Below are 137239 nucleotides of genomic sequence, written 5' to 3'. Positions count from 1 at the left end.
TTAGCAGAAGTCCCCACTTGGCCTCTTCTCTGGCAACGCTCTGCCAGGAAAACCTAGCTTGCTTTGTACCTCTCAGCTTGCTCAAATGAGAATCATAGAGCAGCCTGGCCTGTGGCTGGATACTGGTACTGGTGTCCTGGCTCTGCTAAGAGAACACAAAGTGTTAGGGGGCAAAAGGGCCTCTCTATCACTGACTGTGCTCTTGGTTTCTTTTAGAGTAAAGGGTTACAGCCTGGGTTACTTCCTGGCCCTCCATCCCTGATCAGAGTGCATCAAAACTGACCCATCCCAGGGCTCCAGCCCCACACTGGGGCTAGGAAGAAGTACCCCTGACTTGCTTCAGCTTCCTCAGAGTGGTCAATCAGCTCTATACTGGTCCCTGCTGAAGGGAGGGCCCTCTGCCCAGTTGCTGCCTCCTTTGGTTTCAGCTGTGGTGAGGAGGATTGAGAGGACAGTATGGCTGTGGCCCCAGCTCCTACTATGCCCTGTCTCTTGGCCAGGTGGGCCTTACTGTCCCCCTTCAGGCAACTACCAGCAGTGACCATGCATGTCAGAGCAGTCCGGTGACTTGCTCTTGGCAGTCTAAGACTGACATGCTGTGTGCAGGTGACATTATAGCTTTTTCTGGTTCATGCAGCCTCTGCTGCAGAAAATGCTGCCTGCTCCTGAAGTGCAGTAGGGCAGAATAGCTGTTTTCGCAGAGTTCAGTGCTGAATTTAGGACCCAAATGCTATTGGAAACAAAAGGGAGGACAGGGGCTGGGAAAATACAGCAACAGCTGTAATTGCCCCAAGGGCCAAAAGGGGCTGGCAAGGGGGTGAAGCCTGATACAAAACAAAAGGTTAATTTACATTGCCACAGCCAGCCTGGACATCATGCAGGAGAGTTGTAAAGCACCACTAAGCCAGTGCATAGCCCATAGTCATATATTCCTCCACAGCCCTGATCTCTGCCCTCCCCTCCTGCTGAGGGGAAGCCCTGGTGCCAAGCAGAGGCTGCATGCAGGGAAGCAGGCACCAGGGGTCAACCGACCTTTAGCAGAGCTTGAATCCTTAGCACTTGGAAAATGTATTTATTTTTTCCAGGCTCAGTTATGCTGGTGCAAATTGAAGGCAGCATATTTGAGTGTTTACCTGGGCAAGAGCCAGGACAGCCACAGCTGCCCTGCATGCTGGAGCTGTGGGCTCTGAGGCCGTGGGGCTGCACTGGTACAGCTGGGAGTGCCAGGGATGCTGCACAGCAGACTAGGGCCTTGGCCTGTGCAAAGCAGCTCAATAAAGCTTGTGCCACCCATCAGCCTGTGATTAGCCAAGGGCAGATTATTATTAACTGTTTTCACCTTCCCCTAAGCACACACAGTACCACACTGTACCTGGCACCAGGTTCCTGCTCTGCCTCCTGAGCTTTAAGCCAGCTGGAACCTTCAAAGGTGGGCAGTGTTGGCACCACCTTGTGCTGTGCTGAGGTCAGCCAGTGTGCACCCTCTACTTACTGTTGCTAGGGGGGGCAGAGTTCTAAAAAAAACAGCTTGCAGCAGCTGAGCCCAGTACAAGGGTTGTTACATCTCTATTTGGACCTCCCCTGCTCTTCTCCAGCTGTCCAAGGGAGGAAGAGGCAGCTCTTCTTTCTCTTCAGAAGCAAAGCCTAGGGCAGCAGCTGGATCCAATGGGGCAGGAACCCATAGACAAGGTTACATGCTTCCCCAGAGCTGTGGTGCTGTTGTAGGAACCCTCCCACACACCCCTACAGTTCAAGTTAGCACAGACTTGCCCTGTGGCCCCACAGCAGATTAAGTCTTACAGTGGTTCTTGACCCTGGAAGGAAGGATTTGCCTGACAGCTGGTGGAGTTTGTTCACTCCCATTAATAGCAGGTTATCTTTCTCTGACAGAGCCTGTCTTGCCTCTCTCCTTAGCGCATACCCACCCCCAGAAGCTGTACATTACACACCCCTTGAAGTACTCTGAGTGTTACTAGAAGGTGATGGTATTGCAGTGTCTTCCTTTGGCCCCATACTGTCCTGGAGCAAGGAGGAGCAGAGCAAGGAGCAGGGCGCTGATCCAGCAGGCTCGGGAAACCCTGCCATATACGGCGTGAATTCAGTACAGACCACAACAGTGTATAAATTACCAGTCCATGGAAAGATCACAGCTAACAGGAACAATTGGAGGAAGGGAGAGCAGAGCACACGCAGGGAACAGCCCATTTTAAAATGCTAAGCAGAAGTAGTTGAAGTATTGTTACTATTTTGGGCAAAAGCAAAAAGAGTCCTGTCTTTACCAAGAGCCAGCTGGGTGGAGAGAAGGAGGCAAGGCATGCAAAGCTGGACTGTCACCTACAGTGGTGACTTCTGAGCACTGAACTAACATTATACACCACTTCAGCTAGGAGCAGAACAAGGTCTCCTGCCCATCCTGGTCTCCAGAGAAGCAGCAACTGGGAGAAGCACTCAGGTCCCATTTTAAGGCTTCATATGTAGAAGGGCACTGGGCCCTGTAAAACAGGGTGATGCCCACATGCACTTTGGCAGATTGGTCACACCAGTTCAGGTCACTTGAGGAGATTCTCCTGCATGTCAGAGCCCAGCATTAAGGTGCACAGCAGCCTGGGCTGACCCTGGGCAGGGTCAGCAGAGCTTTCCCTCACACTAAGCCCCATTCTAGGGCTTTGGCTGGACATCCACCAAAGCCCTCCCACACCCCAACCAAACCTACAGTGAAACTCAGCTTCTGGAGACCTGCTGGTCTGACACACTCCTCCTCCCCACCACACACAGCCCAGCCCTGAGTCAGCACCTGGGCTGGCCTCTCTGCTCAGGGCCCAGGCACCAGGTGATGGGGAAGGCAGCACTGCACCCTGGCGCTTAAGCCAGACTGTCTCGGGCAGCAGAGACAGCTCAGCCAAGCCTGCTGCACTTCTGCAGCAAGAGCAGGGCAGCAGCAATATAAGCCACGCTCTGGCCAGCCAGAGCTACATTCTGCACAGATCCATGCTGCAGGGGCATTCACAGATGGCAGCAGCTTTGGCTTCAGCCAATGTCAAAAGCAACAGACTGCTGTTTCATCATTACCTGGGTTTCCCGGGTCTCTCTTCCCACATCTCAGCTCCCCAGGATTTCTGAAAAGCAGTAGCTCATTCTGGGCAGCTGGCCCAGGTCCCAGCTCACACCCACGCTCCACCCCAGCCATTCTTTCACAGGGTGGAACCACTTTCACAACAGGAGCCTTGACACATTTCCTGCCCTGAGCACTGCTCTACTAAAGCACTTGGAAACAATCTGCCATCTGCTTCATCAGCACACTGCTATCTCCCTTTCTTCCCCCAACACACAAACCTGCTGTGCCAGCTGCATCTCCTAGCCCTGCCTCCAACCACATGGGGCAGGACCAAGCACCTGGAACAGCTTCTGAATATAGCAAGCCAGGAAAACAAGAGGGCAGAGCCAATTCTCCTTCTGTCTGTTTATTTGTGGTAGAAGAGCAGCCCAATCTGACAGGGCCTGGCTCCTTCACCTCATCCTCAAGGCCATCAGCATGGTTTTGGTTACAGCCAGAGCAGGTGATGGGCACCAGGCCCAGGAGAGCTGCTGCACTGCCCTGCTGTAGGGCAGCATGCACCTTCACCCAGGCCCAGTGGGACCCACCGAGGCAAGAGGTGCTCACTGTTACACCACAGCAGGGCATGCTACAACCACCTTCCACTGTGCTCACACTGGGCCAGAGCAGGGCTGGTCCCATGCAGGAGAGCCCAGGAGCTGATTCTAGGGGCTATTATTGCTCAAGTCTTGAGCTCTCAGGAATGGAAGTGGTCCAAGACAAGGCTGAGCTTGGCCTCCCTCACTCTGGAGCAAGCCACCAGTTGCCACACAGGATCAGGGAAGTGTGGCTAAAGCACACACCAAGCACCCAGCCCAGGCACAGAACAGCAAGGCGACCTGAGCTTATCATGTGGGGGAGGCACTTTAGGCTGTCACAACCCCTGCTCTGCACTAGGCACGGGGCATGTGTACTGTACTGGGCAGGTCTGGGCCCTCAAGTCCCATACACGCTGTCCCTACATTCTCCACAGCCACGCCTGAGCAGATGCGCCAGGGCAGGACCCCCCACCTGGGCACACAGGGACCAGAAGGGACATGCAGTGCTGTGACTTTGCACAAAGTGGCACAAGGCATGGCAGAGCAGGAGCACTCACGCTTGAGCTGGCAGTGGCAAGCAGCCAGGGACAAGTCTCCTCATCCACCCAGGCTCTGATGAGACAGGGAAAAGGAGAGGGCACCTGGACTGGGACCGGTCTCTTCTTTTGGTCCTACTCAGAAGGAAATGGCCCCCAGGGCAGAAGGGCCAGATGTAGGCACTTGGGGAAAGTTCCTTTGGAAACACTGGAATGGGACTGCAGCCCCACAGCTGTGATGCAGGCAGCTGCCTCTCTGCTCAGCAACACTGAGAAACAGCACAAGCCCCCCCAGGAGCAAGAGAAGTTGCCCATGGCTGCTCAGAGCAGAGGGGCTGGGCATGCAGACAGGACAGCAGGGCTGGGCACAGGGGTACAACAGTCTGTAGGCACTTGACTTGGCTAGTGGCACCCAGGAGCAGGGGAACAGGTCCCAGCTGCCTCTGCCCCTGGGCTCTCATTGGCTCTGGGAGGGCCTTGCCCTCTAGTTGGCTTTGACCTTGCCATTGGTGACGGTGCCATTCTCATGGACGCTGCTACCGTTGTGCTGGGCTGCTTGCTGAGCCACCCTGGGCAACCGTTTGCCCTTGGTGTAGGACTGGTACCAGAAGTTGGAGAAGAGGATGAAGAAGATGGTCCCATAAATCCAGATGAGGTGGATGAAGATGGGGAACTGGTACTGGCAGCTGGGCATGAAGTAATACTGGGAGATGTGGAGGGAGACAATCACAAACTGTGCCTGGGAACAAGGCAGAGCAAGGAAAAGTTATTCATGGGAGCAGGATCAGGGATTTCACCAAAGACCTTTCTAAATGAAACCAACAGGCTCCTTTCCCACTCTGTCCTTATCACACAATCACAGAATGTTAGGGATTGGAAGGGGCCTCGACAGCTCATCCAGTCCAATCCCCCCACCGGAGCAAGAACACCCAGATGAGGTTACACAGGAAGGCATCCAGGCAGGTTTTGAATGTCTGCAGAGAAGGAGACTCCACAACCCCTCTGGGCAGCCTGTTCCAGTGTTCTGTCACCCTCACTGTGAAGTTTCTTCTCATATTTGAGTGGAACCTCCTGTGCTCTTACGGTGAGACACAGCCAGCAGCAGCTGGAAGAGGCAAGCACAGGTCTCTAGGCAGCATGTGCTTCTCAGCCTCCCAACGTGGCTACAGTCCAGGGGCAGCAGGCTGAGCAGCACCCACACCCCAGCCAGGCTGGCAGGGCCAAAGGCCTGCAGGGGGCCAGAACTGCTGGAAACCCACAGTGAGAAGCTACAGAAGAGATAACTACAGCTGCTGGGCGCATCTTTCACAGGTACAAGGGCTGGCCTGCCCCCCACATCACATGCTCTGCTCCACAGCACAGACTCACCAGCTGGATGGCTGTGATGTGCTTCTTCCACCACAGGTACTTCTGAAAGGCAGGTCCTGCTGCTGAGAGCCCATAGTAGAAGTACATGACAACATGCACCATGGAATTGATCATGGCATGGAATGAGCCCATTCCTCCTGTTAAGACAGATTTTCATTAGTGTAAGTCAATCCTCCACAGCAATCAGCCCTATAAGGAACTCCTAGGAGCCCAGCAGGGCCAAAATACCTTTTTCAGCATGCTGGGGTTAACCCCAGCCTTTCCCCAAGCTGTACACCCAGAGTTTCCATCTTACCTGGACCAAACTTCGCTCCCCACCACCAGCTCCAAGGCAGAACAGAATGGTGGAAGAGGTGCAGGAATGTGACCTGTTCATTCTTCTTCCGCAGGACAAAGATCACCTGCAACGAGAGGCCAACAGTATCAAGGACCCGCAGCCCTGGGAGCAGCTAGGGCAGGCTGCGCCACTAATTCAGTGTCTGATCTCTGTAACACTTCACCCCTTCCAAGCCCGCTTCCACCACACATTAGGTCACCCCACAGCTTTCAGGGCTTTAACATGCCAAGAGTAGCGTCCTTGGTGATGCCAGACAGAAGCACTACCAGCGCAGACTGGAAGGGCTGAAGAAAGCACCTACCCAATAGAACACTGGGCCCCAACTACCTGCCTAGAAAGCAGTGACAAGGCCTCCTCAGTAAAAAAATCTCACCGTGTCTGTCAGTTCGATGAACTTGGAGAAGACAAAAAGCCAAGCAACTTTCACCATCTGTAATGGAACAGGTTAATGTTAGACACCCACCTCAGCCTGAACACACCCAGTGACCAAGGGCCTCCATAAAGTAACCCTGATTTAAAACCAAGAGCCAGGGATTGCAAGTCCTCTGCCTCAGGAGAGGCAGGTAGCTGCGACCTTATTGTCCAAACAGAAGCGCTAAAGGCCATCCCCACTTATCAGGAAAGGGACAAGAACTCACCCTGAGGGCCTTGGGGTCCTGTGAGAAGTCCACAGGGTCACATCGCCAGGTGTACCCAGTAAGCCATCCTGCCATCAGGAACTGCAACAAGAGCATCAACATGATGAGGCCCAACACATCACCCACTGCACTGCCCAAGCTCTGTGCAGAAGGGCAGGGAACAGCCTGCAAGAGGGCTTTCCATCACCCATGCAGCCTGTGTGCATTGCTTTATATATGCCAGACAAAGCCTACACTGAGAACTCACCTCATAGACTATGTAAAGTGAGAGTCCCACCAGAAAGAAGTTGTATAGCACCATGAACTTCTTCAGGTTAAAAGGCTTCCTGTTGGCCATTAGCCGGGGACCCAAGGATAGTACAAAGTAGACATATCCAAGAAGGATGCCCATCACAAGGAACGGGGACTGCATCAGAGGATAATCAGCGATGCGGGGGTCTGCAGAGAGAGCCACAGTGCAGAGCGGTTAGCATCCTCACCCTAATCCGCTGCCAGCATGGAGGCAAGGACACGGCAATCCTGTTCTCCTAGGGCAGGAGTGCAAGTGAGGGGCTGCACAGGCACTGAGGCAAGACAGCCTCATAACAGGCAGCCCCAAAAATCCACAGAGCTGCATCTATGCCAGGGCTGAGGCAGGATTCAGCCAGACCCAGACCACTTCAGGGATGACAGACCACGCCCCTGTGCCTGTGGCAGCAAGGCATGTAGTGCCACCTGCCCTGCAGCTGGGCAGAGCCAAACACTCACCTGCTTTCTTCATGAAGTCCTGATACATGGTCACAATCCCCTCCATGGTGGTGGCAGTATCTCTGTGGAGAGAGGAAGGGCAGATCAGGCAGCTGGTAGAGCATAGCCCTGCAGATCAGCAAATTTCAAGTAGAGCTTGAGAGGTACAGTTGTGTATCTGACCAGCATTGCTCTCGGCTCATCACACACCAGCATACACTTCCAGCTGAGCCACGTGCTCCCCACTTCTCACTGAGCCTGGCTCTGTCTCCCCAGCTCTGCTGAGAACCCCATCATCTACCACCAGCAGTCCTTCCAAGGCAGGATCCTAACATCTCAATCCAGCTAGGAACGCTTCCAACCTCAATACTCTATCTCCAGCCCCTGAGTCTTGCTCTCACTTTTCAGGCTCAAGCATTAGCACCCACAACAACCACGATGTTGCCATACCAGCTTTGCCACCCACATCCACCCAGCACACTGCTCTGCCCAGCACTGGTGCAAGGGCTTCCAGGGAGATGCAGAGCTGGCCCACACTCTCCACAGAGCAGTGCTTTTATGATCAGCTTTGGGCTCCTGCTCACTGATCCCCACCAGAGAAACACCACGGCACCACTAGCAGACCCACTGCAGGACAAACAAGTCATCGGTTCAGAAACACCAGTTTCTGGTGTCAGAGTCCCTGGTTTCACATCCGTGCACAAAACCCTCCTAACAAGAACTACCACCCCATCTGAAGGGTGGATGTCAAGAAGATGGGACCAGACTCCCTTCAGTGGTGCCCAATGATAAGATGAGTGGCAATGGGCACAGACTGAAGCACAGGAGCTTCCATCTGAATATGAAGAAAAACTTCTTTACTTTGAAGGTGACAGAGAGAGGTTGTGGAGTCTCCTTCTCCGAAGACACTCAAGACCCGCCCAGACACATTCCTGTGCAATCTACTCTAGGTGAACCTGCTTTAGCAGGTGGGTTGGACTAGATGATATCCAGACGTCCCTTCCAACCCAAAACATTCTGTGATAACCCAGCACCTCAGAGACTAGGTGCATCCTACATGGCAGTGACATTTGCACTCCCCTTCCAGGCAAGGCACAGTATGCCCAGGTAGTGGAGAAAGATGCAGGAAAAGGATATAAGGCTGCAGGGAGGACTGGCACTACCTACACTTGCCCAGCCTAAGAGCACACACCAGACAGCAATCCAGGCAGATGCTTTCCAGAAAAGCTGGAAGGGCTCAGGCTCTTGCTGCTGCAGACAAGTTTGAAACGGTCTCCCCCAGCCCCCTGTGCTCCCCAACCTCACCCCAGCACACAGGACACCAGAGCAGCAGGAAGGGAAGCAGAACACAGGCCCAGCCTCACCTGACTCAGCCACCTGCAAGGGAGGCATTCCCCAGGGCTGCTACCAGACACTCCACCTACCCCTTCCTCCAGGAAGGCACACAGAGATCACTGCCCACACACAGGCCTGGGGAAACAGGTCCCCAGCCCAGTCTCCCCAAGAGGTTTATTGCTGCCGCCACTAGGAAACATGCAGCCTCTCCCAGACCAGCAGGCTGAAGTCAGAGTAACCTTAATCCCAGTAAGGTCCCACCTGGGAGCATCCAGCAGCCACTGCCAACTCAAGCCGTCACCAGCCAGGACCAGCATCACTCCATTTTCACTGCTAGAGGAAGAGCTCAGCGGAGTCCTCTTTGCTCTAGCTGGGGCCCAGGCAGGAGAGCAGCACACACCACTTGTGCAGTGCTACCAGGCACCTACATGACGGGCTTTGCAGGCAGTAATCCTCACAGAGGCCCGGCACACATCGTTCAGGCTCACCATCCCCTGCAGATCACCTTGGTGCAGCAACAGTGCTGGCTCTGTGCCTGCCCAGTCATACCCCCTGTGCTCCCCCAAACTGGGAAGTGCCACCCAACCTCTCTGCAACTGCACTGGGGTGGAAAAATGTCTCCCCTTCAACTCCAGGCCCCAAAGTACCCATTCCTCCAAGCAAGGCTCCAGAGCAGCATGCACAGCCACAGACCCCAAGTGCAGAGCTCAAGTTTTGCTATGCTTCGAAAGCACAGAAGGGGGCTCCCCATGCCACCTCAGAGGCAGCTACAGCAACAGGGCAAAGCACACTCAGGACTGATCCCCACACCTCAGGGCCACCAGCAGCAGAAGAGATGCTTACCTTCCCAATCCAAGGTTTCAAGAGGTTTAATAGCAAGTAATACTCAGTTGTAGTATCACTGTGATACAAGTAATATTTAAGGTCCTGGGCACTGCCAAGATCATCCACTCTCCACACGCAGAGGCCAGAAAAGTATAGCAGCAACTACAGCATCCTTGAGAGCCACCCAATGCTCCAGCTGTGGGGAATGCAGTAAGTACAAGTCCTGAAAGCTGCTGAGCTTTATGTTGCTTTAATGGCTAAGAGCAAGCTCCAAACTTGTCTGTCTAGTTTCAGCTTTCAACCACTACATCCAGCTACACCTTTATTTGCTAGATTGAGGAGCCCTCAAGAGTTAGTTCCCAGCACAGGTACCTGACTATTCAAACTCTGTTTATCTTATCAAGCTGAATGAGTCAGCCTTACTATAAGACCAGGGCAGACACAAAGCTCCTGCAGAGTACTTGCCTATTTTAGGCAGGCTAGGATGAGAAGACAGTATCAGTCACCCGTGAGCTCAGACCTACATCTCACACTGCAGGGCAACACTTGAGCTCAGGCACCACAGCTTACTTTGTGGACCCCGATGCCAGCAAGGCTCCAGCGCCACTGGCCAACCAGGACCCCAGCTCAAAACAATTCAGGGTCTCAACGATACTGTACACTTGGGTGAGAAGTCTCACATTGCAGTTTCACCCTGACAAACCCGCTAAAAGCTGCACAGAGCACACAGCAGACAAGGGCCCTCCTGGCAGCAGCCCTGAACCCAGACAACTATCCCCCCAAGTACTGGGAAAAATCTCACTTCAACCTGACACTAGTACAGAAGTCCCCATGAGTGTGAACAGCAACAAGTCCCTCTTACTGCTGTGTCCTGTGAAGCACCTCCAGCACCCCTATAGCTAGACACGCCACAGGGTGACAGGAGGCATTGGAGCTGTCCTGAACATGGGCTTTGGGCAAGCACCAGGACTCCTGCCAGGGCAGAGCTAGCAGTATAATGCTACAGGCGCTTAAGAGAAGGACCTATGCGTTTTCCACAGCTTCCCTACTCAGAACATCCTGCTGCATTCAGCTAACAGAGCAACCACAACTCCAGGGAATGTCCAAGGTCTTCGGGTCTTTGCAGGACATGGTATCCACACTGGCATGCTACACGGTCCCGCATTAGGCAGATGCTGAAGTGTGCCTTGCTCGGTGAGCAAATTTAGCCATGTCTCACCCTCCTCTGTCTCCCAAGGGGCAGCCCCTGGCCTCAGGGTGTTGGCAGCTGAGCTGCAAAAGGGAGAGTGTCTGGGAACCTGAACTCACCTCTACCATTTCCTCTGTGCACAACACCAGCACCTGATGTCCTTCTGCACTTTGAGAGGCATCTGCTCTTGCTGCCCTCCAATGCTACACCACACATCAGTGGCTGGTGTCTGTCCTCTCTGCACAAAGGAGCCACTTACTCTCCTTTGACTCCTCCTAGATCCTGATCCTCTTGTGCAAGGAACTGAGAGGAGACAGGGAACCCAAAGCTGAGCCTTGAACAGCTGAAGGGAAGTCAAGCAAATAGGTCCAAGTACCTCAAAGCACCAGGAACCCTTAGGGCCCCAACAAATCCTGCACAATACCTAGAAACCTTGCAACACTCTACCACCTCTCACCAACAGGGTGTCACTCCCCACATCAGTGAGAAAGTTTCCACTGTTTACAAGCCAGAGCACTGGGCCACAGTCTGTCCCAGTAACCAACATCAAGGATTAGATACTTGCTTACACCATGCAATGTGTAGACCGCACATCTCCAACAAGCTATACAGCTAATTAGTGCAACTTCAGCAAGAACAGCAAAACCCTTTATAACCAGCCCCAGCAGCCCAAGAGCAGTCAGATCACAGCATTGTGAACCACGACACTGACAGAACAGAGCTCAACCCAATTAATTGTGTTAACAGCGTCACAGGGTGCATCTCTCCCCACACAGCAACCATCTGCAAAAGACACTCAGCCCCAGCCATGCAACACCAACACTCCTACCTCATCAGCATTTGAATCAGAAATCAGTCCTATAATAAGCGTGAAAGCAAGCCACCCTAATCTCCTCACTAGTTTAATTACAGGCAGCACCAAAACAGTCTGGTAGGTGGCCACAGAGCTGCCACCCCAGGGAGAGCTGGCACAGGGCCCTTGCTGAACTGGCTGAAGCAGGCCTGGCTCCCGTAGCTCTCCCAAGGGAGCTGCAACCCTCAAAGGAAGGTCAGGAGATAAGCAGTTTGCCATCTATCAAACCAGCCTACATCCCTGACCTACAAGCTGGCAGCAAGGCTTGCTGTTTGATGCAACTCTGAGGAAGAGGCATCTTCATCTTCCAGCTCTCCACCACAGCAGCTGCCCAGCTTCCTGAAGCTCCAGCAAGTCACTATGGGGTCCAGCAGGGCCTGCATGCAGCTCCATGCATTCAGGGAGATGTTTCCCAGCAGAGATATGGGGACATGTGTTTCAGAAGCATCTGCCTCTATAGAAGAGTGGGATTGACCAACCCAGGGTCCAGTGGTGGGGCCAGGAACAGACAGGGCTGTGCACAGCACACACTCATGTTGTCATCAAACCATCACCAAGAGCTGTCAGTCACAGCTCCAGAAGCTCTCCTGAGCTTACACACAAGTGAATCCAGCAAGCTGAGGAAACAAAACCATTCCTACCCTGAACAACACCCAAGCAACAAGGCGGCCAGAACAAGACAAGAGGGAGAAGGAGCTCAGCCAGCCCTAAGCAGCAAAACCCTGTTCTTTATCAGCTCTGCTGCAGGATTGCTCTAAAGTTTACAGGTAAAGCCTAGAAAACTGGATTTGGATCTCCTCCTTCTGTCCCTCTGTGCTCAGGCAAAAGGGAGAGGGGCTCGTAACAAGACAGCGCACACTTGCTTCCCACACAGCATCTCAGGGCACCAGCTCAAGCACAGGCAGCAGAGAGTACTCAACAGGAGAGCTGGATTCAAGTACACCTGCATTACAGCAAACGATTTTAGCCATCTGACTGCAGATTCAGTTAAGGCACTGTCGTCCACATGTTACTAAAGTCACACTGTTCCCTCAAAAGAAATCACGGCCTAAAGAGGTGCCTGTGAACCAGCTCACAGGGCACAGAAGACCAGTCTGGCAGGTGAGCATGATCTGCTATGTTTCAAGTGTGGAACACCATACCAGCACATCAGCGCAGGGCAGCAGCTCTCCTAGCCAGGCATCGTGGTTCTGAGCATTCAGCACAGACTCTGATCAGAGTCTGAGAACAAGCAGCCCCAGAACTCTCAGCCCATGACATAACTACAAAGTCCACAAGGAAACTTCATGCTAACACCACCAGGTAAGTTTTCCTACTTGAACTGCATCTATTTGTCACTTCCTCTGGCTCAGCGACCTCATGCTGAGTGTCGAAGGACACCGCTAACAGCTTGCTGCCATCTACTCTGCATCAGTGTACTCTGAAGTCAGCCTAGGAGGACTGTGTTCACAGAGAAGGGATCCAAACTCTTAAACCCTCAATACGCAACAGCTCTTGCAAGAGCTGCGCTGCAGCTGGCACAGGAGTCACACTGGCTGGGTGCTGCTCCTGGCACATGGGCTGCCAGTGGTGGGAAGTGACCTGTCTGAAGCTGAGGAGTTTCCCCATCGTCACCAAGTGTGTGTCAATACCCTCCTTCCACTATCTCAAGCAGTGGCTGTGAAACCCTGAGGCCTTTGGGTAACATCCTATGAACAGAGATTAAGCTGTTCTATTCCCATGCTCACTGGGAGCAGAGAGGGCAAGAGGAGACTGCCAGATTAGCAGGCAAGCTCTGCAGAGCCTGGGCAGTCAGCATGGCAGCCCACAAGCTCTGGGAAGGAGCAAGCCCATTGCAATAAGGTACTGATAACCTTGTACAAAAAACAAGGCAGGTAATCAGACTTCAAGGTCCCACAAGAGCATACATGGCAGTAAAAGGCCTATATGCACAGCACACAGTGGGGCTTTTTTCAGGGACAGCACCTCCCCAAGCTGATCAGGCAAGCTGTTAGGGGTAGGTTTATTCCTTATCACATTCAACACCAGTGGCTGCATATTCAGGGCACTGGTATCAGTACAGATGAGAGTAGTCAGAGAAAAAGCAGGGAAAAAGCAAAATTAGGCATGAAGTCTGACATAGCAAAGAATGAGGGAGTAAAGAAATGAGGGAAGAAAAGAAACAGAGGGTGAGATACCTACAGAAGTGGAAAATAAGGTATTTCCTTCCCAAGCTAACCATACCAAGCTGTGTCCACTCCCTCGTGCAGCACCAGCTGAGCACGGAAGGAGGTGAAGATGGCTGGGCTCCCTCCCTGAAGGGATGGCACCCATCAGCCCCCCCAGATGACAGGAGAGCATTTGGGACAGACAGAACCAGGGCAGCAACAGAGGAGGACAGGCAAGATTAGACCAAGCCAGGCTGGCTCCTGACACCTGTTTCCAGATCTAGGTCAAGCCTTCCAAAGCCCTCTAGCAGATGAACACAGAGCATCTCTACCTGGAGGTGGGACGCACAACACCAGAGCATTCATCTCTGTGGTTTTAATCATTATGCAAATGCCTTACCACAAGGCTTCATCTCTGTTCCCACAGTCATGTCTATGATCACTACACTGTAATGATTACTGTACTCTGTCCCAACCAGGCCTACATTAATTGGGCAGGCACACCAAGACAAGTCAGATATTAGAAGTCTAAAAAGCAAGATGCAGGAAGGACAGACTCCTGAAATGCCTCCAACAGCTCTGTTTGGACCAGCCATGAAGCCCAAGTGTGAACCCAGAGCCACTTGTCATTGAGACAAGAGGTCACTGTCTGGAAATCACCATGACATCTGCTTTGGACCCCCATACCCTCTGCACCAAGGCAGTACAGTCACATAAACACCCTCTAGCAAGGGAAGGGATGTTCACTGGCAATGCTAGAGCTGCCAGAGACTCCAGTAGCACAGTAGAAGCACCACAGACCCCAACAGGGCTGAGGTTTAACAGATACCACCTTTAACATGGGTCACAGCCCACCACACACATGAAAAGACGAATTTGGCACGATTATCACAAGTGTACATGGACCACTCCAAGCCAGGGCCTGCTGTTCCTGCTGCTGGTCCTGTACAGCCAGATAAAGCCTCTTAGGGTTAAGTAGAAGCAGCATGAGATAAAACTCTGTATATATAAAGAGAAAAATCTATTAACAAACCATGAGAGTTGATCTGATCCACAGGGTAAGAGCACTCCTTGTAGCCAGGATGGACAACTTGCTGCCTAGTGACAGTTTACCAATCTGATCCATCCCACAGAGAAGGAACAAGCAGAAATTAAACACCCTGAGAGATGCTAAGGGAAAAAAATCAAGAACCACGAGACCTGGTTACCACATCCCCAGCCCCAAGCCACTGAAGTCTCAGATAACATCCCGGCACAGACCTGCTGGTGGGGAGCTGGCTGTGGCAGCTGCAACATGCCATCTCTGAGCAACAACAGCCTCAACTCCTGCAGGGAAAAGCCCTGGCTCCTGGGGACCAGCTCCTCCCTGCAGGAGCCCAGGCTGCCTCACCTGTCTGACTGGTGAGAACCAGACTTTCCAGCCCTAGTACTCCCACCATCCACAAGCCAGCAGGGCACATGCTAGCACAAATCCAACAGGATAGCACAGAAACACCAAAGATATCTTGGGCCATCACAGGCACCACTCCCAGTATCTCCTGTAAGCTTCTTCCTAAAGGAAGGATCTCAGCCTGAGCATTGTCTGGGCTGTAACCCCAGCAGAAGAGGGGAAAGCATTCACCCACAACCTTCAAGGACAGTGCCAAGCTAAACACATAGCAATGCACCTGCTCCTGATGACAGCTTCAAAGCTTCCTGGGGATGCAAAGCTTTCCTCCGCTAGGAGACAAAGGAGACACTATGCACCTTGAATAAACTCAATTATTTTCACCTCCAATACATAGTGCAAGACACCTCTACACCAGATCGAGTTTTTACTATCCTAGCCTCAGCTTTAACAGTACTTTATCTCATATTACGTTTCTGCCCTGAAGGACTAGATATAATCCCCCCCATCTCACAGACTTTCAAGAAACAGAGGTGAGGATACAATGCAGGGCAGGACTGTGGAGGCACAGGCTGTGTGTGCAGCATGGTTTAATCCCCACAGTGAGATGCAGCAAGGAGATGCTGCAACAGCTGGCATTGTGCTACTTCTCAAAGGAACAGACTGTCAGCAGGAGCTCACACCCATGAGCTAGAGGGGCTTCCTAGAAAAGAGACACAGCAGTCTTGGTCAAGCCCCAGGGGTTCAGCCAGCTGTTTGACTCTCTAAACCATCCTCAAGAAGCTGCCCAGCAGGTCTGGTGGGAAGGTCAGCTCCATCCAGCAAGGAATCTGCCCTGGCTGCATTCTGGCAGAAGAGAACATGGTCAATTTGGGATGGATGCACTGCTGCATAGGCAATTCTGGCCTCCAAGACGGGAAGAGATGCTCTACTGGAACACACTAGCAGGGAAAGCACCCAATATTATCCCATGCTGTCCACTGAGCATAGGAAGGTGTGTTTACCTCACTTTTTCCTGCCCTTGGGACTCCAGAACCAAGGTGGTCCATCATGGGGAAAGCACCTCACAGAGCCCCTGCAGAAGCAGCCAGGCACAGTGGCATACAGACTGTCCCCCCCAAAGCCTTCCCTCCTGTCAATGCCTGTGCACTTACACTGCTGCAGAGACCAAAAACAAGCAGCTTTCCTACTGCCTCTTCATTATAAGGGAGGAACAAACCCTCATAAGAGACCTACAGACCAACTCTAGTGCTGCCTGTGAAAGATCAGATGAGCATTTGTCCATGGTTATTAAACCTGCAGTTTCCCTGCAAGCACAGAGCCTTGTAGCCCAAGGTGAGCTTGCAGCCAGGCTACTGCTGCCACCAGGAGGGTGACAGGGACCTCCTCCTCCTCCCACCGGCGTTCCAGAGCAAGGGCCAGAGGGAGGCCAAGCACCTACACGAGCAGGCACTCAAAGCTAACATTGTGTGGCAGCAGCAGGGCAGGCCTGGTACTGCCACCCTGCCCGGAGGAGGAGGGAAGAGCCATCTCAATGGCACATTGATGTGCAGGAGAAAGCTCTCCGGCCACTGAGCAGCAGTGCTGCCAGCGGAGGCTGCTCTCGCCCCGCTGGCCCACAGCTTTCCTCAGCAGCTCAGCATCCCCACAGCTCTCAGCCAGGGCCGAGCTCCACAGCCGCACCAGCACGGAAAGTGTTGGGGAGCCAGCACAGCCGGCGTCCCCATACAACGTCCCCCATGTGCCTCGCTCCCACCCTCAGCAATGTGGCTTCAGCACAGGCCCCTTGCCCCGCCGCCGGCTGGATGGAGCGCGGCGGCCCGCGGGGACCCGTCCCGCCGCCTCCAGCCCGGGAGCGGGAAGCGCGGGCGGCTCCCGGCGCGGCCTCGGGGTGGGGCGCCGCCGGGGCCTAGCGCCGCTGCGGGCCCCGGAAGCGCCGAGCCGCGGCCCGGCCGAGCGCCGGCACCACCGCCAGCGGGGCCTGTACGGCCGGGCCCGCGGCTGCCACCCGGCTGGGGCTGCGGAGAACGGCCGCTGCGTGTCCCAGCGAGACCCCGCGCCGCTCCGCGGTCACCGGGGGGGTTAAGCCACCCTCCAGTGAGCCCCGGGTGCGGCCTGTGCTGCTGCCGGCTGGAGGAACGGGCCGGGACCAGACACGGAGCTGTCCCCAGCCGCAGCAGAACCACCAACAGCGCGATGCCGATCTCCTTCCTGGAAGCTCTGCAGCCAGCAGATTCCGAGCCGGGAGGAAACAAGCCCCTGGCTCAGGGCCCATGGCTGCCAGCAGCAGGGAGGCAGCCCCAGCACAGCCAGGAGCCCGTCCCCAGCATGGCCACTGCACACAAACCTGCCGGGATGGAGACCAGGGTGTTCGTGGCCAGGGTACAGCCAGCAAGGAGACACTAAGTCCTCCCTCCTGGCAGGCTGGGAAAGCATCCCAAGCACTGCACCGAGACAGCACAGAGGGGACTCTGGCATACAGCTGCCCCCAAGGAGGGCAACTCGGCTGCGGGAAGATTACACCCTTCCCTGGGCACCCTAGAGGGTGCCCCGGCACAGCGGCACCAGGTCATGAACCAGGGGCGCTGGGCGTGCTGCAACTCCTCACAGCATCAGCTGCTCTTAAAAACTATTTTAACAATCCAACTCGGATTCCACTTACCTTCCTCCTGGCAGGCTTGCACACCACTGGCTGTCACATAGAGCCACACCGCTTATCACAGTTATCCCCCGCTCCAGGGGGGTGACAGCCCCCACCAGCACCTTCCTGCCTGTTGGCAGCCGCACCCAGCCTCACCATCTGCCAAGGGCATGTCACAACACCCTTCCCGCCCATCTGGCCACAACCTCCCCAAACTCATCCCTCTGACGCTTTGGCGATGGAGATATCACCCACCTCCTCCCATGCTCTGGAGCATCCCAGGTGACAGGGACACAGGCACACACGAGCCTCTTCCCACTGTTTAGTGGCTGTCAAGACAGCACATGGCCTTGCCAGGGCAGGGCCCACCATCTGCAACAGGCAAAGCTTCACTCCCAAAGCAGCTAAACCCCACTAAGGCCTCAGCACTTCCCTGATCTGTAACTACCTTCAGCAAACAGCCCCAAAAGCCCTTCCAGCACCATCAGCAAACCCCAACCCACCAGCGAGCTCAGAGACCTCCTCCTAAGCCTCTTCAAACTCCCCACACACAATAACCTGAAAGGACCCCTAAGAAAGACCAGGCACCCTCAGGCCAGCCCCACCAGGCAGAGCTGAACCCATCATTCATCTCCCCTGCAGGTTCGTCATTCCCTCCCAACACCCACCGGCCCGGCGGGATATTCCTTTCCCCCACGTGTACCCCATCCCCCCGTACCGCACGCACTCACCACCAGCCGCACCCCGCTCTGCCCGCCACCACCGCTGCCCCGCCCTTAAATAGGGCTGCCCTACCCCCCTCACCGCTGCCGATTGGCCTAGGGGGAGAGCTCCACCTCCTGGGGCGGAGCTCGCTACTTGAGACCAATCGGCGCTGGCGTCGGGGCCCACCCATTCCGTGGCCACGCCCACATCGACAGCGGCTGGGAGATCGGGGCCGCGCAGCGCCGTGACGTTTCGGGACGGGGGGTACTGGCTTTTGGGGCGGTTTTGGCTGATTTTTAGGGAAGGGGAAGCAGGCTGAGGAGCCCGAGGGGCAGCAGGAGGAGGAAAAAAATGGAAAATAACTGGGAAAAGGTCGCGGGTCTGGCCAGGGTTTGGGTGCGGTGTGGAGGGTGGGCTTGAGAGTGATGGTGAGGGAAGTTGGGGACAGAGGTCCGAGCACTGCGCTCACCCACCTTTGATTCTCACACCCGCCTCTGCTTTCCCGGGTGCTCGGGAAGCAGAGCTGGTCCTGTCCTAGTACAATGCCAACTGGACATCTATTGCAAATGGGAGTCCCAGTCCTGCAGGCTCCCCCAGGGTGGCCACGGTGCTCCCCAGCAGGCGAAGCAGCCGCGCGGTGGGTAGAGAGGCCGAGCAAAGCCTGGGTTGTCATCAGCAGCCAAGGCACAGTCTCCTGGTCACCCGCAGGCAGTGGGGAACACCTCTCCACAGGAGTTCAGTGTCAGCAGGAGGCCCTCAACTTCAGTGGTTTGGGTAGACTCTTCCAGTCTTAACACTTACAAAACAACCAACGACAAATCAATAAGCAAGTGTCACATACAGTCACTTTTCTTTTGGCGGTAACACCACAACAGCTACCGCAAGTATTTGGTAACACAGGACAAAAGGATGCCCCAGAGATTTTAAGTGTGACTGCACACTGTCTCCAGCACCACTTCACGGTGTGCTGTCTCCACAGACCTAACAAGCTTCATCTTAAAGAACGGCTGGGCTTCAACTTGTGTTTGTCTGATCTGAAGGCAGTTTCAGAATTCATTGTTCTAATTGTTAGGAACTATCTTCTCAATTCCAGCTTATATTGATGCACGGCCAGTTAATATCCATTTGTTCTGTGCCATCGTTGTCTTTTGTTTTACATACAGCCTTACCTTGGTATTTATGCTCCAATGTATTTGTAGACAGCAATCATCTCCCTCTCAGCCATTACATGGAAGACTGAACAAGTATTTACAGCATTTTCTTACTAGCCAGTCTGTCCCTGCATCTACTACCAGGGAAACTCTTCTGGCCGTCTCACTGTTCAAGTTCCCTCTCTGAAGACAAGTGACCAGAAGTGGTCACAGACAGTGCTCTCCCAGTGAGAATTCTCTGTCTGGATACAGCCAGGGCTGCATTCACCCCTCAGTCCCGCTTTGCAGTGACAGGTCAGAGCTCCTCTCTGGCCAGTTACTCCCGTAACTCCTCTGCAGGTGCTTGCAGCTCACAAAGTCCCCCAGATGAAGTAATGAACTACACTCCTGGTGACTACAGCATTTCTTTACTCTCCTACAGTGCCAGTACTCTTAATATTTGTGCCACTCCTTAAGGAAATCAATCTATAAGAAGATCCACAAAGTAACTCAGTAGTAACCTTCTGTGTGTCCTGATATGCATCCTTTCACCAGGCTCTACTTTCATCTTGACCTTAATCACTCCTTCCCACGTGAAATTCCTGTGCTGGTTTCTGCCCTAATATCTACCAAGGTTCCCAGTTGGTCCCCAGGCTCCCAGCTCCTTCCCTGGAGTCCACACAGGGTCTATAGCTTTATAGAAAGGGGTTTTTAAACTATCGGCTTAGTCAGACATAATAGACTATATTTTATCCCACTTTTCATTTCCTGCCTATGTGCTGCATTACTCTTTAATTGAATAGTATTAACATCAGACCGGCAGGCCTGCAGCTGTCTGGATCACTCTTTCTCCCTTGTTAAGTACAGGCACCAGTCTTGTTTGCTATTCTTCACTTTTTTTTCCCCTTCTTTTATTTTGCACCATTAATCTATTTTTAGTTGTTTCGTGCTCCAGTTCAGAGGAAATCTTGCTATTTTGTTTGTCACGAAATGACAGGTCACCAGTGGATTCCTTCCCACTCCCTACTAGATACCTCATATCCCACATCTCATAGCTTTCTCCAAGCATTCTTTCTCTCCTCTGGATCCACCCTTGCTGGCAGGCTGAGCCCCAAATTATGCAGCCCAGCCTCTTCCTGCTATTGGAATAAATTTCCAGGTCACTCTCTTTTTTTTTCTCCTCTGAATGGAATTTCTTTTTCCTCTCTCTTGGTCCTGGACTCTTGTTCCCTGTTGCATTTGCCGTTTCCACTATTTTTCCTGTGGCGTATTTGCTCTTTGGATTTCCATTGTTATAGCATCTTCAGTTTCTCTACTTAATTCACCAACATATCCAATACATTTTTTTCCCATTTTATTTCTCCTTTATCAGTTGTTTTTTCTTTTCACACTCGCTTTGATGAGTTACCTTTGTCTGCCTTCTTTTACTGCTTATGCTCAGCAGGTGTCTGCAGTTCCTCAGCATTCTCCATTCCCACATTGCCCCCAAAGCTCCATCAGCCTGTGCAGGAGCTCACCTGGCCCAAGGACCCTGGGCTGCCGGAGCACCCAGGGGACCCAGTGCAGCGCTGGCCCAGTTTCAGCTGGCAGGGGGTGATGCAGAGTCCCCTCCTAACCCTTGGGGACAGGCCTCCAGCAAGGACTTGACTAATCTGCTGCATGTTGTGGATCTGGGTTTCTGCCTTCCAGGCTCTTTGGAAGCAGGGTAGCATGAGCACCCGTAGCAAAGAAAATCCCTCAAAAATAAGGGAGGTGAGGGAGACAAGGCCAGAGTGATGTGACCAGTTGTGTACATCCTGATGTTCCCAAAGTGGCTGGAGGGACACTTTTATAAATGGAGAATCTTCTGCTACCGTCTTGAATCCCGCCTGCGTGACCTGAAATCTGGGAGAGAAGCTGTTTGCAGCCAGCCAAGCGTGTTGTTTCGCTCTGACTGCAGTCTGGACCGTCAAACCCGAGATGATTGTGTCACACCCCTGCACACGGGTGTCCTTCCTGTGCCAACTGCTCCTGCAGCAGGCAAAGCCCTCCAGGTCATTAACTCTTCACCTGCGATTCAGGACACAACCTGGCTGTTGTGCTCGTGGTTGCAGCAGCCTGGGCTGTGCCAGGCTCCAGCTTGGAAGAGCTTAAGCTCCTTCCTCCATTGCTTATCTTCAAGAACAACACACCATAAGTCACTGTAGATTTAGTGAGGGTCTTGCTGGTCCTCCTCAACATGGAGACTGGTCAGATGGAGGTGAGCATGAGTCTCTGCAATCCTCCTTTCTGTTGTTCCCTCCACCAGTCCTCATCTTCTGCTTTCTCCTTGCTTCTTGCAGAGCCAGGTGCACCTCTGTTTCTCCTTTTTGCTCTGTCTTGGTGCAAAAAGCAGCTGTGCACTAACGTGACTTGCTGAAGGCACAAAGGTGGAAGCCATCATCACTGCAGAGGATCGTCAGACTATCAGATGGGAAGGTCTGGAGGAGCTAAGCAATGAAAAAGGAATGAACTTCAATGAGAGGTTATGACCTTAGGAATTAGTAACGATAATTTCTTCTGCATGTGATGAGAGAAACTGCTGGTGTAGTTTCTCAGTGTTGTACCTTTTCTAGTGCCAGTCTCGAAAGAGTGGCTTAGGATCCCCATGCAGATAGGTGGGGAAAAGCGGGGGGGGTTCAGACCCTCCACATGCTCAGTTTTCATGACAGAGATAGAAATTGTCAAAATCCTGGCTTTCTGGGGAACTAAACCATCTTTTTGATCATGTCTGATTTATGTAGTAAGTTTATATTTTCTTATTCACTGACTTTATAAATATGAATTCATTTTTTTAAATACTGAAAAATTGAATTGTGAGTTTTTTATGTGGAAAAAACATTCGCATTATTCAACTTGAAAAATCTAAAAGATAATAGGAACACCAAATGAATTTAGTGAAATTAAACACGTGCCCTGTAATTTTTCAGTAATGTATTTGACATACATAGTTAGCAAATTCACCTAACTTATTACACCTGGAGAGTGAAAAGACAATTTCCAGATCTTCCCATCCTTTTATTTTAAATCAAGAAAAGCCAGTGATTTTGCATGTGATCGAATAAAACCACTGAATGTAAATTGGCTCTCTAATGTTTAAGCTCTTCTCCCATGGTTGGACCCTAAAGCATTATCAGCCACACATCAGCGCTGCACACCTTCTCTGCGACTCCACAACAAAAACTGCAAAACATCCAAGAAAAGCTATTACACCACCTCTGTCTACACTGAGAGAATAAAGAAAGGCTTTCCTGGCCACTAAAAGTGGAGACACATGACACTATTTGGAGCCTGAAGGACCAGTAAGTGCCAAAATGCCTGTTTGCGATTTCAACAAGTGGAGATGGGCAGATAGGCCATGCCCAGCACGTATGCTTCCTTCCACGGCTGATATCAACATTAAGCGACTCATCTTGTGCAAACTTTTGTCTGTTATTTTTGCTGATTACATCATCCTGACAGCAAAGGCCAATTACCCCATCGCTGTCAGTGTTGCCCTCTTCCCCCTGAGCCACAAGAACTACCTTCACTCCCGGAATCCAAAGTCCCCGGAAGCCCCTCAAGCGACCAGCAAATAACTCACATTTCTGTAGCCAGCAGGCATGAAATGACCCCGACGAAATCCCTGCTGTAACATGATGCTGTAGTTTTACTTTAAAACATCACCCAGAAAAAGGCACACCGTGAGATAAAAGGCAGAAGCATCACCCCGAAGCTTGCAGGCATGCTGGTGGTGTGCTGGGGCACAGGTGCTTTGATGGCAGACTTTTACCCCGGTGTGTTTGATTGCTGGACTTTGCCTGACAGCTGGCTGGGCAGCACACATGACTAGGTTTCCTGCTGGGACCAGAATTCTTTATCAGCTGCATAAAAGCCAGCAGCCTCTCCAGGGTGAGCCCTGACACCTACTTCTGTGGGCTGGCAACACCACCCTAGCGATGAGTGACACTCTGGGGTCCTCCACAGACACGTCAGAAGTCTCAGCTCACACCGGACCTGCTAAAGCATCCCTGTTTGTTCCTGTGGCCTGTAGGACAACATAATAGAATAACGGTGCTTGTTCCAAATCTACACAAATCCTGTGTGGGGAACAGGCGGCATGGCTGGAGCAAGGCACCCAAGAAGACTAAAGCCTGGAGAAGCCCATTCTTCAGTGCTTCTGTATGACAGGAGTCACGGCAGGACCAGCTCAAGGCCCAGAACAGACCAGTGAGAGGGTGGAAAGGGCCAGGAGCTTTGAGGGCTTCAACACACACAGCACAACAGGAGTCCTTGGTCACCAGTGCAAGCATTTGTGATTTTCCACATGCAGGATACTGATGGCAGAAGACCATGGCAGCCCTGTGAGCTCTGCCGCTGGTAGGGACCTGAAAACTGGCCCTTCTCAGGGAGCTTTCAAGGCTGTCTCGTGGGCACATGCTCCTAGAGAGAGACAATGCAGGTGGTGGGAAAGCCCCAGTCCTGCTCCTCCCCAGGATCTCTCTTTTCAGCTGAAACCATTTAATTTTATCTCTGTGATTTAGAGCCCACAGGAGCTGACTGGCTCCAGCAACCTGTCCCAGACTGCCTGGAACCTGAGAGGGCATCTTGGCAAAGCCAGGTGACTTCTTCACTCCCTGCAGGCAGTTGGAATTATGGTCAGACTTGGTGACCTGACACCCACATGCCACACTCCACAACTGCATCCCAGGGCTGCCCTCCTAACATGTGGTGCAGCATTGCCACGCAGCCCCATGGAGTGAATAAAACCAGAAGAAAAACACCTCCCAAGTGTCCCAGGCTTTGCTGGGGACTTTCCTGGAAAGATTTAGCTTTGATCTGAAGTGGCCACAGTCCCATGCAGAAGCTGCCCAGCCCAGTGGTTCTAGGTGCTGCAGCTCAGCCATGGGGCAGCGGGGCTGCAGCAGACACTGGTGCAAGCTGCCAGGCGTCAGGCTGAGCACACTGCTGGTCACTCTGTGGGACTAAGCTACAGAAAGGATGTTGTCAGAGCGGAGGATTGTTCTGGGAGAACAGGCTGCACAAAGAGGGATTGTTTTTCTGTGAAATGAGGCCGTGTTTTAGCTCCAGCCGGGGCTGCGCTTTGCCTGCCTGTCCAGGCTGCAGCAATGCTGAGTGCTCCCCAGCGGTTGCCATCCTCCCCAGCCTACCTGGCATCTTCTCTGCTTCTGAGGTTCTCCACTGGTGTGGTCAGCAGCACAATGCGTCCCCTGAGAGCCGGAGTGGGGGTGAGGAAAAGGAAATTCAGGGATAAGAGAATCCGTGGCAGGTCCTGCCATGGGCTCCCACACCTGCCTGGCAGGTCTGAGGGGCACCGGGGCAGGGGAGGGCAGCAGTGGGGCAGCTCTCATGGCGAGGAGCTGCAGTGTTTCTCCCAGATAGTCAGGAGCAACCGTCCTCCCTTGGAGGAACAGATATAACCAGGAGGCAAACAGAGATACGCAGTAAACTGCTCCAAGATAGTGGGCAGAGAACATAATGGCCTCCTTTCTGCAAATACGTCTCAAAAAAAGTGCTGTTTATGGCAGGCATCACAAGCGTCCTTGGGTGCCCTTGTGCTTGCATTGTGTGTGGGGACAAGCGTCTTGCAGTCAAGCACCAGCAAGACACAGCAGGGAGCACAAGGCATGAAGACATGAAGGAGAGGGAGCTGCACGCTCAGATTCCTGCTAATTCCTGTTTTCTTTCATTCCCTATGTGAGTGAACACAAATGGTTAAGAGCGAGGGTGGGCGCACCCACAGAGCCAGCGTGAGTCACCCCTGGCTTGGCAGCTGCCCTGGGGCTTCCGCAGCCCTGGGCTACCCAGCCCCGAGCTCTGGTCCTCCTGCCTTGTCCTGCTGCCCAGCTGCCTGCCCAGCCCGGAGTTCTGGTCCTGCTGCCCGGCTCCCTGCCCAGCCCATAGCTCTGGTCCTGCTGCCCGGCTCCCTGCCCAGCCCATAGCTCTGGTCCTGCTGCCCAGCTCCCTGCCCAGCCCGGAGCTCTGGTCCTGCTGCCCGGCTCCCTGCCCAGCCCGGAGTTCTGGTCCTGCTGCCCGGCTCCCTGCCCAGCCCATAGCTCTGGTCCTGCTGCCCAGCTCCCTGCCCAGCCCATAGCTCTGGTCCTGCTGCCCGGCTCCCTCCCAGCCCGGAGCTCTGGTCCTGCTGCCCGGCTCCCTGCCCAGCCCGGAGCTCTGGTCCTGCTGCCCAGCTCCCTGCCCAGCCCGGAGCTGTGGTCCTGGTGCCCGGCTCCCTGCCCAGCCCGGAGCTCTGGTCCTGCTGCCCGGCTCCCTGCCCAGCCCGGAGCTCTGGTCCTGCTGCCCAGCTCCCTGCCCAGCCCGGAGCTCTGGTCCTGCTGCCCAGCTCCCTGCCCAGCCCAGAGCTCTGCAGCGTGGGGCTGCACATGGTGTGTGCTCCCCCAGAGCCCCACACAGTCAAGTCACAACCTGGTGTGTTGTTCCACTGGCTGGAGCAAAACAGGCTGTGGTACGATGGTGAATGTTGACGATGACTGTGGTTGTTTCTATTGCTGCAATGCCCATGGGAGCCTAAAAATACAAAACCAAGCCAGCCAAAATTGTGGCTGCTCGGCCTCACACAGAACACATTTCTCACGGGGGCAGAAGCTGGTCCTGTACTAGCTACTGCCGTTAGCTCTTTAGGTGGTGCTTTGAAGTCCTGCCACGCTGCTGCAGCAGAGCAGGAGGCATCTCTCCCTTCCCACCCAGCAGGACGCTGACTTCAGTGCTGCATCAGTACCGAAAAGAAACTCCACGTAAACATCCACCTCACACTTCAAAGCCCAGTTCCTGCGGGAGCAGCGCACCTCTGTGCTATGTGCCAGGGTGGGTGACAGACGTGTCCCACCAAGGCCACCTGGCGATAGGCACAGCAGGGACAGTTCTGGGTTCAGAAAAGGAACATCCTGGGAAATGCTGCAGCTTCAAAATCACACCCATGGACAGAAACCCCTTTGGCCCAAAGCATGGTCAGCAAACACTCAATGAAAACAATAACGCGAAAGCAGGCTGGGGCACAGTCTTCAGTCACAGGAAAGGATGTGCCATGCTATGAAGCACAGTGAGGCCTTAGCACCGCTGCAAATTTGGTGTAGAAACTGCTTGGACTTGGCAGTAGTAAAGGGAGAAACTTTGAACCAGGCGGGTAAATCAGTGACAGAATCTGAGCAGCAGTGATGAGATGGCTAGTGCAGGAACCACAGCTCTGGGTCCCCTGAATATGGAAAACATGTGTCTCAGTCAGAAAAATACATGCAATAATTTCCTTTCATTAAAAAAAAAAAGACCATAAAAAGACAAAATCTTCTCCTTCAGAGGGGCCAGCCAGCACACTTTGCATTACTCTTACACACTCCCTCATGTAAAGAGTTACCCCTGAGCAGATTCCAGTTTTCCATTAATTTTTAAGTGCAGGTTTCCACCAAGGCCATGTTCATGGATCCAGCCAGAGAGCTACAGTATCATAAGGACAATAAACAAACTGTGGAGTCCTATCAGCCTGAACTATTTTTATGGCTTGTATTACAAATACATCCAAACATCCTGTCTCTCAAGCATGTACTTTTACTACCCCAGCATCCGTCTGAAGAACGTAGTGGTGACATTTTGCTTCTAAGACAGATGAAGATTTACTGCACTCGGTTGAAAGGAGGAGCTCCATGGGTGCTCCAAAGGACCTCTGTATTCTTTTGTAGGCATCAACTGTCATGTAGACATGATCTGCTCCCCCAGGGCCACCAAGCTCATGGGGAAAGCCCAGGGGATAGCAAAGAGCCAGCCTTGGGTTTCTCCTTCCACCATGGGGCCATTTTCCCTCTGTTTGTTTGTGCCTTTGACTTTCAAGCAGCTCCTGAGCTTTTCAGTGGCCAGTTCAGATGCATGTTTTGCTGCTGTTTCCATGCTTTTGTCCCTCCTCCGTGAGCTGCAGGTCAAGCTAACTTGGGAGCGACGCAGATGCAAAACTCGGCACCTTAAAAGCTCTATAGGTTAAAAAAACCCAAAAGTGTTACGGTTTCTTTTTTGAACAAAAGAATCCACCTGTGTGTGTGGGGACACAACAAGAGAACCCACACAAGGCACATGTTTGTTGTGCTGACCAGTGGATGCAAAGAGGTACAGGGAGGTGGTGGCATCATGCCAAGCTTTGTGGCTTCCAGAAGCGAGCTGGCCCAGGGCAGCGGCAGGACAGGCTGGATGCGCAGAACGGGCTGGGAACGGTGGGACTGTGGATAGCTGGGCAGGAAGGAAAGGCAATAAATACCTCGCTGCCGTGTTTGGGAGGAAGCCAGATGAAGCATTCCTGTCACGAGGGTGAAATGCTTTCCACCCTAACAGTAACTCAGGAAGACGTTAAACAAAAGTTGCATAAGGCAAATGTTAAAAACTCAACAGTCTGGCTACCCTGCATCTCGAAATTAAAAACAAAGAAAAAAAAAAAGCAAAAAAAAAGCTGTTTAAAAATCCAAACTGTTAATACTGGCATCCAGTAAGACAGGGAAGCCTGGAGAAACTCCAGAGAACAATCAAGCTGTTGTTGTGCCAGCATTTAAAACAAATAAACAGGATGGCCTTGTAAACAGGTGTGTCTATTCAACAGTCATAACATGCAAAATAATGACAGAAAAATATGTGATCATATCTGTGAAGACTGAAAGCAGAGAAATATAAATACCAATCATCAGGGAGTACAAAAAATAAACCTCTTAAACTAACATGATAATTTTTGTGGCGCTCTGTATCGGAGAGTAACCTGCTGGTGCAGCGGCGTGTGTGATCAAGGAGCAACCTGGCCAAGTGCGAGACAGCAGAGGAGATGCTCCCCGGGGAATTGGTACCGAGGTTGCTCTTCTAGCAGGGAATGTTAAATAGCATAAAGCCAATGACCTGGAAGGAAACAAAGTCATGACGGGTAAAGCACGATGTTCTGGAAGCCCGGAGCATGTCAGCAATCTGGAGCCCTTGGGATCCCCAGGACAGTGGGGCTGTGTGATGAAGGGTGTCCATCCTCTGCACCGGCGCCTGATGGGTGCTGGTGGGGATCTTGGGGGCCAGAACAGACCAGCGCCCGTGCTCTCCATCAGGCTTCTGTGCCCTAGCTGGAGCCCAGACAGCCCAGCAGCGCCTCCTGAACCAGGGCTGAGCCTCCTCCTTGCCAAAATTATCCTATTAGGAAGAGATGGGCTCAAAAAGTGATTGGACACAGCAGGGGAAAAAACCCTGAGGGCTCAGTGTGGCAGCATGTCTGATGCTTGCAGGGAGAGGGCTGTTCCACGAGGGGCTGCTGGGCCCCTGCCACACCAGGCACAGACGGAGCCTTTGCCCTGACCCAGCAGGGCCGATGCTTTTATTCTGACACGGTACGCAGGGAATGGTGAATCCCTGTTGGACTTGCAGGCCCACGGTGCCAAGCAGTGGACCATGAATTTCCACCCTGACTTTATGGGTAAAAGGCCTATTCCTGTTCGCTATTTAAACATTCAAGCACTGGCAGTGACTGATTAGCAGGGTAAAGTTGTTTTGTATTTGAAATTCTCTTTCCCACAATTAGAATAGCATGTCCTGGTCCAGTGTCCCAAAGGACACAGATACATAAGATTTGGACGTGAGCCAAGAAGTGGAAAATGGAAAATATGCCTTAACACAAAAGGGACTTTAATCAGTTCAGTTTGTGGTAAAAAAGGATCAGGAAAGCTTGATCATAATATCCGACTCCTCTCTCTGGAACTCAGGGGCTCACTCCCTGGCTGAGAAGATCCAGAAGGGAACTAAAGCAATGCAGCCCCAATATAAACTGCAATAAGAAAAGTAACCTTAAGAACAACCTAGCAGCCACTGCTGCAGAGATTATCAGTTCAACTGTTTTCCTAACAACAGTGCTCCAATTTACACAAGAACTAATTCAGGGCAGCCTGTGTCATGCAGGAAGTTACGCCGGCCTCCCCGTCTCTATAATCTACGGAAAAAAACCCTGCCTGTATTTCCCTTCCTCCCGTCCAAGTGTGTGAAAGGTCTGGCCTGCCCCTCTGGAGGCGTTTTCGGGAGAGCCGGGTTAGCGCGGGTAGCAGGCACCGCGCTCTGCCTGTGCCCCAGCCTGCCCCACGGCCCCGGCGCTCCCGTGCTGACACATTTTAGCTTTATAAGGAAGCCGGTCTGAGGCGACAAAGTGAAGCAGATTCTTAATGCTGAGGCTCTGTGGATGATGAGTGCCGGGGATCTGACATGTGTTCCTCTGACAGTTTTCTGCATGCCTTCCCAGCCAATGCAGGGACGTGAGACAGAGCAGGGAACAGCCGTCCCTGCGGTGCTCAGCCCGTCATAGGGCACAACCCTGCAGGCTCTGACTCCCCTGCCAGCAGCTCCAGGCCCCACAAAACCCCTGCCCGGAGCCAGCGGTGTGGCCCTGCCCTCACACCAGCTCCCCGTCATGGTCAGTGGCTCCCGAGAGAGCCGGGAGCTCCGCGTTCATAAGGAGCAAAAACCAATCCCATCCGTCTGGCTGGGCTGGTGCCATCGCGGACACGTCACCGAGCTCATTTGTAGTAGAGCGGCTTTGCTTTTCGTATAAGCTGCTTGTGCTTCCAGCTCAGCTTCCTACTTCTCAGTTCAGTGCTTTTCAAGGGCCCACACTTCAAAATGGGTCAATAACTGCCCTAGTCACAGCTTTATGGAAGGTTTTGTTTTGGGAGAACAGCCCACAGCCGCTACGAATAAGCTGGATCTGCTTAGCTCAGAGGCAAGCAGTGCGGGAGCAGCTGCAGGCTGTATCTGCTGAGTGGAGATTTCCTCACCCGTAAGATTGCTGACAGATGCTATTGAGTAAAATACAGTGCTGGCTTTCACCACAAGTCCAAAGGGAAGTCCAGGCAAGAGCACCAAGAGGCAGAACGATTGTCTTTAGGATGGTGCTCTATGTACTGACATGCTCTGTGGGTATGCATCGCGTCCCCCTATTCTCCAAATAATTTCATTAGGCAGATATGTTACAACTCAAGGGCAGAAAGTAGAACAGGGATGGCTTCAAAATGCTCACTTCCAAAGAGAAACAGGCCAGATGTCACAGCCTGGCCAATTCAGAGGTGCCCTGGTCCCGAGCACATTGAAATACCTCTCTGAGGGTATATGAAGTAGCTAAGAAACTTCATAGGAAACACAGAAGCAGAGAACTATGGAAGTATATATCGGACCCAGCTGGGATTTGTAGCAGCATCAGAATACAAAAGCTCTGTGCTTCTGTTCCTGAAATGTTGCCTTCTTGTTGTGGGCCCTGTAATAGTCTTTCCCAGTATTTTGCTTTCTGGGGAATAGTCATAATGGGTTTACAATGAACAAGATGTTTACTGCTTATGTTTGTACCCTGCTGACTCACTTTATAACAGCCCTTTACACATAAGCCTACAGCTTCAGCACTCAGCCTCAAATGTTTTCTGTATATTTTAGATTGAAGCTGCTCTGTAGCCTTACCCAAAGGGAAATGAGAGTCTTTATGACCCAACACCAGCATCTCACAGTATGCAGAACAAGGTCTATATTCAACAAGAGGGAGGAAAGCAAGAATATCTCGAGTGAACAAGTAGAAATGGGCAGAGTGCTCTGTGCAGCTCTTCAGGTTCCATATCAGGAAAGGGTACGCGTCCTGCAGGCCAGACCTGAAGGAGATGGAATCAGTACCAGAAACAAAGTCCTCTGCTCCAACTGAACAGAGAAGTACTTGAGTCCAGGAGAATATGGCATTAGCGGGTCCACACAAGCCACCCAGCACTAAATAAAACCCAAGGAAGTGCCTCATAACCCCTGGCTCCCTGGGTATGGTGTGTGTGAAGGGACTTGGAAGTCCTAGAAGGAATCCGGATGTGGTGGCTGCAGCAGGGACAATGCTGGTAACTGCTGTTCCCTGGGTCTGGTTCATCTCAGCTCATCTCTGATATGGATGCATTGAGGCAGATTTGATGTTTGTTTTTATGCCACTTGGCATTTTTCCTGGAGAGAGACAAAAGAAAAAGAAAAAGCAGTGTAAAATCAGCTGCCTGAGAGGACATTTCCCCAGGAGCATGCAAGACTCACAACAACCCTGTCTGGGCTTTTCCTGTTCCACTCCAGGTACCACACCAGGCTTACCTGCTACAGCATCTTCCAGCTTCTGACCTAGCACAATCAAACTCTTCTGCAAATTGGCATCTTTCACTGTTGAGAAATCTTGACAATTCCTGTGTCCCCCTGCTGTCCCCTCAAATTCTGTCCTTGTTCCATCTTAGACAAGCTTTCCTCTTTGTCAGGAGGCTCCTACAGGAGCCCGGGACTTGTTTGGTCTCACAGAAGTACCCAGACTAATCTCCACTTCCACTCCAGAGAGGCAAACACAAGAGCCTGTATCCCCTTCCATGTAGCATGAAATAGTCAGGACATATATTTAAATTACTAAGCCTCTCCCAGATCCCTTCATTTCTCTTAACCATATCCACCTCTTGGACATTACTACTCTTTGCTGATAACAATCACACATGGGAGTGTGTTCAAAGACAGCATAGCAGCTGACAATAAGTGTACAGTGCTAGACAAAACCAAGATGATCAGAAAAAGAATCAAAAGGACAGCATATCCAGCACAGATGGATATTCGAAGAGCACTCCTTCAGAAAGTGTGATGTGTGTTCAAATTAGAACAGAAAAAGGGGACAACTTTTGAAAATTAAACCCATAGTGCAGCAGGACAAGAAAAGATTTGATGAGCAAATGGTTGAAAGACTAAAGATGATTAAATTAAACTTTCTCAAACATATCCAAAGCGGGTCCCTGCCTGCAATGAGTTGACAGGCAACCTGGTATCACTTCAGCACTAACAATCGGTAGACAAATTCATTAAGACATTACTCCAAAAGGAAGAGGGAACAGGACTGTATGGTTCACCCACATCTGGAATACTGTGAACGCTTCTGCTCCCAGTCTTGAAAACAAACAGAAAAGGTGCAGGTAAGAGTGACAAGGATGGTCTGAGATATACTGTAATTTAAACAAAGACAGATAAACAGAATAGGACTCATTAGCTAGAAAGAAAAAAGATGGACAAAGGGAGGAGGACACGACAACCTTCAAAAAATGAAAACTTGTAGGAAGAAAGCAACTGAGGAATAATTGTGCACTGTTTCTTACAAGACAGGTAAAAAGGAAACATGCAATAAAATTAACAGGCAAAAGATTTAAACATAAAGAGGATTTTTTTAAAAGCAAAATGTGATAAAGCTGTGGGACATACTGCCATAGGTGCTGTAGAAGTAAAAATTGCAGTTCCAAAAGGAACTATGGAAATTGTTGGCTGCTATACGCACCGGTCTCAAACCAAACTCTGGCTTAAAACCCTTAAACAACAACAGCTGTCAGGATATACTTTGTTCTTATATCCTTTCAGCCTCGGCTACGGGCACTATCAAAAGCGGGATAGCGGGACTGGCCTTTGGTGAAACCCAGTATAGCTGCTGTTATGGAAAGGGAATTGCAGGGTATCACCGGCTGGAAAAGTGCTCTTGTTATCAGCGCTCTGCTTACTGCACGGCAGCAACTGCCTGCCCGTCCTGGAGACAGTGTTTGTGGGTACACAGCCAGAAATCACAGCAGCCCTCTTTGTTTCCAAATCACAGTGGAAATTACTTTCTAACTCTTATATAAATACATCATTAACTTAGGATTAATATTGTTGCTCAAGTTCATTTCTGAACAACAGTCATTACACAGACAAGAAAACACCAATTATGATATCTGATATTGAAAATCTCAATTAACATGAACAAAAGAATGACAGCACAGGGTTAGGCCAGCAGGTCCCCCAGGCCAAACCCACTCCTGACAGCAGAAGACATACCAGAACAGGGCAAGCCTGCAGTGATACCCCTGCAGAATACCCACTCAGCTTCCAACATACTGTGGCTCAGGGACTTGGAGTGAGAGGTGGTGTCTTTCGGGATTAGCTGTTGATTGATTTTTCATCCAGAAATTCACCTACTTACTTACTTTTCCATCTCATAAAAAATTTAGGTACCCATCACACACTTGGCAATGTGCTCTACAGAGTAATTACTCAGTGTTCCGAAAAATATCTCCCTTTTGTTTTGAATCTCCAAGCTGATATTTTCATTGGTGGACTTTCATCAATCCTTCTGTATCATGAGAAACAGTGAACAATCATTCCCCATTCACCTGCTGTACACAATTTGGGATTTTATAGGCTTCTACACTTTCTTCTCCTTACCCCAAAACTATCATCAGTAGCAGAGATCAGAACTGCACATAACATATCAAGCGTAGGCGCCCAAAGGATTTATACAAATGCCCTCTGTTTCTCTGTTCCATTTATAGTAATTCCTACATTTGGTTTGCATTTTTGCCCCAACTGAACACCCAGTTAATGTCTTTACAGAACTATATCATGTATCTATTCCCCAAATACAAGCAACTAGGTTAGAGTCCAGGTGCTGGACATGTAAAGTCAAATTGCTATGCCTATATGTTTCACTTTATACTTAATACAAACATAATCTACTATTATTAAGTCAAGTCACTTTGTACGTTAAATCCTTCTGTGACTCTTTATAGACAGCTTTTGTTTTTTTCTTACCTTAAATAACTCATTATCATAAAACTTTTCCACTCTCTTGCCTACCCAGAACTTAAATTTGACAGCGAAAACCCCAGCTTAGATCCCTGCAAAACTATACTGTGATCTCCCTCCACACTAAATCCTGTGTTCACTAAGTCTATTATTAAAATGGTATTGCAGTGTGAGTTAAGAAGCTGCAGCCAGACGGCTGGAATCCATTTCAACCTCACAGCCAATGTGAAGCAGGTGGTACTCTGCTGTAACAACCTGCCTCACGTTACAAAGGCCAGAAAGGAACCTCTTACTTGGTTATATCTAAAAGGTGCCTGGGGAAGGATCTCTACATCTGCATTTGTCTTTCTTGCTCCCTGCATTTCCATCACCCTCAGATATGCAACTTATTTACCTGGCTGTCCTGTTTGTGCCATCTGCACTCCTGCCAGCATCGGCTGCTGCTGAGCTGGTGCGCCCGACATGGAGACCTGCTGCATGCCCGAAGCACCTGCAATGATGGCACCAGCTCCTGGCTGAGCTGACTGGACAGATGCTCCAGAGCCAGGGGGTCGCCGATTTGACAATCCTTTCCCAAAGGCCACAGCTGCTACCAGTGCATTGGTATCTGCAGGGTTGAAAGTCTGCTTGTTCTGTCGCAAACCTGTAGAAAAAGAAGAGATTTTGAAGCACTTTAGCAATCAAGTCTAAAAAGTGGCACAGCTGGTCCTGAATTTACTTGTCTGATATTTCAATGCATGTAAGAGATCAGCTTCTAGCAAGCTGTCCTAAGAGTTTCAGCAGGGTCAAAGAAGATGCAAAATCCAGGGACAGTGGTGATCCAAGGGCTTCTCTGCTGCCTGCAGGTCGTACACTGCTCAGGGACGGAGGAGAGAGGGAGCCAACTCCTCCATGCCCATAAGAATGTTCCCACTAAAGCCTTGTCCATGCTGAATCCTATGGCACGTAACAAGCACTGCGTTTAGGATAAACAATGGCAACATCCTCTTTTGGAGGCTCATGAGCAGCACAGTGTCTACAAGTTTTTCTACCACACACCTGCCCAGTTATTCTATTGACCGTGGAAACCAGACAGAACCTGTCCTTGGGTCCTTGTTTACACTATGTGTGTGTCAAAAAAATGACACCCAAAGCACCACTGCCTTTGAGAGTTGTGCATAGCACTCCTAGGAATAGTGAACAGCTGATGGCAGAGACCAAAAAAATCAGAGTCAGAAGCAGAAAAAGTTGACCATGAGTCTGAAGCAGCCATCATCTAGAGGATGTCACACAAAAGCCTGCCAACAAACATGTGGACTCATTCAGAACGTGACTAAGGGGTTTCCAATTCACTGCCACTGCATTTTCACAGCTATTTTTATTAATCCAAGTTGACTGGGATGTTTTCTTGGTAAATACCTACCACCTTCTCAAAAGGGGATATGGCAAAGGGTTGGCATAACCTTCCTGCCATGAACAGGTCACACAAGCAGGACCCATCGCACCCACAGGACCCCTTTTCAAATTAGGGTGCTCCAGAACAAATCTTGCATCTTCTGGAATGCTTTCGTCTGTGCTGCTCTTCTGCATTTCCCACACTTCAGGCTCTTTGATTTACCTATTTTGGTGCTACTTTCCAAGCCTGCTGCTTGGACCCTGCACCCCACTTCCAGCCCAGTGACGTACCTCCACTTTCAGATTCACGCTCCTCCTTACTGATTTTCTCCAGCAGATTTGAGCACATTTTGTTCAGACTTTGGATCTGTTTCTGCAAAATGAAAACCATCATAAACCACCAGGATACCTCCAACTCAGTACAAGTCAGCAAGGTAAATGAACAAACTTTCTCTTCCCCGGATCTGTGGAACCAAACATAAGCATTTTGGTGGCAGTGACTAGACAGCCCAATGCTGATGCATGCAGGAGGGGACTATGGGGACAGGATAACCTTCGTCTTTCTCTGACGGGTTTGATGGCACCTCCTGTGAACAGCCAGTGGGCTGGATACCCTTGCTTTCTGAAACTGTGGAGGAAACCAAACCTCAGCTAGGGTCAGCTGGAGAAATCTTGGACAGAAAAGGACACAGCCAAAAAGAAAACTGTCAGGTGGAAGGATGAAGGAAGCAGAGTTAAAGGGCATCTTGTGCTTGAGGACTAATAGGCAGAAATATCAAACTTCTTCACCCACCTGTGCCACATCAGGGCTAATTCGAGCTGCATCTGTGATTAGCTGCTTCTCCTGCTCCTCCACCTCGGGGTCAGGCTTAGTTCGAAGATGGTCGGGCACGACCTCATGGCTGAACACCGGCACACGCCCCTCTGTCTGCCGCTGCGACGGTTGGACAAGACACACTCAGAGCCTCCTCCAGCCCAGCGTTCCAACAGCTCAAGACCAGAGCGCAAGGCCAGCAGCTTGCTGTGGGGAAACCTCAATCTGGGTGGTGTTAGGAGGTTTCAAAAATTTGTCTAGGAATTTGCACTCTGCCTGTTTAGTCAGAGCAACCCACAGAGTTCTGCAGTGCAAACCCACCAGCGTAGCCATGATCAGTTGAAATTTTTTCTCACTCAAGCAGAGAATAAATATTGCCAGTGCATGCCAGAAGTTCTGTAACACACTCTGTGTTGGTCAGATGACAAAAAGAGAAGTCTAGATGGAAATATCTGACAGAAACAGCACAGCTATGGCAGAGGAAACCAGGAGCTTGCAAGGAGGCTGCCTGCATATCGAACACTGCTCAGGGACGGAGGAGAGAGGGAGCCAACTCCTCCATGCCCATAAGAATGTTCCCACTAAAGCCTTGTCCATGCTGAATCCTATGTCCATGCTGAATCCTTCCAGTTACACAACAGGACATGATCTCTTTCAGCTCCGACGTCGTGAAAATAACATATTCATAAACAGGAACACCTCCTGTAAAGTGTATCCAGTTCAAGTGTTTGTAGGTGAAAGCCCCCCAGCAAAGCAGCTCCCAGGCAAACTACTCAACACCTTTTCTTTCTCTACACCCAGAGCTGAGGAATGCCAAGCGCGAGGAATGGCAATCTGGAGCAGATACACAACCACTTTCTGATGCTCCAAGGCCAACAGTCAAAGGGAAGTTTCTTACCATGATCTCCTCATCGCGGTCTGGAGACAGCACTAGGGGTATGATAACCTGGTTTCGCAACAGTGGGGTCTTCTCGTGCTTTAGCACTTTATTCAAGGTGTTCAGCTGCCCTGACAGCAATGCAAAGCTGTCCAGAACTGAGGGCCTGGGAAAGCAAACAAGGAGGACGTAAGATGGAAAGGAATGCCACAGAGGGCTTTCATCTCTTCTTCACTCAAATGGCTGGAGAGTGAGGAAAACAGCCATTACTCCTCAAATCAGCCTACTCCAGCCAGTAAGCCAAGAAACCTAGAGCTGAATGTGCAGGTGTGGACAAATCCCAGTCCCTACACACAATGCTGCAAATAGCTCAGGGACGTTACAAGCAGTAGCCCTGGAAGTGGCAGTTGTTTGGGATTCCAGTAACACACAGAAGTAATGATTTCTTTATCACTATCATTTATCTCCTAAGCAGTACAGCCAGGAGAGATTATATTTATAGCTTGGCTCTCCAGACTAAGGAATAATGAAACAAAATAACTGGTAATCTTGTCAAGAAAGTCCCCTTCAGCTTGCTCTCCCCAGGGGATTCACCACCTCTCCTGCCTTCTGCAACATGAACTATAAACACTAATTGCCTGTGAAGCTTTGCTGCAGTGGCAGACACTGTTTAAGATACTGTATAGTTTATTAAGCTGTAGATACAACATCTTCAATCAGGAGGAGAATGCCACCTTGCATGTCTCTCAAACTGTCTGGAAAAACATGCAGAACCAGCAAAACACAAGAGCTCAGTTTATACCAAAGCCAGAAAAAGACAGAAAGGTCAAGAAATACTGAAAAAAAAAACATTGCTCATTTTATAGAGTATGTGGGTATCTGGGATATTTTATTCAAGCAGCTTCCAGTCCCTGCAGATCCAGGTAACTACACTAGTTCTCATAAAAAGCCTAGATTAAAAGATATTAGCATGACTCTACAGCATGAAACCTACTGACAGCAGGCTAATGTTTTTTAATTATACTTTGTGGCCATTTGAGCCAAGTCAGGAACAGCTTCAGCAGTGACTGTCAGTGTTCCCAGCTCTGTGAGAAACCTTACCATGTGAGTCGGTCATACTCATTCTCCAGCTTGTAGATAAAACTGACCAAGGAGTTCTTCAGGTCGGCCACCTGACTGATGAGCGCCTCCAGGGTCAGCTCCAGCTGCTTCTCCTCTCTCTAAAAATAGGCAGGAAAGACAAGGGATGAGGACAAAACGCCTTCCCAAGGTGTTGTGGATCCATACACATGCAGCCACGGTCCCATCTCTCCTACAGAGAGACTACTTTTCAGGGGGAGCAAACAGAGACTCTGGAGAGAAAAATCCTATGGTTTCACACTGACCCCTTCCTCTTGGGTCAGAACACTTAGGCAAGAGACACGGCCCTGAGACAAACCCTTGGCTAGCTGTCCTCTTTAAGATCTACATGAATGTAGTAAAGACGTTATCTTTTTACCACATCAGGCAAAGTCATCAAAGTTAGTTCACACCACCTTTGTGAGCCACTTAAACTCATCCAGCTCAAAGCAGATTAGCATTGCCTCAACCTTTTCTGACAGCAGATGTGGGCACACTGATGTCTTCATCCAAAACAGCCCTTTGCAAAATGAGTACCAAGTCCACAGCCTCAAGACTCCAGTTTCTGCCCTTTGCCTCATTCTTCACTTTCTTCTTTCCCAAGTGCCACTTCCAGCTGCTAAAGGAACCGAAAGTTCCTACTGTATTCATGCTGTATCCACCACGGGAGGCCCTGCCGAGACAGAGACCACACATACCACCACACACACAGGTCACCTCCCACCTCTTGTGCTGGATTATGTTGTTTACCTTTTCCACTGAGATCCTGGGATGAGGGAGGATGGTGACAGATAAAGTGTTGGGACAGGGGATCTGTTGCCAAAGACACCAAGGCATATCCTTGACTCTTGCAAAAACCCTCTAGAATCTATTCTAACTTCTTCATACTACAGTATTGCGCAAAACATAATTAAAGTCCCAGCCCTAATGAAATGCTCATGTAAGTCAAGAACTGTACAATAATAATCCATGAGGAGGGTGGGACAAAGCAATCAAATAATAGAAAGGGAATGCCGATTGGGAAGGCAGATAGAGTGACTCAGCCTCTTGGCACGCTTGCTATTGGGTTTGTTGTCATTCTGTTTAAATGCACTGGACCAGCGCAAGATTCACTGGAGGGATTATCAGGTATCGCCCATGTTCACAAGAATACAAAACTATTTTATTTGATTTATGGTCTGTAAGACTATAGAGGCTTTTTTTAGTCATCACTTATCAGGCGTCACTTCGCTTAAACACTTTTGAAGACACGGCTGATTCAACTTTGTTAAAATGCGATCCCCAGTCCATGGAGTGTGTTCACAGAGCGGACTGCCGTGTGTTCCGCCTCGAGATAAAACCACTCTCCTCCATCTTGTGATGGAACCGGTCAGCTCCTGTGCAATTAAGAAATGAGTTTACAAACTCAACTGTTTGTGTGCGCTGTGTTTGTGCAAGACTAACTAATGCCTGTATTACGAGCTGGGCAGGCAGCCAATGTTCTGGTGCCGGGGTGCCAGACATGTGCACCCACAACAATTCCCTGGCCCGTCGCCTGTGCTTACCCAAACAGCCCTCAAGAGGGTGAGTGAAATCCTATTGCAGACACATTGCCCTTGCGGCAGCAGCGCACTCCGAGACTTCTTCTTCCACAGGCTCCCTCCAACACCATTAAGAGCTGGAAGCAGGTGTAAGCACTGCAAGGCATGCACGCAACAAGGCTGCCCAGTGCTTCCAAGGACCGCCGTGCCTCTCGCAGGGGTATGCTATATTCAAGCAGCACTTTAAGGAGTTTGTTAGCAATACTAAATTGCCCCAAGGTAGTAAAGACAGCGCTTATGGGAAGGGTTGCTGAAAAACCTCCTGATGTGGAGCAACTGAGAGGTAAAGGTCAGATTCAGTAGATAAACGTAAAGCAACACGTGGTAAAACAAAGGCGAAAAAAAAATCCTGACACACAATGATGTTCTCTGAGCAAATAACGTTATCACTCAGAAACAAGATATCGGGATTGTCTGAGGGTAACCCATGAAAACATCTGCCCAAGGCTCAAGAAGCAGTCAAGGAAGTAAAACTGATAACTAGATTTATTAGGGAAGCAACAGGAAACAAAGCACCATGTCACTTTATAAACACGTGCCTCGTTTGCATATAGGATACCACATGTCACTCCTGTCCCTCCAGCTGAAAAGGGATGTGGTAGGAATATCTACAAATAAAGGCAACAAGGATGATCAAGAATATTCATCAGTTCTATGGGTGCAGCAGTTAAAAACAGAAAAGAACCTACTATGTGCAAGTGGCTGAAACAAGGAGAGACAACATAATGAATGAACTCTATAGATGAGGAACTGCAGGACAATACATTTTCACTGTCTTTTCTGGTAGGAGAACTGGGAGACTTGAACGAAGTCAGCAGGTTTCAAACAAACTAAAGGAGGTGGCTCTTTACAGCCCTGTCATGAACCCCTGCAACTCTTTCCCATTGGACATTACGGATGCCAAAAATCCACAGCACTTTGAAAAGTAACTAGATCCTTCACCCATCAACAAATTCCGTTCAACGCTATTAAACGCAAGGGATGCGCTAGCAATGGTTTATATAGAAAAGGGACATGCTAGCAATGATTTGTACAGAGTGCCATCAGTAGCTTATTTTGCTCTCACAACCACCGGGCAGCAGGCTCCCGGCACAGCCGGGCCGGGCCGGTGGCGCTGGGGCCGGGGCCCGTTACGCCGGGCAGCAGCCAGGGCAGCTGCAAGCGGTGTCCCCACGTCCAGCCCCGCAGCCCACGGGCTGTTTCCCGGGAAAGCGCCGCATCCGCCGCGCAGGCCGCGCCCCGGCCCCCAGCCGGGCTCACTCGGCCCGCGGGGAGCGGCTGGGCCGGGCACCGGCGGGAGTCGCCGCTCGGCCCCTGCCAGGGCCGGGACAAAGGCGGCAGCGGCGCCCGTTCCCTCGAGCCGGGAACTCCCGAAACGCGGGGCCCGACCGCGCCGGCGCAGCTCCCGCCACCGGCCCGGGCGGCCCCGCTGTCCCCAGCCGGGCCCGCTCAGCTCCCGCCGCCCTCACCTGCATGGCGGCTCCCTCTGTGACCGCGGGAGGGCAGCGCTTCCGGGTCGGCCGCGCTCCACGAGGGGCGGAGGTCAGAGGGCGCGGGGCGGGGCCGCGCGGACATGGCGGCCGCCGAGAGGCCGGACTCGGAGGTGGGAGCAGGACGGGGCTGCGGGGCCGCGCTGGGGGATGAGGGGCGGCCGTGGTGCGGGGCACAGGGTCGCGCTGGGGAGCAGGGGGCGGGCGAGCTGGCTGGCCGGCTGGCCCGCCCGCGAGGGGCTGGAGCAGCCGAGGGTGCGCGGTGGGACCAGGGTGCCCGCCTGTGCTCCCGCCGAGCCCCCGGTGAGCCGGGCCGCCGTGCTCCCGCCGAGCCCCCGGTGAGCCGGGCCGCCGTGCTCCCGCCGAGCCCCCGGTGAGCCGGGCCGCTGTGCTCCCGCCGCAGGTGGAGGAGGCTGGGCATGTCTTCCTGCTGATGAAGAAGGACTATCGCATCTCCCGCAACGTGCGCCTGGCCTGGGTCCTCAGCCGCCTCCACCAGGTCATCTGGGCCGTGCCCGAGCCCGAGCTGGTGAGTGGGGCCGGGGCGGCAGTGTCGGCGCAGCCTGCTGTGACCGGCTGGCTCTGCGCCGCTCGAGAGCCTGCAGGAGCCCAGCGCCTTTCTCTGATTCTTCCTCTGGCTTGGCTTGATGTTCCAGCACTTACTATTCACTTGGTTTTGTAGGTAAACTCAGAAAATGAACTTGATGTTCTCAGCATCTTGCCTAACGGGTGGCAGCCAGACGAGCCTGTCCAGCCCAGGCCCTACCTCCTCGTGCCCTCCACACGCGTCACCTTCCTGGCCCGCCAGTACCGGTTCGTGATTGAGCTTGATCTGAGCCCCTCCACAGGGATTGTGGTAAGTGCACAAGCTGCTGCTTTGGGCTGTTGTGTATGAAAAGGCTGGGCCCTTTTCAGTTTGCCGAGAAAGCATATTCGTTTCTGTGTTAGTTTTACCTTTGACAGAGGTGTTGCTTTTGCCAGGAGCGAAGAGTGCAATGCATGTAGCTGAGCAGCTTCATGGCAGATCCCGTTTCTCTGCTGAATGCTCAGTATATGACCTTCATCTGCAGAGAGCTGTCATTCCAATCCAGCTGCCATTGCAGAAGGATGTTTGTTGTTGGCTCTGCATTTTAGGGCAATGAGCAGTGAGACTGAAAGTCCTAGAAGATGATAAAACGGTTTCCTTTCTCTGTTTCTGTAGGATGACTCAACAGGGGAGATAATTTTTGATGAAGTGTTTCATGCCCTTTCCCGATGCTTGGTGGGGTTGTTAAGACCTTTTCGTATCCCTGGTTCAGACATTATCTACCAGCCAGAGATCTTTGTCACCATCCAGGCGTATTCCTCCATCATTGGCCTCCAGTCCCATCAGGTAAAGTTCAGTCTCTCCCTTGGCACGTCTCAGCATGTGAGCAGCCTGCCCTGTTGGCTTCCTGGGAAGACAGGGGAAAGTGGGGTCTTGTGGTACCCGGGCTTGGTTCTCTGGGATGCTGCATGCTTGTCTTGTTAAACGTGCAGCCTGGTGTGTTGGGAAAGGATGTGTGAGTGACTTCTTCTTTCTGGGGAGGAAGCAGCGGTTTCTCCTGGGGGAGCAGTGCCCAGCAGAGACCACCACCCACATGCACCTTCTCAGAGCTGAGCCATGGGGAGTGTTTCCCTTGTGTTGAATATGTGCTTGTTTTGGCTTTTTTTTTTTTTTTTTCCCTAATTTCTATTGACTAATGCTTTTTGGCCTGTTGTAATTAGAAGTATTCAAGAAGACCTGGTGTGCCCCAAAGCTTGTCTGCCTGCTCCAACTGTGTAGCAGTGGTTTATTGAAAGATAATTGCCTCTTCCTACAAACCTTGCTCTCTTTTTGCACTGGTACAAATGTTTCTCCTTGCTGAAGAGACCAGCTGGGCTCCAGCGAGATTTTGCTTGAGATGGGGCAGGCCTGTTTTAACAAATCAAAATCTGGTTTATGGTGCCAGTGTCGTTTTTGAAGTTTATCCTTCTTGTTTACCCTTCCACCTCATGAAATTTTAACATTATTTTCAGGAATTTCCTTGTTTGCCAATGATATTTTTGTGTCATCAGCAGACATCATCATGCTTTGCCTCATCATCTCCTCTGTTTACTCTAAATTGAACACTGTGACATTGCTATGTGTTTCGTCTTCGGATCTGTCTAATGACCTGTTTATTGTGTGATGCCAGGAACTGTAATCTTTGGGTACAAGTGAATAAGCTTTATGTTACTTATATGGAAGAAAAGGCATATACGTGTATCACTTGTCCTGGAATGGCTGTCTGTTTTGTAATCATTTAGTTTTCTCATGTTGCTCTGAGGTCTTGCCCATCTGAGGTTGAGGGATTGTAGATAACAGTGTCCCAGCTGTCTGTTGGGTTCTTTGTGTGTTGTGTCTTTTTTGCCTCCTGGTTGTGGGTAGAGATTTCCTGAACAGTGGTGGCGTCTGTAAACACAAGTGTCATGCCTGTCAGCTCAGGTTGTTCCTGTGGTGACAGGCTCCCTCTGTCACATCACTTGGCCTCCTCTGTGATGTCCTGTCTTATTTTTGCTTTATTTAAATTCCCTGTTCCTTTATCCAGCCACTTACTGGAAGAGAATAGGATCAGTCTATAGAATCGCAGAATTATTCAGGTTGGAAAAGATGTTTAAGGTTGAGTCCAGCTGCGCCAGCCAGGTGGAAGGACTGTCCTTCCTTCTGCAGTTTCTAGCTGTGACAAGCAAAGCCACCCTGAAATCCCGAAACACTGAGCGTCCTACTGGTGTTCACGCTGAACAGGTTGAATATGGAGGGATAAGCATGGAAGTACAGAACCTTAAAATATAAATTTATCAACAAGCTCTATTTTTTTGAAATGTTTAAGATGAACTCCATCATACTTAATGCTTCATGAAGAATAGGGCAGAAGAAAGCTGCATGAATGAAGAATCCCAAAACAGTAATAACAAAAGAACAGTATGCTCATATACCTCTTACATATACTGTCTGAAATTCTGTGTGGGGTAATACCTTGCTAATAGTAAAAGGATCCCTAGAAGACATCAAATCTACTTTGACTAAAAATCTAGTTTATTGAACACATCTTGCCTGGTATATTCTTGGGTTTTAATTTCAAATATACCAAGGTTATTAGTACAATAATAGCCAATATTCATGCTGCATAATATTCTCGTACAACTTGTATTGATGAAGTTTAAATCCGTTGAACACAAACATCACAGCTCTATAGGCACGTTAGATTAATACAATCAGGCCTTCCCTAGAGACATCAGGTCAGGGTTAAGGGCTTCTAACAAGGATCTTGCATTGCTTTCTCCTGAAAACTGCTTATCCTGGTAGTAGGAAAAAGTAGGAATTTGCCTGAGAAGGAGATTTCCCAAAGAGCGATGTGAGCATCTGCCGCAGAGCTGCTCGCAGGCAGTTGGCACTAAACAGCAATAGTGACAAGAGGCCAGTGCTGGACCTGGGCTTTGTCAGGGACGTGTCAGAACTGTGCTCCTGTGTATCATTTGTTATAAAACCCTAACTTGGTGACTGACACACGTGTCCTTGGGCCAGGTACTATTCCAGGGCTGTCAGCTGGATGAGACGAAACGAGAGGCTTTTCTGGACCAAGTTTACTCACAGCTCTGTGCCTTTGAGAACAAAGTGGCAGAGATGCTCCAGCAACAGTATGAACCCAAACCGCAGGTGAGGAGGGCAGAGGTGGTTGGGGTCTCTTGGCTCCTTGGAGATCTGTGCTCTGGGGGGGTGGCAACAAGAGGAACAGCAGTATGGGCCTGGAGAAGGAACAGCTAAGGAGTTTGTAAGAGAACTTTGTGGGATCCGGTTATGAGATGTGAACACTGAGAAAAGCAGAACCGAACCAGTGATGGGAATGGTTACTTTCCCCAAGATGATTGCACCATAAAGCATCCTGACTTCTTGTGCATCATGGGATAAACTGTAGGATACGCTTTCTCTCTGAAGAAGATGGTGGGAGAGATGATTATGCCAATATCCTCAGTCTGTAAATAGCTGTGAATATGCCCTTGGCCCTTGTTACAATCTTGAATGAAAATACTTCCTTGTTACCATGAAACTGACCATGAAACTGAATAAACAGCTGATGCAGATTCTAATACTCCTTGTAATCTGTGGCAGATGCTGTTCAGTAGCCAGGATGTAGGTATCAGCCAGTTAATGATAGCACTCTAAAATACAGCTTAGGATGACATTAAAAGTGAGACTCTGTAGGGATTCAGAATGTTTATGGGTTTCTTATCAAGATAATCTCTCCTGATCTTGGAAATTAAGAGCGTGAAGGTTAATTGTGATACTGCCGTGTTCATGTAGCAGTCACAGTTGTATCTGTGGGCACATTTTTGCAGTCAAAGGCATTATTGGCTTGGCTGAGATTATTTAGTCGTTATTTAGCATTAGTTATTAGAGTTTGGGCAAAAAATAAAAAAAAGTCTCAAAACCAGATGAGCTGCTGGTGACCTATTGCAGTTGTATATCTGAAGTGCTTCGAATCTCGTATTCTAGCAGAAATGTGTATCTTTGAATGCCAAGACTATCAGTCCTTGAACAGAAAGAAGACTGCAGGAAGTAAATACCTTTACCAGTGTGTCCAGCTGATGTTTTTGCAGTGCTTTGTATGCATTCCTGCTCGCTGTAGTATTTCTCTTGTGGTAAACTATCCTATAACTTTTTTCATGCAAATGGGGGAAAGAGACGCGCTTGCAGCCAGAGGGACTGGTGAGTCCTGCCACAGGCTGTGGGTGGAGGCGGGAGGTCCCAGAGGAAGGGCAGGGACTGAAACTGTCTTTAACTTTTGAAGTTGCATTAGTTATATCATTGTCAACAAGTGTCTGAATTTCAGGCATCTCTCGCAAATTAAAATGATGGATTGTCATGGGTTTTGCTCATGAGCACAAACTGCTCCCATTTGTGCAGAACAAAAGTTCACTTAGTTCTAATGTGCTTTTCCCACCTCCAGGCATCTGTAGTTTGGCAGGGGAGGGTCTTGCTCATTCTCTGTCATAGCAGTAAAAATGAAGCAATAGTTTATTACAGGGTTGAACTGCCAGAACCTTCCGGAGATGAGGGGACTATGAATGCAGTAGGTTCCTCATCAGTGTAATTATACAAATTTCTTGCTTTGCCTGAGGGGTATTTTTCATAGAAGATCCACACGAAGCCTACCTACGTTTCCTTATATCAGCACTGCATAACGAGTGCTGTTTAGACAGAGTTAAATGTATAGGCACTAGACTTTGTCCTTATGAGGCTCCTCAACCCCTCTGCTGCAGTGCTTGGTATGTGAGATGTTGCTATCTCTGCCTCTCCAGTGTTTTTGGGCTTTACTTTAGTAGATACTGAATAGCTGCAGCTTCTGCTAGACTACAAGGAAAGAAGAGGTATTAATCATCTCTTTAATTGGGAACTGCTCTGCTTTGCAGAGGGGTTTTAGTGACCCCAAAACATCTCATCTTTCCCCTAATGTGAGAAATCAGCCTATAATAAAGCTCTGAGCATGTTGTCCGCTTCCTCCGCCCCCAAGCAACCTTGCCCAGCTGTTCTAAGGGGCCGGGGAAATTAGGATATTGAGAGCACCTGGAAATCTAGAAGTTGAGTCTGCTGAAGTGCTCCAGAGCTGTGGTACTATGGGGTGCTAGGCTGAAGGCTGTGAGGAGAATGAAAACAAGAGCTAGGCTGAAGTCTGTCCCATGGGGCCTAGTGGTTGGTTTTTTCACTTTTCCAGGTGGATCTGTCTCCTCTGAGCCAAGAGAGCCCTGGTGATGTGCAGGAGCCGTCTGGGAGGAAGCCCAGCGTATCTGTTGTCACTGCAGATGTTGGCCTTGTCAGCATGGTCCGACAGGGCATCCTGGCGCTGCAGCTGCTGCCCTCCAACTCCAGCGCAGGTTGGCTTCCTCTGCTGCGTGAAGGGTTGCCCAGTTGCCTACGAAGGATTGTATTCCTCCTGCCTTGGACTGAGATTGATTTTTCTAAGGGCTGGTGCATAGACCCTTTTGTTAGGGATGACATTTCAGCAGCAGCTATTGCTCTGCACTTGTGGGCAAATTGTGATGGTGGGAACAGGGAGGAGAACAACTCTGCACCATGTGAGGAAGCACAGCCATGACTGTTGCTCAGAACAGCTCGGGGTGTGCAGAGCTGTGCCCCATCTGAGGACTTTGCTGTACCTAGTTGGGAAATTTGCCAGCTCCACAACACCTTGCTGTAAAACAACCTCAGCATTTTCCTTTCTGCTTTTGCCCTGCCTAAATTTTATCCCTGGTGGATATGTCTGGAGAGTGGTATCTGGTTGAGATGGAGAATGCACTAAGATACTGCCCTCTTCACAGGTATCATAATAATTACGGATGGTGTGACAAGTGTCCCTGATGTGGCTGTGTGCGAGACTTTACTCAACCAGCTCCGCAGTGGCACTGTGGCCTGCTCCTTTGTACAGGTAGGTCTGCTGTTGTCTGTGAGCGTGCGGGCAGCTGCTGGCAAGAGGGGAAGAGATGAGTCGCTGTCAGCAGTGTTCACCTTCAGAGGGGACTCTTCTGCCTCTCCAAGGCCTTGGCTTGGTTCTATCCCTTGTCCTCAGCAGTGCCGCACTCTGAGGTATTGTCTTTATCCATCCCGTAGGTGGGCGGTGTCTACTCCTACGATTGCAGCTTTGGCCATGTTCCCAATGTGGAACTGATGAAATTCATCGCCATGGCCACTTTTGGTGCTTACCTCTCCACGTGCCCTGAGCTGGATCCCCTGAGCCTGGATCTGAATGTGTATCACAAGGCGTTCCTGCTGTACTCCTTTCTGCGTACTGGCGAGTCCCTGAATCCAGAATACTACTGTGGTGAGGAGTGTGCATGTCTTCCTTCCAGCAGACAGATGTTTACAGCACCTCTCTTTGGGGTGACATCCCCAGGCTTGGTTATGCTGATGCCCTCCCTTGTCCCCTCCAGGTCATTCTGAGTATTATGGAGGCAAGGAAAAGGCAGCAGTGTGTGTGCTTTGGCAAGAATGCTGCCTTCTCTGACAGGCGGCAAGGCATGCTTGTGCCTGGGTGAGAAGGAGGGCCCTGGGGGTGCACAGTATCTTGGACCCCCCAGAGCTCTGTGTCTCCTGTAGGCTCTGGGCAGTGTTGGGCCATGCAGCCTCTTCTGTAACTCCCCTCCTGGTTCCAGGAATTGAGTGAACTGGGGAAAACTGATGTCCCATTTTGCACTGTTTCCCTTTCGGTGGATTTCACTCAGCAAACTGCAGTTAGGCCTGCCGTGTTGGAACTTGGAAGGGGCGAGAAGCTCTTGTTTGACCTTTCCTGCGCACTGGCTAGCTCGCAGATGCGGACATTCTGGAGAGCTTGTCCTAATTGGGTTTGCAGATGGCAGTTTGGGTTGAACAACTAGGCCCCTGAGAACTGTCCCAAATACCTCTCTTGGTTGTTCTTATTTGTGAGTGTTAGTGACCAAGAGTATGCCAGGGGAGATTAGTTACCACCCTTTCATGCCCTGGCGATGTGCTCGTGCCATCTGTGCTTTCTGTAACTCGGCAGCAGAACCTGTATCCAGCCACAAGTTTGAAGAGAGTTGGCCTGGGACTTGAAAATGTTGAATCTTAAAAGGTTCAGGAGTTAGTAGTTTAAACGCAACACTTCTGCATCCTGATACCTTTTAGAAAGCACCTGGAAATTCAGGGTTTTCCAGGGAAAGGGGTAAAGCCCAAAAGCTTGCTGTGCAACTCTTGCAACAGCTGTGCAGTTTCTGCCTGTCTAGGCTAAACATGTAACACCAGTGTGTGCCTTGTCACAGAAGCTGTCCCGGGGAAGCCAGGCCTGGCTTCCCACCCTGCCCCTCTCCCAGGCCTCTTGGCGACACGAGTGGACCTGTTTGCTGTGTTGCAGAATCAGGATTGGGTGCAACTGGTGCTTGAAGGATGTGCTGTTCTTCAGGCCAGCGAGTGTTCCCGGCAGTGTTTGTAGAGCACTTTGGGAGGGCTGTTGCTGTAGGGCGAGCAGCAGCGGAGCTGCTCCCTCACAACCCCCATCTGTGCCGTTTGCAGTGTCCCAGCATAGACTGTTCAATGAGCACCTGGTGTCTGCAAGCAGCAACCCTGCTCTGGCGATGAGGAGGAAGAAGCACACGGAGAAGGAGGTGCATGCTGACCTCGTGAGCATTGTCTCCGTCCGGCTGCGCGAGGGCTACAGCATCCGTGAGGTCAACATCACGAAAGGTGACTGTGCTGCATTGGGGGCTGGAAGCTCGGATAGGACTGTTCTCAACTGTTTAGAGGAAAGTGCAGGGTCTGCCATCTCAGCAGAGTCACTGGTATTGTGGAGGAAGGAGCCATTTTCTGCAAATTCTAAGTTTGTGTTCTGGAACAATTGCCCAACACAGAACTGTCCAGTATTGGTTGTGCAGTTGTGCACTTGCCATGCTCATCCTCTGTGGCTGTAAGTGCCTGGAGAGGGACAGACAGACTGTGACCCTCTGTATCCTGGAAATGAGTCCCCACAATTGCAGGGAAACTACTGATAGAACTTGGGGTTTTGCAGAGTTTTCTGGGATTTCCTTTATATTTCTCCTTTTTTCATCCCTTTCTAGTCCTTTGCTAGATGCACTCCAAAATACTAACACAAAGGTGAGCCCTTTGGTACAACAGATTTAATGCCTCCAAACTACAGTCTTCCAAAGGAAGAAATTGGGGGAAAAAAGGATATTGTCGGGTGAAAATGCCAAGCAGTCAGGACCATGACCAATACTAGAAGAACATTGAACCAGCCAGTGGTCCTGTTCTCTCATCTGACTCACTGGAGATTATTGCACCTGGAGTGTGAGAACAAACCACTGACTGAGGACCTTGAGGGATATGAGTAGCCCAAGGAGTACCAGTAAACCATGCCTGACTTTCCCTCTCCAGCTGTGTGTTTTAACTGTGGCTGGTGCTTTAACTGAAGGGGAGATGAGGAAATCCAAATAGAGGTTATGAATTGCACGCAAGAGAAGAAATTATTGTTGGCCTTCACAATGACCAGCAAAAAGCCAGGAGGATGGGATTCTTAGAACACAGCGTAAACATGTACAACACATGGTGACACAGTACCTTCAACTATTCTTTTTGTGATATTAGTACACACAATATGTTTTATATCAGAAAAATCAAAGTCTGTGGTACAACTTCAAAATCATTCCAAACTTGCCATGTGATGTTTTCTGTGAATTTACTGTGGTCTGCCTGAAAACCATGTAAATAAGTTATGCAACTGCTCTGCTTGGAAGATTGTCCCAGAGCTTCTTTGCTCTTTCTCTACCTTCCTTTCTAAACTCACTCAGACTCAATTAGACCTGTGTTATTTTTATTATCCTTAATTAAAAGTTTATCCTCCTTCTCTGGTATTGCACAAACGTGTTTAAGAACAATGCCTCTCTCCCTGTAACCTTTCTTGTGGCAGGTTAAGCAAACCAATGTTTCAACCTTCTTTTGTAAGAGCAGGTTTTCTGTTTTGTTTATTTATCTTAGCAGCACACTTTTTTTTCTCCTCAGTTGTTCACTTTTTGCAGTTTGATGTCCTGTTTCTTGAAACAGTTGGTAAGACTGTTGTAAATGTGCTTTTATCAGTGCCTTGTTCAGTAATGATACTTCTTCCCTGCTTCTGAAGTAAAATACCATATCTGATAGATCAGGAATCACATGAGCTTTCTCTGTGATTGCATTGCGTTGTTAGCGCAGAAATCCCTGCATCTTTCACACACTTTTGCTTCCAGCTCGTGAGTCCTTAAGGGTGTTTTATTGTTTGTTTTATTTGTTTGTTTAGTAGTCCCTAAATGTGGTATTCATCACATAATAGTGCTCTTTAAGTTCATCTCACTGGGTTCAGCTCACTGTTCTTGTGCGATGGCTGGGAATGAATTGCAGTTCTTTTGGCCTCATGGTTCTTACAGACTGAACGGATCTAAAACAGCTCTTTTTGGAAGGTTGCTAACAATCATATTAGGTGGGATAATTTCTAAAGTTGATCTTCCAGGAATATCCCTGATTTCTTGTTTCGGGAGTTTTCTATTAAAAGTAATAATCTGTTAAGATTTCCCATTGACACAGGTGTTCTGGTGACATCTGCAGATTGCTTTTGCTAATCTCCTGGAGGTGTGGCATGAGGTGCTTCCCTTCAATCCAGGCAGATTAGGTCCATTGCACTTTCCTTGTCTAAGAATGTCTATGAAACAGCCCAACAAGTCAGTTCCTGTCCACACTGTGCTCAGTATTGTGTCTTTTGTCCTTCTGTGCACCAGTTCATTTACCGCTCGGACAACGCTGGAGAAAGAGCCTTTCTTTAATCTGGCAGCAATGGTGAAGTGCTGTTGTGACTGTGAAGTCCTACAGAGAAATGCTGGAAGAGGTAGCAAGTGTGAATCATTCAAAAAACAATCAGGCAAATTCACATTGTACCTTTTTACACAAAGGTGTAGCTACAAGCTCTGGCTCAGGGTGCTATTAGGCAGCAAATGCAGGAGTCTGGAAGACTGTATCAGAAATACCACCACGTGTTCACCACACTCCCTGCTCTCTCCTCTAGGTATTTTCCTGCCACCTTTTAGCCCCTGGAATGCTAAACAGGTTGATCTTCCATTTTTACGAGAGAAGACGGCAGAAGAGCAGCTGCACTGGGTCTGAGTTCCCTTCTGTGGTGAATAGCTATGGGGAGGTGCAGAGGGAGGAGTAAGAATAGGATAAAAGTACATGGTATCTCCCTTCTCGTTATTTCTTCCCTTTGAGCGCTCCCTATCTCTTTGTAGCTCAGGGCTCCCTGAGCCAGAAATACTTCCTGTGTATTTTGATAAAGTTTTTTTTTTAAGAAAGAGTTTAAAAATGAAATGTCTGAGCTATCAAAAACAGTCTATATTTCTATGCCAGCCTTCAGAATAGTAGCAGATAATGTTACTTCTACTTTGGAAAGGTTAAATGCTCTGGGGAGTTTCTGGCTGTGATCAGGAAACTTTTAAACTAACAAAGTAAAATGTATAAAAGATGAAGACATTGAAACATTCAGCACTGCCTCTGCTAAAGAAAAGCATGTTTGGCTAATTGAACCTCTCTGCGCCATTCTGTAACAAAGTGTATGACAAAGAACAGTTAATTAACCCGGATTGCCAAAAGCTTTTGCCAAAACATGCAAAACTAAAGGCTCTTAAGGAGCCAGCTGGCTGTGAAGCGAGAGGAAACAGTGCAGTCGTGGACTTTGACACTGCCGCTTTTCTGCTTCACTTCGCCGAAGGCAAAATAGAATAAATAGCTAGATTTGTCCTCAGAGTTGCCTGGAGAGGTTATTTGTGATATTTATAAGTGCTCTGGTTACCCTCACTACTTGATTTCAGATATTTAGGCATTTAGAAGGCTACTGTGGTTAGTTAGGTATGCAGAAGTGCTTGAGAAAGGGGGAGGACCATTTTGTGTTAGTGTGTGTTGAGGAGAGCCTGGAGGACATTTTTCAGAACCTCATTTTCCTCTGTGAATTGGTTCAGCACCAAAAATGGCCGAGCACAAGCTGACCAGTGAGAAGGGCCATTCTCAGTCTCAGGGACTGACAGACAAAGTGGGTTTTCTAAAAATGAGAGCTGGACATTGAAAGAAATCAAAGCAGCAGAAACTTGTATTAGCTATTAAGTCAAGGACCAGAAATAGATTGATTTGCAGTAAGAACAAGCCAAAGATTCATCTAGGTGTGACTTCAAACTAAGCACATATTTTGCCTGTGTTTTAGTTTTATTTGTGTTGGATCGTAGGAGTGAAGCCAGGGTGACTAATGGAAACACAGGTGGAAGTAGGAAATATTTTCATTAATGATCTAGGCAAAAATGTAGGAATTTACTTATCATGTTTACTGTTGATGAAATGGAAATACTTTGTTATGAGAACCAAAATACTGTGCAGAAAGCAGTGGATGAGCATTAAAGCAGTAAGAGTGAAGTGACAGTATGATATGGAAAGGGACAAATTTATTTAGCTTCTCTGATAAACTAGACAATCTTCATATGGAAACAACAGATGGTAGAACCCTGGCAACTGTATGTGTAGTAACACAAAGCACCCATTGTTAAAAATATTAATGACGTTAAATAAAATCTTGGTTATCCCTCAGATGAAATACAGGTGGAATACAGTGTATAGATGAATTCTTGAGGTGCAGGAAGGTCTGGGGTGGTTAAGGGGAAGGATATTCTGCTGGTGACTGTGGCTTCGTTTAACCTGCACAATAACACCTGAAACTGGGTGAGGATTTCTCCCCCTAGTGCATGATCCTTGTCAATGTTATGGAAATGAAGCGTCTCAGAAGAAAACCGTTTAATCAAAAGAACAACAGAGCATGAATTTGGCATGTACTCTGGAAGGTTTCTTCTAAACACTGATGGAGGAAAAAAGCTCTGAGGGAGCCTCCCAGCAGGGACCATGGGAGCAAAATGCTTTTAAATGGAGTGTAGTTGGCCTGTGAAGGGTCTGGCATGATGTGCCTATGGCAGCAGCAAATGCAACTCTGCAGGAAACGTAGGATCCAGGCTGGTGACCTGTTCGGATGATTTCCAGCAAATACAATCACTTATCTCACAAATGTTGCAAGTCCAGCAAACTGCAGAGCAGGCTGGACATCAGAATCGATGACTGAGCAGTTGAAACAGCAGTGTGGCACTGTTATAGAAAGTCATTTGTTTTCCTGGCTTGTTTTAGTACAAATACATATGCACAGTCAGCAGGACTGTGACAGTTTTCTGCTCTTCTGGCTCAGTGCGGCTTGCTGGCAGGTGCTTGCATTAATCTTGCTAGAGGTGCAATGGCCTGCTTAAAGAAAAAGGTAAAAAAAATGTACAGTTTGAAGAAAGGGTGAATGTTTATTCTTTACTTTGTAACTTTGTGAGGAGAGGGTAAACATGGTGAGAAGCTTTTGATGTTTGAAGTTCTAGATTGCGTGAAATACTGTCTGTGCAGGAAGAGCAAGGAGTTTGATTCAAGAAGTGGGCCTCACCTTCCAGGTTGTTTATGATCTGGGCCCACCGTGTCTCGATGTCCGTGTTTCTGCAGTGGGATAGATTAACTTTGCAGAGTGCAGATGAGAAAACTTTACAGCTTAAAGCCCCTGCTTATCTGTGCTAGCAACAGTTTTATTGGAAATGAACTTGAAGCTGTGAAGAAGAGAACCTGTTGTGAATGTCACCACCTCCTCCGAGTTTCAGTTGCCTTCTCTAGTGTGGATACTATGTGTACATTTAAATAACTGTTCACCAAATGCTTACTGGGTAAGCAAAGCATTGCTCGGTTGGGAAGGAGAGAGAATGACTTCAGCTAGAGCAAACAGCTGTTAGATTACCTGGTCTTCCTCATAGAAATCAAACAGTTTCACAGTCCTGGGAGTCCCTGGTCAGAGATAAATCTCAGATACGTACCAAACAAGCACTTGAACTTATTTCTCTGCTCCCATGCAGGTGGGTCTCAGCTGGAGGTGAAACTAGTGCTGCTTTGGAAGCATAACATGAGGATAGAGTACTTAGCTGTGACACCCTGGCCCCTGGACCCATCGAAGCGCAGCACATGGGTAGAGGTGACGATGGAGGGAAGCTATGACATCTTGCACGACATCAGTTGCACCATGCGGAAGCCTATCACCAGCCTGTACCGCACTACAGTCATCCGGCGCTTCTGGAACACCTTGCAGAGGTGAGCCAGATCATCCCCAGCAGTTCCCAATGTCTGATGTGACCAAGAAATGCCTTCCTGGGCATGCTGGGGCATGGGTTATGCAGGTGGCCATCCCAACCCAGGGTCCCAGAGGAATGTGCTCTGAGAAGGAGGCATGACTGGTGTCTAGGCAAGGAAAATCTCAAACTGGCCTGTGACCTAGTCTGTAAGGTTTCTTCGTGGTGAAGATATTGCTGTCCCTGAGTCCTGATCGTGCGATGCAAACCTTAACTGTGACTGCCACCCCATGGAGGTGGGCTGTTCTTACCGTGCAGCCTTGCAGCTGTGTTGCGTGGTCACTCTAGGAGCAACACCTAATGTCTCTGGGCATGAACGGCCTGTGGGTTATAACCATTTCCTGGCCAGGGTGACTATTACTCCCTGCTGTTTGGCAGATTGCTTTTCTAGCACTTCATTCCCAAGTTGGATCATCTGCCTTGTATATTAGGCTGTTACACTTGAACTTCCTTAACATGCTCTTTGCAAATCAGGTGCTGAATCCCAGTGTTCCTCTGGAAAGCGATGTTGGTGTAGATGGACTCCCAGTACCTCGGGAATGCTGTGTATGCAGGCACTGGGGTGACTGGGGCAGGACCAGGGAGAGCGTGGGCTTTTGTGGCTGCCTTTTCTCTTTCAGCATCAACCAGACAGATCAGATGTTGGTTCATCTGCAGTCTTTTGACACAGTCCCAGAACACTTCACCATTCCTGAGAGCACCAAGAACGGGGTGCCCCTCTTCTACATCCCCCCAGGCTCTACCACTCCGGTATGTTTGCACTCTCTCCCATTTAATGTGGGATAGCTTGTCCCTCCTGCCTATTCTATCTCTTGCCAGGGGATGCTGAGTTCTAACAGGCAATCAAGATCTTCTGTAACTCTCAGGCTTTGTCTCTTCCTCTTTGTCCTGCTCAGTAACAGAGTTCAGGTGTAATGCAGTACCCCTCAACACCCCATCCCATACTTTTCCCCCTCTGAGACATCACTCTCTGTCTTTACTGCTGTAGCTACACTTCTAATTCCCACAAAAAGTCTCCTAAGTGTGCTGTGAAGACCAGCTTATTTTTGCCATGCTTTATCAGTGGATACCTGATATGTGTGGAGTTCCCGCTGGCAGTCTTGTGCCCTGGTGATGTAGCTCAGCACTGTCAGGTGAAGACATAGGATGTACTGAATAGTTGCTTTTAATAGTCTCATTGCTCTGAGCACTCCTGTGGAAGGTGGAAGAGAGATACATGTCATCTACACAGCAGAAACTAAATGAAATATGAGCTAGTAGTTTCCACTGCAAAATTTGAACTCATTGAAGCTCACTGAACAGAAGTGCTAGCATATTATCTGTGCCCTGCTAGCAGTGTCCTTGACATTGGTAGAAGATGACTAGCAGATATCAAAGCTAGACACACTTTAAATTAAGAGAACTACGCTTTTAATTTTATTGCTTCAGTCCTTCCTAGGTTTGCCCAATAAACTTTCACTGTGTATGTAACCCGTAGTATATCATAAGCATCCCATCTTATAGCTAACCACCACTTTATTTGTGTGTCAGCAGAGTTGCTATAGTTGGTGGAATCATGGTTTTATCATACAAGCATGTTAGAGTTGCCCAATGCCACCCATTGCTGGTACCCTATTTGCATGAACACTCTCAGATGAGTTATCTCAGTGTTTAATTGCTCTGCTGACACAAGCCATATATCCCCCTCTCAATCAGAAAGCACACCATTACATATGCCATTTTTTCCACGGTTATTTAATTGATGCTAAGTAGCTAAATTCCTAATTAACTTGACATTTCAGGAACCTAATTTATTTTTGCTTACATTGTACTGCCTGTTTCAGTGTGAACACACTTATTCTGCTGAGAGGCAGTTACCAAAAGCCAGGGATGTGGCTTCTCTTCTAGGCCTCCACAGCTCAGCGACCAGAGACATTCCTGATCTCTCTGGGGTGGAACCAGACGGTTTCTTGCTGAATATTGCCCTGTCCTTTTCTCAGGTGCTATCCCTGCAGCACAGTGGGTCTGACTCGAGCCATTCCCAGTTTGCCTCCTACTGGAAGCCTATTCTTTCCATGGATGCCAACTTCTGGCAGAGGTGGCTGCACATGCACCGTATAGTCCTCCTCCTGGAGCATGACACGTATGTAACCGGCAGGGCTGAGCTCACGGGCACACTGTGGGCCAGCCTGGGAAAACAGCGTGTCCAGTTCAGCCCAGCTTCAGAGTTGCAGCTGTCTTGGCAGTGCCTGTGGCCAAGGGAAGGGCCTTGCTGGTGGCACCTGGTGGATGGTGAAGGCTCATTTATCTGAGAGCGACTGTGGGTTGGAGACTCATCTTTGTCTAGAGGGGTTTGTTCCCAGGAGCATATGTGGTTTCTCAAGTCCCTCTTGGGTTTGGATTTCCTGATTGCAGGGGGTTTGGGCCATTCAGGTGTTACTATCCCACATGTTTTCATTTGCTCCTGGAAAACGTCTTCCCCAAAAGCATTGCTTTGCTGGGGCTGGTTCTGTTTGCAGAGTTATGTGAATATTAGCCGTATATTGAATGGAGGGAGGTAGAAACAATACAAGAGTATGTTCTCTGCAAGGTGGAGAGCAGGATCCCTGTGCACTCAGGGAATGTGACTCTGGCCATCAGGTACAGGCGGTGGAGGTGCTTGGGAATGGGCTGCTTTGGAGGAATAAAGCTGATGTACCAGTCAGAGGATGGGTTGGGATGGATGTAGCAAAGTCTCTTTGGGGAAAGAAGAGAAACTGTGGTTCTAAAAGGACTTTCTGCCACACCCTGCAGGCCTGTGCCCAAGCACCTGCACACGCCAGGCAACAACGGTCGCTACAGCACCATCCAGTGCCGCATCTCTCACTCGGCGCTCACCTCCTTGCTGCGGGACTGGAGCAGCTTTGTGCTGGTGGAGGGCTACTCCTACGTCAAACTGATACATGGGTGAGTGGCTCTGAAGCAGTCCCGTGTGGGGAATCGGGCATATGGCCAGACCAGAGATCCAGTTAGACCAGTACACTGTGATGGGCTAGAAACAGATGTCTAGAGGAGGGGATAAGAGCATGACAAACACATATGAAACCCTCCGTATTCTGAACTGCTACCGCTGGGTTCCAGGTGCAGCCAAGATGGACGGGGAAGCCAGCTGCGGGGTTTGCGCGTGCTAGAACTGATGCGTGGTGTTGCCAAGTTGTGTGGGCTGTTGAGCTCTCCAGAGAGCAGGCCTCTGCTTGGTCTGACATGACAGAGCAGCAAGATCATGCTATTTCAGCCCTGTCTTAATCCCTCCTCCCTTAGCTCTGAAGATCCCACACCTACCTCGTTTTATGTGGTGCGGATCATCTCCAAAGCTCCCTGCATGGTTCTCCGGCTGGGGTTCCCCATTGGCACACCTGCCCAGGCCAGGAACAAGGTGAGAGCTTCCTGGCTGCTTCCTGGGGTAGGAGCAGAGCAAGAAGTTCTGGATGTAGAAGTGGTGGGTGGATCGCAGCAACACTGTGGGCAGATATCTTCTAACAACTAACTACTATGTTAAGGCTTAGGTGGGTGTGAAGTTACTGTAACAAAAACGGACAGTTGGGACAAAGCTTTCAATGTTAAGTCTATGAAAGATCTAAACCCAAACACTTGATGATCAATGGAATAGCTGGTCACGTGCATGTTTTTCCCACTGCTTAATTCAAGTGTGGGGCTTTAAATGACTCAGAGGTTATCTAGTCTATCCTCGTGACCAAACCACAACCGATACTGTGTGTCAGGAGCAGCAGATACTTGTCTGACTCATCTGCAAGAACCTCTGTGGTGGATGTGCTACACATTTCTTAGGCTGTCTGCTTCAGTAGGTGGTGAATTGTATATGTATATCATATCATTTGGGCAAGGAGGAGTTAGAGTTAAATTGTGAACAATGCCCCATATGAGCAATACAGGGAGAGGAAAAACATTTAATACCCAGACAATGTTCTAAAGAGATGCAAGTCTGCTAGATAGACTTTTAATATCCTCTTTGTATCACAAGAAGTGGGCTGCCCTAGTCAGAGGTGGAAGGTGGGGTTCCTGCGTGGGCTGTTTCTCCAGCTCTAATGGCTGAGACAAGTCTAAGTGTTCCTGGGTAAAACATAAAGCATGAGAAAGTTGTCCTGCTATTAAGCTGTATGAACCTTTTGTTGTAAACATGAGGTTTATCATTAAGCCTTGATGTTTTGTCTTCATGAAAGAATTCTCTCATTTGCCTCACTTAGCTTTAGTGTTAGATTAGTCTGAGGAGTAGGTGACAAACATGGAAAGGACCATCTCTTTCTGACATAATGAACCCGGATTATACTAAATGCTTTGGCACTCTGGAGGATCTACCTGTTCCTGTCTTCAGGGGATCCAAGCCTTGGGCACTGGTTGCTGGGCCAGCACATGGGCTGGTAATGCCAAATGAGGGCTTTTATGAAGCAGTTCTCTCTAGCAGGTGTAAGTTAATACCTGTCTCATGAAGAATAGGTGAGACGGGCAGCATACCCTGCAGCTCTGGGCAAGCTCCAGATTGTTGCACCAGGAACTATATTTAGTCATGTGCAATGTTTTGTTTTGGTTTCTTTTTGCCTGCCATAGGGCTGATTAGCTACCCAGTGTGGAGGATGGCAGTAGAACTCAGCCTGCCTTGTTTAAGGGGAAGGGTTTTTTGTGTTGACCTATTCAAATTTCCAGTGTTTAAGGGAAGCAAAGCACTTGATACAGCTGGACTTTCAGAAGGCTCTTGGTGAGAGTCCCATATAGGGCCCTGCTGTAGAACTGGAGCAGAAATGGGGTGTTGTAAAACAAGGGAACAAGGCAAGGAAACTCAAATCAAAGCAGAAGCTGTTTGTGGTTTTCTCAATCTTTTCACTAGTCAAAGGGTAGGGAACTCGTCTGCAGGAGGTGGCCAGGTAGTGAGGGAAAATCTGCAGGAGGCACAAAGCTGTTTGGTTTTTTTCTGCCCTTTCAACCTGTGTGCTTTGTGGACACCTAAGCAGTACAATGGTGGCTGGAAGCCAGTATTGATCACTGCTAAATAATGCACCTTGGATTTGGGTGCTCAAACAACATCAGATATTCTGTATTATCAGTATAAAACCACGAAGGGGACCCCAGTGGCATCACAGTGCAGAAAAGAGCTCTGCTTCATGTTTGGGTTTGGGGGCACTTCTTTCCTTGAAAAGAACATAATAATGATGGGGAAAGTTGCTGAAATAATTAGTGTTGAGGGAGACGGAGAGCAGCTGTTCTCTTGTTTACCTGCAGTGGTGATGGAAATTAAAAGGAGGTGAAAAAAGATCGTGAAAAGAAACCTAACCATGGAATTTCAAAGAAAACACTGAGGCATTGTGAGGATCAGATGCTGGTATGGGCAGAACCATATTCAGAACTGCTAAAAACTAAAGAGAGTAATTGGGAAATTGGTTTAAAAGTATCCGGGTAAACATTAACCTAAAAAATAACCTAAGCTCTTAAAAGCTTTTACCGTAAAGGTTTGACACATGAATGTGATAGTGGGGAAACACATCAGCTGTGGGAACAGTCTGGCTCTGTCTTATATTTACTAGTTTACACTAACTGTAGGCTGTTGAAGAGGGGAGGAATGAGGGTGGGTACTCAGACTGCTGCTGTGGAGGAGGTGGCATGCAATTAATTTGAAAGTTATGGAAGGCGATTTCTTCAGCCTTGAAATCATCTTTGGTTGTTTTTTGGACCTTTCCTTTGCTTTTAAAAATATTAATAGTTGTTAAAGTGTGGATGTAAGAGTCTTGTGTCATCTTGCTAGTGCCTCAGAAGTAAAATTACCTTTAACTCCTGCTCATCTGTGTATTTAAGGAGTGTTCTATTCCTTTTAGCTCTTGTTCTGAAAGCTTATTTTGAGTAGCTTATGTCTCCAGACAAAGGTGGTCACGTTTACCTTTTGCTTTTGCCATGACAGATAGTGGAGGAGTTACGGGACCGAATCTTGCAGCTGCGCTTTCCCCACAGGGTCCAGAGCAAGGAGGCAACTCCAAAAGCAAAAAGGAAAATGTTTGGCAGTAGTTCTCCCTCCAAGTCTCCACCTGTGGCTGGGGCCCCATCAGCCCTCTCAGACAGACCCTGCCTCGTCGTGCTGCACAAACCCTTGGAGAAGCTGCTCATCAGGTAGTGATGGAGATCTGGGCCACCAGCACAGCCTCCTGCCCTGGGAAGTGGGAGAGAGAAGGCTCTGGGGGTGGTGCTGCCACTTGCAGGATGTGAATGCCATGAAGCTGGTGCTTGTTGGAGTGGGTTTGGGTTGCGTGGCTGGGAATGGCAGCTGTCATCTGGGAGGGCTGTGACTTTCAGCAGGGAGTCTTGCTGGACAGGCAGATTTGTTACTCTTAAATGGTATGATGCAGAAGTAAATTTAGTTAGCAGGATCCTGTGCTGGGCTTGCCATGTTCTGCTGCTGGAGGGCTCTATCCTGGGTCCAGCAAGCAGGCTGTGAATGCAGACAGCTCTGGCCCTGAGCACAGCTTGCTTTCCACCTCAGTGAGCCACACTTCTGCCTTCTAGGTATGAGAAGCTGCCTTCTGACTATCGAGCCCCCTTCATTCTCAACCTGGAACACCCTCCAGTGTCTGGCCCGCTCACTATGGTGGCCAACCGTACTGCCTCTTCCACCCTGGCCTCGCTGTCCCGCTACTTCTATCACCAGCGTTGGATTTGGAGTGTCCAGTCGGGGCTGGCACCGGCTGTGCCCATCACCGCTGTAGCCCAGCTTCTTTCCATACTCACAGAGTAAGTCACACACCTGAACAGGGTGGCATCTCCAGCTGGTCCTGGGGATGCAGGGAAAGCAGTGTGGATCGGAGGCCTTGTTATGGATAACAGTTGAAGCTGCTGTGCAGAGGGTTTTGATGCTGCACACAGCTTCTACAGCTGCTTGGGCCAGTGCTTTACCAAGTTCTGCAGCAGCAGTTGAGAGGAAGGAAAGTCCTGGAAAACATACAAAAGAGCAAAAGGCGTTACTGTGCCTGGAGTTTGCTGATCTTCAGACAGGCTGTCCTGTGCAAAGTGTCACATCTACCTGTTGTCTGTGGGTAGCCCCCTGTCTTGGGAAGGAAGGTGTTATGGGGTGAAGGGTACAGCCATTCTTGTATGTAAGGCTTGCAGTATGGGTAGAAAAGCCCTACATGTCTGACTGACTCTCTGTTGCCAGGGTTCGTCTGTCAGAGGGTTTCCACTTTGCCTCCAGTGGGGATGGAATTATCAATATGGTGCTGGAGCTGCCCATACAGGTGAGCCTGGGTGCTGTAGTGTAGGCACAATCCTTCATTGCTTCTTCTGAGGTGGATTCACCTTCCTGTGATGGGATTTTCCATCCACTTCTAGCACACAACCTTGTCATGTAGTGGGAGACCTGCCTTCTCCCCTGAAGTACAGGAGCTTGTGGATTGGGCATTTTCCTGTCTTTGTCTGCAGTTACAGAGCTGCTTTGCTGGCAGGGACATGCTGTGCTGGAGGAGTTGTTTGGGCTGGGATGGGCTTCCTCTCACCACCACTGCTAGTGGAGCTGGGCAATGGGACTGTGTTTCGGGGGGGCGCTGTGTAAGTGTGGGCTGTTGCTGCTGGCCAGGCTCATGCAGTGTCTCCCCTCCAGATTGACAGCTCAAGTGAGAGCAGCGGTGGCAGGGAGAAGCACACCTGTGTTGTCCAGTACATCCTCTTCCCGCCACACTCCACCTCCACCAAGGACAGGTGAGACTGTTTCTCCCAGGGAGGGCTGTCAGCAGAGTCATGGGCAGTATGGGAAGGAAGGAGTCCCTGGTCACCTAATACAAACAACTGGCTGTCGTGGATTGATCACCAGTTAGCTGGGGCTTTGCCTTGGTTTGTGTGGCTGCTCTCATAACTCTGCAAGGAGCTACTGGCTCTGGGCCATCTCGCAGGACTTGCCTTATGTCTTTCCTGCAGCTTTTCCACAGATGATGACAATGATACAGAGGTAGAGGCCATTGAAGTGGACACAGAACTGAACCTGGTCACAGAGTGCTGGGTAGAGCCACAGAGTGGCCTTGTCCACAGTACTGCTGAGAACTGGAAGCACCTCCATGGCTTGCCCTACCAGAAAATACCTAAAGCAGTGAGTTCCGGAAGGGGTAGGGACATGGGCTCTTTTGCGGAAGGAGAAGGGGTTATTTTGCATGTGCACCACAACAAGCACTGCAGGTGAATTATTGAGGGCCAGAAGAGAAAGGAATGCTGTTAACTAAAGAGTCTGAGACTTTTGAAAGAAGAACTGGGCTTCTGGACAGAAATGTTTTCTGGATTGCAAGACAGTGGATGCAATGCTGCTCTGGGATAGGTGGGAAAATACAAATTACGTTGTCAAGAGCTTTTTCCATTGGAGGGGGAGCGAGCTGGACTGGAGCAGTGATTGCAGGCAGTGGTGCCCACGTACCTCCTGAACAAGGCAAAAAGAGGCTGAAGGGCTGGTGGAGAAGGAGGGAACAATGACTGAGAGTAGGGCAAGTCAGGGGATGGGATTATGGGTGTTTCCTCCCTTTGCTTTTAGACTGTTTTCTCCTGCATTTGGGGGTAATAATTCTGCTGCACACAGCTGAGCCTTGACTGCTTATTGCAGCTGTATCCCCGGGACCTTGCGTGCATTGCCACCGTGCTGACCTTTGAGTACATCAGCCAGTTGTGCCAGAACAAGGACTGGGTCTGCCCTCCTTCAGACACCAAAGCTTCTGAAGGTGAGTCCATCATATATGTCTGAACAGATTTGATGGAGAAAGAGACAGCTAGACCCTGAGTGTCTCGAGGCCCATTAGAAGTTTCTGGATGGTGGAACAGGTATTTTGACAATGACTTTCTTGACTTTGATGGCTGTGGGTCACTTTATTGCGCTTGTGCCAGGGACATGGCTTCATTCTGGGAAGGTCAAAAAAGCATTTGCAGCTTTCTGCCCAGGCTGAAAGGGTGATTAGGTGACCTTACTTGAACAGAGGGGTGGACCAGATGACCTGCAGAGGTACTTCCCAACCTCAACCATTCTGTAATTCTATGAGAGGGGCTCCTTATGTGAACATGACAATAAGCCCAGGGGACTCTTCCAGCACAGTGCCTCTCTGTAGGCAGCTCACCACCTGCTGCAGCCTCCAGTGGGCTTTGCACTCTCCCCACATTCATTCTTTGAATCGCTCTGTCCTCCTAAGCATAGGGACTTGGGCAGCGTTGCTGTGTTACCTTCACTTGTGCTGCCCTCACCGTGTTTAGGGCTGGCACTGTGCACACAGAGGTGACATGGCAAGCAGGGCCATCTGGTGCCCACAGGTGTGTTACATTCCCAGTTCTTGTTGCAGATCCAGACATGGGGGCTGGTTTTCGAGTACATGAGGTCCCATTCCAGTTCAACCTCATGAAGCTGTTGCCCAGGTGCCAGCAGGTTGAAATGTTCTTCCTAATGCTGACAAAAGGTAGGTGCCACTTCACCGTCTGCCTCCTCTTCTCCTAACTTCATGGTTGTGGGCACCTTTCTCTGTGTACTTGTCTCCCTGGGCAGCAGGCTTGTGAGAGCTACCATGCCTCTTTCAGTAGCTCAATGCTGTTCTTCCCATCTCTGCAGCCCCAGGGCTGTGCAGGAATATTGCTGTCTTTCTTGGAATTATAGTTCTGGAAGAGTTGCTTTCGAAAACATTAAACCTAGACTGTTGCTCTGTGCTGGTGGCTTCTTATCTTTAGCCCCAAACATCTCCAGAACACTTACAGTAGCAGGGTGAGTCAGTGCAGGGTACCTAATGATGCTGGAAGACCAGAGGTTCCTCAGCACTCTCCAAGTCAGCCTTACAGAGGTGCTGTGGGAAATGCCTGGCTGTGTGAAAGTGTCACTTAGTAAAGAGCTGTCTTTTGGGGGACTGCGCAGGTGGTAGCTGTGGAGATTCTGTCTCTGAAGCTGCCATGGTTCTGTTTTGGAGCAGAGAATGAGGAGGTGACCAAGGACTCTGCGTTTGTGCCCAATGAAATGCTACTAAACCTCTTCCATGGCTGCCTGCAGCATGACCTCAGTGACCGGGAGATACCCATGGATGATGCTGATCATGTGGCTTTCATGGAGCAAGTTCTACAACGGGATCGTGATGGCCATCAACCCCCCTTCACACTCCCTGTGATCAAAGGTAAGGGCCAGGAGCGTAGCAGCAATGACATTGGGAGCTGGGGGGTTTTGGAAGTCTTGCTTTCAAGTCTCTTCCTTGGTTGGTGTTTCTCAGGTTGGTTTCTCTGTGCTCTGTTTCAGAAGAAACCCTGAAAGCTGCTGGCACCCTGGAGCAGCAGGATGCTTCTGCATCCTATCATCTTGTTGGCAGCAATGGCACCAGGGATATGACTGGCTCCACAAGTACTCTGCAGGTACTGGTTCTCCTCCCAAGCCCTCTCTGAAGGCAAGGTGGCAGCTGTTGAAGGGCAGGAAAGTTAGCAGGAGGTTTGAGAACAGATTGAAATGCTGGTGTTTTCCCCATGCTTGGCAGCAGTTTAAGCTGTAGCCTGTGGCTGAAGTCAAGGAATCTTGTGGGTGTGTGGATAGTTGCACTCGCTGTGGGCCTAGCCTTTTACAGCGGCTTCTCTTAGAATGGTACAGGGGGTGGTCAGAGTGATTGCAGCATGGTTGCTATCTGCCTCAGGGTAGACCTGTGTGATGTGCTCTGAGCTTATCCAGCCTCTGCTCTTCCATCAGAGCCTCGGCAACACAGAGCTGCCTGAGGATGACATGACCCTGAGTGACACGATGAGGCCCTTTCCCCCGCAATGGCGATGTTATGCCAAGCTGGTCAACCCGCAGCATGTGTTCCTGACCTTCCTGCCAGCCACCTTCTCAGGTGAGGCCGCCTGTTGTGGGGAGCAAGATGAGGTAGCACCTCCTCAGGAAAACAGCAAAAGCAGATTCAGCTCTGGTAGGATGGAGGGAAAATTGAACAGTGGCGTCTAGACCCAGTCTTTTTGCACCGTATGGCCAAGAACAGAGTAGTGTGAAGTGCTGAATGTCTTTCTCTTCTCTTCTTGGACATGGTGCTGCCCACATAGTGTTTTCAGGCAGGGTATGTGGCTGGCTGCAACCATTGGACTGTTTTCCCAGTAGGGTTGTTAATGAATTAAGGAGACTGGTAATGGGATAGTCTGGGAGAGTCCCAGCTTCTGGGCATTGGCGCTGGTCTGGCTTCTACTGAGCTGCTGGCGAAGGCTGCTAGGCCCAGCTGGAAGCACTCTGTGGAGCTGCTCCCACACACAAAGAGGTTCCAGGGACATCTGCCCTCTTGGGAATGTAGATGGAGGAGTTAAACTGTGTTCACTGTACAGAGGGTGATTTTAGTTTTTCTTCCAGATGTACAGAAGCTGATGGCTTGTGGGTTGGACAAATCTCCAAAAGACGAGAGTCGATCTGGAGAGGACCCTCTGGGACCTGTCTGTGCGGAGCGAGTCAGAGCTGAGGCTGAAGAAGGGGATGCTGCAGTGCCATTACCCACCCTCAGCATAACACCAGCCCACGGTACCGCCCTCAGGACAGCACCTTGCTGTAGTATTAGTATCCTTGCTATACCTGAGCACACTGCTGGGCAGGTTGAGACAGAAGGAATAACAGGCTGCTAGAGCCTGTCAGCTCCTGCCTGGCAGTCAGCAGAGCCAGAGTGAGGACAAAGGGCACAGCGAAGCCTCAGCCAGCTTTCGCATTTTTCATGGTGGGGTGAGGGAATGTAATGGGAGCTGAGTGCCCACAGCCTAAGGCTGCCTCCCTGTGGGCAAGGAGGCTGCAGGTACGCAGAAGCTGCTAGGAATGGCTGTACTGGGCCGCACTGGGAAGTCGGTGCCTCTTGTGTCATGATCCAGCCTGGCACTGCCAGCAGCACATTGTCTTAGGGAGAAGGCCACAGGTCCTGCAGTATAGAGCATTTAATTGCACAGCCCCTGGTGCAGTCAGCCAGGCCTGCAATGAGGGTGGAGGGTTGTGCTGCTGCAGAAGGTGGTGGTGAACCATCATAGCTGCCCAAGAAGGAGATCTGAGTGGCCAAAGCACTGGGTCAAGTGGTTGGGTTCTGAGTGAGGAGAATGGCCTCTGAGGTTTGAGGGGAGAGAAGCTTGTAAAACTGATAAGTACCTGTGGGTGCTGCTGTGAAGGCTATGAGCTTGCAGACGAGGAACAGCGAGCCCACTGAAGGCCCTTGTCTCAGGTTTATTTCTTTTGCAGAAGTGAGCCGTGACCCTGGAGAACAGAGTGGCCCCTCACGGAGAGATGTACATATCTCCTTCTGTCACCAGAACTCGCAGTCTGAGCTAGGCGAGTGCCGCCGATTTCGCTGCCCCATTTACATCTACAGCTGCTCTTTGGAGCTGTTACGAGAGCAGCTTGTCAGCCCACGGGCACACCGTCCTCCCCGGGACATCTTTTTCAGGTAATAACAACCGTACGTGGTTCCTAGACAGGAAACTAAGGAGATTTCTTGACAAGAGGCTGGCTTCAGCCCTGCCTTATTCTCTTGGCTTGGTCCTCTGCCTTACAGCAGCCATGGCCTACGTGTGCCCTAGGGCCTTGCTTTACTGGTGCCAGAGATGTGTATGGTCTAAAACGTGCTTCAATGGCGCTGAAGGCTGCGGTTCCTCTTTTCCAGGTCCCAGTCTCTGGAACGTCCTCCCACTGCTGCTTGGCTAGACCACAAGCATAAGGAGCTGGTGGGTTACTGCACGCTGCTGCAGGAGCATTCCCACCAGTGCTATGTGAAAGGTGAGGAGTGATGTGATGGGAGCTGGGACGGGGTTGTGGTTGGGGCTGGACCCTGGATCTTCTTTTAAGAAAGCAATGTCACATTTTACATGTGATCTTACACTGAGCAAAGGGAGGAGCTGTGGGACTGATCTCCCACCAGGAGGGATTTAAAGATGTCTCTGCATGTTCCCTATGGGCCTTGCATATCCTGTTCCTGGACCTGTGCAGTGCTGTGGAGCGGGCGTCCATTCTTTGACTTTTTCCTCCCACTTTCAGGGTGGCAGATCCCTAGGCCACTCTGGCATGACACAAGCCCAGACTAACCTGTAGCATGAGGCGTCCTAGTGGCTGAGTCTTTTTTCCCAGCACCTGTGCCAACTGCAGCTGCTGTGTTGGAACATGCTGAAAAGCTGTATGTGGCTATCACCTGACTCCCATGGCCTCGCATCTTTGCGGTGGGGTGCTCAAGCACTGTGTTTGATCTGTAGGGCTGTTCAAGAGCCTTCAGCAGTCACACAGCATCAGCTCCCAGGACCTGCTTACAGCCATGGACTACTGTGAGGAGCTACTCCAAGAGATCGATATCACCAACTTCCTGCTGACGGTGTGCAGCCATGTCCGCTCGTTCCGAGAGAGCCACCAACATTTCCATACGCACTCCAAGACAGCCAGCTTCCAAGTGGGCAGCATAGAGCAAGAAGAGGAGCAGAGCTCTAGGGAACGCGGTGTCTTGGTCTCTGAATCAAGGTAGGGGCCCACCTCGACCTTGCTTCTGTTCTTAGCATTGGGCCAGGACAGATCTTTATTCAAGCATCTTCTGCCTGCTGGAAGGAATGTTGTAGGGCAGGGTCTAACAGAATCAGAGATATTTCCAGTGGGATACCCACTTGGTATGGTGCCCACCAGGACTTTCTCTTTCTTATAATCTCTGGTGACATCCATCCTTTGACTTTCTTTTGTAGTCTTAGCTTATTGCTGTCCCATCTGGCCTTAGCTGGAGGGCAGTTTGTCTGCAACTCTCAGACTTGTTTCTGGAGAAATTATGCATCTCTTTCTGCTTGACTCATTTGAGTTTGATGTTGACTCTGGTGAAAATGACAGGTTTGTTATCTTTTTCTAATGAATAAATTGACATTTTTAAACACTAAATCTCTAGAAAAAATTCACGAGAGAAATATCAAGGCAGAATTGGAATGGGCTTAATGCAAAACTTCTGTTGTTTCTTAGGGTATTTCTGAGGTTTGTGTTGCCTCTGGAAACTTTAGGAGAGGAAAAAGTGTTGTGCTGTGCCTTAGTGTCTGTAGAGGAAGCACCCTTTTTAGGTTCTCTGTCGTCTGCACTTGACTGTTTTCAGTTTCTTTATGTGATTTCGCTAGCATTTGTTGGGGATCCCAGATCCTAGTTCTTATACTGTAAGTCATTGAGATGAGGCTGTGGTTTTGAACAACACTTAGTGTTTGGACTTCAAGTTCTGTTTTCCCAGAGAAAAACTGTGAGAAATTTTTTGTTTATAAGATATTATGAATCACCTATCTCAATGCACGTTGTGTAAACATTACTGAAGGACATACAGCTTGTGACACATTGCATCCAGATCTGCCATCTGTATTGCTAATTCAATTACCTGGGGAGTACTTTTGATCAACTAACATCCCAATCCCCAGATTGCTTTTTCTGAGATTTAGGAACAGATTCTGTCATGGAGCTGAGTGAGCACAGGCCTGAGCTTCATGCTCTGGTCTGTGCTGCCAAGACATGGGCTGCGCTGGGATGGTGGCGTTTGCTGGGAGGTGCCCTGGACTGGGTGCTCAGATTGTGCCAGGCCTGTCCCTGTACTCAGCCACGTGTCCCTCTTTCCCAGGGAGGGTGTGTAATGTGGTGTAAAGTACTTGGCCACAGGATCAGCATGGTTAAACTGCCTCTGGCCTGGCTTCAGACAGCTGGAGTGTTTATCAGGGTTAGTGGGTGGCAGGAGAGTTTCTGGGGCTGTGGGGGTGGGGGCTGTGTAAGTCACATTGTGTTTACACAGATGAGGTTTGGGGAGCTGTGAGGTGGGGTGCTTGTGGAGTAGATAATACATATAACTACTCTCACTTCTCGATTTGCTTGTCTGACCTGTCCACAATCCTGTCAGTGCGGAAATGGAGGACTACAGTGAGCAGGACTCCCGTAACATCGCTAGCCCCACAGAGGAGCCAAAGAGCAGTATGGGCACCAGCTGCTGTTCAGAGTTTCCCCTCTCACTGCTGGAAATTGGACAGCCCTGCCAAGCACACCCTGACTTGCATAAAATTATCCAGGTGAGGAACATGGGAGCTTGGCTTGGGTCCTGCAGGAGGGTAGAATTGAACATCTGTTCCATATCTGGGATTTCTCTTTTAGGAAAAATTCCTGGAAATCGGAAGTTTACATTTCAAGCCAGTGCCATCAAATCCTCACTATTTCTTCTATTGTCCACCATCAGCTAAGAAAGAGGTAGGCATGGTGCTGCCCTGGCAGTCACCTGGTCTTTGTGGAGGGAAGCAGCTTTGCTAGGTGTCAGGTCTGGATTTGGGCCTGGCAGACGCAGGGATAGACTGAGCCCCTGAGGTGCCCATTGAGAGTCTGCTTCACTGCCTGGCTTGGTTCTAGTATCTGCCCTTCTTCTCTCCATCTCAGGAAGAGGCATCTCGGGATCAGGCAGACAGGAAAGGCAGTGAGGACATGGAGGGATCAGAGGCAGAGCTGGCAGCTGAAGAAGGTAACGTTTGCTTGCTTTGTCCTGGACAAGAACATGTCTGTAGTCTTACTGTGGTGATGCCTTTCAGAGCGTGACTGTGTCTGGTGGGGTCTCTGGAGATGTGGGCCTGGTTTGCTAGCAGGGAACCTTTGTCAACAGGAACTGTGTCTGGGTGCTGCATTGCCACAGAGAGCGACCCAGAGCTGGAGGTGGAGTATCGTGAGAAGCTGGAGCACGAGTTCCCTGATACAGATTCCCTCTCGGACTCCAACACGGTGAACCAGGATGATGACTCCTTCAGTGTGCTGGGAGGGGACTCGCTCAATGAACAGGAGTTTTTGGAGCAGGAGATGCCGCCACTCTTTGTACACCTCACCTGCTCAGTGAAGCTGCGTAGCCAGCACAGCTCCATGCCCGTGCAGTCCTTGCCAACTTGTCTAGGTAAGAGCAAGCCTTGCTGTGAGGTTAAAGAGGAGTAGGGCCTCTGTCAGGTCCCTGCTAGGTGAGGAGCCACTGGAACAAACTTGCTGTGTCCTAAACAGCAGTCCTTCTGGACTAACCCACCCTGTACGGAGCCCCCAGGGTCTCCCAGCATTGGACAAGGGCTTTTTCACTAGGTCTCCCACTTACTGTGGGATTGGTTGTGGAAGGTCGAAAGCATCGTGGAAGATGGTGGCCTTCTTGAGCCTCTCCAGCTGTGTGGGACAGCCACCTCTTGCAGTCTCTCTACTCGCCACCAGGCTGCGCTTGTGTCTAAGCAGAGCTGTTGGTTGCTTGATTCCCTTTGTCTGTGATCTCTCCTCAGGGGAAGTTCTGGGCTGCCTGGAAAGCTGCCAGGGCCTGAACACTATTGACTTGGGAGACCTCTGTGTGACCCTGGACATCTTTGTGCTGACATTGCCCCTGGAGATAGAAGTTGTGAACGCAGACATTCTCCACAACAGGTAGGTGGAAAGAGGCCCAGTCACTCACCCACGCTCTGCCCGCCTTTCCCAGCCTCCTCCTCCTTCTCACAGAGCCTCCTACAGCCCTAAGAAAACTAAGATTTTTTTCCAAGATGGGCTCACCTTCTCTGGAGATCCGTTTTCCCTCTCTGGAGCTTGTCTCTGTTTATCCTTACTGACTCAAAAGCAGAGCTCAGCCTCCTCTCTTTCCTGTGGCAGATGCACCTCAGAGAGCAGCGTGACCTTCACACGCTCTCCGGGGCAGCCATCCTCTTTCCGCTCAGATGAGGATATCATGCACAACTTGGAACGGCTCCCGTCCACTGGAGATGAGAGGTAAGGCACTGCAGATGTAGCAAGCTCCTCATGGGCTCCTTTGCTGCCTAAGAGCTGCGCTGTGGTGGCTGCATGAATGAGAATGTCTGGTTGGTTCTTCTCATCTCTCCTAGGCACCCTGCACTTTCCAACCTCCCTGGAGTGCACAGGCAGGCTATTGAAGCCACCATGAATGAGGTAGGCCAGCCTCAGCCACTTGCTTCTGGCTGGAGCAATGTGGCCACAGTGTACCAATGCTGTTCCACACTTCCTAGTCTGCTCCCACCTGCAACTTCTGTCAACTCAAGTGACTTTCAGGCCTTGCTGGTACCACACAGGCTATTGTCCTTATGTTCCCTAAAAGTGTGGGATTACCCTGTCAAAATTCTTACTGCAGGTGGGGTGGGACAGACAGACCTCTTTTCTGAAGACCTTTTCTTAGGTACTTTCAGAAGGAGATGAGGGGATATAGGTGATGCAAGGGGCTGCTCTCATCCTGGTGACTTGGATCAGAATTGGGGCAGCCATGCAAATGCTGGTCACTTACGTCTTGCTTTGTGTCCTTGCTCTGCTCAGATTCGTTGGCTCCTGGATGATGAGATTGTGTCTGCGCTGCGCCACTCACAGGTCATCAGCACCTCCATCCTGCACCGGGTGGCCACCCACATCTATAACTCCAAGGGTCGGCCCAGCTGCCACAGTGAAGTGGTGCTGCTCCAGTTTGTCTTTGGACCTGAACACTCTCTTGAGAAGTTCAAGGAGGTAAGGAGAAAACCCCAAGACAGTGTTATACACTAAGCTAGAGGGATGCTTATTCTTGCCTGTGTTGCAGGAGTTCAGAAGAATGGCTCTGCCAGGCTACATGCTCAATGCAGAAGGCAGTGACTACCACTACATCTCCATCAGCCGCCTGCACTCCAGGCAGGAAGCTCCAAACCCTTCAGGGACACCCTGCTTGCAGCAGCCAGCTGGAGGGGCCACCAGGACAGCCCTGGGCCAGGCAGGCCAGGAGGGGAGCAGTGAAGCAGAGGCAGGGGGCTCCGAGCTGCACCATGCAAGCTGTGTCCTCCCAGAGGAAGCCCAGGGTCTCTGGGGGTGGCCGGAGAGTGAGACGCGCATTGTAGCAGACACAGGAAACCCTACACATGGAGGCAGCCACGCACAGGATGAGGTGAGAGAAACCGAGTTGGTCTGTTGGTGGGAAGGTGTGGGACACTCTGGTAACAGAAGGTAGGATGCAGGAGTATGACTGGACATTTTTCAGCGCCCAGTTTTCTGGTAATCTTTGCAACCTTGGCTTGTGTGCAGGTCCCAGGAGAAGTGCTGAGCCTTGAGCAGAGCAGAGCCCCTGGCCATGACTCCCTGGAGGAGACAGCTCTAGAGACAACCATACAGTCACTGCCATCCTCATCCTCTGAAAAAGGCAACAGTGAGAAATCACCATTGGTGACACCATCTGCAGCGAGCTTGGCTGACTCCGTGACACAGGGCAGGGAAGGTAGGAGCTGTGGTTGTGGGCAAGGTGTACCTAAGCCTCATGAAGGGAAGGGCCCCGTTTTGGCTGTAGCTGCCTGGTTGTCCTGTGGTGCAATGTTTCTCCAGCAGATTTCTCATAATCAAACCCCTCTTCTCTTTGCAGGCTCCAGCAAGCAGCGTCCCAGCCGCGTGCAGAGCCTCGTGTCTAGCCAGGGCAGCATGGACTCCGACCACCTGGGTGAGTCTGCCAGGGCAGGAGTGACTGACAGTGTGCAGGCAGACTCTGGCAGTGATGTGATAGTGTGGGGGCATGGGGAACTGCGTGCCTGCGCTGGCGTGACCCCTGAGGACAGGGCTCGTGAGTGGCCTTGATCTCTGAGAGCTGCTGTGCCCAGGAGGAGGCTGACTGGCACAGCAGCCTGGGACTGAGGTGAGGATACGTTGCAGGTTATGATGGGGGAAGCAGTGACTCAGAGTACGAGGAGGCCCTGATAAGCGACCATGAACCCAGGTGTCCCCTCATGCCGGATTTCTGGCTCATCATAAAAATCCAGCAGGACAGAGTGGAGGTCTACTATCACACACGGTAAGGAGCGTCCCGCTGTCTGGCCATGGCTTCTCTGTACCAGAACCTTATTGCTACTCCCTCATCTCCGACAAGGATCTCCTTCCTGCCCCATCTGGGTGCAGGACTAGACTGGTGCTCCCTAAGGGGAAAGCAGCCATCTGTCCTCATTGTGTTCCTGCTCCCAGCACAAAGGGACAGGCACCGTTCAGGTGCTCTGCTGACCCCTCTCTCCCCTTCCCTGTAAAGCAGCCTGAGTGTGGAGAAGGCAGCATCAGCAGAGACAGAAGAGGAGCAGCCAGGGGAGTGCCAGAGTCTCAACCAGGTGGTGGTGAAGAAGATCAGTGAAATCTGCAGGGTTGTCAATCAGGTAACATATCTGCAGAGGGCAGGAGTAGAGCTACAAGTCGTGAGATGGCTTAGAGGAGACAGGACCTCTGGAGGTTGCCTGATCTCAGCCCAGCTCAGGGAAGGACCGGGGGACCCAGTTCAGCTGGTGGAGTCTCAGCTTGGGGGTCAAAGGAAAAGGGACTCAGTCCAGCCCTAAGCCGTTCTCTATGCTGCCTTCTGTGGGCTGTGCAAGCAACAGAACCAATCTTTTCTCATCCTTCGCAGCGCTTGCTGCTGCAGGACCTGCACGACAGCCATATATGCAACTCATTACTGGTGGCAGAAAGTGAGGAGGACATCTGGAAGAGTGAAACACCGTATACATCTTACAGGCAGCGTGTCATGCCCACAGATGGTATGAATGTGCCCTTGGCCATGCCTCAGTGGCAGTGCGACTGCCTGCCTATGGGTGACTAAAAAGATGGTGACTTCCATGCTATGGCCCCAGCTATGTCCTGTGTTCTTTGTAGATTACTCTGTAGAGGAGAGCTATCAGCCCAGGGACTACCTGGCTGCCACCATGCAGTTCATGCCAGGGCACTTTGCTTGTGACGTTGTGTGGAGCACACTCATCCATGTGCATTCACGTCTCAAGATGGGCCCCAACATGGGAGTCTCACGAGGTGCGTACAGCCCAGGTTCTCCTTCATTTTGCGTGTCAAGAGTCTGGCTTCTGGCTGGACTGGCACATCAGAGGAGGGGTTGTGGGATAGCTAACATCCCACCTTGCCCACAGCTATACAGGCACTTCGCTCTGTGCTCAACGCCTTCTCTGTGGTGAACAGGAAGAATATGTTTGTCTACCAGGAACGTGCCACTAAATCTGTTTTCTACCTCCGGTAAGAAGCCAGCATGACTTGTTGGCCTGACCCTGCCCTGCTACATGCGTTAGACCAGACTGAGAGCTCCTTCGGGGAGAAAGTGTCTGCCTAGCCTCAGGGACCCTGCTGTGACCTGAGTAGTAAATATCTGATTTCTAATGAATCAAAGTCACATCAAGCCAGGCCCTTCCTGCCCTCCCTGTGCTTTACATGGAAGGGAAAAGGATAGGTTTTTTTGTGGGAGCCAGAGAGCAATTTTTCCACAAGCTCCATATCATAAGCACTAATTCCCAAAAAGTGCACAGGGGAGAGCAAGGAATACATGGATCCTCTGTGGAGGTATGATGCTGTCATCCTTGAGAATGGAAGCTGATATGTCTGTCTCTTGTGTTTAGACTGACGGAAACCACCTACAGTGGGAAGGTGTGGGAAGCAGAGAACGTCGTTAACCCAGCATCCCGCTCACTGGCACTGACACGCAGCCAGGAGCCCATTTACACTGAGGATCTAACGGTGAGTGTGCTGCTCTCTGGATGTTGGTTCTCTTGGTCACGGGAGTGGAGGGAACTCAGTAGTTCCAGCAACCTGCATTTTGTGTAGGATAAAACTCATGTCATAGATGTGTGAAGTGGGGCAGCAGTAGGTGGGTTCTGCCTGACTTTGCTGGCAGCCCGAGATGATGATGGATCTAGAATTCACATGGGAGCTGTTTCCAGGTGGCTGTTTTTTGCTCCGCCAGGGTTCTCGTTCCTCTCTGGATGCAGCCTCGTGCCGTAGTGTGGACTCTGCCCGCCCTGTGGGACAGGTAGACAGACACATTCAGCTGATGGTCCATGGTGTTGCCCCAGCAGGTAAGTGTTACGGCACCTGGCACCAATGGACTGTGCTGATGCAAAGCAGCGGAGCAGAGCTCCAGTCCCTGCCCTCTTTGCTTGAAGAGCAGGGAAGGTGTCTCCCTCCTGAGCAAGCTGCTTTTCCTTAACCCAGAGCTGCTGTCTGTTCTGTCTGCATGGGAATGTGAGGAAAGGATCCATGGCCCACAATGAAACCTCCTGCAGACCGGGTGGCTTATGCCAGCTTTCCCCGTGCAGGAGTGCGTTTGTCTTTGACTGCTGTACCAGCAATCTTTTGTGATCATGAATGGGTAGAAAAAGGTGACTGAAGAAATTGATGGTGGGGAAAGACGTGTTCCCTGTGGAAAGTGACTGCGAGGGTGGTACATCCTGAACAGGCAGGAAGGGGTGGCTGTGGTCATTCTTACTGGATCAGGTGAAAAAGCTGCTTGTACCTCTGCTTACTTGTCAGGGCCTGAGATCACAGATGAGCTGGTGAAAGTGCTGCGCAGACGCCTGGATGAGGCCACCCTGGATATAATCACTGTGATGCTGGTGCGGAACTGCAAGCTGACCCCAGCAGATGTGGAGGTACCTCACTCATATCGACTCTGCTCATCCCAGGGCCTATAACACTTACCTACTCTTTGACCTGTCTCAGCTTCTCCTGCCCTGCGCCAGGGAAGGCCAGGGCCATTTGCTGCATCCCATTCCCTGCTCTAGGCTAGCGTTCACCAAGGTACCTGCTGTGTGGGTGCCTGGGTAGGTGGGAGATCCCCTTTGCAGGGGTTTGCAGCATGGCAGGGCCTCCCTGTGAATACCACTGGAACATCAGCCCACATCTGTCTCAGGGTGCTGCCTATAGACCTGGGTTCTGCCCACCATGCTCTCCCTTTGCATAGCCAGCTGGCATAATTTGGATCAGTATCAGAGCCCCGGGGCATCCTGCTCATCTCAGATGAGTTTTAAAGCTTTCTCTCTGCAGTTTATCCAGCCCCCCGGGACACCGCCCACAGAGGTCCTGCAGTTCGCACTGCCGCCCTCTGCCCTGCCCTGGCTGCACGCGGTGGCCTATTATCTGCGCCAGAACCTGCTCATCTTCCTGCACACCCCGAAGTACACGGACAGCAACGTGGAGCACCACTTCAAGGTGAGGAGGGCTGCAAGCTGGGACAGCAGTCTACCCAGCTTCTAGCTACTGCTGGTGGCATTTATGGGGGCAGCTCAGTCATTCTGTTGCCAGCTCTTCCATGTAGTGTTAAGGAGGAACTGCCACTGAATTCTGAAGCCTGGAGAAGTTTCACAGGACTATAAGCAGTTCCTGTTTGGCCTGGTGTAAACTTTGACAGGCTTTGTTTTGATTCGAGTGGTCACTTGCTATGCAAAAAGCAGCAGCCACAAAGAAGTCCTCCTTGCATGGCTGCTTCAGATATAAGGACTGAAACATGAGGATTAATAGAAGTCTGGGAGCAGCCACCCACTTGCTCAGCATGGCCATAGCAGGGACAGAAGGGGAGGCCAGATGTATGGTGCCATATAACTTGCACAGAGCTGCAGAAGGGTCCTCCTGCCCAACAGTGGCCAGGGCTGTGCTGGCAAGCGTTTTAAGTAGGTCTGGATTGCTTGTTACAGGCATGGGGATGAGCTCTGCACACACATGGGCCTCTGCTTCCAGTTAAGGCAAGTTCTCTAGTCTCTACTGCTGTTCTTTTCTCTTTAGCACTACTTCAACCACAGTGGGAGCGTGCCTGACCAAGATCTCTATCTGTACAACAAGCCGGGTGGCCAAGGCACAGGTGGCAAAGGTACCATGCTCAGCTCATTTCTGAAAGAGGGTATGAGGCTGTGTGTTGAAGAGCTGTTTCCCATGTTGGAGAGCTCTGAGTGACTGAGAAGGGCCAGTGTCGGGGCAGCACATTCCTCCAGTGGCTGGGAGGTGGGCAGGGTGTGTGTTTGCAGGACTGCATGCCCTTGCATGTGTGGTGGAACAAGACAAGGCCTCCCAGAGAGCAACTTGCCCAGCTTGGCCTGTTGCTGTGGGAAGCAGCTCTAGGTTGCAGGAGCTGTGCGGCAAGACACAGTGAGACCTTGGTGAGTGTGGGGCACAGAGGCTCAGTGGGGCTGGAGCAGGGACAGTTGTTGCGGGAGCCTTGCCACAAAGGTGTAGCTGAATGCTGCGTGTAACTGGGTACAGGCTGCAGGGGCAATACCGTTGCTCTTTTCTCTGGAGTGCTGGAGGAGGAATTAGATAGATCTCATCCTGCAGCAGGCTGTCATGTCATGTTTTGTCCAGGCCATGTGGTCTGTCATCTGGCTATCGTGTGTCTTGTGCCCCTCATGCACCGTCTGAATGTTCTTCTGTTGTGTAGGTACCATGTCGGACCTTGTGCAGCACCTCTTTCCACTCTCCCGCTTCCAAGGTAGCACCTGTGGCTCCAAGTATTACTCCGGTTGCCTTTCTCATGCAGCTCTCTGGCCCCTCTGGTCCCTGCTGTCCTTGTTTTCCTTGTGTTGTGGCTTCAGCTCTGACTCCTGTGTGTGTTTGTGTATGTGTGTCCTTTTAGCTGAGGCTCCTCTTTCTGTTGGCTGGATAAATGAGCAAACAGAACCTGCTGCTCTGAGGTGGCAGCTCTGCAGTCCCTGGCTGTTGAGGGTCCGTGTGCTGCCCTGTGAGCTTGCAAGCAGTGAACTCCAAAAATCCTTCACCTTTTTTTCCCCACAGGTCCAAACAGGCATCTTCTTCCTGAGGAAAACAGGTCATGGTGTTTCAGCCGTGGTTTCATGCTCCAGGGTTTAGCATCATCACTCTCCCAGGGTCTGTGTCCTAGGATATGGATATGATAGAGAAACCTGCCAGAAAGGGAGAGGCTGAAGGGGCTCAGTGTGGGAGTTTATCTGGAAGAAGAGGGGAATAACGACATCCTAGTCTGAAATTACCTGTATGAACAGCCACTGTCATTCTGGTGGGCCCAGGGCTGACTGTCAAGCCAGGCAGATAAGGAGTTTGTGCCCTTTACTGTTTAAAGAGAGAGAGTCTGCTTGGGAGAGCTCGTACTGACTGTCATGTGGGGCAGATTTGCTGTTCTGGGTGAAGTCCTGGTCCCCTCTACTTTTGATATTTAGGAAATCACAAATTTATCTTGTTTGCTGGATGGTGGGTTGTACCTGTGCTTATCTGAGGAAGAAACATGCCAGAGTCTGCTCCAGAGCATCTCTAGGATAGAGCAACTCCTGTACTTCTCTTCAAGCAGAGGGATGCTCATAGGTGTAGAGTTTCCTTTCCTCAGTGTGAGCGCAAGGGAGCTATGTGCTGACTTGAATGCCCACCTCTCTCCTTTGGGAGCAGCTCTCTCCATTCCAGTACCCTCTCCCTTCCATCTGGCATGTCTCAGAGGAAAGGTTGCTGCAGAGCTTATGCTTCGTTAGGAATGATGGAGAGACCAGGTGGTTGTGCTGCTGATCAGACCTGGGCACAGCCTGCTGAGGCTGGATTTGTCTCAGTGCAGGGAGGGCACCCGTGGTGCTGTGGATCCATCAGGTGCAGCTTGGTTGCTTTGTGGCAGTGGAGTCTGGTGTCATCCCATCCATGCTGGGATGGAGAAGGACATAATGTGGGCTCAGCAATGCAGTGGGGTGGAGGTCATTTGCATCTGGGCATGTCACCCTTGGGTAGTGTTGTGGCAGCTTTACCATCTGGTCACCTGAGTGCTGGTTTAGCTGGTCAAGGCGCTTTGAAAGGAAGTGGGAGCATGACGGGACTCACAAGTCCTGCTGATTGGAATGCATGTGGAAGGCACCTGATCTTGTGTGTGTGTACGGTGAGGAGGGGGGCTGCGAGTCTAATCTGCAAAAAGGTGTCACATATACAGGTTTACTCAGGTCCTTCATAGCTTAGAGAGGGCTGCTGGAGAGCATCTGGACTCTGTACTCTGTCCCTTAAGAGGACAGGGATAGTGAGCCCCATCCTGGATTTCTCTGTAGTAAAGGCCCTTCTGGGGCCAATGGAGATACTTTCCGCCTGCATATGAGGCTGGAGAACCCAGGAAGCTCGTGCAGGGCAAGGTGAAAGCTGCTGTGATGCTGCAGGAGAGAGATTCTTGGAGCGCTGAGGACACCCTGTGCTAAACACCATGCTTCTTACCCTGGCTCCCCACAGGCACAGCTGGCCTCTGCTCCCTGGGCTGCATCCCCTCCTGTGGGCCCTGCCTGCAACGTGGCACTGTGCCACCCAAGCAGTGACACGACTGTCCCAGTGCAGGGTGGCAGGCTGTAGGCTGGGATTGTAGAGGTGCACCCAGTACTGGGCTGACGGAGACTCTTGGACTCTCCCCGCAGGAATCGCTTGCATTGCATTGACGTTTGTGGATGAGCACGGCAGCCCCACCTCGCTGCCCCACGGGGAGAAGCCCGACCCTCTGAAGCTGCCTTTCTCCTCACCCATCATGGGCCTGCTGCAGGAAACTGACTTCGAGAGCCTCACTGCGGTCAGCAGGCACCAGCCAGAGCCTGGCACCCCGCATTCAGGTAGGGAGCAAAACACGCCACGAGCTGCCAATACCCTGTTGCCTCCACATCCTGTGGGGCACCTCAGCAGGCTGGTGAAGGTGTGGGTACAGAGCCGTGCAGGACTGCCCTTTCCCCACAGAGCCCTGCGTGCTGGTGCGCCTGGATATCTGGGAGAAAGGCAACATCAGCCTGCTGCAGCTGTCGGAGAAGCTGCGTGGGGCCCTGCGCCATGCTCTCTGCGACGCGGTCATGGAGTTCCTTGTCCTGCCAGCCCCGCTGTGCGTGGAGACCACCTGCCCCTTGGGTGCCATGGATCTGGAGGAGCTGAGCTCTGCAGGTGAGAGCCCAGCCGGGACAGCCACCTTGAGCCCCCAGACACCCTCGCTCCTTCGCCTGGCCTGTGGGAGCTTGGCTGTGTGGGGGGAACTGGGACTGGGGGGGTTGGGAGGGAAGAAGGTGCTCTCCCCTCTGCAAGCAGTACTGTGTGATGTCTCAGGGAAGATGCATTATAGAAGTTTGAGTTGGAAGAGATGCTTAAAGGTCTGTCTGCTCCCTGAGAATGAATCTACTTTGCTGGGTGTTGCTGAGAGCTCTCTCCCTTCTGGCCAGCCACAGTGGGGTACATGGAGATACCGTCAGTGTTGCAGTGGGAAGCTCTGGAGAGTCTGATTCGCTCTGTCTCCACAGGAGGCCTAAGGAGGACCATGTCGGAGACCAAGGGCCTGGCCATGGCCGCTGGTGGGGCTGGCAGGAGCTGTCCTCCACCCTTGCACTACACCTCTGCCCCTTCGTCCAGTTCTGGAGAGCCAGTGACACCCACAAGCAAGCTGGGACGCCGCAGTTTCTGGGACATGCTGGTAATGTTGCCGAGGGACCAGTGGGGAGCAAGGCCTGTAGGTTCTCATGATGTGTCAGGCCAGGAGGAATGGAGAGGAGGGATCTGTCTGGGGTCAGGAGGCTGGTAGCGGGGTCTTTGAGATGAGAGCTCTAGCTGGGTTGTGCATGTGCATAGCATTAACTTACCCCCTTCTCTCTAGAGCAAGGCAGAGTCCTCAGAGCTGGGCAGCCCCAAGACTACTGACGACATCGTGCTGGAGAGGCCGGAGGAGGCTCGCACGAGGCGGCGGCACAAGACTGAGAGCGTCAAGCAGCATCCAAGCCAGGATCGGGCCACAGCAACAGCTGAACTGGAACAGGCACAGAGGCAAGCACAGCCGGCAGGCAGGGCCACTGGGGTGTTGTTTCTCCCTGTCTGCTGTAGAGTGTTCTGCAGCCCAACATCCTGCTGGCTCTGTCTGCATCTTAACCCACTGGACCACATCCCCTTTCCTTGCAGTTTTTCCCTGACACAGACAGTTAGGGGAGCTGTTTTCCACACACAAAGCCTCCATCCTTATTGCTGGAGTGCTGCTGGGAGCACTGCTGTTTTTCCCTGCCAGAGATCCCTTCCCTGCGGCGTGGGGCCCCACGCAGCACCTGACACCCCTGTGGCTACTGACCCAGAGGGACCAAGCTCAACAGCTGTAACAACCCAAAATAGGGGCTCCCTGGGCACTCCTCTGAAGCTGGGTGGGGAGAGACTGTCGCACCTTTGTACCTTCATTGCTGTTGATTTTGATCTGGTATAACTGTGCTTCCCTTTCCTCTTCCCAGGCGCCGAGCCTGTCAGTTGGAAGAAGGGGATGTAGGTACCATGCACCCACTCTTCAGCCAAACCTGCCAGCAGTGGATGGCATTCATGAACCACCTGGGTATGTACCTCAGGTTCCTGCTCCTCCAGATGGTCTGGGAATGGGCCTTTCTCCCCGGAGCTCCGAGGACAAGTGCCTACATGACACCAAGCCATCAGTCTTCATCCCTTGTTGATCTCCACCTAGTTACACAACCTGTCTATCCCTTTCTGGATACCTCTCACTTCAGTGTTTGCACATCCTCTCACACCTGCTGGCAAGGTAGAGCTGTCCTCCTCCTTCTCCTCTGATGAGGAGTAAGCTGGGGACCAAGGAGTAAGCAGAGGAAAAAGTGCCATACTCAGAGCTTGCAGGGAGTTTGGTTCAGGTCCTACTTCAGGCAGAGCCTGAAACCAGAGGGTATTTCAGCCTTTGTCTTCTCCTCTTTCCATCCAAGGTCCTTATTCTCCAGCTCTGCCTGTCTCAGTCCCTGACAAGGCAGGAACTTGGCCTGCTCTAGGCAGCAGGCCTGCAGTGGGGCTCCCTTAGCCTTGTCTGCTGCCCAGGTGGGGTGAACTTGGCTCTGGGGCAGCTTGACGCCTTGTCCTATAGTACTTCTTCTATGCAGGGTGCCCATCAGTGCAGCAGTGCTCGTTGGAGATTGTGTCCCGTTTCCTCCTGTCCTCCATCCTCGTGGAAGTGGTGAGCCTGGTCACTGCCCTGGCAAACGATACCACTGTCAAGGTGTTTGAGCAGATCTGGTGAGTTATGCGGTTCATAGGTGTCTGTTTGGCACCAGCAAATGCCCATCAGCTGTGCCAGCCTCTACTTCCATGGCTCTACTTGTCAGCCACCTTGGCTGCTCTTCTTTGCAGCTGCCATGGGAGCTCTGCCTTCCTGCCCTACAAGCCTGGCCAGAGCGCCAGCCCTCGCCCCGCTGCTGTCAGACACTTCATCCTGCTGGGACGCAACTTCCAGCAGTGGCGTTGCAGCACAGAACAGGGTGAGTACCCGGCCAGGCGCCACAGGACCGTGTGCTTGGGGGTCCTTGTGGTGAGAGATGTACAAGCAGGGCTCCCATCTTTGCTGGGACAGGCTGCTTGTGCCCAGAAGTGTGCAGTGGGTTGTCTGTTTCCTGTTCCTGACACCTTATTGTCAGATTTTCTTATAACTACTTATTTCAAGACAAGCTGAGCAGTACTGTGACACAATATCCTGTCGTACTGCCTTAATGGTGTGTGCGGGATGTAAGAGCAGGATGAGCTGGTACTGAGGGTCACAACTCTGGCTTCTTCCAGCTCACAAAGGGCTCCAGCGCTTTGAGGCCATGGAATTCAGCTCGGCAGAGAGAGGCTCTGATCCCAGCCTTGTTGGACGAGATCTGGCGCCCCGGCAAAGGTTCCTCTTCATGGAGATCGTTGATAAAAAGGTAGCAGTAGTGCCTGTGTGATGTTGTCTCATGAAAGCCAGGCTGTGCCCAGCTGGCCCAGGGCTAGAAGGAGGAGAGGAAGAGTGTCCCTGCAGGCAGGAGCCCTCTGAAGCAGCTGTGTAGGACATCTCTGTTTATGCCACAAGCAGAGCTGGGGGTTCCCTGCAGCACTGTGGGGAGTGCTGGGGGGGCAGCAGCCTATGCTGTCTCTGACTTCAGCTGCCCCACTGGACTATAATCGCCCTTTCCCTCCCCACAGCACGGCCCACCTCAGTGCTGCCAGTGCAAGTAACACCACTGCTGTGGCTGTTAACAGGGAGCTGTGGATGAGCTGTTGCCACCGTCCCTCTCCCAGCCTTGTCATCTGAAACTGGCTGCAGAAAGTGCCACCCAGAGCACCTGGGGCAGCCTGTGTCACCATGCAGGCCCTCTCTGAGTAGGTCCTTCAGCCTTCCTCCGTGTCCTCTCTCTCCAGCTGACACTCTACACCTACAACTGGTCTCCAGACCTGGGGGCCAACCTGAACTGCTCGCTGACTCGCCTGCTGCAGTGGCAGAACGCCCGGTCCCACATCGTGCACTGCCTGATCAGCCAGAAGCTGGGACTCTTCCACCACCACTGCTTCATGGACACACCATGGCATGAGGACAGCAAGCAGGTAGGGTACCCTGCCACTCAGGGCAGTCTTTTCACCCTCAGGAGAGGCCTTGGCAGCTTGAGGCTCTGAGGAAGGTTGCAGACGCTTCTGTGCTTGTGTGTGCTGGTTGGCAAGGTGTCTCCAGGTGCTCATGTGTCCAACTGTGGCTGTGTCCAGCCAGGCACTTGCTGTCTGCTCTTGGAGGCATCCAGAAGTGGGAAGGTTCTGCTATTGGCAGCACTTATCTGTGACTAGATTATTTAGGATGGAGGAAGCTGTGGAATGGGCTTCCCGCTGCACATTAGGGCCATGCTGGGCCAAGGCCTGTTCTCCTCAGGACTGGTGAGGGAAAAGGTAGATAAAAAGACATCTGCAGATGGCCAGAATTGGCTTTACTCTGTTCTTGTGGGTCCTTGCTCCAAGGCTGGCAGTAAGGAGTCTTTCCTGGGTGTCTTTTTGCTTAGGAGCCAAATCCTTTCCTGAACTCCACTTTGGAGGTGGATGCGCTGATCCGGAGCCCCTGCCCCCCACCTAGCAAGGAGCAAGGCCGGCTGAGCAGCTCTGCCCGCAGCCTGCCGCCTCTGCACTTCCATCCCGATGTGGTGCCCTTTGACGAAGCTCTGCGGGATGTTACCACCATCAAGCGCATACCCCACGGGCCTGAGTTGGGACCTTTTGACCCTGTGTCTTGGCATGGGGCCCAGTTCCTGGAAATCAAGAGCATGGAGAGAAAAGGTAAAGCAAGGGGCCTGGTGTCACGAGAGCCTGCCTAACTTGTCTTGCTTCTGGAAAAGGAGCTTAGAATGAGCAGAACAAAAGTTCTGGTGGAGGGAACAGTTCTCAGCTCTTCCTGCCAGGGTGCTGTGAGGGGATAGCTGATGGCTGGTGTGGGAGTGGAGTGTCAATACTTGGGGCTGTGGCTTGATAACTCCTGTGGCTGTTCTCTTTCCTCCAGAACTGGAGAAGCAGATGAAGATTGAGAATCTCTTTGTTACCTGGCAGCAAAGATCAGCACAGTCCAACATGCCCATCAGTGTGAGTGCAGCCTGGGCAGGTGGGCAGCAGGTTGGGCTTTTGTACAGTACACTGGAAACACCAGCTTCACCAGGGCAGAGAGAAGCACTGGAGCTCAGAGGGTGCATGGCAGGGATGGTGTTTGGCAGTGAAGCAGTGCTCTCTGCTTGAACTTCTGAGGTTGCTGGGCTCTAGCATCAGACATGGGAATGCACCCTTGCTGCCCAGCACTGGAAAGTCTGTACACTCTGAGGGTTCCCTCTAGAGTTTGATCCTTACTTGAGCAGCAGGGCAGTGTTGCAGACAGCTTGTTCCCAGGCTTGATGAGGGACATGTGCTGTAACCACGTCCCTCTTGTGCTGTGCAGCTGGCAGACCTGGAGACCCTGAAGCAGTCCTCGCGCCTGGTTCACTACTGTGCTACCCCCTTGCTCTTTGACCCAGCCTTCCGGCAACAGATCCAGACTGACCAGCAGGGCAAGGTGGAGGGGAAGGTGAGTGTCAGCCATACCAGCAGGGTTGGGCCTTATGCACTGAGGCAAAGGATGGCTTTGCAATCTTTTCCCAAGGCAGTGCTGCTCTGACCTCACTCCTGCATTACAGGATGAATTTGCACCCTGTAAGATGGAGACTGTGAAAATCCTTGGTTCCCCAAAGCCTTTCTCCTGTATCTACACCATCCTTGGGGAAGCTCAACTTCCATTTTCTACCCAGGGAATTCAGGGCCCAATCTAGCAAAGCCATCAGAGAGTGCTCTCTGGTACTGATCTGTTGAGGAAGCGAAATTTCACTTTATGCATTGAGCAGGCAGACCTGGAAGACCTTGCCTGGACACAGCAAATAGCTGGAACAATTGAAAGCAAACCAGCTGAATCCTGAGCAGGTTGCAACCTGACAGACTCTAACTGGTGCAGATCCCGCACCAGCTGTTCACGGTCTGTATGTGTGTGAGAAGGGAAGAACAGGCTGTTGTAATTTATCTAAATGTCAAAAGGATTCTGACAGGGTCTTTAAACGGAGATTGCTACAGAAATTGAGCATTTGCAAGAGAAAGGAAAAGTATCATCACAAAATGAAAACTTCACTTTCTTTTTGGAACAGAGCAAAATAAAAATTGGTTATTCAATTTGAAGAACCTGGCAGCAGGGGTTTCAAGGTTGTGTATTGGGTTCTATATCTCCAGATCATTTATTGCAGTGCATATGAGATGCCAAGCTTTGCAATGCTGTGTGACTGCTCAGATTGGTCAGAACAGACAGAGACTGCAAGGAGCTCGAGAGGGACCTGAGCAGCCTGTTAAATGGAAGGTATTGTGGGAGTTGGGACCTGGTTCCCACTAAAACAGAGCACAATGTGGAGAGGAATTTGAACTCCTCCTGTATTGTACACTAGCTGCAGAGGCTGTACAGAGCAAATGGCTCTGTGGATTTCTTCAGACCATGAACAGTTGTATGCAAAAGGCAAACCATTGAGAGCACATCAGCAAGGGGTGTTAGTGTTATGGGGTAACATTCCAATACATGTCTAAAATACTAGTGTATTAATGCCTTCATCTAGACAGTATGAGACCAAGCATATTGTAGAAAAGGCACTAAACTAGAAACACTTGGCAAAGGTCAGAAAGTAGCCAGAGAGACCACAGGTCAAGAAGGTGCTCCTAGGGTAGATGAGTGAAAAGACAGATAGGAATATGTTAAAAAGCCACAGGCTCGAAGCAGAGAGATCAAGAAAAGACACCTCAGTCTCTCACAGCACAAAGACGAGGAGTATTCAGGACATCAAATGAAGAACTGAAAATTGTTAAAAGAAAACACTCTTCATATTCAGTGCTACTGAACTACTAGTAAATCTTGAGAAGTCAACAGGATTCACAAGGTGACTGGACTCTTACCGTGGCAGTAGGAGCTGAAGCTCTGAGCTTTGTGTGAACCAGTTGCAAGCCACTAACATTTTGCGGAAGCCGTTCTGTGGGAAGAGATGTGAATTTTCCCCTTCTGCCAGGGCACCTTTTCCTGCAGTCTGTTGCAGCCTGGCTAAATCTTGGATCTTGCGTTTCAGCACATGCAGTAGGACAGTGTTTGGGGAACCAGCTGTTAGTGCTCTCTGGCAGAGGGAGGTCTGTCCTCTGCTCATCCAGAGCAGCTGGTGGTGTCCCAGCGAGTGTCACCTGTTGGGGCCAGATGTGGCAAGTTTCTTTAGGAAATTATTTTCTCTTCCAGAAGCGCCACCGCTCAAATGACTCTACAGCTTCAGGGAGGGACCGTAGCCACAGCTGCGACTCAACAGAAGCGCTGCCCTGCAAGGTGAAGGAGGAGCCCTGGCTGCAGGAGATGTGCAATGCCTTCCTGCAGCAGTACATCCAGTACCTGCAGAGCATGGGCTTCATTCTGGTCCAGGTGCGGCCACCCTCACCCACCACTCGCAGGTCAGTGACATTCTGGGAACCCTGTTGTTGGAGAAGGGCCAGCACACTGAGCTGTGCCCTGGTTTGTCACAACAGGAGATGTTGGCTCCCCTGCTCAAGGCTCTCTCTGCTGTCATTTCCAGTAGCACAAGCCGGATCCGAGCTCTGGCAGCGATGGGTGTGGAGGGGAGAGGGTCCTTTTCCTACACGAAGCCAAAAGCAGAGGGGAGTCCAAAGGTGAGCGTGTGTCTGTTAGAAGGGTAGAACTGGGGTGGAAGTCAGGCTGTGCAGTGAGGCAGTTCTGGTTGGCTTTTGAATAAGTGTCAGACAGAAGGGATGGGAGAGGGCAGGGAAAGGACTGAAGCCAGAAAGTCTGTCTAGATCAGCACCCTCTTTGGGATGTTGGACCAGATGAGACCTCCTTGTCTTCCTACCTGCCCTTGTGCAGCCCTCAGAACCCCTTCCTGGGATTGGATGGAACCAGGGCAAATTTCAGAAGGACAGCAACAGCTTTGAGGTGGCTCAGGATTGGAACAAGGTGATCTGGGGCCAGGACAGTTGCCTTTAGGTATGATTCTGGAGGTTTACCTGTCAGAGAAGCTTCAGCATCTATGGTGAAGGGCAGTTCTGGGGCAGAAGGATCTGTAGTTAGGGTGAGATGAACACGGAAGTAGAAGAGATCAGAGAAGATAACGGTGGAATGGTTCCACTGTGAGAGCCGGCTGTAGCTTTTAATTTCTAAAGAAGTGGGAACTAGGGAGGAACAGGACAGAGCCCTACCAAATCCCAGCTGACCTGGAAAGGGACTGACTCCTTGCTATCTTATTTGATAAAAGACTTAGACACCATCAAATGAAAGTATTTGGAGAAAGTTTCAAAGCAAAAGGGAGTGTTTCTTTGTGCAGCAGGTAACAGTGGTCTTTATGAAAATGTTCTGTGAACAGCAGCATCACCCCTCAACTCACAGAGTCCTTGAACTCTAGGGACACCGTGTCCTGAGTAAGCAGGAGTAGAAGGGAGCAGCATGCCTGGTGTGCTCTCTTGAGGGGTATTTATTAGGTTTGTTAAAATTCTTTTCACAGTCAGCTCTGGCATGTCTGCTCTCCTCCTGCCAGTGAGGGTGCTCAGTTCATGAGGCTCCTCTATTTCCATTTCTGCCACAGGCCCTCATGGCAGCCTCACACCCTGGTGTGCAGGCTGCTGTCCTGTGCCAGAGAGCATCTCCAGCTCTGTCCTTCTCTTCCCAGAGCACAAGCCCAGCTGTTGCCACCTATCACCTACAGAGAGCACTTCCCGGGGGAATTGTGCTGATGGAGTTGGCCTTCCAGGTAAGAAAGAACAAGAAACAAAATACAATCTTTTGGGACAGTCTTCAGAAGTGATAAAGTGGGTGAATGAGAGTGCAGCAGGGACGTGTGGTCCTGCCTCTTCCATGCTCCTGCAGGACTGTGGATCAGTTAGAGATGGTAAGAGTTGCCTGGAGCAGGGCTAATAAGGCACAGCACCAGGTGGGGTGCTCTGTGCTCAGCTGTGTGCTGGCTGGGCCAGTTTGATTTAGACAGGAGGGGAGAGAAAATATGGAGCAAGAGTGTCTGGGACACAGCCCAGAGGGTGAAGCATGGGGGCTGTTCTTGTTCCCTGGAGAGGCTCGAGGCCTGTGCTGTGCTCATGTGCTCTCTCCTCCAGGGCTATTACTTCTGCGTGAAGCAGTACGCGCTGGAGTGCTCGCGGATCCCCATGGGCCAGTCTGTGAACTCCCAGGTAACGGCTTTGCAGGCACAGCTTGTGCTCCTCAGGGTCAGGGGCTGCTTTGGGGCAGGCAGTGATCTCAGGGATAGGGTGGGCGTTTCAGGTGCGGCAAGTTCTGGAGAGCTCTGCTCCCTCTGCCTGGAAAAGCAGAGCTGCACAGAGCCTGCTGCAGCCACATGTCCTCCGTGACATGCTGCTTGAGCAGGTCTGGAGTGCAGTGAAAGGGGGTGGGAGGTTTGGCAAAAGGGTGACTCTTGTCCTAGCTTCAGAAGCAAGATAGAGCAGGCTGGGGAGAAATAGGAGCAGTTCTGGCAAAGGTCACTGCTCCAGAGAAAGTCAGTGCATGGAAAGCCAGAAGCTCTGTGCTTCCCTTGAAATAAGAGGGAAGGGGAATGGGAACAGGGATCTGTGAACATGATTTGCTACCCTTTGTCAGAGGAGATCACTTTTCACACCATGAGCCCTGGTTCTTGACACCTCTCTACCTTTCTCTGTAACACCATGGGGTTGCCTGCTCTCTTCTCTTTTGGTGTGTCAGGGTGTCTCCTGCCTGTCCCCAGGGCACTGGGCGGCTGCCTAGAGGCTGGCCAGCCCCAGCCTGTCTGAGGCAGGAGGTGTCCATGACCATACTGTCCTTTCCAAGGTGGCTCTATGGAAAGGCTGCATCTTATATATGCCAAAAGTGGCTCCCCTAAGCTTTGAGCCTGCCACAACCTCACCTGAGGATTTGCTGAGCTTTTCCTGGGCAGCCCGCATGTGCACAGGGCAGGGTTCCAGGCTGCAGCTGGCATTGCAGGGAACATCTGGGCTCTCTCTGGCTGACTTAGGAAAAGACTTTTCCTTGGTTTGCAGTGGGAGGGGCTGGTCCTAGGAGCAGCAGGTGACAAGTGTGGGGCTTCTTGCAGGGGCCTAGCCAGTCTTTCTGCATGCTGGGACTAGACCAAAGTTCCTCCGAGCATCGCAGTTGTGATCCTCTGCCCCTTCTCTCCCCTTATCCCATCCCGGGCCTGTGCAGGACAGGCTGGATGCAGGAGCAGGGGTGGGCAGTGCCTTGTCCCTCTTCCCACTGGCTGTGCATCTCTCTCCATCAGGGCACTCTTACAGCCAGAGCTCGCAGCAAGAGCTGCATGGGACCCAGCTCCGTCTCTGAGTCTGCGGTACGTTTTCTTCTCCCACTGCCACGCTGGGCACAGCAGAACCTGCCAGTGCAGGGCTGAACCTCCCACTGGCTCTGCTTCCACCCGCCTGCCCCAGCACCAGCACCTCTTGCCTCCTCTGCCCAGTGCTGTCCGTAACGCTATGTGCCCCACTGGGCAGCCCAGCTTGGGAGGAGGATAGCGTGGGCCCTGGGCGCTGGCATGGGGCAGTGCCTTGTGTTTTTTGCTCTTCACCCTGTGTCTTTCCTGGGGCAGAGCTACAGGCTCCCCTCTGGGCTCGTCCTGGCTGTCTGGGTTGTCTTCTGGCTCATGGCAGCAGCAATGTGGGTGGTGCAGAGATTGAGGGCTGCCTGTTCTTGTGCCAATGCCTCCTGCCTGCTGGTTTTCCCTGCTTGCCCTCTTCTTAAACCAAGGGTTTATGCTGTGGGTCAGAGACCAGAAACACATTAAAACTGTGGGCTTCTAACATGAGGGTAATGCTGAGGTCTTCACCAATGCTATCCCCTGGCACAGGAGCTGCATCTGTGGTAGGGGCATGGCCAGGGATGTGTGTGTGGCGGCCGGGGCTGCTCTGGTAAAGGACCGGCACACTGAGCAGAGGGGATGGCCCTGTGCAGGAGGGGTCCTCTCCAGGCACAGCTCTGACAACCAGCCACTGCTGGATCTGCCTTCCCAGCAGCCATGCTGGGTCCCTGTTAGTTGCTGAGCACAGGGTTTTAGCAGCTTTTTTGTTGCCCATCTCTGGGTCCAGTCAATCCCCACAGGCCCTTGTGCTGCCTCCTGCTCTCCAGGGGCATCCAGGGAGTCAGTCTTTGCCTGTAGATCCAGAACTGGCTGGACCTCCAGCCCTGGTGTGTCCTGTACCTGCTCAGGGACTGGGCAGTGCAGAGCAGCACTTGCTGAAAGGAGGCTGTGTCCTCCTCCACAGCCATGTCGCTTTCAGCTCAAGGTGGGGCTGAACCTCATACCAAAAGGGAGGCAGTGCCCATCGGTCCCTCCTGTTGCTGGAGACCAAGAGTGGGGTCAAGTGTGTAAGGAGCCACCGAGCTGTATCCCTCAGGGCGAGGCTTGCAGGTCTGCTATTTGCACTGTGCACACAGCTTCTCAGCTGCATTCTGCTCTGGTGTCGGGGTAGGAGGGGCTGCACTGGCTCTGCCATGCTTTGTTGTCAGCAGGGCCTTGCAAGAGGGTGTGAGGTGCTTGGTAACATTCCTGCCTCGACTTCTTATCCCTCTGCAGCTCTCCATGCTCTTCACAGAGGAGTGTGACAAGGTGCGGGACCTCATGCACGTGCATTCATTCAGCTACGATTTCCACTTGCGTATAGTCCACCAGTATCTGCTGGGTTCCCACATGACACTCCGCCAGGGCTACCATCTCACCAGCTTCCTGGAGGATTTCATTGCCCACCACACAGACATCCCCAAATTTGGCCGCAACCATGTTTTCCAGGGTGAGTAGCTCAACATGTCATCAGTCTGGGGTTGATCACCAGCCCATAACTTACCAAAGCTTCCTAAGTACTTTACAAATAAACCTGACCCTGGGAATATCCGAGGACATGGCAGGGGGAGGGTGACATGAGGGGCCCAGCTCCAATGGAAGTCCTTGGTACCCTGGTGTGTCAGGGAGGCGGGTTGCTCTAGAGCTCTGTCCCCAGAGTGGTTTGTAGGACAGCAGCCAGGAGGCACTGAGGGGCTCCTGTGATAGCAAGGTGTCCTCCTCTCTTAGGCACGCTGGCCCTCCCCACCAACATGATCACTGCGCACCAGCTGTACAACTACATCGCCGACCATGCCAACACCTACCACATGAAACCTTTGCGCATGGCCCGGCCAGCCATGGGCAGTGACAATAAGAAGGGTACACCAGGCACAGAGCAGAATGAATACGCGCTGGTCTCTATTTGGAACAGGTGAGTGCATCTGCAGCAAGTTCCTGGAGCTGCTGGAGATCAGTGGGTCCCCCTCAGTGCGGGGACATTGCCCCAAGGTGCCAGCAGAGCTGACTCAGTCCTACATGGTGCCAGGCAGCAGTTCTGCCCAGCTTTTCTGAGATGGCCAAGAGGGGTGTTGTGCAGCTGTGCACATGCATTTTCATTTGCCATAGCACTTCTGAGGAGTCCTGCTGTGTTGAATTCCCCATGCCAAATAGTTTTGCTGTAACCAGGAGCTCTGGGGAGAACAAAATGAGGTCCCCTTCATACTGATGTGCTTTTGCTCCCAGCTCGGGCTCCTACAAGGACTCTGAAGGTCTGCGTCATCACGATGACTTTGATGTGTCCCTCCTGGTGTGTCACAGTGCAGCACCGTTCGAGGAGCAGAGTGAGGCAGAGAGACGGATGCTCCGGTGAGCGCGAGGGGCCCAGAGGCAGGACACCAAAGCTTTCTGGTTGGGGAGGAGGACCCTGGGAGGGACTGGGTCTCTCTGGGATGTCACAAGCAGGTTTGGTGCTGTCTGGGCAGGATCCTCACTGAGGACTGGGCAGCGTGATATCTGTCCTTTTCTGGGCAGAGAAGCAGCCTTACTGGCAGGGACAGAGAGGCCCATGATTCATTTGCAGCCAGGTCACAAGTGGGTTTTTTTTGTCTCAGCTTGCGCTTCTACGTCATCATGACGAGCCAGCGGGAGCTCTTCCCCCGGCTCACGGCCGATATGCGCCGCTTCAAGAAGCTGCCGCGGCTGCAGCGGGAAGTGCTGGAGCCTGTAGTGGGCCGGGCGGCGTGGGAGGCAGCAGAGCCGGAGACGAGCCTGGGGCGGCAGCAGCCAGCAGAGCCGGAGCTGTGGCAGGACGTGGAGGACAGCAGCGAGTTCTACGCAGGGGGCACACAAGTCAAACTGGGGCCTGGGCTCTTCTACACCTCACCACTGTTCCCCTTGCTGGCCTCTGAGGTGGCCTCAGCCCAGAAGCAGCTCAGCAGCATGGTGCAGCTGGCCAAGTGCCACTGCCGCAGGGACAACCTCTGGAAGCGCCTCTTCCTACTGGAGCCTCTGGCTTCTGACAAGTTGAAGCTGGGCAAGCTCTCACTGGTGGAGCTGGAGGAGCTTCTTGACGCCGTGCATGGGAAATCCATTGCTGATGTTGACCCCCAGCTGGTGAGAAGTCATAGTGCACAGCAGTCCTGTCCTGTCCTGGGGAGGGAGTGGTGGGGCAGGTGAAGGGTCTGCAGGGCACATCTCTTCCTGCTTGGTGGGAGGATAGATCAGGAACATGGTTCCTGGCTGGCAGGGCAAGGGGAGGCTGCATGGACCTGTCTGTGGCTAGTGAACGGCACTAGGTCAGTGTGCCTCAGCAGGCTGTGTGGGATACGTTTAATCTGGGGTCTGAAGGCTGCTGTAGCATTATAGCTGCTGGTGCCATTGCTAGAAGGAGGCTGAAATCAGCCCTTTTCCATGCCTGCAGGGATGCTTCCTCACAATGACAGTCTCCTGGTACCAAAGCCTCATCAAAGTGCTGTTGAGCCGCTTTCCCCAGAGCTGTCGGCATTTCCACAACGCTGAAACCGGCACCCAGTACCTGGTAAGACAGCCCATCGTCCACCTGCAGCCTGTCCCCTGTCCAAGGCCCCTGCCTGGCATGGCTCCTTGCAGTGTGAGCCTGGTGTGTGCTGTCAGGACACTGTGGGCGCTGTCATGATGTTGCTCTCCACTCCGCTACTGGTGCGGTGTGAGGTGTGTGCTGCTGTGGCACAGCAGTGTCTGTGTGCTGCCCCAGGCAGGCAGGACACTTCACACCAAGAACCTCAGGCCACATAGAGCCGCACTGTTTGGCAGTGTCACCTGTGGTCCTGGCAGACTTGTACCTTCACAGCTCTGTCATGCCACTTGTCCTTCACGTCAGTGTGTCCCTGAGTGGGTGTTGTTCATATCCCTGTCCTGAGGTTTGTGCTGTCTCCTTTGCAATGTGTGCTGTGGCTCTCTTGGCAGGTTGTGCTCAACCAGAAGTTCACGGATTGCTTCGTTCTTGTGTTTCTTGATTCCCATTCAGGAAAGACGGTAAGAACTTGGGAACATACAAGCAGCTATATTGGCTCAGGCCCTGAGTGTAGATTCATCCAGCAGTTGCCAAAGGCAGTTGCCCATGGGGAGAATAAGAGCAATTCAAGAAACTTGTTTACAGCTACCAATTAGCGTCCCAGCATCTGACAAACTGTGGCCCAGGTCTGTCTTGAGCTAGAGGTGGCCTTTGTGTTTATTTAATAGCCCCCTGCAGCTTTATTTCCTTGGTTAATTTGTGGCATCCTTGATTTCCCAACTTGCTGCTCCATGATGTAATTGCAATCTAACTGAAGAGCTACCTTCCTTAGCTTTTTTTTTAACCTCCTGCTTTTTTCCTATGATGCCCCTTTGTTCTTGTATTGGAAAATGATGAGTGGTCGATTCCCTTTTCCTTCCCAGGGTTGCTTTTGGATCATGTTGTCAGCTGTCTGTCTGTCCAGGCTAAAAAGTCCTTCTGTATTCAGTCTAAAGCCAGATGACACTGGGTCTGGCCGGCGGGGGGCTCACCGGTTCTGCAGGCTGCTCCTGCCTGGGCAGAAAGGATGGGGACCTGCACTGTGATGGTCCCAGCAAACCTGTGTGGGCCTTGGCTTTCACCAGACTTGAGGGCAAAAATACTCTGCTTGCAGCTGGGCTTGTAGGCAGGATGTAGGATGGGTCACAGGGAATGCAGCTCCGTGGAAGAGCAGGGGGTCTACAAGACGGTTCCGTCTACAGTGAGGCTTTTGCAGAGACTGCAGCATCTCTGATGTCCTTGTAAATAAATCAGAATCCATCTTAAAAGCAGGTAGAGGAGGTGGTGCCTGCTGGAAGGCTGCTCCGTGCCTCCTGCCACCTGAAGGTGCAGAGCCCTTCCCATTACGTGCTGGAGCTTTTGTCACAGCCGGTTCTATCCTTGTCACGCCAGTGGTAGCTCAGAGCTGAAACTGCTCTTCACTGTGCAGGTACGCGCTTCCTCCCTGCTCCCCCAGATTCACCTCCGCATCTGAAGGTGGAATTTTGGCTAACTCTGTGTTCTGTGTTAAGCAAGCTGAGTTCTTAAGCCTGCCTTCCCTTCTCCAGCGGCTTCAGTGTCATTCTCCGTTGGATTCAGTGTCATTCAGAGCCCTTCAGAGCTTGGGTCAGCCTTTGTCAATACAGGTGGCCAGGACTGCACCCAGTATTCCTGAGAAGTCTCAGCAGAGCTTTCTGCAATTGTGCTAAGGCTTTTCTGTCCCAGTGCGGTGCTTTTGGTACAGCCTAGAGTGATATTTGCTTTTTCCTGGTCATGTGTCACTGGTCATAGTGTCACCTTGTGGTCATGGATACAATACACCCAGACACTCCATCTCTCCCAATGACTCCCATCTTTTAACAGAAACCCTTTGTGTTCCTCACCCTGTATTTCGCACTTAGTATTCATCCCATTCCTGTGGCCTCTCGAAAGTCTCTAGGGCTTTTTTTGCATTATTCAAATCCTCTTTTGTATTAGTGCCTCAAATTTTATCAGCGTGCTCCTCATCTTTGTGCCAGACTCATTAAAGTACTAGGGAACGTGAGTCCCAAAACCTGTCCTGGAGGACTCTGTTTGTAACCTCTCCCCAGCCTGCTACTGCCCCTTTCAGCACGACCACCTTTGCCTTATAATTTTTGCGTTAATTCCTATCTTTTCAGCTTACCTAAATTTCCCATGTGGCACTACATTAAATCCTTCCTGAAGCTCAGATAAGATATACCATGATTCCTTTTTCTAGACATATTACCTTATCAAAGAGAACTCCAGAGTTAGCACATCACTTTGGTAATACTGAGCTGTATTTTCCATGTGTTTTTTTTTCTCTCCGAGCCTGCTCTAAAGCCTTCTGTGCTGCTGGGCTTAGGCTCACAAATCACTTTCTTTTCCCTCTTAAATGGTGATGGTGCCTTTGCTGGTTTGCAGTTAACATGACTGTTCCTAATGGCTTTACAAGTTTGTTAGGAACCCCTGGCTACTACATATGCTGCATTTCAGCTCTGGAGAAATCCAGTCCCTGTGTCTTGCCTCCATGATACTGATCCAAGTGCACTGAGTTGCTCATCTTTTTCTTCTGCTTCAGCTCATGCAACCTTTTCTTCTGAACCCTGTTCTCTGCTCCCCTCTGCCCTTGCCCTGCCTTGTCAGTACAGTCACTAATGAGAATGAAGCAGCCAGCATTTATTTTTAGGATTGCAGTTATTACATTTAATCTCCTCCCCTTCCCCATTTGTTGCACTCCTACTCTTTGCCTTGAAGAAGAAATTTCCCTCTAATTTCCTTGGAAGCCCCTATTATTGTGGAGGCAGTAGGATCCCCTCCTCTCCCAAGGCTGCTGCTGGGGTTGGTATAACTGCATGGGGGCTGGGACAGAGTGAGTGGGCAAGTCATTGCACCTAATTTCCACCAGGAAAATTGTGAGGAGGTTCAAACGTGCTCTGTCACAGAAGGAGGCACTTTGCTTAGTGCCATTGGCATTTTAGGGCTCGTCCCAATATCTGGGCCAGGGACTGCACAGCACTTGTCTGAATCCTGTTCCCGACCTCCTCCACAGAGCCTCACCGTGGTTTTCCGGGAGCCGTTCCCAGTGCAGCCCCAGAACAGCGAGAGCCCTCTGCCGCAGCTTGTGTCCACGTACCACCACCTGGAGTCAGTCATCAACACTGCCTGCTTCAACCTCTGGACAGGCCTGCTCTAGCACTGGCACGGCATCCCGGAGCAACACATGTACTGGACCTCCCGGTGTGGCTGTGCCATGGGTGACGATGGGGAAGAACAGGTCTCTAGTGGGGGACCTGTGCTCTGGCGCTGCAGGCAGGGCTGCTACTGGCACACGTGGGTACTCACCTGAGGAGCCTGGGGATGGATATGCACCTCCATCGTTCACTGGCTGGTGTGGCCCTCAGTGGACTGTTTGCGGTGGGTTTGATACTGAATGACCTCGAACCAAACCACAAGGGCAGGAGCCTGGCTGCTGTGATTTGGCTGAAGCAGGGCACGTCTCAGGGACATGGCTTTGGCATCTGCAGGTGAGCTCTGCCTGCCAGGAAGGCACGGAGGAGCACACACAGCACGCCTTCTGCACATGGCAGCACCGCACAGCGCTCTGGCTTTAGGTAGAAAGACTCCTGCAGTTCAGGGCTCTGGGCAGTGAGTCTGCCCACATCTGGCCCTTTGATCTCATCAGGAGAGCACTGAATGGGGCAGGAAGGGTGAACTGGACCAGGGGAAGGTTTAATTGAGATGTACATTAAAGCCATTGATGTTTCTGTGAAATAAACTGAACCAGATCCCCACTCATGTGCCAGAGGTTAGGATATGGAAAGCCTCCTGCAGGGAATGCGGAGACAACCCTGGCTGCAGCACTTGATGGATTTGCACCAGTCTCATACTTGCTGCAGAGCAGGAGCAGCAGGGCCGTCAGTCCTGCATGTCTGTGGGCAGGCAGCCCCTGGCCTGTTCTCTTGGTTTGGGCAGCCTGCGTGGGGGCTGCTGGCTTCACTTTCCTCACAGGTTGCAGGGTCAGGGCACCAGCAGCAGCCTTGAGAACCACAGGACCTGGAAGCCCAGAGCCCTCTTCACACAACTCCAGTCACCAGCTGGAGCTGGACTGGGAAAACTCACACCTTTCCCAAAGAGTGAATGCTCTGCTTAGCAGGGGAGGCTGGAAACCTCTCCCTGGGCACCCCTGCAGCCTGGAGGTGAAGGTGCTCTTGTGTACCTCAAGTCATCTACAGTGATGCCCAAACCACCCCTAAATATGATGTGCTACAGATGGTGCTTGAGTAGATGAGGGTCCAACTGCATGGGCTGGCCCAGCAGGGCCTGCAGAAGGGCAGTAGGACATAGATGCTCTTAACTTTGCCTCAGGTCACAGAGCAGACAGACACACTTCTCTGTTAAGCCATTGCTTTGACTTTTATTCCAGTGCTTTTCTTGCTTTACTCTGCTGCCTTGCTGGTCCCACCGTGTTGCAGGCCTCGGCTTTCCCAGTAGGAGCGCAGCCAGCCCAGACCTTCCACTGTGTCTCCTGCAGTGACAATGGGGTCTGCTGCTGGCACTTCTGGGCAAGCTGGAGCAGCTGCTGTTTTGGGCAGGGCTCTTATCCCCAGGTAAGGACCCCAGTGTCCACTGCCCATCCACCCCAGGACACGCCTGCCTTTGCAGTCCCCAGCCAACTGGTCCATGCTGGGACCTGCCAGTGGAGCTCCAACCGCTCACAGCCCACAGGCCCACTCACCTTTTGGAGCATACTCACACCCCACATAGCCAGTGTAGCCAAGGGACTCCAGGAGCTCAAAGAGGTAAGGGAAGTTCAGCTCCCCAGGACTGTTGGGCTCATGCCGCCCTGGCACTTGTGCAATCTGGATGTGACCTAGGGAGGGGACAGGAGAAGCCCTGCCTGCAGCCTTCTTGAGGCATGAGACAAGGTAACCCACGGGCAGCCCCACACCCCTAGCCAGCCAAAGCAGAGTGTGGGGCAGTTGGGCCCCATCTCAAAGCTACTCCTGCCCCACAGCCACAGAGGAGCTGGTTTGGGTGCAGGGCTTTACCGATGAGTGGGAAGTATGTCTCCAGGTTGCGTGACAAATTTCCGTCCATGATCTGGCAGTGAAAGAGGTCCTGTGGAAGAGAGAGGAGATGGGTGGTACAGCTGTTCAGCAGTGAGCAGTCAAGGATGGCTGTGCTACAGTCCCTGTCTCTCCCCATTAGGGGATAACAAGCCCACAGCCCCTAGGACTCCCCTATGGGCCTGTGCAAGGTTTCCTGATGCAGGGTTGGACCCTGGAGATCTTCAATGCTGACTCACCAACTGCAGCTTCACGTTGGGTCGTCCCACCTTCTCCAGGATGGCGGCAGCTATGGGTGCAAGAAACGAGAGACCATAACCCCCAGGCTGGAAGCTTCATGGTGAAGCCCTGAGAACTCTCATCAACTGTGCTCCCTCAGCATCTCCCTGCAGGTGAGGCAACCTCCTGCCTTTCAGACTTCGGAGATCCTCCTCCTTCCTCTCTTGAAGGAGACTTTGGGGAGAGATGTCTGCCTTACCTTGGTGTGGGGTGTTCAGAAAGTAGCGAGGGTCAGTGATGCGGTTGTTAATAGGCTCCACCAGTCCAATCATGTCTTCCTGTAACACAGTGATGTCAGCCTGTGGAGCATCCTGTCACCTCTGCAGCAGGGAGCACTCCTAACCCATGCCAGGCTCGTGGGGATTCTCCATCTTTGGTATCCTAAGAGCTGTACCCACAGAGCAGGGCCTGTTCCCCACTTACCTGGGCCAGGAGGTCAGCAGCGTATCTGAGATTCTCGATGAAGGTGGTTTCCATCTCACCTGCCACTGCTGCTCGGTCTGCACCCAGGGGAACCCGCCCAGCTATCAGGTGGATCCTGCAGACACAGAGAGATCAGCCGCAGGCAGCAGCTCCAGTCTCCAAGTAGCTGGATGGATCTAATAGACCTTCATCTGCTGATGGAAAATGGGGCCAGGCTGGGGGAGCAGACATAGAAGGTTAAGAGGAGCAGACATAGAAGGTTAAGAGGAGCCATCTCTCATCCATGAGGCACGACAGGCATCAGTGAGCTGCAGGGCCACAGCCAGGCACCATACCACCGCAGTACACGCAGGAACATCTTTGAACCTTCTGCCTGACAAATTGCAGACCTTGATTCTTGCCTCTCTTGGCAGCTGCCTCCAGCTCTTTCATCCTGGGGCTGGAGCTTTCTTGGGGTCTCATTCCTCTGGGGCTGCCCTGAGGCCAGCAAGATGGGCAGCAGGTGGGGTGCTGCCTCTGCCAGGGACAGGCTGTCGTGTCTCACCGCTTGCTGACTTCGAGCAGGGTGGGGACAGTGGCCAGTGCTGGGCTATGCCAGGCTCCGTGTGGAGCGCAGTGGCCAGGCAAGGCTGTCCAGCAACCAGCTGGGGAAGGCCGACGGGGAAACAAAAACCTTTTCAGTCTACCCGTTACCAGCAAATGCAAATGGTTCTGGGCAACCGCTGACCTGCCTGGCCCATGCCCCTGTGGGGCTTTGGACTGTGTTACTAAGGGAAAGAATGATGCAAACTAAATGGAATAAAAGGGCCACGTTGGTTTTCTGAAGGAGGTTGTGCCAGGCTCATTGCATCTCTTACAGCATCTCTGCTGTGCTGTAATCAGTGCGGCCTTCAACAAAGCAACTGTTGTGGTGTCCTGGAGAAAATGACTGGTACAGTTGGGGAGGAAAAGGAGAGGATTATCAATGGGGTCTGTTGTGTGGAGGTGTAGACAAGAGCCTCCATGGCAAAGGGCAGGGTTGGACAAGGGTGCCTGGCAGCTCTGGCTCTGCAACAAACCGGCTCCTGCCTGACGCAGCCAAGCAGGGGGACACTGCCGGAGAGGCTCCGGGACCCGGCGGGCTGCAGGCTCAGCGGTGCAAAGGGCAGAAGAGCAGGAGAGGCGCGCTGGCGCTGCTGGGGGTCGTGCCTCGCACCTACCTGGGGCAGCCCACCGCCCGGGCGTACTGCACGGCCGCGGCCAGGCCCTGGCGGAACGCGTCCTGCCGCCCCGGCACGGCCGCCAGCCCCATCTCTCCCTTCTCCGGGTCCCCTAGGAGAGAGCGGCGGGGTCAGCGTCACCGGGGCACCCCGCGCCCCCCACCCACGCACCCGGGCAGGAGGCGGCGGTACCGGGAGGGGTGTTGAGCAGGACGATCCGCACCCCCGCCCGCTCCGCCGCGGCCCGCAGCGCCTGGGCCGGGCAGCCCGCCGGCCAGGCTGCCTCCACCGCCCCGAACCCGGCGGCCGCCGCCGCCTCCAGCCGCGCCGGCAGCGCCGGGAGCTCCGGGAACAGCCAGGAAAGGTTGGCGGCGAAGCGCAGCGACATGGCGGGCGGCGGGGCGGGGCCACGAGGGGTGCGGGCGGAGCCATGTGGAGTAGGGCGGGGCTATGGGGGTAGGGGCGGGGCTATGAGGAGTAGGGGCGGGCCCGAAGCGCAGCCCGGCTCGTCCGTCCCGCGTGGTCCGCGGGACCCACCCGTGGGGCTGCTGGGGGGTCCCCACCAGCTGGGGCAGCGCTGGAGCGCAGTGTCTCCCCAGCAGCCGGCGGCTCCAACGCTCTGCCCTGCGAGCGTGTGATGCGGTGACAGTTCCAGCATGTGCTCATGGCCACAGCGGTGGGCAGTGCCACGGGGCCTGTGTGGGTCAGTGGCCCCACGCTGCACCCCAGCAGGCAGAACTGGCCCCGTGCTGCCTGCAACACTATCAGAGGGGCTGGGGGACAGGGGCGTGCTGGGGTGGCCACTGCGCAAGGTGGCTGGTGTTCTCTCTGGGAAAGGTATTTTGCCAGGTGTTGGCCTGACATACACACCGTGCTGTGTTAATTGGTTTCCTGGGGAGCTTGTCTCTAACAGTGTCTCATTATGCAAGAAATGCTTTCTCTTTTGTCCCACGTTCTGCATATTTTACCATAAAATGTTCACCTCCACTTCTGCAGAGCTTTGGCTCCAGTGTGCGGGAGTTCAGTCTCTGCGATGCCTGTGACCAGCTCTGCATCCCCAGCTCCTGTCCCCTGTGCTCTGGGCATCTTTGGGCACAGCTCGCAGCCTGCACACGTGGGGTGTGTGTCCTCTCCAGCCCGCGGCTGCCCAGGGCTGTGCTGTGACTGGCAGAGGCGGCACTGTGAGCCATGGACATTTTGCAGCCCCTTATGCTGAGCCTGTTCCTGGGGGCTTTCACCTGCCTGCCCGTGCCTGGAGAGCCCTGCGTGCTCCAGCTCCTCCGTGACCGCAGCAGAAGTCCTCTGCAGCCCTCAGCCCCATGGCCCGCTGCAAGCCCCAGCAATTCACAGCAGTTTGGGAGAGCCCAGCAGCAGCGCTGCCTTTGCAGAGGCCAGGCACAGCCAGAGCTTTTTGGTGGGAGGCTAGGGCAGCACCAGCAGAGGGGAGAGAAGTGGCGAAGCTATCCATTAAACAGTCCCAACTCAATTAAGGCTATTGATTAATCACTTAGAAGAAGCTTGATGCAACTTCTCAGTAACAATCCAAACTGTCTCTAGTGACAGACAGCGGTGCAGGGGAGTAGCATCTGTGTCTCCAGCACACATGTCCCCAGTGTCCCCAGTGTATGTGTCCCCAGCCCACATCCCAGTGCAGGTCCCTAGTACTCATGTCCCCAGCACACCAGCTACCCCCTGCCCACCGTGCTGGGGGACCTCTACGCCTTGCATATGTCCTTCTGCAGCTTTGCTCCATGGTGCATGGGGGTTGCACTTCCACTTCAGTCACTCCCAGGGGGTGCCTGAGTACGCTGGGCTCAGCACCAGCTGGCGGATGGGTGGCAGAGCCACAAGGGGAGCCCCAGAATCAAGGGTGGCAACTTCCTGGCCCAGGGGTACAGCCTGACCGAGTCCCTGCACCTTGGGACTGGAAAGGTGCCCAGGAGGTCGTGTGTCACTCCAGCCACAGCAGTCCTGGACACATGTCCAGCTGTAGGCTGGGCACTGGGCAGGGGCAAAGCCCTGGAGGCAGCGGGTGGGAGTGGGAGAGCTTTGCTGGGGGACACACAGCTGATCCCCAGCATGTGGGTGACTCAGGCAGCGGGATGGGAATGCAGGGAGCCCTCACAGCAAACCTGCCCTGCCAGTGACAAGCAAAGCTGCTGGGCTCCACGCTGAAGCATTAGTGGCATCTTTATATCTCTGGTAACACATAGCATTGATTTTCTCTCGTTATAACTGCAGTTCCTGCATTGCAGGCTGGTGTTTTGTCACTTTACCTTGACAAGGTGCTGTGGATTAACTCCGCACTGTGCTACTTGCGGCTCTGGAGCCATGTGCCACGGCAACACTGGGGCCTGCACCCGGCACCCACGGTTTGGGGAGCTGACAGGAGTGTGGGGTCAGACCGGCACCTGTGTCCCCCAGGGAGGCGGGGAGGCGGCCGAGCACGTTGCTGGTGCAGGAGTGCAGCTCAGTGCTGAGCATCCCTGCTGCCGCACGGAAGTTTTATTGGCCCAAAGAAAACGTAGCTCCTGCACATTTTATTACAAAGTTGACATTTCAGCGCAGACCTGGCGCTGGCCTCTATGATGGCAGGGTGGGGAGGCGGCTGGTGGCCCCCACGCCCCAGCACAGTGCCTTGGGGTGCCCCATGGTGCCAGCAGCGGCAGCTGAGCCAGCCTCCCCAGATCCCAGTGCAGTGGGGGTCACCATTCCTCCCAGGACCCCATAAATCCACCAGCTCGTTGTGCTGTGGGGAAGGTTTTATCTCTCTCCCTCTTTATGAATCACATTTTAATTTAAATTGACATTTCTATACAGAAATGTCTAACTACCTGTCCCCAGGCTCTGGGGCGGCTTGGTTGGCACCCCAGGGGCTGGGAGGGCTGAGGCACCATGGGCTGGGGTGGCTGGATGGCACCATCCCACTGGGCCTTGTCACCCCCATCTCTCCTGGGTACCCCCACACCTCCCCAATCCCCCTCCCCACCTGTGTCCCCGAGGTCAGTCACCTCCAGCCCCAGCCCTGCTACCCCATGCTGGGACAGGCTTTGCTGAGTGATGCGACCTGGCCTGCTGCACATGTGTTCCCAGCTCTCCTCCTTGCCCAGAATCCCACCTGAATTTCTTGGACCTCCCTGTTTTCATGGCCCTGGGCATCACCAGGGGTTTGGCTCAGAGACCTGGCACCGAAGGGACGTGCCAGCCCTGGTGCCCGCTGGCAACTCCTTGGTAGGATCCATCACTCTGCCACATCCTTCTTTACTTCCCACAGTCCATGCATATTGTGCAGAGATAATTTGTTAATTAGCGTCTTTCTGCTGCTTAGCCACCTGCTTTACTGACATCAAAGTCTGCTGTGCCCTTCACAGCCATTTTTGCTGCTTAGCCTGTTTCCCCCTGAAATTAAGGACCTGCCAGGGTTGCAAATGGCTACTGATGGGGTGCAGCAGGGCCATGCCATAGCCAGGGCTTGCCCTGGTCCTCGGGGTCTTACTCTCCCAGTGGGAGCCTCCTTCTGATCCTCATCCTCTTCTTCTTCTTCTTCTTTTTGTTTTTCTTCTCCTTCTTCTTCTCCTTCTCCTCCTCCTCCTTCTTCTTCTCCTTCTTCTTCTTCTCCTTCTTCTTCTTCTTCTTCTTCTTCTTCTTCTTCTTCTTCTTCTTCTTCTTCCTCTTCTTCATCTTCTTTTTCTTCTCCTTCTTCTTCTTCTTCTCCTTCTTCTTCTTCTCCTTCTCCTTCTCCTTCTTCTTCCTCCCCCTCTTCTTTCTGCTGCTTCTCTCCCTCCATCCCCTTCATCCATCTCTCCCCTCCGCCCCTCCATCCCTCTGATCCCAGGCACTGGGCAGCATGTGGTAGAGGCAAAGAAAGGTGGAACCCCTCCCAAAGCTGTGATGAAGATTGCTCCAGGATGCCTTTAATGATCACTTTGCCCCTCTCAAGCCTCCCTTTCCTATAGCCTCCGAAAACACTCAGGTAAAAGAAAAATCTATACGTCATATTATGGAAAACAAATGCCCAACCTTTGCCCGTTTATGGCTATTCTTCATCAGGGAGGATCGAACCAGGTGAGAATGCAATATAAATCCCAGGGAAGCCAAGAAGAGGAGGTCAGGGCCAGGCATCCCCATAGCCCCGCAGCTCCTGGTGCGGGTGGGCTCTTGATCAGCCGGCCAAGATTTTCTCACTATTCCAAGATTTCACGGGAAATTAATGAAGAGGCCAAATTCTCCTCCAGCTCTTGGAGGAGGCTGGGGCGGGCGGTGCCTGGGCCCGCTGAGCTGGCAGATGTTGTTTAACATTCCCGGCAGTAATTAATAGACAGCTTCATCACTCTTGTATGATTCAAGCATGTCATCCCGCTTCTCTCCAAATACAGAGCAGAAATATTTGTTAAACATGGCTGGCGTTTTCGCCTGATCATTAGCGCTCAAGCAGCTCCAGTGGCTGCAGGATTTATCGCCTTGCCAGGATTTCTTTTGGCCTCACGATGCCGTCACCATCCCTCCCTCTGCTGCCAGCCCCTCCTGGCGAGAGGCCCCCTTTATCACTTTCCCTCTGATTTATGTCCTGCTGGTTGCAACCTCTCCTTTATACCATGGTTATAGATTCCCTCCTTTTCCATTTGTTACGCTGTGGCAGGATGGGCTTTGGTCAAACCATGTCCCTGACCAGGGGCACCCGGTGAAGTTCATCCCGGCAAGGCTCCTTGGGGTTCGCTCCCATCGCCCGGCACCCATGGCAGGATGCAGGGGAAGAGTCCCCCGTGGATGCTTCAGCCCACAGCACCCAGGTGAGCTGGCGAGGCTGCCCCGAGCAAGTGACACATGTGGGGACACAGCCTGGGCTGGCTGGGCACAGTGACAGCAAACGGGGAGCAGGAGAAGAGCTGGACTGCAGGAGGTGGCAGCTCATTAGCCAGCATGGCTAGCACCCCGGGGACTCACTGCAGAGATAAATTAATAGGAGCCTCCCAGCTCGTTGTTGCCCACTAACAAAAGCAAGCAGGGGTCCCCAGGAGTGCCCTGCTCATGGCATGGCACAGCGTAGTGTCGCTCCCTGCACCCAGAGCAGGGACATGGTGGGGTCACAGGGAACTGGCAGTCAGGAGGGCCCTGATGGCCACACTGGTGAGGAGAGTGGGACCTGGGAAGGGAAAAGGATGGTCCCACCACCCCAGCTGAGCTGGGGCTACTGAGGTGCCTGAGGTGTGGACACAGCCCTCACCTGGCTGGGGGACTGGGGGCCCGTGCAGCCTGGCACCCCAGAGAACAGCCTGGCACCCCAGGGCACAGGCTGGCCCTGGTTCCCAAACCCTCCTGCAGTCCCACAAGGGCTCAGGGACCCGCCCTGGCTCTGCTGGCCCTGGCACACTCCAGCTCTGTGTCCCATGCCATGGGGTGCAGGAGCTGGCCCGCATGGCACCCCTCCCCAGCGTGGCCCTCTGCAGCCCGGTCACCATGTTAAGCCATCTCTTAATTAATCAGGCTGATTGTAATGTGTTTTTAGGTCATTAAAATTCAATTGCGGAATTCTCCGCTGGCTGGGCTCGCAATGAATACAGAAGTTTGCCTAATTAGAGTTGACATGCAGCCGGCGGGAGAACCAGACAAACGGCCCCGCCAGGGCTGCCCGCCTCACACCCCCTCACCCGGCCCAGCATCCCCATCCCTGCCCCTGCGGGGGTGCGATGGGGACCAGTGCCTGCCATGGGCACAGGGAGGGCAGCGCTGCCCAGCCGTGGTGTCCCTGGGGACATTCCCAGCCCTGTGCCAATGCCAACATCCTGGCCAGGCACCAGGCAAGAGCAGCGAAGATGTTTCCTTATCGGCAGCATCAGGTCTTCACTGTCATTACCACAGCAATTATCATCTCGTTTGGAGTCTTTAGCTGCCATAATCTGTCTCTTGCACTGATTTATTCCACAGGCCTCTTCCCCAGCCATGTGGGAGGGAAGGAGCCATCAATAAGGAGGCAATGAGCTCTATCTCCCGGAGGGAGCCTCTCCCTTGCTGGAGCAGAGCAGAGGCGCCTTGTGGCCACCGCATCCTCCGGGCAAGAGCAGGGCTGTCCCCACGGCAGTGCATGGCCGGGACCAAACCAGAACCCAGCGCCTCTCAGCACCACTTCAGAGCCAGTTCCCCCAAACCTGGTGCTACTGTTGGCACCAGCAGCCACAGGGCTGAACCAGCCATGCACACAGGTGGGCTGGGAAGCAGAGGAAGGTGTTCACTCTCCACGGATGGACAGAGAGACGCTGAAGCCACAGCTTCCTTGTCTTTCTCCTGTCACCAGATCAGGCTCTTGCTTGGAGTTGGTTTTCATTCCATTTGCTTCAATCAGCACCTCCTGTGACTGCCAGCTACCAAGAGCACTGTTGAGACTTTTCTTACCTGCATTTGCTGACTGCCCACTCACACTCACTGCTCCTCGTTTCCAATTTCCCTGGGCTATGGGCAACTCTTGCCTCCTCTTTGCCTCACATTGCAACCAGGACATCTGAGGCTTTTCCAGACGGCAGTTTGGTGTCAGCCCCAAGGATGGTCACAGCAACCGAGCAGAGCTCCCCAGGCACCATAAGCTGCCCCAGAGGAAAGGCAGAATGGTGGGACAGGGACAATGGGAAAGTGCCAGGTGACTGCCACCCCCGAGTGAGCTCACTCCATGTCCAGAGATGCTATAAGGCTTCTACATGTGGACACCGCAGCTCCCCAGGATGGCACATCACTCCTGCCTGGCTCTGGCACAAAAGAGGTTGTGGATGTGCCAGCAAAGCCCTGCTCCCACCTGCCTGCTCCTCTACCCACCCCTCTGTCCCTGCCAGGAGCAGCTGTGCTGGGCCAGGGACAGGGCAGGCTGGGGCTGTGTGTGGGGCTTGGAGCAGGAGCATCCCCCGGGAAGGGCCCAGCGGTGACAGGTGACGCAGCAGGAGGCCATCTGCTCACACCAGCTGGTCCCTGCTGCCCAGCCCTCCCTGGGTACTGCTGCCTTTATCATCATCCCGAGGCAGGAGGGGTGTCCCCTGGCTGCCTTGAGCAGCCAGCCCAGCTCCCCCATACATGGAGGGACGCCAGACATGGGTGCTGGTGGCAGCAATCACCCTTGCTGCATGCATGAAGCAGCATGCCGTCCCTGCAGTGCCTGCAGGAGGGACCCTCTGTGCCCCCGTGGTCTTGCTGACATGCTAAGCAAGATGAACCCAGCGCTGCAGGATCGCACCCACACCCCCATGTCTGTGGTGGGATGTGTGGGGTGGGTGTGGGGTCAGCAGGGCAAGGGGAAGCCAGTGGATCTGGACACAGGTATGGCACCACTGGCTAAGCCCCCACACCAAATCTGAGCACATCTGCAGGGCACAGTGGAGCGGAGCAGGCAGGGTGGCAACAGCGCCACTGGTCCTCACAGCTCCATCTCCGTCTGGCAACACGGCTCCCATCCCACCTCTGCACCCACTACAGCCCAACCTGCCTAATGGAATCCATTTATATGCAAAATCCCCAGAAAAAAACAGTAATTAATGAAGTCCCTTTCATTACCATTATGCAAATATGATTAATTTCAGCTGTTATGAATATGCAAATATTACAATTATGATCTAATTGCCAATGTGTGTAGGGGAGTGGGCAGAATATCAAGTCTCAGCCTAAGTCCCAGGAGCTTTGGGGTGTGGAGCCACCCCGGGATGCTGCAGGCGGGAGGCGGGGTGCCCAGCTCCAGGGACTCCGCCTGCTCCTGCGGGTTCAGCAGCAGCGTGTATCCAGGGCCAAGTGGCAGGGACTCACCTCAGCCACTGTCTGCCTGTGCCATGAGTCCTGCGTGGGCCCCCTCCACCTGCCCCCCAATGCTCTGGGACAGGCTCTCTGCTGCACCATGACCCCTAAACTCCTGTGCCAAGCACGCCTGCACCAGAGCTGGGGCTGAAGGTGTCCCCCCAAAACACCATCCATCCTTCTCCAGCCCAGTTCAGTCTTATGAGACATTCATCCCTGGGCTGCAGGGAGAAGGAAGGAGGAGGAGGGTTACCAGGCAACTTGGTGCTGCATCGCTGGAGGGCAAGGAGGCAAATGGCAGTGGGAGTCAAGAGACCTGCCCTGACCCTGCTCTCCCCGTTCTGAGCGATGGCGGCCCCATGCCCATAGACATTGCCCGTGGGGTGCCATTGCTGGTAGCAAACTCCAGCTGTGTGACACCAGCCCTGCTGCAACCATCACCCTTGCCACAGCTCCCGTCCTCTGAGCCAGCTGCGCCCCCCAGACCTTCACCCACTGTCTTGTGGGCCTTCAGCATCGGCCACAGCCAGGGATGCTCTGACCTCATGGTGGGGCTGGTGGGGACAGGCAGCACAGCCACTCTGGCAGGGGACCGGCCTCGGTGCAGTGTGAGCCTGCGGCAGGCAGCGTCTGCTGTGGGGGTGCCCTGCACGGGGCTGTGGGGGTGCTCTGTGTGGGGCTATGGGGGTGCTCTGTGTGGGGCCAGAAGGACGCCCTTCACAGAGCCATAGGGATACTCTGTGAGGCCATGGGGGTGCTCTGCAGGGGGCTATAGAGGTGCTCTGTTTGGGGCCGTGGGGATGCCCTGCGTGGGGCCGCGCTCCCGCAGGACGGCAGGCTGCAGGCAGGCGCTGGGCTGTGCAGCCGGCAGGCTGTGCTCCTGTGCCCCGTGCGTACAGATGTCAGGCAAGGGAAGGCCCACAGGAGGGCATGGCTCTCCCGTGCCAGCTCCGGAGCAGGGCGGGGCAGCAGCCCCCGGGCTGCCCCAGGAGGAGAATGCTCCGTCGGCCGCACTGCTGCGCTGAGCCCTCACGCTCCGGTGCGCAGCCCCTGCTTGGCCCGCTGGCAGCTGTGGCTGCGCACAATGCAGCACAGCAGCTGGTCCCAGCTGTGCCCACAGCTGGCAAAAGCACCTTCCCCAGGGGCAGAGCAGCCTATATCTGCCCAGCACATCTCATCCCTGTCCTGCCTTCCCTGCCAGGGTGACAGCCCCCTTCCAGACCTCATAATGTCCCCCTGTGCCCGCAGAGAGCAAATTAGGGGTCCCTTGCCTGGCCCTGGCTGCTGGTGGTGCCCTGTGCATGGGTTCTGTTGTGCCACAGAGGAGGGGTGTGCTGGTTGTCTGGGGAGACTCTCGCCCTCCCCAGTCCCCCAGTCCCGTCTGTGGGGCTCCTGTCCTTGCAGATGCAAGACAAACCTCAGCTGCCACCCCAGGGGAAGCTGGAGGATGGGAGGGCTGTAAAGGGGCTGTAAGGACACTGTCACTCTTCAGGAGACCCTGATGCTTGCCCCCCACCATCACAGCATCTCCATCTCTGCAGCCCGTCGAGGCTGATGACCCTGCTCTGGGTCTTGAGAGGCACTTTTCTCACCCACTACCACAACCCTGTTCTCTACAGTGACAGGGACCATCTGGAATCCACATCTCCCCTCTGTGGCCCCGATGTGGGGATGAAGCAAGACCCCTCCATTGCTCATGCTAATTGGAGCACTGTATGCTTTAATGGGGGACTTCTCCTTGCACCCGGGGGGAAAGAACTGAGCAAGGCAGTAAGCAGTGAGGTGCCCAGTGGCTGGCACAAGTAGGCAGCCCCCTTGCTTGCACCCAGCAGCACAGCCTGGGCAACCCCTCTGGCTTGTCCCCAGCCCCAAGCCCCCAAATCCCCCAGCCTCTTCCCATGGGGCTCAGCTAGGAGGAGGAGGAGAAGGAGGAGGAGTAGGTGGAGAGGCTTCTCAGAGCTGCTGCTCGGTTTCCAAGGCAATGAGACGTAATGGCTGTTCATCCCAGCAGGGTCAGCCCTCTGTGCTGGAGCCCGGGAAGAAGGAGCTTGGGGGAGCAGCTGCAGACCCCAGCCCCACGGTCCTGGTTTCCTACGTCATCAGGACCTGCTGAGCACCCACAGCCTTGTCCCTGCTGGGGCCAGCACTGCTCCATGCAGGTCGATGCAGGCCAGGCTCCACTGAGGGACGCAGGGAGTTTTGCACAAGCTGTTCCTTGTCAGTTGCCATCAGCAGCATCAGGGATGGAGCAGGATGTTCAGTTCCCTGGTATAGCTGCCACTGTGTCCTGCAGCGGTGTCAGACCCGGGGTGACCCCCAAGGGTTGCAAACCAAACAAAACATCAATGCACAGTGTTTCTCCACCATCTCTCCAGGGTAGCGTGGGCACCCATGGGTGCCATCACCACTGTGTCCAACAGCCTTGTTGTGACTTGCAGCGGGTTCTGGGTGCTCCATCCCCCTGGCTATGACAAAGGCACACAGCCCTGGCCCTGCTCCCTGCATCACCCCTTGTGTTTTCCCAACTAATTGAATTCAAAGAGATTTCTTCCTGGCAGTGCCAATCGATGAACCCCACGTTATCAGCCTCCCCGGCCCTCAGGATGGATATGGGCGAGGGGAAAAATTGAATTTGCGGCCATTTTCATTGGGATTTAATTGGGCAGTCTCACCTCGTTGCCTTAATCCTGGCCACGGACGCGTGCAACCAAGCCAGCAGCTCCCCTTATTTATCACTTTTCAAATATTTGCCTCTTCGCAGTTGTGGGAAATCGATGCTCCTGCCTGTAGCATGCTGGGAGTGACCTGGCCAGGCAGCCGGGCGGCTGGGGATCCATCAGCCGCTGCCATCGCTATTGACAGGGCGATTGGGGTTTAAGAGGCACTTTGATAGCAGAACCGGCACACATTAAGTGCTCATCATCAGGGGAGGATCATGACTTATTACCACTAATTCTCCCTGCGCAGCGGCAGTGCTGCATGGCTTTTCCTCGCTAATCGCCACATGGCTCCATGCTGAGGCGCCAGCACAAGGCTCCTGTCCCACTCCCCAGGGACAGGGTGCTCTGGTCCCTCCCATGCTCTTGGCTTGGCCCTCAGTGCCTTTGGGGGTCCTTGTCCCCAGGGTGCAGGGTGTTGCTGGAGGGGCTGGGGGCTTTCTCTGCCCCCTCATTGCACATCCAGCCTAGGTGAGGTTGACTCCCCAGGCCCCAGTGCCAGCTCCAGCCCCCTTGTCTCACACCATCACCCCCCTCAAGCTATCAGCATCCTGGGGGTTCAGTTGGACAGGAGACAGGACCAGCACCTGCAAGATGGGCAGCACTGTCAGGGTGACCCTGTACATCTGCCATGTCAGCACCAGGACAGGGGATGGCTGGGCTACACAGCATCTGCCTCTTCTCTAGGCTGGAGTGTGGGTGGGAACTGTGTTCCTGTGCTCCTTCCAGGTGCCAATTCCAGCTGTGCCAGTCGTGCTGGTTTGGCTCTGGTCTCATGTTCACTTTTTGACTCCCAGGATCCTTCCAGCCCAGGATGCTCCGGGATCCCTGTGTGAACTCAAGCAGCCTCTAGGCCTGGCTGCCCTGTTCTGCACAGAGGTGCAGCGGGGCAGCCGCGGAGCCCTTCATCAATGCAGGTTCTCACTATGCAACCAGCCAGATTAGTGTCATCCAGCCCCGTCACTTGGAAGGCATCCAGTAATGAGCAGCTGGAGAGAGAGAGATCCTCGGTGGCAGCAAACAGACGCTGCTGTCGCCACACAGCAGCTCCGGCACACATATGCTGCCAGCTCGGCGCTGGGAGCAGGACCATGGAGGTGCTTCCTGACGGTCCCATGGGATGGGAGCAACGGGTGACCCCATCCTGCCCCCGCTGGGTGGGGAAGGGGGTCCCAGGCTCCCCACAGCAGCATTGGGGCAGGCAGGGGATGAGCCAGGAGGTACCTGGGAGATCCCCTGGGATTCACGGGGATCCCCCAGCTGCGGTGCAGAGGAGAAAGGTCTTGAGGGCTGGACACCAGAGCCTCACCAGCACAGGGTGGGTGCACCCAGGAGGAAGGGCACACAAAGCTGGGATCCCACCAGCACCCGTCCATTCCCACACGTGGCTCAACTCTTCCTCCAGCCCGGCCTGGGCTTGTGCCCTGGGCAGTCCCGCCTCAGGCCCATGCTAGGGCTGGCTGGTCCGGATGTGAGGACCATGCTTCTGGTTTCCAGACTAAATTTATTCATGGTCAGAGCAAACCCACTGTCCCTGTGCCAGCACTGTGCTCCAGACCGGCAGCTGTGTGCCCTCCTGGGTGTTCATCCTTGCAGTGCACTCAGAGTGAGCTTGTCGCCTCCACCTCCTGGGCGATGCGGGTCTCTGTGGGGACCTCCTCCTCAGAGCAGCAGGATTCATGCCAGGAGGGGCTGAGCCCAGCTCCCTTCCCCAGCCCTTTCTCCCCGCCTCATGCCCCTATCCAGGTCATGTCTGCTGCTGCCTTCCTGGGGGCTGGAGGTGTCCCTTTGGAGGTGTCCCTTCCCTGTCCACAGATCCACCGCAGGGTGAGATACTTCATGCACTTGTCCCCATTGCCATGCCAGTGGGTGCTCACTGCTCTCCACCTCACAGGGCAGTCCTTAACCAGGGGCCTAACAAAATGAAGAGTTCAAACAGGGCCTAATGGGGCTGGTGACAACCTGCTGACCCCTGGTTCATACGGTCTCGGTGCCATGGCCACCAACAACCCCAGCAGAGCCCCCTGGGGCTGTGCTGCCCATCCCAAAGCATGGAGAAGGTGCTGCCCTAGGATGCTTCGGAAAGGGCACAGGGGCTGGCTCCCCTCACGGCCGCTGTGACGTGGAAACCCCTTTCTGGACATGAAAGATTGAGCAGAGGCTGAGCCAGGGTCTGGGGCTTTGCAGGATGGGAATTGGTTTCCTTGTTAAGCGCTGGGTTTGGTTTTTTTAGCAGCCTGTTTATGGGAATGGAACCGCCCCAGTGTGAATTATTCATGGCCCCTCGCAAGCTCATTCTCAAAATATCAATTTCTCCCAGTCACGCCAAGCAGCACTTAAGCCTAAAAGCCTTGAAGTTAAAATGAGCCGCCAGGCCAGTGAGCCGGGGAGGAGACAGGACCAGCCAGGATTAGGGCTCTGCAGGGGTCCGGCTCTTAGTTCCTCTACCCACCTTGTGGGTCCCGGAGCCACAGAGCAGGACATGGTGAGAACTGCAGGAGGGAACCCGGTGTGGGGTGGACTGTGGGCATGGGGTGGCAGGCATAGGCCTGGAGCAGAGCAAGGAAAGTCATTGCAGCACCTGGGGACTCTCCCTCAGGCTCTCCATGAGCAAGCTGCTTCCCAGGCAGGGGACACACACGGGTCGCCCTGCTCCAGGCATTATGGCACCATTTACAGAGCCACATGAGGAATTAATCAGGTGGAAGAGTGGGGACAAGCACAGGCATTAGCAGGGGGAGCTGCCAGGGTGGGTGCTGCTGCGACACAAATGAAACCAGCTGTGGTGGCAGATGTCACAGCACTGCTCCTCTCCCTCAGGGCTGCAGCTGGGACACCAGGACACTCTCTCCTGTGCATTTGCGTGGAGTCCTGCTCAGCAAGTCACCCTGGCCTGCTGGGGGCCATCGGTGCCAAACCCTCTGCTAGTGTGGGCAGGAGGGCAGGGTGGGCAGAGCGAGGACATCTCCGGCTGCTGGGAGCAGGGGCTCGGAGGGCACCAAGCAGCACCCCCTGGGTTAACCCCTGCCAGGCCAGTGCAGCCTGCCTTTGCCCTGTGTTCGTGGTGGTGTCAGACAAGCAGAGGGCAGCGTCCAGCCCCTGGCCAGACCAGGCATCCGAAAGTGGGGCTGAGGGCTCTTTTTCACCCGGGACCACCCTCTTCTGCATCTGAGAGCAACCACTCACAGGAAGGTGAAAAACTCAAACAACTCAGAGGTTAATATGCCCTGTGTACAGAGCTGTGTTATAATGTGTTTTAGGAAGAGCACAACTAATTTCTCTTTAAACCTCCACTTAAACACCTCCCCAGTGTCACCCCTTGCAATGCGGCTTGCTCTGCAGGGCTTGCCCCAGCACCTCAGGCTGCGATGCTGCAGCAAACTGTCTTCTTCCTTGTTATTATTTCACAAGTCTTCCTCATGCCAGCAAAGCCTCTGTATCCTCACGTTGCCTGTTGGTGCAAACAGTAAATAGTTTTGCTCCCCAGGGCCTCTCCTTGGCACAGCACTTCCCTGATGCCTCCCCATTAACAAGGCTGTTTAGGGAATCTGTCCATGAGCGGGTTTTTAATCCATCTACTGTGCCCTCTTAATTTGTCATAAACCAAGTTTTTTAATCAAAATGCCATGTGGCTGTAAGTGAAATGCTGGAGAGGAATCAGTGCTGCTCTGCTGGTGCTGCCGCCCACACCTGCCAGGCTCTGCTCCTGCCCAAAGAGGCAGTGGGTCTGCTGTACAGGGCTGATGTGGGATACACAGCAGTTCCCCCCCCGGCTCTTTGACATGACCCCAGATGAACCCGCTGCTGTTTTGCTGAGCTCAGCATCTTCCCACTTGGTCTTCGCTTTTTGCACTGTCCCTTTTTGTTTGCCATCCCAGTTCGGTGGAAAGTGGCTTTGCCACCAGCATGCGATTCAAGCCAGGCTTCAGGCTTTAAGCATGGCTTCATTTTCTCATCATTTGTCCAAATTAGCAGCTGGAGGATGCATCAGCAAGACCGCTCAGCAATGAGGTGGGTTACCTGCACGCAGGGACCTGCACCCGCACATCTCCTGCTGCATCCCCTCCTGCTGCAGGGCTGCGAGTCGCCTGCATTGCTGCCCCCAAAGCAGGTGCCAGGGGGATCGCCCAGTACCCAGGTGACCTGGGTGGGAGGATGTCAGCTTCTGACAGTGTGACCATTTCCATGGCAACAGCATGTGACAGCGCAAGCACTGGCTGCTCCGCCGTGTCAGTGCCTGCACCCAGAGCCACAGCCGCCGTTAGTGTGTTTTTCCTGGAGGGAACCAGCACGGCGAGAGCACCCAGTGCTGGTGATGGGACGCGAGGGGCTGCCCAAGCCCGAGTTCCACTGAGCAAACCCACAGCTTGTCCCTGACTGCTCTGTGAGCATGGGACAGAGCTGTTCCCATGGCCGGCTCAGCAGAGGCAGTGTGGGAAGACGGGGACCCCTTTGTCCAGGTCCCCTTGTGCCACGGAGGCAGCCAGAAGATGCTCAGGAGTATGACAATGCAGCGAGCGCTGCAGTTTCTTCTCCAGCATGAGCAAGTGTGGAGCCTGCAGTCCTGCCCCTGCCAATCCCTGTCCCCAGCAGGCATGGGGCAAGGTGGCATCCCTGTGTGCACTGCGCCCTTCCCCAAAATGGATGCACTGACACACAGATCACAGATACGCAGCATCCCCGCTCTGAGCAGAGCCAGGAAGAGCCCACCCGGAACTCTGACACGCAGCAGCCTGGTACCCCTTGATCCCACCATGCAGGTGATGGCACAGCCTGCAGTGTTCCCAGGGTGAGCACCCACGAGTCGGCGGCTGGTGCTGAGCTCTGCAGGGGCTGCGTGGCTGGATGGGGACACGGTGGGGAGGGAGGGATGGACAGCAGGCAACAGGCACGTGAGTGCTCAGCCTTGCTCCTGTCCCCAGCACGCCTGTTGCTCAGAGAAAGCTGCCAGGGAGAATGGAGTGGGCACTTAATCTCCCCCTATAAGTTTAATTAATGGGCTGCAGCGCTCATTCTGTGCTGCTGCCTTAATTGGTACAAGCTGCAAACGCTGTGGAGCCTGGAAAAAAACATTTGGAAATGAAAAATATATTAAGCAGGAAACAAATCAATGCCTCTTAATGAAGCTGATTCGGGGCTGCCTGTCGTCGAGGTGCTGGGGCCAGGAAGACACGGCCATGTCCCAGGCTCCACCACCCCGGCACCCACCCTCGTTAGAACAAACGAGCAGCCCTTGGGATGGTGCAGCAGCCCTGCTCCTGTCCACAGGAGAGTGGTCTGGGGCTGTACCCCTCTGTGCGGAGCTGTAGGGCTCTTCCCCTATGATTTTGGGGGCACCTTGAGCTCTCCCTGCACAGCTGGAGAACGCTGCATGAGCACAGCTGGAAGAGCCAGACCTGCACAGCTGGAGTCCACTCCCAGCCCTGCACAGCTGGAGAGGCACCCTCAGGTACAGCTGAAAAATCACCTCTGCATATCTGCAATAGCTGCAAGGGACACTGAGGGCAGAGCTGGAAGGGAGACCCCAGCACAGGTGGACGGGTGACACCAGTACAGCTGGCCCATGTAGGGCTGCCCAGAGCACCTCCAGCCCTGCGGGGCCCGAGCGGGGTGGCTGAGGGCTGCAGGTAGCACTGGCCACATTTCATGATGGTGGTTTCCTTCGAGTTTCTCCCTTTACATTGGCATGGTGGGGGCTGGGGGGGCGGCAAGGCTGTGCTGAGGGCTGTAATTGCCTCGGCTGTGCACAGAACATTAGCTGTGCTTCCCAGATATTTACACAGGGGAAAACAAAGTCATAACTCACCAAATAAATAACCTCCCAGACGCAGAACTTGATGAACGGGTGCTCTCCTGCACTCGCACAGATGCTCCAGCGCAGAGCATCTTCCACCATTCCCTGAGGGTTGGCAGCACCCCCAGGCCATGCGCTGTGAGGCAGAGAGGGCACCCAGTGAGGTGGGAGGGGGTCCTGGGTGCTGGGGTGCAGCGCTGCAATCCTCCTCACCAGGGAAAGAGAAGTGAGACACTAGGGACTGCATGTAGGCACATGTCCCAGCTCCTGTGCAGAGTGGGACAGCCCTTCATCCCCTCAAATCAATGGGGCCAGGGGGTCCTGCAGGTGTCCCACATGCCAATGGACACCCCAAAAGCACCCAGCACCCAGGACCCAGGCCTGTGAGACCTACAAATTGCCCTGAGCCCCACACAGGAGCGGGATACTGCGTGAGAAACAGGGACCTTGGCACCGGCCCATTTCACACAATACATTTAATTTAATATTTGGCATTTCACTTTGTCTACTTGACAGCCAGCTAACAAATTAGCACGGCGTGGTATCAATAGCTCCAGACTGCGTAGATTAAAATCTGTTTAACCAATAGATCCCAAGAATAAAATACCGAATGAGGGCAGTGGGGCAGAGAGAGAGGTTCCTGGGAGTCAGGACTCTGCAATGGCTTTGACATAGTCAGGAGGAGAGCAAACTGTGTTTAGGTGACATCCGGGGAGCTCAGCCACTGGGCGACTGAGCAGAAGGACCCTGTGGCTCCCAGCACTGGTGGGAGTGGGGGGACTCCAGCACAGGCTGTGGCCAGGATGAGCAGCCCCCCTGTGCCCTCAGCTGCCTGGCTCACTCAGCGATGGGCCAGAGTCTGCAGGGACCACTTTGATTTCCTTCTGCTAAATCCCAGCCCCGCTAATGTGATTGCTGACAGCACACAGCCCCTAATGGGGAAAGTACACTGCAGCCTGCCTGCCTGGGACAAATTGCAAATCTTATTACGGGGTCATGTCCAGGTTTTTAACATGGTAATAGCTCCCCAATTCAAATATGCATGTAGCTTGCTCCCCTGGTGGTGCCCGGGAAAGGCCTTAAGCTGCTTCACTCTGCTGTGCTGCCAGGGCGAGGGCAGATGTGGGGCGTGGTATACGGGAACCCCTTTACGATGCCCCACAGCTGCCCTTTGATGGCAGCAGCCCCACATGGTCCCCTGTGATGCCTGGTCAGGGATGAGCATGTGTTGGCCACACAGCCCCATGCACAGACCTTGCCCCACGAGTCTGGCTCCCCTGTGCTAATCCCAGGGCCAGGCAGTGGCAAATGAACCCCAGCCTCACATTGCTTTTCCTCCCATTGTGCAGGGACACTCGGCCCCCACCACGCTCAAGCACAGCTGTACTGCTCCTGGTCAGCCACGCACGGCTGCTCCTCTCGGCGTCTAGTTAGAAAAAGAGAGAAAAAAAACCCTGGATAAATAATTTAAAACATGAAATCCTTTGCACCTCTTTAGTGCTTCGCACTTTCAAAGCCCGCTGTGTCCATTAACTAACGAACCACATCAAACATGCTCTCGCCTCGCATCTTGCTAGCCTCTCTGTTTGTCTGTGCCAGCCTCTCCTGATCCGCTGTCACTGCTGTCCCCAACCCTTCCCAGGCCCCCTGGCATGTCACCACCACCACTCCAGCCTGGGGATCCCTGGCAGCAGCCCTGGCTGGGGCTGGCAGCCTCAGTGCAGCACCGGGTGCCCGTGGGGTCCCCCTCACGACCCCCTGCCGTGGACTGTGCCCGGTGCTGCTCCCATTGTCACTGGGATTACTGGTGAGTGCTGTAGCGGCAGGATGGCAAGCCTGTCACATTTCAGCTGTCATTACGCATTCATTACTTGGTATCTTTTGCAAGCTTTTGAACATGTTACGGAGTTAAGGCCACGTAAGTAGAGGGATCATTTTCCTTCTCCCACCTGCGCAAGGCAGCCACCCCGCAGCAGGGTGTAATCGCTGTTTAATGACACACACGGATGTTACTCAGCAAGGGGAGCGGGATCCCACGTCCCAGAAAGCTGACGGATGCATAACTGTAAATTACTCACATGGAGCATTTCACAGTTTCTGCTCTTGCAAACGTGGTGGGGTGGGTCACAGGGGTCACGTTTGCTCCCCACCATGGGTCCATGCTGCTCTTGGCTCTGCTGCCCCTCCACAGCCCTCCCAGTTTGGGAGCCACCCCTGCTCCCAAGGGACACACAACCGTGTCACCAACAGCTCAGCTCCTGGTGTCACAACACAGGTGATGCTCTGCCCGCAGCAGCTGGAGCAGGCAGGGCTGGTGCTTACGGGCAGCACCCTGGGCATGCACCCCCTGTCTGCAGGGTGGCAGGAGAAGTGGGGCTTAGCCGAACAACGTGGTGTTTTCAGAGGGCTGAAATTAATAACACAAACCCTAATTTAAAATTATATTAGGCTATCAATTACTCCCCGAGTGTCCAAGAGCTCTGCTGCCAGGATCAAATTGCCAGCTGTGATAAATGGTTTTATTGGGATTTCATAAGGTCTGAATTATTTGCAGATAGGAAATTTTTGTAGATTAATTAAAATTTGTAACGAGCTGGAGTGGTTTGCTGCACTCCCCCTCACTGCTGGCCTGGGGCGGGGTTGGGGCTCTCCTGAAATAACATCCCCAAGTTGTCCCCAGGGACCCCTGCAGCAGGGGTGACCCCGCCAGCGCCATGGAGCATGGCAAGGAAAAACCCTTTGTGTTTGGTAAGTTGGCAGAGCCAGTTATCGAGACCTGAGTGGCTGGAAGATTACAGTGTGCTCGGCTTGAGCCAGCACAGCTTCTGCACAGGAGCATCCAGCCTCATTTGTTACATTAGAGTTCTTCTAATACTTCAGTAAAGAGTGGGTAGAAGAAAAACCACTCGACATAGTTTATTCAGATTTTCAAAAGGCCTTTCAACGAGATCCAGCACAGGAGGTTACTATAGAAATTAAGTTGTCGTGGAGTGAGAGGCAAAGTATTGCCACAGATCAAAGTCTCACTGAGAGAGAGAAAGCAGAGGAGGAATAAACGGGCAGTTGTCATCCCAGCGCAGGGCGACCACGGGGGTTTGCAGGATCCACTGTGGCCTTGCAGCCATTAACATATTCATGGGGCTTCCAGGGAGGAGGAGCAGCACTTTGAGAGACACGATGTTGGATGTGTGTCGGGGTCTGGGAGGCTGCTGGACGTGGCAGGTGTGGCACTAGCCTGCAGGTCATGGCAGAGCCGTGGGGCCACCCTGCAATGAGCATCCCTCGGGGGCTGCTCGTGGGCAATCGCAGCCTCGCAGCTCGGCAGACTGACATGGCATTTCTGTGAGCATGGGGGAGACACAGCACACAGGTGGGGGGGTCAAAGGAGGCAGGGGGCTGTGAAGATGGGGAGCAGGGCCAGGGTGGTTGGGTGGTTGAGCAAACACCTTCATGTCCCAGCTTCTCAGCCCATGTCATGCTGCTATGGTTATCCCTGGACTCTGTCCCCCATCCTGGGACTGCTGTGTGGGGCAGGGCACCACTCCACTGGGCAGGCGACACCCCTGCTCCCACGGTGGCAGTGCCAGCAGGAGCTCCGTGGGCATGACAAGCCCCTGCTGCCCTTGCAGGCAGGCTGTGGCAAGCCCCAGTGCCTTGGCCAGTGCCTTTGGGTACAGATGGGCTCTGCCATGCCACCCTGTTGCACCGTGTACTCACTTGGTGCCTTGGTGCAGGGCTCTTTTACAGGGCCACAGTGGTGGCTGTGAGGCAGAGCTCTCCTGACGGGGACACTCTGGGGGGTCACTGCAGGCAGAGCCGGGCCAGGGAGCTCATGGGCAGCCCATGCACTGGTGCAGGTGGGAGCAAATGGAGCCAGCACCACCTTCCTGTGTTTACCAGGGCTACAGTGCCACATGGCACATCCCTGGCGAGTCTCTGTTCTCCGGGCTCCAGGAGTTTCTGCCTCTTCTGCAGCCACCTCCAACTCCACACGCCAGGAAAGTTCCCTCCTTCATCTGGCAGCACTGCCCAGCCCAGTTTGCCACTTGACTACCATCAGCCTTGGCAAGAGCCCTGCCAGTGTGGCCACAGCTCCCTCCCTCCCTCTCACTAACAGGCAATTACCAGCCGGATGAGAGGTGGCTGTGATTCCTGCATGTCTGCTGCTTCCCCCAGCCCTGGAGCCTGGCCACGGGAACAGTCCCAGCCCTGCCCGGCTGCCCTGCACACAGCCCCGGTCGCTAAGGCTGCCTCTGCGGTGCGGGTCTGGGGGGCCCCTGGGGTGGGAAGCTGTAGGGTGCGAGTGGCAAACGCACGTAGCGGCACTGCCCGGCGACGAGCTCACCAGCGCATCCATACCAGTACTTGGGGGCTGCCCCGATGACAGGGCAGCCAACTTCTCCCGGCTCCCAGGCTGTGCGCAGGGCGCGCTCGAAGGACCAGGAATTTCCTGGGGAGACAGTCAAAGCTCAATTCAGTGAGCAGGTGGGCTGGCGAGGCCATACTGCCATGCAGTGCTGTCCCATCCTTGGAGTCACCCTCTGCCCTGCCAGTGCATGGGGTGGGAGATCCTCAGCACCCAGAGTCACCTGTGACTCCAGATCCCAGGAAGAGAGGTGGAGTGTGCTCTGGGGAGCCCCCAGCCCTCCACCCCACGCAGACACAAGGTCAATTGGGCTTTGGCCCATGACTGCCCCCTGTCCCCGCAGACGTCCCCGGCTGCCGAGGAGGCTGCGGGGGCCAGCGCTGGCGCCCAGCTCCCCACTCCCGCCACAGAGAACCTGTTCAGCAGGAAAGAGGCCCCATGAGCGCCGCGGCGCAGATAAGGGCGGGAATGTAAACACCCTCCCGGCTCTGGCATCCCAGCTATCTGAAGTAGCAAGTGCCTCCAGAGCAAATTCCTCCCTCTCCCAACTCCCACATCAACTGCGGGGCCCTCCTGCCCCAATCTGCAGAGACGGGGCCAGCACTTGCTGTCTTGCAGCCCTCCATTTTCATTCACCCCGCAGGTGCACTTGCTTCTTTCCCTTCTGCCCCCACCCAGCTCCCCAAGAGCCACCTGGGGCACCCCATATTGTCACCCCACCCCAGCAGGAGCCTCAGCAGAGGGTGTTGGTGATCCCCCCACTCCAGCAACCTCAGCCTCCTGCTCTGACCAGTTTTGCCAGATGAAAAGTCTCTCCCATGCAACCCTGCCAGCGGTCAAGGGGCCTTTCTCACTGTTTTCAGCATTTCTCACTGATTTCAGCAGCCACAGTGCAGACATGCCAGGGGGGGAGAGGCCTTGGAAGAGGCTTGGGGGTTGCAGGGCACCCCAGTATGTGGCATCCAGCATCACCGCCAGGTGTTTTGGCTGGTGCCAGAGGCAAAAACTCCCCTCCACACTCTGAAATCAATAAAGGCAACTCCTGTCAGTCCCCTCCCTCCTTTCGTGGACTAGGTGGGGACAGCTATGCTGCCACTGCAGGGAAGGGGATGCTGCAGGGCTTTCGGAGCAGCCACCGGTCCCCACTGCTCCCTCCCAGCAGCAGGTTCAGTGTCCCACCTGTCCCCTTCGGCACTGGCTGCAGCTGCTCATGCTGCTGCCTTGTGATCACGACCATGTGCTGCCTTTGCAGGGCAGGGATCTGCTTGGCCGTGCTGGGGGCAGGCTGCAAACCAGCAACACTGGGAGAAGCAAAATGCACCCAGGGACATGGCCTGGCAGAGCTCTGGGAGGAGAAGAGGAGATGGCACCCAAGGGGACAGGGGGCCATAGCAGTGCAGGGGGCTCAGTGTGAGCAGGCAGGGCTGGTAGCACGGCATCCCAAATTGCTGCATCTGCAATGAGGGGCTCCGCCAGGGAACTTGTTGATATGGCAACCCTGCACAGGGAGGGGGAGTATGTGCTCCGCTCGCCTCTGCGTCCCCTCCGCATCCCCTCCGCACTCAGTGGCCCCTGGAGCCCTCACAGTGTCCCCAGCCAGCATGGTCTCCAGGGGCCACAGCTGGGCTGGGAAATGGGTGACGGCAGGGGGGTGAAATGCAGCAGGATGAAGCAACATGCCACACATGGCAGAAAAATAACCCCAGCATTCATGGACAATGCAGGGCTTTCAATTACTCTTTGGATAAAGGACCTCAGTGTCCCTGTGCACCCTTCTCTGAAGCACCATCAATGCTCAGAAAGGTGAAGAGAGGGTTGGACGGATGCTGGAAAGAAAACAGAACCCACTCCGGCAGCGTGTGCTGGTGCAGCAGTGCAGCCGGCAGCTGCCCCCGCTCAGCAAGGGACCGGACACTCTGAGGGGTGATGATCTGTGGCCGAGTTTTGGTTGCAAAGAGATTCAGTAGCCTGGGATTCTTCATCAATATTTGCTGTGTTTCTCAAAACAAGGAAAGCACCCAAATTAGATGATTTGGCAGATTTAAAATCAAGGATGCATTTTCTTATGGTGTACAGTTAAACTGCGGAGCCCATGGCCACTGGGTCTGGTGGGGGCTGAAGGGGATCACTCCCCACCTGCCTTGTCTTCGCCTTTTTTCTGTGTATCTGTGGGGTTTGTGAGAGCAGACAGCCCCGGCACCACTCTGGCTTCACCATGGGGACTGAGGGGGTGTGGGAGTGGGACAGTCTGGTGGCACCACGAGCTCTCGGGGCTGGCTTTGGAAAAGGTGTGCTTGCACTCGCCTGAGACCCTCTGGTGGCAGCAGACTTCAGCCCTTTAAAATAAATGGTGCTTAAAATTAATCCTCTTTGCTGATGATGGAAGTTTGATGGATGAGTGGCATTTCTCTGCATTTCCAAACCAATTTTTGGTGGTAGCTCTGCAGACAGCCTCCTCATCTGCACCCTGGGTGTTGGCCCTGGACACAGTGATGGCCACGCTGCCCTCAGGGATACATGGGGCACCCCAGTTGTGACCCCCAGGAAAGGTCAGCACAGACAGCAAGCAAGGAATTGCTATGAGGTGTAATTAAACCAGACAAGGAGCAATTCCTCACTGCACAGAACTGTAGTGGGCTGCTTTAGAGGCAGTTAGATCCATCTCAAGAGCTGCTGAGCCTTTAATCCCACCTGCTAATCCCCTACCTGAACCTTTCCCTTCATCTTCCAGGGACTTCAGTGCCTCATCACCACAGGGTGGTCTCTTCAGAGGGACCCACTGAAGTTTCGTGTTTCCAGCAGTCCCTTATCTAAGGGCCAGAGCCAATGCTGACACTACTACAGAGGCTTCTTTCTGGCTTGGGGGAACAGGGCTGCAATCCTGAGCCCCAGGGCAGCCCCAGCAGCAATGCTGGAGCTACTGCTTTGTGATGCTCTGGGTTGCATGTGCTGCCGATGTCTTTCCTTCCCCGTGGGCTTGTTCCCTGCCTCACCATGACCTGCTGTGCCCAGTGTTGCTCCCAACCCCAGACATGTTTTACTAGCTTGGGATCACTCAAGGAGCCGCACGGACGTGTCCCCCAGGTGTAGGGCTGCAAAACCAGCACATGCAGTTAGTGCTGACGCTGCACATCACAGCCCAGCGCAGGGACTGCTGGCCCATGCTGGACCGCTTCTAGATGGTAAAATGTGTTTGGATGAAAGGCAGGACAGCTCCTTGCCAGCAACCCCAGCGGTACGGTTCGCTGATGGACCCCAGCTTGGTTTTTCCCAGAACCCCCTGCCCTTCTGCTGGCACCAGGGCATCTGCAGAGCAGGTGGCTCATCCCAAGAGCCATTCCAGGAGAGAAACAAAGCAAAGCTGTGGCTTGAGCCCCATGCAGAGTCCTCTGCTTGTGAGGCTTGCGGGTAGCAGGGCTTGGGAACAACCCGCAGGAGGGGAACAGGGCCACCGAGATGACCTTCAGGGGGGTGGCAGGCAGCCGCCAGCCCTGCTGCAGGACGCAGAGCAAGGAGGCCATTAGGAGTGTCAGATGTCTGCGATGCCATTACACACGTGATGCCTGTCTCTGTACCCAGTTAATTATTAATGGGGTCCATTTTGCTGCCGAGAGGGACACGGCCAGGCTTGACTGGCCCCGTTGCTCTGTGCAGTGACTGCTGCCAGCAGTGAAACTCCCTCCAGATCATGGCCCTCCCTGCAGCAGCCCTGGGAGCAGGGAATCCTGCATCCCACAGAGGAGCTGTGCCACCAGCTAGGGACAAACACGCGTTCACAATAACGCCTCTCTTTTCTCCTCTGTAGACCCTGTGCCCTTTTTCTCTTCTCCTTCTCTCCTCCTGGCTTTGCCATACACAATAAGGAGTAAATAAAGAACGCTGATGTAAAAAAATAAAATAAAATAAAAAGGATCAAAGGAAAAGCTGGGAATCCTTTCCCTGGGATCTCACTCATAATAGCCCCAGGAGCCCTGTACCTGTGGTTTAGAGGGCCACAGGGCTACCTGCTCTGCACCCTTGATGCTGCAGCCTGGAGGGACCAGAGGCAGCTGCCCAGCTTGTGTGATGGCGTGGGGATGTCACTCAAGGCCATGATGGGGACTTGAGCAAGGGCACAACAGGTGACTCCTGCTCCAAGAAACACATTCAAAGCTTGGGTGTTCTGCAGTGTTTTCCCCACCAGGTCTCATGCAAGCCTCCATTTGGCTTCTTCTCCTCTTTAAGTGGCTGGGGTAAACAAAAAAGATTTCTGAATTTCAATAAGAGCCCCTTATCTCAGCCTCCTCCATCAGCTGCTCCCCATTCTCTGCTCTCCAGCCTCCTTCAGGCCGTGATTTCCATGGCAAAGGCTTATTCCCCCTGGGGTTAAATAGGGAATTTGCACTGGTGCCCAGTAGACGGCTTGTCCTTGGGGCAGGGGGACTGCCCCAAACTCCTGCCCATGGCAAGCGCTTATCAGGGAACCATGATGCTTAGTGCAGGCAAAGGCATGGAGAGAGCCCTGGGCAGGAACACACCAGTGTCCCAAGGCCACCCAGCACACTGGGGTGTGTGGGGCACGTGGATGGCACGAGCCTCCCTGCGGGACCACTCGAGCTTGGCACTCAGCATTGCTTCTTCCCTGCTCTTGCCAGATGGTGACTGGTGCAGAAAGGCAGAAATGTTTAGTAGATATTTCTGTTCTGTATTTGGAATGAAGCAGGAGGATATATTCATCTCCAGATGATACTGTGGATGGAATATAAATCCTGCCATCTGTAACAATGGGGGATGTGAGGCATGATCTCCTCGAATTCAGCATTTGCAGATCATCCGGACAGCTGATGCTCGAGAGTCTAGAAGGAACTAGCTCAAGCCAATGCTGCAGTTTAACATATATCAGAAAAATGGGCAAATTCCAGAAGAGTGGAGAAATGTCAGTGTAGTTCCAGTGTTTAGAAAAATTTAAAGGCACAGCCCAGAGACCTGCACATCAACCAGTCAGTTCATGTGTTTTTGTGGGGTCTTTTTTTGGACAGACTTACAGGCGTGGTTGATAAAGGCAAGTATACCAATTCAGGAAACATGGATTTCCTCAAAGCATTTTGCTTATTACTACATGACATTCGGATCAAAACCCTCATGCTTTAGAAAGAACTATCAAGGCACACACTAGGTGGACTAAAATCTGTCTCAGACAGATCACACTGTGCGGTGGTTACTGGGGAGACTTCAAAGGATGGAGATGTCCTTAGTGATATCTCATAGGGAATCTGTTCCTGTTGCAAAGCTATGTATGTTTTTTACCCAGTGATCCACCTGATCATAAAAAAGCTGTGATGGTGAAGCCTGCAGGTGACTGGTAGGGATATTAACAACAAGAAGGCCAGGTTGCTCCTCTAGTATCTTTTAAATTGCCTCATGAAATGTCCATAATCCAACTAAATACATTTTAATACGGCTGCATGCAAGGGAAGGCATCTGGGAACAAAGACGGCAGCCTTCATCTCCAGGATGGGGCTTGGAAAGCTGTGACTCAGAAGGCGGTTCAGGAATGATTGCAGGTAACTGCCTCTACATGAGCTCTCATTTCAACAGCACGCTGAAAGCAGCTAACACCTTCCTTGAATATATAATGGGAGAATATCAAACAAAAGTAGGGGAGCAATCTTGCCTCTGTTCACGTTACTGTTGAAATGATTACTATGGATGTTATTTCCAACTTGGGTGTGCGGAATCAAAAAGAACAGCAAAGTTCTGAAAAGGGAAGACGTACGGACCATTCAGGCATCAGAACATTTCTGGTATGAAACAAAGTGTACAAACTGCTCATCTGGTGGGAGGGAAGGCCGAGAGACGCCCTGACCTCTGTGAGAAGAGTTTGTGACAGTTCACCCGTCTCCTTAAATCTGAAAGCTGAAGCAGAAGTTAGAAAAATTCAGCCTGGAAAGAAGATACAAGATCCTAGCAGGAAAGCAGGAGATTTGCCTATTTCACAACAAGTTCCTGTATGTGAGATAGCTAAACCCAGATCCTGGGGAGGTTCTGTAGCCCTGTTGTGCACAACCTCCTCTGCACCCAGGGGTGCTTCAGCCCCTCCGCTGACACCAGGGCTGCCTGTGCTGGCCTCCAGATGTTCGTGGCCTGCACGCCACAGGGTTCAGGAGGTGACTCAGGACTGATTTTGTTTCCCTCTCTCCCTCCTTTCCCAGGATGGAAAGTCCAGGTCAGCAGGGCCTGGCAGCTGCTCAGCACACTGGGCTGGGACACCCTGTGGAGAAGGTCTGGGATCCTGAACTCTTGCCAGTGACTCTGCTCCATGTCCTCCAGGCTACATCCTGACAGTGCCAGGAAAATGCAGCAGCATTGCCCAGTAAGAAAATATATTTTGTTGAAATCAAAAAGTTTGGAAGTTTGGTGTGTTATTTCGCCTGCCTGTTCTCCCTTCTCTTCCCATTAGTTGTTCCTGCTCCGGAGCGGAGCAGAAGGATGGTGGGTGGGGACTGCCTTATGACTTTTCCCTTTCTAGCTGGAATGGGGCCAAACTTCCTCAACTTTGGAAAAGTGACAAGAGGGAAAAAAAAAAAGGCGCACTAATTTTGGTGAACTGGAATAGCAGAATAATAAAAATAGGGGTCTGGGCTTTGATTTTTTTTTTCAAAGAGGCAAAAGAGGGGATGGAAAGAAAAATCCGTGAAGAAGCAGGTGGAGAGAACATGAATGGACAAAAATGAGGGGGGGCGTGCAGAGAGGCTCAGGTTTTGGAAACCGAAACAAATTAAGGAAAAGCTTTCATTGGAACCAAGCAAAACGGAAACAAGCTTGAGATTTTTCATGAAGTTGCTTTTCCATTTGTTTCTGTTTGGGCAACAGCTACAGCCCTGGGGAGGGGAACAGTAGCATCGCTTTGGGAAATGAGCTCATCTCCTTTGGTAGAGAAATCTCCTGTAGAGCCCCCGTACCCCCTCAGCAAAAAGAGGGTCCAAGGGGTCCGCAGGATGGGTTTTGCCACATCAGGGCTTTGCCTGAGTGTTTCTGACTCTGCACAGGCAGCAAAATGAGAATAGGAAACTTTTGGGGAGAATTAGAGAGGGTATAAGCAAAATATGTCAGAGCTGTCTTTGCGTTGAGGCTGGAAACCAAGGGAATAGGCAGGAGGAATAAGAGGTTCTCATGCATGAAGACGGTTGTGATTGAGCCGGCGTTGCCGAGGCCTGGTGGGAGGGTATGTGACTGAATTATTGGTGGGGAACACCGCAGAGGCACTGTGTGTCGGGGGGACCACGGGGAGGGATGCGGACTGCCAGCCCCCTGAGCAGGGGGAATAACGAAATCCTGGAGATGACAGCAGAGGCAGCCGCCAACATTGCAGCCATGGAGCCCTTTTACACCAGGACGGAGCCCCAGTGCTGGTCACAGGGTGCTTGGGAGGCTCTACTGTTGTTTAGAAGAAAAGCTCATTTTTATTCATAATTAATTGCAATGCAGATCAGCGGATGCACATGTGACGGGCTTAAACCTTAAAGCTCAAATATAGGATTGTTGGAAACTTAGTGACTCATTAATAACAGGCAGGCTTGTATGGAAAAGACCATTAAGCAAATGAGTTACAGAGGGCTGTGAGAAACTGCCATAACCTGAACCTCAGCCAGAGGCTTTTGGGGTGAAATTCAGCCTGGGCAGTGGGTTGGCTGCTGGGCTGTACGTGGCTCTTGCTTAAAGACAGGAGGATGAAAAGGCTGGCAGTGGCCAGCCAGGCTCTAAATCCCTCTCTGCAGAATAAGCAGTTATTTATGCTGCATCGTTTCCAAAACAAAACGATTTAAAAAAAAAAAAAAAAAGGCGGAAAAGAAAGTAGGAATAAGACATTTTCTGACAGGCAAGAGTCCCTATTTGCTAAGTTTGGTTGGAAACACAAGGTGAAAATAGTTTCATACTTAGTCAAATATGCCACAAATGAAGCAGAAAATCATTCTCCATGGTAGTGGCGGGTCGTGCCAGGGTGCTTGCTGGCAGAGAGGGCAGAGACAAGACTGCATGTGCAATGAATGTCAGCAGAGTAAACCTTTGCAGAGGGGCAAATATGCTCAAGCGAGCATAATTTCAAGGGTAAAACTGAGAAATGGGTGTGCAGCCACCAGAAGTTGGCAATATTTCCAAGCGCTAAAACCCCATACTTAAATCCACCCCAAATGTCACCTATTTGGTGTTATTTGCTTTCCAGCTTCTGAGAAGGCAGTTGCATCACATTTTAATGCCATTCTCTGAAACCTTGTGGGATAAAAACTTATTCTTCCCCTCTCCCAAAAAATAAATCGGTCAGAACTGGTGAATATATCTGAAAAGATGGGCTTATGGAAGTAGGCTCAAAACTGGAGCCCTGCGTGGTGCTGTGCTGAGCCTGCCCTGCCCAAGCTGTGTGTGTGGGCACAGGGTGATGGGCACAGGGCGATGGGCAGGGGGAGATGGGCAGGGGGGCAATGGGTTGGGGGGCAATGGGCAGGGGGGCAATGGGCACGGGGCAAGGGGCTGCAAAGGGGGAGCTGGTGCTGCCTCCTGTGCTGGCAAGGGGTACATCAGGCACCTCACCTGGGACTGGGGAAAGGCACAAACCATTTTGGACATCACCGTTTGAATGCAATACAGGGTACTATAGTTAAGGGAATTGATAAGGAGCCTATAGCAAAGACTGTTTCACGATTAGGATATAAAAAAGGACAGTAACACGCAATACTGTTTGTCTTTAAACAAGCACCAGGAAATACATTTCTAACAATTCTATCCAGATGCACCACTTGAGAACCTCTCCTAAATGTGAAATTCAAAATATTTTTGCTGTAAATGCCACAGGATGACATATAGGGACATATTCACCCCGTGCCACTCCACACTCTTTGCAACAGTCGAGTCCCACTTTAGTTTAAAGGTTGGTGCACAGAATGTCATTTACATTTTTAAAAAAATTCATCTGCAAAGTAGGAGAAACATTTGCTATAATAGGCTTAACCCTGGAGGATTCTCAGATATCTGGTTGGGCTGCAGCTGTCTGGAAAGGGAATACCACATTAAACTCCAAAGATCAGTTACTTCAATGATCTCTGCATAGCAGAAAAAAAAAAAAATCCCACTTTTAAGGGGTAAAGATGTAACATAATATAGAAAATCTGTGAGTTATTGAAAGAATAATATATTTCAGATGGAGCTAATTCTGTATCTGTCATTGAAAAGCCAGCTTAAGGAGGGAGATGCTTTGGTTTACATTATTTAAATGCAGCTGCAACACATGAACACTGTTCTGTGAAACTGCCGTATGACAGGCAGGTTACCAGGAAAAGGGAGAAAAAATCACTGTGAAATGAAGGGCATTTGCTTCAGCAAATAAACTGTGAAGAGACAAGCTTAAATCTAACTTCAACAAGATCTTTAATATGCTATTTGGATGTTGTAAGGGTATGAGAATGCCCTTTGATATTAGTCCTGCTCCTGAGATATTTCACGCAGTAATTGCCTACATCTTTAAGGCACAATGTATCCAGGCTATGGTGACTGCTATTTTAAATTGGGCGATGGCTCTATAAAAGCAGAACCAAAAAACCAGGCAAGAACTGCAGAGAGCAGAGAAGACACTTCAGTATGAACTTTAAAAGGTCAAAATTTGGTCTAGCAGAATTACCTGTACCGGCTCTGAGCTGAGCTATGATGACTTTGTTACCAATTTAGATAAAATAGAAGCAATAATTAGAATGTCTAGCCTCCAAGATATAAAGCGGATCTACTGAGATTTATGAAAACAATATACTATTTGGCAATATCTATTCCTAAATCTATGGCCAGCATTTCCTCAGGAGAGAAGTGCTGCAGTCTGAAATTGCCTGGCGTTACGCGGGCGGAGAAGCAAGCGCTGGAGAGGCTGAAGCCACGGTGATGGAGACCCTTTCCGCACACCCCGGGATCGCTGCCTGACGCCTTCCTGCTCTTTGCCGGCCCTGCCTGAAGGCAGCGAGCAGAAAACCCCAGTGAGCCATTTGTGAACTTGTCTTGCCAAAGCCGGGCTGACATTTGGCGGTGGAGCAGATCACCGTCTGAGCCTTTGCGGGGTCTTTCTCTTCTGCCCACTGGACAGACACGGCATTTCCCTACATTTTTCTATGGATCTGGATGGAGGGGACAACAAGCTCCATGGCAGGCTCCTGGCCCCCAAAACCTGGGACGTCAGCCGGCACTAGCGGTGCTGAGCACAGAGAAATAGAAAACCACCAAGGGCCTGGCACAGAGGAGGCTTTGCAGAGCCTGTCCTGCACAAGCCCTGTCCTGCCAGCTCCACCGCAGCAAAAAGGATTAAAGCAGGCTGCAGACAATTCCTTCCTTAGGAAACCTGCAATTGCTTTTATCCAAAAGAGACAGCACTGCTGAGTGTCTTGAGCCCTGGGAGTGTGGGACACTCGGGCTGATCTGTTCCCTTTGGTCTCTGTAACCACAGTAATATACAACTGCTGTTGTCAGCATCTAAATTTGGGCTACCAAAGGCCATAAGTAAGCATGCCATACATAGGGGTTCACTTAAAAGGCTCAGCTTCAGGAGGTGCTAAGCACCAAGTCTTTACCATAGCAGAACACATGCAAGTGTCTTAAACAGCTTCAGAGCCCTGACATACTCGTGTTGGATTTATGTTCCACTGCTCAGACCTCACAGAATCACGCCCATGATGATTAACAGGCAAGAGGTAATAACATCAATAGTTAATAACATTGAACTCTCCCCATCGAGATCCAGGCTGAATATCCTTTCCTAGTGACATGCAAGTGCTTCTGTAGAAGAGCGAGTCCATCCAGTGTTTCCACCATCATTTTGTGGTGGTGAACCCCATGCCTCCCCAAGCCAGGGGGACATCCCAAGTGCTCGGCAATGACTTATCTGTTTTCCAGGTCCTTCCTGGAGATGCTGCTGCACCTTCATCTATCCACTCACTAGACAGGGCCAGCGGGTTGGTGCCAGGTCATTTGTCCTGTCCCCATTTAGTTGTAAGTGGCTGACAGATGGTTCTGTCACCCGTGGGCAGTAAGGGCTGGGAGGACACAGTGCAGGGAGAATTGCAGTCTGAGTGGCTGGCTGGTGAGCATAGCAATGCAAAGATAATCCACAGGTGTAAAATGGCAGGAGAGAAACGCATAGCTAGGAAAGCATTAATAAACACCATAAAAACTACAGGAGAGGGTTAGGAAACAAGAAATATGAAAATAGTTCGTATACGTGGGCAGAGCCGTGACCTACTCATTTAATCTATCAAAAATGTGAACACACCAGATCCACGTGAAGGAGAGCAAATGCCAAAACAATGCATACCTGTAACAGTATGCTTGAACTGTGTATTTTAAACATCCTCCATGTGGACAGCTCTAGTCTCACTGCAGTGTTTGTGCATTAATTAATTTTATTCAAAAACAGGAAGGGAAGAGCACAGGAATTAGGGAATAAATCCAGGTCCTCCAGTAACCGAAGGCTGAGTTGGGCTGACTCCTGGGCGGTTTGGGTTGGAGAGAGCTGCTCTCACCTTCAGTAATGATAATGAAGAAATTGGGGATTCTTCTGCAGGATTTATGAGAGAGCAGGTGGAGAGGCCAAGAGCAAAGGATAAACACAGAGATGGTAAAAGACTATCTGACAAAACTCAGCCTACATATTGTAAATCTGCAGGTCCAGACACAGTGTGCCTGAGAATTTTAAAAGAAATCTCTGAAGACAATCTTGAAAAATAATCTTCCCTTTCATCACAGGAGTTATCTGGGCCCTGGGAAAGGCCCAATGTGCATCTCATTAGAAAAAAAAAAAGGCTGAGAAGACGGGGCAGGAATCTGCCACCTACCTGCCCACAGCTCTCTGGCAGCAGGGTTTCAGATTGGACTTGTTTTCTCATCCCTCCATCTCCTCCTCTCCTGCTTCTTGTTACAGCCTTACCCAGCCGGGGAGCTGGGAGCAAGGCAGCCTGCCTGCCTGCAAACACAGCCCTGTTGCAGTCCTTCCCGTACGCCAGGAGTGAGTGTGTGTGTTTGCACTCCACCTTTGCACATGGAGCCTCTTTTTGCCAAAATCCGAAGGGAATTGGATGTAAGTGGGGAGATAAAGCTAACTCCACGTCTTGTTTTCAAACTCTAGCACCCCAGGTAACCCACAGTCTTTTTAAGTGCTCTCCCTGGAAAATAAGAATTTCAATAGCCTCCGTTCTCAGGTAACCCGCTGAGCAGCTACGCATCTCTCTCCCTCACTGGGAAGCAGATGTGTTGCCCTCCTCCCCAGCCCTTTCTTGTTTTGGGAAAGGACTAAGATGTGAGAAAGCTGGTATGATTTGAGGAGTAAAAGCTCCGGGAATCAGCGGTATGAAGTTTCTTGAGGACAGGGAAACTCCCCTTCGCCCAGCTCCTCCTAGTACACAGATCATACCAGTGATGAATCACGGAGCTCGCAATCTGAGTGCATGAAAATGTAGTAATGAGGAAGCCGATGTGGGATGCACCTTGAGCCTGACAAGCATCTTGTGGTTTTGGGACCTCTGCAGTAATCAGAGCTGCTTTGCCATGGGTTGCTGCAAGGCGCCCAACCACATGGTCTCTTAAACCCAGAGGGACATTGAGCAGGTGTGGAGGTGGGACTGCACGGTCTCTAACCCACTCCATCCCTATGTGTTACAACTAATTTCCTTCCCTTCTTGAACAGATCGTCCTCATTATGCAGGCTGCTTCTCCAGCTCCTGTGTGGCCGGTCCTCTCAAAGTCATTATTGTAGTGCTATAACTAAGTTTTCTTAAAAACTGAACGAAAACTATAGATTGCGAGAATTTGGTGTGGGCTAGAAATTGGTTGATGAGTCATAGATTCAGATAGTAACCATAAAAATGAAACTTCAAAATTGGGAACAATTTTAGTGATGTTACCACAGGAGACAGGACTGGTACTTGCATTTAAAGTTTCATCAAACAGAGAATGAGGTAACAGTGATCATACCAGCGTCACCAGTGGGTACTGATCACAGCTGTGGGTACTGCCAGCTGTGCTCCAGCCCTCCGGCACTGGGCTCTTCTCTCCTTCCTCCCCATGGGGAGAAGGACCTGAGGGGCAGAGGTGCAGGCAGCAGGTTTAGTGCATGTCCGCTTGTCTGAATGCAAGTTGTTCCACATGTAAAATATGAAAAATGTTTCTCTGTTTTGAGAAATATAGGTAATAGGTAAGTAATAGGAATGATGCCAGGATTAAAGCACATGGTTATGAAAGACTGGAAGAACCAACATTTTATAAATTAGCAGTGTGAAGAGTCAGAAGGGATACAGCCTTGCTCTATAAATACCTTCAGGGTAACCATATAAATGAAGGAAGGGAATTAATTCGCAGTCTCAGAAGATAGCAGGACAAGGAGCCTGAAATTAAGGAGGCAAGGCTGAGGCTGGATGTAAGAGGCTCTCAGCAGTGAGCATCCCCAGGCAGGGCACTCTGCTCCCCATGGCACATGAGGCTGGAGCGATGCAGGAGGCAAGGAGCAGCCCATGAGCCTGCTCCTCACACACTGCTCATTGCTGGCACATCAAAGTTGGAAAGAAGTTTGAAGCTCTGGCTTGTCAACAAAACAAGACCTAGCAGAGCAGAAACGCTGTGAACTGGAGAGTCTGTGCATTTGTTGGTGGCCCTGGGGTGGGGACTGTCCCCTGTCCCATCCCGGCACAGGGCTCCACGCTCCCACTGGGACATGCAGGTTGGGGTAGTGTCTCATTTGCAGAATGGCCTCTCCTCGGGGAGCTGCCAGGGTGGGTGCTGGCCATGCAGGGTACCTGCCCATTCCGTCTGCGGCAGAAGGCAGAGAGGGTCTCCAGCAATGCCACCCGTCCCCATGGCCATGTCAGAGCAGCTCCTTGGAGGGCTGGTTCCTACTACCACTTCCATAAATTCAGAGCGTATTCTGTCAAGGATGTGGGTGAGGACAAATCCAGTATCCAGTGCTGCCACACAGTGGTGAAGAGGCATTTCAGAAGGTAATATCTGCAAAACCACCCCATTAAGATTTTTGGTTGGAACCTGAGACAAACCTTGGGTGACCCCAGGGGACACCTGGGCAGGTGCTGGCAAGAGCTCGCAGGCACAGGCCCAATTTAAAGCTCTTTGGTGACCAACAAGACTCTTCCTCAGTGGACACAATTCCCTGCAAGGTACTCCCAAAGGCACACTTTCCTCTCCACCATTGCTGTTGGGGATGTGTCCCTCATTGTAGTAATATAACTGTGGGGAACATTTTGTTATTATTAAAGTTTCTTCCATGTGATTTCAGCCCAGAATTCCAGTTTATATTGTCTCACATCATCCAAACTGTAGAGCCTCCCACATTGGGCTCCATAGACTTCACAGACTTGCAGCTCAACAGTTTGTCCTCCTCCGACTGTGACCCCGAAAGGTGACACTGTACCAACACAACAGGTTCATACAGCAGGTTTTTAAATGTTGGTGCTCAAACATGCAGAAAGGTACCAAGGGGAACTCGGGAGATATCCAGGTGCCCAACTAGCGTCTCCTTGCAAGGCTCAGAGCCCTCCAGCAGGAGCCCTGACCTTGCAGAATTGTACCTTGGAAAAGGTGATCACTTTACCAGGCCAAATATATTCATCTATTAAACACTGAACAGCGATGAATGCAACACAGAACTTCACTTCCCCATGATCTGAAAGGCTCCTCCCAAAATTACTTGTGTCTTTCCATGGTGTAGCTCACTTACTGTGGTAGCTCCTGCCTCTATTGCTGAGGTTCACAAATCTTTTCTATTATTTATCTTTCTTCACTAGTGCATACAACAGCCCCAGCTTTGGGATGATCTGTATGCACATAGTGTGCTATTAATACTCCATTGCAGATCATTACTTTAGAAGTTAATTAATACCATGCCTAAGTATTAGGCCTGTGGCAGCCTTCTGGAAACTCCATACAATCCGCGGGCTGTAGTTTACTGTTGCTCATCGTTCACCCTGCTGGCATCCCACTTTCCCCATTTCACCAGTCTCAATTAACTTCTGAGGTACAACAATAGCTGAGATTCAGGTGAACCAGCCATCCGCCGGCTATGAAATTTGATCAAAAGGAATAATTACATCAAGGGAAAGAATAAAGTTTTACATAATATGTATTAATAAATTAAGCTTCATAGAATATAATTATATAGATATTATTATATGTAATAATAAAAAGGCCACACCACAGCCAAGCACAGAGGCAATGGGATCTCCTGGCCAGCACTTAGGTACTCTATTTCTACACCCCAGAGTTTCACCACCTATTTTGGCCCTGAACCATGCTGGCAGCTCATCTGCAAGTGATTCCCCACCAAGTCCTTATTAGAGTCATCGCTTCCAAAGTCCTCATTCCCAATTTGTAGCCACCCTTCTTTGTTTCTAGATAAATGAGTTTATTATACTATTGTTCATACTGAAACAGACATTGTGTGCCCACTCCTGTGTTATATACTGCAGTGTGGATCGCTCAGTAAATGACTCTTTGCTGTTCATCACCTGCGATGCCTGGAAGGGTAACAGTGGGGTGGCAGCCGCCGCTCCTGGCAGGCGGCGTGATGGTTCGTGCCAGTTGGAGGGACCTTCTTCCCCAAAGCAGGAAGCTGGCAGCACGAGCACACACTTTCCTCCTTCACCACCCACTTCCCCTCGGCAGGCTGGCAAACACCATGTGCTGGGTTCCCTCGCACAGGTTGCTCGAGACATCTTTGAA

General features: G+C 52.3%; 4 protein-coding genes across 11 annotated transcripts; 1 reads left to right on the top strand and 3 right to left on the bottom strand.

Moving 5' to 3' along the window:
• Positions 1-2215: 2215 nt before the first annotated feature.
• ELOVL1 (ELOVL fatty acid elongase 1) lies at positions 2216-18369 on the bottom strand. 4 transcript variants are annotated; one of them, XM_082053943.1, is made up of 8 exons: positions 18347-18369; positions 7260-7321; positions 6760-6950; positions 6513-6593; positions 6248-6304; positions 5833-5938; positions 5538-5674; positions 2216-4908 (listed from the first exon to the last, which is right to left on the bottom strand). In XM_082053943.1, the coding sequence occupies exons 2-8, from the start codon at positions 7303-7305 to the stop codon at positions 4654-4656; spliced, it is 873 nt and encodes a 290-aa protein (XP_081910069.1). In that variant the 5' UTR covers positions 7306-7321; positions 18347-18369; the 3' UTR covers positions 2216-4653. The 4 variants fall into 4 exon arrangements, with proteins under 4 accessions (XP_081910069.1, XP_081910068.1, XP_081910066.1 ...); XM_082053942.1 differs by having other exon boundaries at positions 18334-18355; XM_082053940.1 differs by lacking the exon at positions 18347-18369 and adding an exon at positions 18319-18331.
• Positions 18370-30966: 12597 nt separating this feature from the next.
• Positions 30967-41333, bottom strand: MED8 (mediator complex subunit 8). Its single transcript, XM_082052790.1, has 7 exons — positions 41297-41333; positions 38230-38348; positions 37150-37294; positions 36231-36371; positions 35729-35810; positions 34458-34706; positions 30967-31441 (listed from the first exon to the last, which is right to left on the bottom strand). The coding sequence occupies exons 1-7, from the start codon at positions 41300-41302 to the stop codon at positions 31377-31379; spliced, it is 807 nt and encodes a 268-aa protein (XP_081908916.1). The 5' UTR covers positions 41303-41333; the 3' UTR covers positions 30967-31376.
• A 60-nt stretch (positions 41334-41393) lies between these two features.
• SZT2 (SZT2 subunit of KICSTOR complex) lies at positions 41394-97690 on the top strand. Of its 5 annotated transcripts, none has more exons than XM_082053960.1 (73): positions 41394-41430; positions 41721-41846; positions 42000-42173; positions 42519-42689; positions 44883-45014; positions 47071-47230; positions 47675-47781; positions 47964-48174; positions 49380-49550; positions 54791-55022; positions 55681-55810; positions 57040-57182; positions 57833-57985; positions 58340-58454; positions 60987-61192; positions 61586-61810; positions 62232-62310; positions 62673-62770; positions 62987-63155; positions 63657-63771; positions 64381-64494; positions 64996-65193; positions 65313-65425; positions 65751-65892; positions 66396-66560; positions 67257-67461; positions 67678-67790; positions 68261-68519; positions 69907-70072; positions 70155-70247; positions 70431-70512; positions 70651-70932; positions 71297-71435; positions 71655-71771; positions 71885-71948; positions 72327-72512; positions 72583-72921; positions 73059-73248; positions 73390-73464; positions 73674-73812; positions 74044-74161; positions 74407-74536; positions 74652-74804; positions 74918-75020; positions 75398-75515; positions 75742-75853; positions 76308-76426; positions 76821-76985; positions 77556-77640; positions 80171-80359; positions 80481-80678; positions 81029-81198; positions 81379-81545; positions 81995-82092; positions 82640-82772; positions 82887-83014; positions 83310-83440; positions 83916-84098; positions 84542-84812; positions 85033-85112; positions 85459-85584; positions 87310-87515; positions 87638-87731; positions 88742-88822; positions 89181-89255; positions 90335-90400; positions 91640-91853; positions 92132-92315; positions 92627-92749; positions 92995-93496; positions 93804-93920; positions 94328-94396; positions 96946-97690. In XM_082053960.1, the coding sequence occupies exons 1-73, from the start codon at positions 41401-41403 to the stop codon at positions 97087-97089; spliced, it is 10980 nt and encodes a 3659-aa protein (XP_081910086.1). In that variant the 5' UTR covers positions 41394-41400; the 3' UTR covers positions 97090-97690. The 5 variants fall into 5 exon arrangements, with proteins under 5 accessions (XP_081910086.1, XP_081910085.1, XP_081910089.1 ...); XM_082053959.1 differs by having other exon boundaries at positions 74041-74161; XM_082053963.1 differs by lacking the exon at positions 90335-90400.
• A 593-nt stretch (positions 97691-98283) lies between these two features.
• HYI (hydroxypyruvate isomerase (putative)) lies at positions 98284-101265 on the bottom strand. The gene is made up of 8 exons (XM_082053805.1): positions 101056-101265; positions 100864-100975; positions 99665-99779; positions 99441-99519; positions 99202-99251; positions 98945-99014; positions 98632-98766; positions 98284-98421 (listed from the first exon to the last, which is right to left on the bottom strand). The coding sequence occupies exons 1-8, from the start codon at positions 101249-101251 to the stop codon at positions 98333-98335; spliced, it is 846 nt and encodes a 281-aa protein (XP_081909931.1). The 5' UTR covers positions 101252-101265; the 3' UTR covers positions 98284-98332.
• Positions 101266-137239: the final 35974 nt, after the last annotated feature.

The sequence above is a fragment of the Streptopelia decaocto genome, assembly GCF_964273445.1.
Source record: "Streptopelia decaocto genome assembly, chromosome: 5".
In the NCBI taxonomy this organism is placed as follows: Eukaryota; Metazoa; Chordata; class Aves; order Columbiformes; family Columbidae; genus Streptopelia; species Streptopelia decaocto.
The sequence above is the reverse complement of the archived record's forward strand: the minus strand, read 5'-3'. Positions and strand labels throughout refer to the sequence as shown.

Excerpts from the sequence above, each read along its gene's own strand:
- ELOVL1 (XM_082053940.1), bottom strand. Across the intron at positions 6,951-7,259 it reads GGACTTCATGAAGAAAGCAG|ACCCCCGCATCGCTGATTAT; the intron begins GTGAGTGTTTGG and ends CTCTCTCTGCAG. Across the intron at positions 5,939-6,247 it reads TCATCGAACTGACAGACACG|GTGATCTTTGTCCTGCGGAA; the intron begins GTGAGATTTTTT and ends CTCTCGTTGCAG.
- SZT2 (XM_082053959.1), top strand. The coding sequence starts at position 41,401 with ATGGCGGCCGCCGAGAGGCCGGACTCGGAG. Across the intron at positions 49,551-54,790 it reads TGAGGTCAACATCACGAAAG|GTGGGTCTCAGCTGGAGGTG; the intron begins GTGACTGTGCTG and ends GCTCCCATGCAG. Across the intron at positions 92,316-92,626 it reads CTGGTCTCTATTTGGAACAG|CTCGGGCTCCTACAAGGACT; the intron begins GTGAGTGCATCT and ends TTTTGCTCCCAG.
- HYI (XM_082053805.1), bottom strand. The coding sequence starts at position 101,251 with ATGTCGCTGCGCTTCGCCGCCAACCTTTCCTGGCTGTTCCCGGAGCTC. Across the intron at positions 99,520-99,664 it reads CTGCTGACCTCCTGGCCCAG|GAAGACATGATTGGACTGGT; the intron begins GTAAGTGGGGAA and ends ACTGTGTTACAG. Across the intron at positions 99,252-99,440 it reads TCTGAACACCCCACACCAAG|CTGCCGCCATCCTGGAGAAG; the intron begins GTAAGGCAGACA and ends TTGCACCCATAG.
- MED8 (XM_082052790.1), bottom strand. Across the intron at positions 37,295-38,229 it reads GAGTATGACCGACTCACATG|GCCCTCAGTTCTGGACAGCT; the intron begins GTAAGGTTTCTC and ends TTGCTTTCCCAG. Across the intron at positions 35,811-36,230 it reads TTAGCCCTGATGTGGCACAG|AAACAGATCCAAAGTCTGAA; the intron begins GTGGGTGAAGAA and ends TTCATTTTGCAG.